We start from the raw sequence: 144,179 nt of genomic DNA, 5'->3' as shown, positions 1-144,179 counted from the left end.
CAGCCTGATGACCCGATTCAGCCTGATGACCCAGTCCGGCCTGGTGCCTTGGTGCCCGTGGTCCGGCCTGGTGCCTCAGTGCCCATGGTCCGGCCTGGTGCCTCGGTGCCCGCTGTTCTACCAGATGACTTGGTGCCCGCTGTCGAGCTTGGTGACTTGGTGCCCACCGTTCTACCAGATGACTCGGTGCCCGCTGTTGTACCAGATGACTCGGTGCTGGCTGTCGTGCCAGATGACTCAGTGTCCCCTGTTGTGCCAGAAGACTTGGTGCCCGCTGTCGAGCTTGGTGACTTGGTGCCCGCTGTCGAGCTTGGTGATTCGGTGCCCGCTGTCGTGCCAGTTGACTCAGTGCCCGCTGTCGAGCCAGATGACTTGGTACCCGCTGTCGAGCTTGGTGACTCGGTGCCCGCTGTCGAGCTTGGTGACTCGGTGCCCGCTGTCGTGTCAGATGACTCAGTGCCCACTGTCGTGCCAGATGACTCGGTGCCCGCTGTCGAGCTTGGTGACTTGGTGCCAGTCGTTCTGCCAGATGACTCGGTGCCCGCTGTCGTGCCAGATGACTCGGTGCCCCCTGTCGTGCCAGATGACTCGGTGCCCACTGCCGTGCCAGATGACTCGGTGCCCGCTGTCGTGCCAGATGACTCGGTGCCCGCTGTTATGCCTGGTGACTCGGTGAGCTTGGTGACTTGGTGCCAGTCGTTCTGCCAGATGACTCGGTGCCCGCTGTCGTGCCAGATGACTCGGTGCCCCCTGTCGTGCCAGATGACTCGGTGCCCACTGCCGTGCCAGATGACTCGGTGCCCGCTGTCGTGCCAGATGACTCGGTGCCCGCTGTTATGCCTGGTGACTCGGTGCCCGCTGTCGTGCCAGGTGACTCGGTGCCCGCTGTCGAGCTCGGTGACCCGGTGTCCGCTGTTCTGCCCGATGACTCGGTGCCCGCTGCCTCGCCTGATAGCCCGGTGCCCGCTGCCTCGCCTGATGGCCCGGTGCCCGCTGCCTTGCCTGATGTGCCTCTGCCTGCTGCCCAGCCTGATGTGCCTCTGCCTGCTGCCTAGCCTGATGTGCCTCTGTCCGCTGCCAAGCCTGATGTGCCTCTGTCCGCTGCCCAGTCTGTTGTGCCTCTGTCCGCTGCCCAGCCTGATGTGCCTCCATCCACTGCCCAGCCTGATGTGCCTCCATCTGCTGCCCAGCCTGATGTGCCTCCGTCTGCTGCCCAGCCTGATGTGCCTCCGTCCGCTGCCTAGCCTGATGTGCCTCTGTCCGCTGCCCAGCCTGATGTGCCAGCCCCTGATATCCAGCCAGTTACCAGACCCAGGCGGTGGAACATTTTGCCCACTAAGGACTGTTTGGAGCGTCCTGACGCCGTTCCTTGAGGGGGGGGTACTGTCAGGAATGGACTCACCAATGGTGGTGGGACTCACCTGCCTTGTGGGCTGCAGTACCAAGGCTGGCCAGCGGGTGCTCTCAGCAGCCAGAATCTCACTCCTGCAATCAGGCCATCACCTGAGGCTGATTGCAGGAGGTGTATTTAGGCAGGACCAGGCCTGTGATCAGTGCCTTGGTGTATGTTTCCCATGAGCCCCTGTACCTGCATCCTGTCTGCTTCCTGCCTGATCCTGCTTTGATCCTGACTCTGAACCTGACTCTGAATGAACTCCGCCTGTCCTGACCTCGGCTATTACAGACCAATCTTCCACTCACTCCTGGTACCCTGTTTGCCCGTTACCTACCGACCCGGCCCGGCCCGCCTGACTATGTTGTGCTCCATATATATATATATACATATATATACACATATCAGTTTAGGTTTGGGTTTGTTTCACCTTGTTGTATGTATTTGTGTTAGTTTTGAGTTTGGTTTGTTGCACTGCGTTTATGTTTGTGTTGTGCTTAATAAATTATCTTGTTTACACGCTATACCTGAAGTCTGTGATTCCGTGTCGGTCCACACACCTCTGGTCATTCCCAGAGCCCTGACACAGTGTATAAACAAGCCATATTGTTAGACTGCTATAAGATAATACATAAAGCTAAATATAATGTTGACATATGTATATGATGGCTATTATACAGCATCTGCAATAGAATGAACATTTCTGTCTACCCAGTCCTGAGATATATACTGTATATACCCCTACAACAAATAGCCAGGCTGGTAACCTGAATTTTCTCTACAGCTGTTAAACACATCAGTCACCTCCTCTTGTCAAAATGTCTCTTGCTACCCATGTGCATTATAGTACAACTGACTAGCTTCCCCTCCCCCTCACAGTGTGAGGGCTTCTGTACGGGGAATTACAAGAGGCTAATACCAAGTCAGTTACTGATGCATACATTTTCTGCATTTAAATAAATGTATACATTTTCAATGAACACATAACTTGATTGCAGTAATACTTGATCATTTTTTTATATCTGCCTGGAGTTCAACTTTAATGAAAGAAAATATTAATCATATTACTTTCCTTGTATTATAACTCTCTAGCAAGAAAAGAAAGTAAAATGAGAGAAACCCAGAGGAATACCAAGCTAATCACCCAAGACTGCTTTAAATTATTTCTGATGATTTAACCCAGGGGGTTCCATTTACTACATGCAGGAGATCAAGAGAGTCTAAAATGGTAAGGTAAAAACAGTTAATGGTTACCATCATTTTTAGAAACCTTGGAAACTAGCAGGCAGCCAATGACAAATGTTCAGCATTACACGTATGAGCCTTGTGAACTTGGACAATCAACCAGAGAGACCTCTTACAATTTTTAATAAAACCTGGAAAGGAAAAATATCACATAAATGGAGTCCTACTAATGATAAAATGCTTCCAGCAAAACTTCCGTTCCTAAGCACCATGCCTAATTGCCACAGCTATGATTACCCTTTGATCATTTGGGGGTTAGCCATATTTCTTGTCTATCACCTGGAAATCCATTCTATACCAAGTGTTCATGCATCATACATCATCGTTTCCAAAAGACAATAATAGGGCATTCTGTATCTAGAATTATGCTGTATGGTGCCACTGAATAATCTAGAATTATGTGTTTTATTCTCTGAGCCATCAGTGAATATTGAAATGAGAACACACACTTTAATGGTTATTAATGGTTATAAACCTTCAATCTCACCCAAAACCAATTAAATCATTTTTCATATTATTATGTATGATTTATATAGTGCCAACAGTTTTAACAATTTGTGCAGTGCATTGCAAAATGAAGGCAGACAGTACAGTTTCAATACAATTGAACACAATCAGAGGACCATGCTCATTAGAGCTTACAATCTAAAAGAGTTGGTCAATTGATACAACTGTGAGAGGGATGAGCTGATGAACGTTTAGTTGTTAGGTGGAGGGAGGATAGGCTTCTCTAAAGAGATGGGTTTTCAGAGATTGCCTAAAGGTGGGGATAGTTAAACAGATTGGGGTAAAGGGTTCCAGAGGATGTAAGAGGCTTTGAAGAAGTCTTGGAGGCAAGCATGGGAGGAGGTGATGAGGGAGTTAGAGTAGGAGGTCTTGGAAGGAACGAAGAGAATGCTTTGGTGGCTATTTTGAGACTAGGTTAGTAATGTAGTTCAGAGCAAAGTTGTGAACAGCTTTGTAAGCTGTTGTTAATATTCTGAAATTTATTAATTGGGTGAGGGGAAGTCAGAGGGATAAGTAGAGAGGGGTAATAGACACACTGAATGGTTGGTAAGGTGGGTAAGACTGGCAGCAGCATTCTTGACGGACTGAAGGGGGAATTACCTATGTAAAGGTAATATGTGAAAATAAATAAAAATATAAAAATATGTCCCTGTGAGGGGAAAAGAAAAACCTATTCATAATATAAAAGGATAAATATACTGTAAATATAAACATAAACAATATAAAAGTAATGAAACTCGATGTAATGCTCTCTAGTGTAAGAGCTGGGTTTTTTGTGCATAGTTAGAGGCTTGCTAGAGGCCTGGGTGTGAGTCAGCAAGTTTACTTAAGGTTAAGGCTGGAGGGCTCTACAGGTCAGTTCTCTCAACCCTCGCCCTGGTTTACAGACATGGAGAAGTTTCTAGAAGCCAGTGGGTGGGGGTGAGGAAGGGCTGATCTGCATACTTAGGGGAGCCTGGCCATTCCCCAGACAGGAAGCCTGGCATGGTGACTATGTCAGCCCTGTTATATGAGAGAGCATGGTCAGCAGGGGAGTTGGGTGGAAGATGGAGTGAGGAAATGCTGCTAGTGTGGAGCCTGGGAGGGGCCCCAAAGGAGGGGCATCTACCTACAGGCTGGGAGATGGAAAGAAGGACCTCCAGTGTCCCACAATCTACCAGGGAGAGAAAGCCTGTCAGCAGGGGAAGAAGCCAGCCCAGCATAAGGCCTGAAAGCAGCGTCAACCTTTAAAGCTACAAGAACAGGACAGTGTGAGTACTTCTACACCCACCTGGGTCAAAGAAGGGAGGGGATGGTCAGGTGCAATACCCAACTAGTTCTCCTTGGGACTGCATTATTTGTGTGTCTTGGAATCCCTTGCCCTGGGATATTCTTAAGACAGCCAGGTTGATGGGGAGATTTTCATCTGGGGTCTTAGGAGGTTCATTTAAAGGCTGTATTTCTCCAGTTGATCATATAAGTGAAGTTTGTTCTGCACTCCCTGTGACCCGTTTGCACATCACTTGGCCAGTCCAAGCTGAGGAATGATTCCGACTTTAAAATTGGGATCCACCCCAGAGTCTGTAGCAGCACCTGGTTCAGCCTCTCAGCGATCTGCTGAGAGCCTGAGCCCACTGCTCCCTCCACAGCCTAGTGCATAGTTAGAGGCTTGCTAAAAGCCTGGGTATGAGTCAGCAAGGTTACTTAAGGTTAAGGCTGGAGGGCTGTACAGGTCAGTTCTCTTAAACCTCGCCCTGGTTTAGTGACTTGGAGAAGTTTCTAGAAGCCAGTGGGTGGGGGTGAGGAAGGGCTGATTTGCATACTTAGGGGAACCTGGCCATTCCACAGGCAGGAGGCCTGGCATGGTGACTATGTCAGCCCTTATCTATGAGAGAGCCTGGTCAGCAGCGGAGTTGGGTGGAAGATGGAGTAAGGAAATGCTGCTAGTGTGGAGCCTGAGAGGGGGCCCCAGAGGAGGGGCATCTTCCTACAGGCTGGGAGACAGAAAGAAGGACCTCCACTGTCCCACAACCTACCAGGAAGAGAAAGCCTGTCAGCAGGGGAAGAAACTAGCCCAGCGTAAGGCCTGAAAGCAGCTTCAACCTTTAAAGCTACAAGAACAGGACAGTGTGAGTACTTCTACACCCACCTGGGTCAAAGAAGGGAGGGGATGGTCAGGTGCAATACCCAACTAGTTCTCCTTGGGACTGCATTATTTGTGTGTCTTGGAATCCCTTGTCCTGGGATACTGTTAAGACAGCCAGGTTGATGGGGAGATTGTCGGGCAGGGAAAAATAACAGAGCTGTACCAATGTTTAATAGACACAGCTCTGTTGTGACAGGAGGGAGTGATTGATTGTGTGTCCCTACAGAGCTGGGAATATGATCCATCAGTTCATCTTGTTCCAGCACCACCTTTTGTACACCAAGCACATAGCTAGGCACACACTCTTTGATCATTATAAATGTTAACTCCTTCCCAACCAGTGTCATTAGTACAGTAATCAGTGTATAACGTTAGCACTGATCACTGTATTATTGTCACTGGTTCCCACAAAGTGTCAGTGTACAAATATCCGCCACAATATCTTAGTACCACTATAAGTTGCTGATCACCATCATTACTAGTATAAAAAAAAAATTCCAGTATATGTCCCATACTTTTTAGACACTATACCTTTTGCACAAACTAATTAATATACGCTTTTAGGGATTTTTTTACCAAAAATATGTAGCAGAATACATTTTGACCTAAATTGATGAAGAAATGTGATTTTTTAAAAAAAGTTTTATTGGGTATGTTTTATAGTAGAAAATAAAAAATATTGGGTTTTTTTTTTCAAAATTGTTGGTCTTTTTTTGTTTATAACTCAAAAAGTAAAAACCGCAGAGGTGACCAAATACCACCAAAAGAAAACTCTATTTGTGGGAAAAAGGGCATAAATTTAATTTGGGTACAGCATTGCATGACTGCCATGATTGTCAGTTAAACTAGTGCAGTACCGTATCACAAAAATGGCCTGGTCAGGAAGGGGAGTAAATATTCTGGTGGGCAAGTAGTTAGGTGTGGCTCAGGGGCTGGCAGTAGCATTAAGAGCATTGCACTTAGTTTGCTTGCTTGCTAAATGTGGCAAGCACAGGTGAAATAGGAAGATCACTTGCGCAAAGTGGGTGGGCAAAAGGCAAGAGGCACAGAATCCAGTTGAGAGCACAGTGAAATTATTGAGAGATCTATTGTTCAAAATGGGGATGGGCAAAGGGCAAGTGATATGTGATCCAGTGGAGATTAAGCATCCAATAGAAAGCTTAATTCAGAACAGAGTCACAGATATTAAAAAAAAGGCTGAACACATGGCAGCACAATAGCTAGTGTTGGGTAAAGAAGAAGAGGTTCAATTACTTCTATTTGACAGAGGCAGGAAATACAAGGCCTAGAATTACTGGTGGACTGAAAAAAGAAATGTGGCTGATAGGGATGAGCAGATAGCATGGCATGCAGGAACAAACTGGTGGGTAGAGACAAGAGAAGAAGCTAATGCGAGGCAAAGAGTAAAAGCTAAAAGGCAGGAGGTATGTCAATCAGTGGTGCAAAAAAGTGCATTAGTCATTGGTTGGTAAATGACAGGAGGTCACAATAAAAAGGGTACAGAAAAAAAGAATTGCAGAGGTGCAGGGAGAGTATTTCAATACAAAATTGAAAAGCAAAATATAATTTATACTTCTACTAGCAGGGCAAATGAGAAGACCCTTTCTTCAGATCCATTATGAAGAGTTTGACTATGAGCTTATGTGATTCATCAGCCAAAATGGCATTATTCATTGATAAATATACAATATATTTAAACAGTATGTGACCTCTTTGTGAAAATATTTTCTCTCTGCATTTATTTGGTCAAATATTTCCAACGATGTTATTATTCATTGCTTATCTTGAAATTGAATGCTTAGAATATAATAAGGCTGAGTCTTTTGACAGCACAGCAGGACTATTGCAGTCAGGTAAATCAGCATCTTTAAAAGTATAAACAGGAAGCCGAGAAAATAAGATAATGAGTATTATCCAAGTATCTTCCAGTAGTGTCTCCAGCAACATGCAGAGTTATACTTAATTATGTTAAGAAATACAGATATTTATTCCAAATGATTAAATATATTTTAAATATCTGTACTATAATTATTTTAACACTGTATTAGTCCAATATTACCATAAAGCCATGCACATTTGAAATTAGGCTGATAGTGAGAGTACCAGAACTTAAAGCTGGTCAAACACTATTGCTTTGCACAGCGTGGGCTTCCTGACATGACTAAGGCACTTGGGGATGGGAATGGTAGTGTTCAGGCAAGATTACAGAATCAGGAGAGTAGAGCTGGTCAAAAATGAGTCGAAAACTGAACATTCTCTCAATCAAAAAACTAAAATAGCTCATACGATTGTGCCATCATTTGTTTCATTTTTCTAAAAAAAAAACAGCATGTTGGATCAGGCACTTTCGATTACGCACGTCCAGATTATCGAAATTGGGAAGAGTAGCTGCTCTAAAAATGTACATACTGCCCAAAATCCTTTATATCTTCCGCACACTCCCCATACCCGTCCCCAAGGCTTTCTTCTCCAAACTACAAGCAATACTTGCCAAATTCCTCTGGAACTCAAAGAAACCCAGATGTACGACAAACCTCCTCATACGCCCAACCTCTAGAGGAGGGGCAGGTCTCCAGCACTTAAAATCAACTATCGAAAAAATGTGGACTACCATGGAAACACTCCCTCACCTTCCGCCAACACTGCGTGACATTCTGTTCCTACCACAACCTACCACAACCTTTTCAACCCAGAAATCTACCCAATCATCCTTGCATCCAGGCCTCCCTACAAGCCTGGTATGACCTTTTATCATCTAACCCACCAGAACCCAAAGCAATACCTACCCCGATCACCGTGCTACACTTTCTTACTCCTTCTTTGAACCTCCTACATTGGGAAAATCAAGGTACAGTATATTCCGTATACAAGACCTCTATACAAACCGCAAACTAGATTCCTTCCTGGCCCTCCAAGAGAAATTTCACCTCCCTGACAGTGAAATATTTACATACATAAGGATAGCTCACTCCTTACAAGAGATGAATGTTCCGCATCTTTTCGAGGTTCCTACAGCCGTGTACCTCTTTCTTAATAAAGCGCAATACCCCAAAAAAGGGATTTCGACCTTTTACACGCTTATAACCAGGTCACTGTTTACCCTACAATCCACCTCTCTATCTAACTGGGAGAAACTTCTCTCACAACCAATACAACCCCACACGTGGGAAAGAACTTTTAACATTACACATAAAGCATCTAGATATAGCTCCCACTGGGAATCGTACATGAAAATTTTATACCAGTGGTATTTTACACCTGTAAAACTCTCTTTATATTTCCCTCACCACTCATCCGCTTGCTGGAGACAATGCAGAGAAACAGGATCAACCCTACATATACTTTGGACATGCAAATCTCTAAGATCGTACTGGAACAGCTTCTTCCAATTGATCTCATCAGTTGTTGGAACAAGTGGCTCCAAATCCAGCTCTCGCATTTCTCCATATAGGAATCGACAAGTTCACTAACGAATCCCGCACCATCATTATCCACATATTAGCAACTGCAAAAATTAACATCACTAAATTATGGAAATCTTCCAAAACTCCTTCTCTCTCTGCCCTTATAACGGACCTCAATTTCCAATGCGACATGGAAAGAAGATCAGCCCTTAACAAATCTTCCCATCACAAATTCAATAACCAATGGTCTTGATGGCTACAAAACCCCAATTGCTCTATAAGATGATAATATATACATAACTAAACAATACTGTGACCCTATGTCCTAGACTGGTGCCCCCCTTCCCCCCCCTCCCCCCCGTTCCGCACCACCTTATACAACGTTTCACACCTAACTGGTTCACATTAAACAAACAATACCTTTTGAGACACCTGATATTTGTTTATATAACCCCCAGCCAAATGGTGGGGAATCTTTTTCAGATGAAGTATTGATGTACCCAATTGTGAACTGCATTGATATATATTGTTTTGTATTGTATTAAAATCTTTCAATAAAAACATTTAAAATAAATTAATTGTGTATAGGTGCACAGAAAAGAACACAGGGTTGTTGCCACGCTACTTCACACATTCACTGCTTTCAACCGCACACAATAATTTATTCATCAAGAATTTTCTAAAAACATGATGACCTGAAAACACATTGTTTTTAATTTGCTGCTGTGGCTTGCCAAATACTCTTTTATGTGATATTTCTTTCCAAAATTCTAAGTATAACAAAGAATTCTATTCCATACATATATGTTGTGAATTTCAGGATACAGCGACAAATATTTTTCATTTTTTTAGCTGTTGTAGTAACAGCGATAGCTGTGATGAGTGTTTTTTTTGATTGACACTACTTCGGTGTAAGCTATGTATTCCATCTTTAGATATATATCTTTTGACATCCTGCTGCATTCACATAAATATTTCTTTGGCAAGTTTGATCATGTAGTCAGCTTTAGTGTTTCAGTCATCCAGATGGCCAATCTTCCACACATTGTCAGTTAAAATTAGAAGGCTTATCAATTTAAGAGCTGACTGTAAAAAAAAAAGTTTTTTCTCCCTTGGTTGCACCAGCAGCAAAGTCAGAGATGAAGCATAAATAATCATACAGGGACATCAGTCGATCAGTTGTAGCTAGTGTGTCACAAAGGCAAATATAAACAAAAGGCTTTTTTACAAAAGGCTTCTGTTTAAGAATGTGCCATACTAAATAAAAGATATTTTTTTTTCATACAGGGTATGTATTATTGTTTTTATATATATATATATATATAAAATATTTAAAATAAGAAGATACGTTACAAATTGCATGCTCGATCCACTGACATTTTTCAATAATAGCTCCTACTATGAAGAAGCCTTTCCATATGTGGAGCTTAAGGCTCCATGCACACTAGCTTTTTTTAAGCTCAAAAAATTCTGGAAAAAAAGCTGGTAGTAGTGTTTTTTTTAGTAGTGTTTTAGTAGGGTTTAGAAGCGTTTAGGAGCATAAGCGTGTTATTAGTATTTTTACAGTACACGTAGCCAAAAAAGCTAGGAAAAAGCTGTTAGGAGCATTTTTGTAGCGTTTAGGAGAGTTTCACTTTTTTTTTCTGCCAGAAAATCATCCCCAAAAACTCTACAAAAACAATTTTCTTCTCCTAAACACTGAAGTGTAAAAAACGCTACTAGCCTGAAATAGTGTGCATGGACACATAGGATAACAGTATTTAGCTTCTAGGAGCAGAAAAAAAATGCTGATAACAGCTTTTAGGAGCTTAAAAAACCACTAGTCTGCATGGAGCCTAAGACCTCATATACACATGAACTTCCCTAGAAGTTCGAGACTCCAGTGCACATCGCTGGATTGAGAGAAGGCTTAGGTGAGTATTAGGGGGGGCTGGTTGAGCTGCTGCACAAAGAAGGTTTTTTACCTTCGTACATAGAATGCATGAAGGTAAAAAAACCTTGAGCCTTTACAGCCACTTTAAACTCCCCCCTTTTCCTTCAAATACACAAAGCTGAAGAAGATATTTAATACATTTGCCCTCTCTTGCTCACCAGTCACCAATTCTAAATTATCTTGTAAAGGGCCTACATGCTGAGACTTGACCTTTTTGCTATTAATATATTTGAAGAATTTTGGGGGTTATGTCCTGCTCTATTTGCTACCTGTTATTTATTTTGAATTGTTGCTGCCTTTATTTCCTGTTTACACATTTTGTTTTATTCTTTGTAACTTTAAAATGAGGATAGTGCTGTATTCATTCATTTTTATCTATTTAAATGTCCTTTTCTTATTCTGTATAGCTTTTTGAATTTTGAACTTAAGCCACATAGAGTTTTATTTTTAGCCTTTAATTAACTTATTGTCCATGAGAAAATATTTCTGTTCTGTGTTCTTCAATGACAATAGTCCCATAATAATGACAATGATCCCATACTTACATAGTTAGTCAGGTTGAAAAAAGGAACAACGGAGAAAAAAAACACCATATGCTAAATTTAAATCTTTGAATTTACAATTTAACATGTTTTATGTTTTTAAATAAGATATTGCTGTTAGCATGCACAAAAACTAATTATAGCACAATTTGACATTACTACTAGAGAAGCAATGGAAATGTGGGTTTTAAATATTGTGGCATTGCTAAAACATAGATTACAATTAGTCTCAAAAAGTAATATGCATTTTTGTTTGGCAGCATTTATCAGCAGTGACCTCTAAACCTGTTAGTATTGCTAGATAAAGTGAATAGAACCAGCACCACGAAAAATATATATAAATCAATAAGCTGCAAAACCTAACCTATAAAAGTGTATAGGGTGTACCAATACCAGGTTGCGCTAAAGTGTATACAATTAAGCATCAAACCAATAATATTCAGTGAGAAAAACAGAAAATGGAAACTATAAAATGCAGCAAAAATAAAGTCCAAAAATATAAAGTTCAAATAATCAATGGTGCCCAAAAAAATATATTATCACCAAGTGAATCCAACATCAAAATCAGTTAAATAAGACTCACCAGAGCAATATGCTGATACTTGATAAACCAGCATAAAGCGCTTTTTGCTCTGGGAGCGAAGATAAGTAGATGACAGCAACAATAGGAATATTGCAGGATGAGTTCCAACGAGTAATAATCTGCAGAACTGAAGATCCACCTCAAAGATACTGAATATCCTCAATAGAAGATGCTCAGACCGCCATTCAGAAGAGAAAAAGACAAACTCATGGTGCAGTATGTAGTAAAAGCATTGTTTCTTAACCCCTTCACGCCTAAGGGTAAAACAAATCTAAATGCCTAAGCACAATTCTGCAACGTTGACGTGTTAGTAAAACCGTACATATCGTCACAACTACTTTGTACATCCAGGTGGATTATACCTTGTTTTTTTCAGGACAAATTGGGCTTTCATTTGGTGGTAAATGGTCATGGATAGCTCCTAATTTTTTTTATTATTAAAGGAAAACTGGGCCAAAATAGTAAAAAAAATAATTTTTTTAAATTTAACTGTGTGTTTCTTGTTACGACCATAACCTACCACCAAAGAACAACTCAAAATACATTTTCCAGTTCTTGACGATCGCAGCGATACCATACATGTGTATGTTATTTGTTGTTTGTACCCGTAGTACAGTCCAGAAACAACAGTGCGCATTTTGTTTTTGTCTTTTTTTTTTATATAAAACACACTGTCACTGACATTGACATTAACACTAACTGACACTGATACCAATTTTTTTTTTAAATCCTGACCTTTGACCCTGACCTTTGCCCTTGACCCTGACCTTTGACCCTGACCTTGACCCAAACACTAACCCTGGTACTGAACTAGATCAAACCTTGATCTAGGTATTTTTCTTTATTTTTTCTTTTATTTTTTAATATTTATTTATCTTTTTTTTTTTTTTTTACAAACTTTTTTTTCTCTCTCTGTGTCAGGAGTTCGAGAGATACAATGTATCTCTCTTCTCCATTCATAGAGAGAGAGAAAACAAGGGGGCTGGGCTGCACAGTGATTGATCACTGTGATAGCCAATCAGAGGCTATCACAGCGATCACGTGACCCGGAATCGGGAGTCCCAGGTCCCAATCGTTAGAACGGGACCCGGGGCTCTCAGTGACACCGCGGTCTTGGTGCTGGGAGCGCGCCGAGCGGCGCGCTCCCAGCACAAAGACAGGTACGCAAATATGCGGCCCCACAGAAAAAAGCCCAGGTCCGTGAGGCCGCATATTTGTGTTACGTCGGCCTCAAGGGGTTAAATAAAAAAACTCACTTACAAGCATGGTGTCCAGACTGACACCAGTATAGACAGCGTGTATTCAAAATAGCTCAAACAAGCCCAGCTAAGCTTGCACATGTGCCGTGCAAGCGAACCAGTAGCGTGCTGATGTCACAGCCAAAGGCTCCGCCCTACGCGTTTCGTCATCGACGTCCGTCATCGAGTGGATGGATGTGAGACCTCAGCGTCTCATTAAATATTCACTGCACCCGGCGAACAGCTGATGTATAATGAGAGAGGACCGCCCGCGCAATCCAATCCCAAAATAAAGCTGTCACAAACAGCAAAGGACTACAGTAAATGGGGAACATGAAACTAGATAATTATATGGCATATATGACTCTACCATAAACAAATAAATACAAACAATGAACATTAAAGGAGACAGTGACAGTATAAATATATATACCGTATAACAATATGAGATAATAAAAGAGAAACTTTTTTTCAAAATATCATCTTGTAGCAAAATAGGCCAGTATTTTTTAAAAATACGTTCAACATTTCTAAATTGCATGTTATAATTAGTGATGAAACTGATGTTATCAAATTTCTTGGGAATCTTATTACCTAAACGAAGCTCCATATTCTTCTCATTACTAGAATTTCTTTCTTTAAGAAGAAAAGTTCTCTCATAGCCCTTTTCCACAAATCTCTCAATGATAGCATCGATTTGATTAATGAAATCTCTATTATCACTACAGTTTCTTTTTATCCTTGTAAACTGACTCCTAGGTGTATTCAAAAGCCACCTAGGATGATGTTCACTTGTAGCAGGGATATAACTTTTTTTTGTCAACTTCTTTGACGAAGGTTTTAGTCAAAATACCACCATTACTTTTATATAATATGAGGTCCAAAAAGTTTATCTGGTTCAAATCACTTGTCACCGTAAATCTTAGATCATACATATTATTATTATTATGTTCAATAAAATTATCAAGATGTTCTTGGGTACCCTTCCATATTATTATAATATCATCAATGTATCTTCTATACAGCGCCATCTCTGGCCACCTATCAAAGATACATTCCTCCTCCAATTTGTCCATCACCATGTTAGCCACACTCGAGGCATATTTAGCCCCCATTGCAACACCTTTGCATTGTTGAAAAAACTGATTCTTGTACCAGAATAAATTGTTGTTCATAGCTAACTTCAATATTAAAAGATCTTTGGGCTTCTTTTAAAAAAGATTTACGTTTCAAGGCTCATTTCACAGCCTCAATCCCATCCTCCTGGTTAATGTTAGTGTAGAGCGACTCTACATCTATGTACAACTAACAAGCAGTCACTTAAATTGTCCAAACCTTTTAAGATATTAATGAGCTGACCACTATCTTTCAAATAAGCCCTGTTGTTGATAACTATGTCCTGAAGGAAAAAGTCAATGTATTCGCCAACTCTGGCTAAGAGGGAGTTAATCCCACTAATAATGGGCCTACCAGGAGGTTTTTCTTGATGTTTATGTATTTTAGGTAAATAGTAAATGGTTGGTATTTTAGGGGTTTTTTTCACCAAATATCTAGCCTCTTTTTCACTGAGAACCCCTGTTTATTTTCCTTTCTTAATAATATGTTTTAATTGTATTTTAAGTTTCTTAGTAGGGTAACCTGTAAGATGCATGTATGTATCTAGAATATTTAATAGCCTATCCATCTCAGCTTCATAATCATCTTTATTGAGGATGACAATAATCCCCCCCTTATCTGCCCCTCTAATCACAATATCCTTCTTTTTTTCAAGGTCTTTAATACCCAAAATGATATCTTTAGGAGTGTGATGAAAACCTTTTATACTCATATCTTTCAGATCTTTTTCTACCATATTTTTAAATACTTCCAAAAAGGAATTACCAGAAATGTTGGGGTTAAAAGTGGAAGCATTCCTTAAACCGCTGTTTTTGAAACCATTAGATGCCAAATGAGATTTGTCATTCTTATGTTTATTAAGCTCAAAGAATTTTTTTATATTTAATTTTCTCACAAATTTTTGCAAATCAATAAAAACATCAAATTTATGAAGATTAGTCTTGAGAACAAACTTCAACCTAAATCCAAAACTTTAAATTCTCGTTCAGTAAATATAACAATACTCAAATTGTAAATACCCGTGCCCACTACATCCTTTTTCTTTTTTGTCTACTGCCTCCTCTCTTTCCTCTGTATCTTCTGTTCTTTCCCCTCTGCCAAAATTCCCCTGTTCTCTCCAATTCCTTTCTTGGGGTCTGAAACCTCTTTGACTCATATTCCCTCCTCTGTACTGGTTGTGAAAACTCCTTCTAGTGGGAAAATTAGTATGAAACCCACCTCTTCTATTCCATCCACCTCTAAACCCACCTGTTCTAGCAAAATTAGAAGATGGCCTATAAGGCCTACCACGCCCTCTATTGTAAAAATCCTGTTGGTGATAATTATCCTCAGGTGTGTGAGTGATTTTATCCACATGTCTTTGGAACATAACCCTATTTTTAGAGGGGAGCTTAACAGGTGGTATCTTCTTAAGTGGTGATTTCAAAACATCTGTTTGTTTATTCTCTGGTGTCGAAAGCTTAGAATCACAGTCTCCAATAATATCAATATCTTGCCATTTATAAACCTTGTTATTTTTGTAATCTTCAGTGTCCTTTTTGTTTTTCTTAACTTTTTTATTTCTAGTATCCCTGTCAATTTTAGTAATGTGATCTTGAACTATTTTAGATTTCTCATTATAGTCGTTCGTATCAACAAAAGGCAACATAATGTCTCTAAGTTCTCTAATCTTGGAATCAATCTTTTTCAATTTCACCTGTCTCCTTTTAATAATTAGCTCCAAAAGTTTGCTTTCACAGTGATTAAAAAACAAAAACCATTCATCCATAAGCTCCTTATCCTCCAAACCATCATTAGCAGGTATATCCCATCTTAGACGTCTGGGTAATATTTTCTTTTAAGTAGAGCTCCAAGGTGTTAACATCCCACCAAATTCTAAATTCTGGTTCGCTTGCACGGTGCGTGTGCAAGCTTAGCTGGGCTTGTTTGAGCTATTTTGAATACACGCTGTCTATACTGGTGTCAGTCTGGACACCATGCTTGTAAGTGAGTTTTTTTATTAAAGAAACAATGCTTTTACTATATACTGCACCATGAGTTTGTCCTTTTCTCTTCTGAGTGGTGGTCTGAGCATCTTCTATTGTGGATATTCGGTATCTTTGAGGTGGATCTTCAGTTCTGCAGATTGTTACTCCTTGGAACTCATCCTGCAATATTCCTATTGTTGCTGTCATCTACTTATCTTCGCTCCCAGTGCAAAAAGCGCTTTATGCTGGTTTATCAATTATTAGCATATTGCTCTGGTGAGTTTTATTTAACCGATTGTGGTGGTGAATTCACTTGGTGATAATATATTTTTTTGGGCACCATTGATTATTTGAACTTTATATTTTTGGACTTTATTTTTGTTGCATTTTATATTTTCCATTTTCTGTTTTTCTCACTGAATATTATTGGTTTGATGCTTAATTGTATACACTTTAGCACAACCTGTTTTTTTAAGTATTGCTAGATATATGATTCACATACTGAACCATAAGCCATAAACTAGCAGAATTTTGAATGAATGTTTGTACAAACATTTGTATGAAAATTCTCAGTATTTTTGACGACTTGGCAAATTTTGTGTGTAAGTACTTCAAAATTTAGTTTTTTGCTTTTAACATTTAAGATTGGAATGAATGGACTTTCCCAAAGGAAAACCACATACACTGTTAGAAATGTATTTGTTCACAATGTATTTTCCATTTTCAAATTTTCTTTTCACTGCTACTGACAATGAATGTCGATTTGACCCCAGAAACAATTGAGTACTGTCCGTGGTACTTTTTTTATTTGCACTAACAAACAATTTTGAGGACAAGCTTTCGGGGAGTATCTCCTTCTTCAGGTCAAAGCAGTACTGATCACAAAGGTATAGCAGAACATAAGAAGAGATGTAGGGGATGGGAAAAAAAAAAAGTTTTTTATTGCAGGGTTTGCTTCCATTATTTGTGACATCTTGATCAGAAGGAAGTTTCCTACTGATTAGTTTATTTCTAAGGTTGGGGGGTTGTCTGAAAGCTAGTATTGGGGGTAGCTGGAATATTTCTTTCAGAGTTCCATCCTCTGTTATGATGGGTTGTAAATATTTGATTATTTTTCTTATTCCTTCTAGTGCTGTGTTGTATGTGGTTACTAGAGGTACACGGTTGTTTGTTTTTTTCTCTCTCTGAAGTAGATTTTCCCTTCGGGTTCTCAAGGCTGTGTTTATGCTGGTGTTGATAGTTTTGTCCTTGTAACCTTTCTTATGGAAGGAGTCTGCTAGTGTCCAGAGATGTTTATCTCTGTCTCTTGGGTCAGAACATATTCGGTGGTATCTAATGGCCTGACTGTGTATGATGGCACGTTTCGTGTGTTGGGGGTGGAAGCTAGAACTGTGGAGGTAGTTGCATCTGTCAGTGAGTTTCCTGTATATTGAGGTGTGAAGCGTATCATCCCTGATGTATACTGTGGTGTCTAGGAAGTTGACCTGTGTGTTTGAGTATTCCATTTTTAGTTTGATTGATGGATGAAAAGTGCTGATCAGAATATATAGTTGGGGGGGGGTGTCTTTTACAAACTCTGAAAGCTGTAATGTAAAAATAAAAAGCAATGGAAAAATTATAAAAATGGCACAGGGCCTGGCAGCAAAAGGGTTAAAGGAAAAAGCATCCATCTCAATAAAATTCATAGGAGCACTGCCAAAAGCATGCTAATTGCACATACTCCATAACCATCTACTAAAGCACACAGAATCAGAATAAAAAGCAAAAAAGAAAATGATCAAGAAGAATCCGTCTCTCAAAATTGATTCTACATAAGATGTTCAGATTTGCTTGACTCAAAGCCCTAAAAAGCTCTAAAAAGGGTTTGAAGCTTAACTTGTCATTTAGACCAGGGGGGCGAGTGGCATTCACCGAAGTGTATATCCAACGTGTTTATTTTTGTAATATAATTTTATTCCAGTCACTGCCCCTGGAGTCAGGGTATGACCCTGAAGCTTTGGCACATGAAATTTATTTATTTATTTCCTAAATCTGTAACAATAAACTACTGTGCATGTTGCATTTTACATCTTATATGCATTGTTTGTTCACTAACCTAAATCTCTCATCATTTGCAATTGGCAGTGTGCATTCTCCAGGGTATTTTTCATTCTTCAAATTATGTTTTGCAAAACAATCACCCTTGCAGTAAGAAAATCTCCAGAAGCTTTCTCATTAAAATAAGTCCAAATGGTAATGGTTTAAGTACTAAAATCTTGCAACTTTGGTTTATTTTAAATTGCAACCCAGTGAGATAAATGCAATCTCATTGTTTAATAGTTACTATTAAGCTAATCCTACAAAAACATGAAATATTTCAACACTGATGATGAGTGAATTAATGTGGTTAATCAGTGTGATGTCTGCGTGCCAACTCATCTTACAAATGTAATTAATAATGGACTGTAGGACATCTCTTACCACAAATTAAAAATACTTGCATGGAGTCTATTAATTAAATCTTAAGTATTGCAGCATCATTCAATTTTTCCTTTGTACAAATCTCTTAAACATGCACAATGACCATGTCTGAAGCCCTGAGAACCGGAGAGGCTCATCCATTAGATGATTTGGTTATACTGCAGTTATTTAGAGACATTCATTAAAACCAACACACATATATAATATATACTATAAAACATACCATTTTATTTACTAAAGCCTGTTTTTTAACCACTTCAATTCTGGACACTTTCACCCCCTTCCAGTCCAGGCCAATTTTCAGTTTTTAGTGCTATCACACTTTGAATGACAATTGCGCGGTCATGCAACACTGTAACCATATGAATTTTGTAGCATTTTTTTTTAGATAGATACAACTTTATTTTGGTGGTATTTATTCACCACTGGGATTTTTATTTTTTGCTATATAAATGAAAAAATACCAAAAATTTTGAAAAAAAGTGTTTTTCTTATAAAATTTTTCAAATAAATAATCTTTTTTCATAAATCCAAAATGTATTCATCTATCTTTTTAGTAAAAAAAAAAACAACCCAGATTAGTTTATAACCAAAAATAATAATTTTTCAAAATTTTTTGTACATTTTTATTTTAGTTTTTTATATTATTATTTATGTTTTTTTAACATGCTGTCACCCTAGCAGTACAGTGTCACCATAGTGACACTGTACTACTTGTGGGGGATGATGAAGACTTTTTTTCTTTTTTTACACTGATTGCTTTTATACCCATAAAGGCTGTAAAAGCAATCATTTCTCCTTCTCTCTGGCTGAATTCCTGCTGCAGCCATTGAGAAATACTGTGCGAGCTGTGATTGGTCACAGCTTGTCACATGGTACAAGGCTGTTGTGAATAGCCTTGTAACATGTGACCTCTGTGATCATTCAGTAGTAAGCAATGATGTCAGGAAGTGACATCTTGTTTCCCAGGGAGTGCACACAGGCATTGGATGCTTCGGCAGCGCTCCCATCCGGCTGTTTATCTACATGGGCCGGACTGGAAGTGGTGAAAGAAACATAAACCGTAGGTATAGAATTGTGTATTTGAAGTTCTGTTTATTTTTTTTTTATTGGTTGAATTAGATGAACTTGTAACTTTCTGTGGTAAGCTTGTGGCTGGATAGTAAGAGTGCAGAGTGCAGCAATACAGTGGTAAAGTCATCCCTACCTACCAATGAGGTCTAAGTTCACTTTTCTGTTAACTAAAACCTGATTGGCCCACAGTACTGACCCTCCCTCTCCAAATTAATTCATATACAAGATACTACAGAAAACTAATATCAAGAAAGACTGCAGTATTATTTGGAGCCCATTCATCATGTGCCAATACAGCTTCCTCAAACACACAGGGGAACATTTATCAAGCAAATTAGCAACGGATTTAGATGAAAATTTGACTGTCTTTCAATTAACATAGTCTATGTAACAGTTTTTCTGTGTGTTTATGACCCCCCTACTTGTAATCCTGGGCAGCAAACTGTGACAAATGTCTCAGGAAGTTATCAGCCTACCAGATTTCTGGCTGGATAACAGCTTTTTTACACTTTTCAAACAGATATAACAAAATACTTTCAATGAAATTACAAAGGAGCAAATAAGAGGAATGTATTGTGGGATACTTCACAGCTTGTGAAAAATTTCTAGTGTTAATATCAGGGTTAGCATGTGTTTAGCTTCTTCCCATCGACCCTGGTGTTCCTTTAACTGGACTGAAGGGCTGCCTAGTCATGTGACCAATTGTGATTGGTTGTCACAGTGATCACATGATCGGAAGCCAGTCTCAATCATTAGTACAGACCAAGAGTTGTAGTTGACAGCTTGATCTCTGTGCTGGGAGCATGCAGTAAGCACACTATCAACACTGAAATCCCTGCCACCTATAGACGCATATGTGCAGTGTGTGGGCATTAAAGCCCACCCTCTTTGCCACCACACATATGCATTACATGGGTGGCAAGAGTGGCATAAATATAGTGGTAGTGGTGTATTTAGGTCTTTAGAGCACATACAATTCAAGACAACTACAAAATTACACATGCACATATAGTTGTGCACAAATATTAGCATACCCTTGGAGGAGTATGTACCATTTTTAAATAAAACATGAGTGAGCAGGCAAAACACATTTATTTCTAATGGGATTCATATTCAACTGTAGGTCAAAACAAATGGCACAATCATAAAACATAACATGGCAATGAGTAAACAAATGAAATGACCCCTGTTCAAAAGTCTGCATACCCTTAGTTCTTAATATTGTTTATTGCCCCTTTAGCATCAATGCATCAGTCCAAAGCATCAGTCCAAAGCATCCCATGCACAGCTTTCATGCAGAAGAATGCAAACTATCTACCAATATTATCTAGTAACATACTGCATTCATCTTGCCATCAATTTTCACAAGATGTGCCTTTAGAGTTCACCCCCCAAACACATCAGTGAGTCACCACCATGCTTCACAGTGGGGATATAATCCTTGTCGTTATAGGCCTTGTTGACCCCTCTCCAAACATAGCGCTTCTGGTTGTGACCATAAAACTATTTTGGTCTTGACACTGCAGATTACAGTATGCCAGAAGCTGTGGGGCGTGTCAAGATGTTGTCAGTCATATTGTAACAAGGCTTTTTTTATGGCATTGGTGCAGTAAAGGCTTCTTTCTGATAATTCAACCATGCAGCTCATTTTTGTTCAAGTATTATCGTATTGTGCTTCTTGAAACAACCACAGAGAAAAATAAAACAAGGGAAGTGCTCCACTAAAGTAAAACCTTCTTTTATTGTTGACAGAAAAAAAAACACATACATGTTTCCAGTATGAAAAACGCCTGTCACAATGAGCCGGTGGACTGAGTATCTTCCATTCAACCATTCCTCCTGTGTAAGAAGCTGTCAGAAACAGAAACACCAGCGCCTGCGTGGAGGCCACACCCTCGGAACCACGTTGCTGTATCCATGGCAACCTGATTGCTGCCTTAGGCTTAACTTCCCCCAGCCCTCACACGCTGTGACACTTGCAGATCCTGGACACACAGGTGCCACGGTTTCTGACAGCTCACCGGCTACCTAAACATCCAATGGCTCTGCCTTGGGTTTGAACCTGGGTTCTTGCGGCTCTGTGCTGAGGTCCTGTTCGTTCTGCCACTGGGAAATCTGACTTTCAACAGCTCACACTCTGCTTAGTACATTTGCTTCTGGGAATTTCTAGCTCCACCTGCCCTCCAGCTGCAATCAATCCACAATTAACCCAGTTTAAATAGCAGGACTTCCTGTATACTGGACCGTTTGTTGGATGTTTCCCTGGGTCTGTGATATACTGCTTAGAGTTACTGAACTTCTGGACTTGACCTCTGCCTTATTCCTGGAATACTCTCTTCGCCTGACAATTATGGAACTTCTGGACTTGACCTCTGCTGAGTCCTAGATTACTTTCTTTGCCTGACTATTCTTCATTACCCTGCCAATTTGTGTATGACCCTGCCTGCCTCCTACCATGCATCTGGATTCTGACTTTGTACCTTGCTGTCAAAATTTGTTGCTGACCTGACCTGCCTGACTACGCTAACGCCTCAACCCCCAGTCGAAGCTCCACTCTGGACTAAACCTTTTACAGGTTTCTTACACTCTCTCTGTCCCACACTCTGGCTCAGTCAGTTCGTCTCTACTTGGAGGCACACACAGTAGCTTACACAGGAGGAATGTGTGGATCTAGGAGACTCAGCCCACCAGCTTATTGTGACAGGCGTTTTTCATACTGGAAACAAGTGACTACATTGCTTTTTGCTCTGTCATTAATAAAAACATTTTCTCTGCTCTAGATATATATTGCTTCTATAGACCTTGTCTGGCAATCAGGGGATAAAAACTGTACCTGGAGGCCAAACCTTGATTTCAGTTCCAGCAGTGGATGGATGAGAAGTTTCCATAACGCAGGAATGGAATTATTTTCTTTTGTGAACTTTTTGAAACAACTACACCATGTTTTCCAGAGCAGCCTGCATTTCTCCCAAGGTTACCTGTGGGTTTTTCTTTGTATCCCAAACAATTCTTTTGGCAGTTGTGGATGCAATCTTTTTTGGTCTACCTGACCTTGGCTTGGTATCAAGAGACCCCCGAATTTTCCACTTCTTATTAAGTGATTGAACAGTACTGACTGGCATATTCAAGACTTTAGATATCTTTTTATATCCTTTTCCATCTTTATAAAGTTCCATTACCTTGTTACACAGGTCTGTTGACATTTTTTTTCTGTTCCCCATGACTCAATATCTAGCCTGCTCGGTGAATCCATGTGAGAGCTAACAAACTCATTGACTCTTTATACACAAAAACTAATTGCAATTTACAAAGCTGCAGTTGTAGGAAATGAACCTTTAATTGCCATTGTCACCTTGTGTGTTTGACCAAATCCAGGATATGTGAACTTTTGATCATGGCCATTTGGGTGATTTCTGTTTTCATTATGATTTAAAAAGAAGCCAACTATGTGATAATAAAAGCCTTTGTATGATCATTATCCTTAAATAGTGCAATCAGTCATATTTTCAATGTCAATGCCAAAATTTCATGATTTCTGCCAGGATATGCAACCGTTTAAGCACAACTTTATATGTGCAGACATTTTTTTAGATATAAGAGACATCCAAGATAGTAATGAACAAGTGTGCTAAATGCAGCATCAAAACTTTTCATAAAAAAGTTAAAACCTGCAAGTAAAGATGAAGGGAATAACCCAGCATATTTTATAAATTACTTTTTTGTGTCTTTTCAGTTGCTATTAGATGTGAAAATATAAATGTTTGCCCACGCAAACTGGAAACACTGAAATATTTGCTTGTTTGTTTCATGCAAACAGATTTTTTTTCCTGCCATTTCCATTCCATAAATTTGCAGTCATTCTCCTGTGACTTTATTTGTACAGTTGTTTTTCATGACATTTAGACCTTGGACTTAAAAGTCAAGTCTCCAACGTAAATGCTTCACCTCAAAGTTTGGTATGTCACCTTTACAACTACAGTGGAAATAATTTGAACTATGTATGTCTCTTTCACCTAAAATGCTCCTTGTGTGTTTCTTATTCTAAACCTTATTAAAGAAAAGAAGCATTGTGGCTTAGTTTAGAAGAGAACTCCCAGCTATGCTATCAAGTAGAAACTTTCTTTCTCTTTTGATTAGGTTCACAGATTTCTCATTCGTCCGTGTAAGTCAAGAAACAAGCTACACGTTTGCTAAGTGACACATGCTTTCAAGCAAGGACACAAAGGTATGTTAAGTTTATGCAATACATTCTCCTGTATGTAAAACCTACATATATTTTTAAGTATGTTTGGCATCACATATCTGGTATATAAAGTTTTTTTTTACGCACCTTACTACCGCTGTGTTGTAATAAATAGTGTAGTGGTGGATGTCTATTTCTGGAGTGGAGTTTATAAACAATACTCCAGAAATAGTCCTCAAACAGCAAGTGTACCCATCAATGCTGCCCCTGTCTGCCAATCCCTCCATTGGCTTGCACTAGCTCAATGTATAAAATATATAACCACAACATGCAAAGCCATCCACATCATTGCCCCCAGCTACATTTAACCTCTTTTGCAGATATCACCCAAATCGTCCTCTCTGCTCCTCCCAAAGAGGAGGCTTCTCTAGCTCCCTTGTTACCTTCTCCCATGCTCAACTCCAGGACATTTCAAGAACTTCTCCCAACTTCTGGAACTCCCTACCCTATAATGTCCATCCAATACCTACCCTGTCTGCTTTTAGGCAACCCTTGAAAACTCATTTATTCAGGGAAGCTTGTAGCAATTGTACGAACAGAGATGGACGCGGTCATCCATCTTGCTAAGGATCCTCCATCTTGTATCATTCTCTCTCTCCCTCCAGTCCCCCTCCCTCAGGAATGTGGTCTGTATGCATGCTGAGATCACAGGCATCAGGCACAGTGGGATAGCTTCATGGTTATAAACCTCAATTAGCCTGAGCCCAGTATGTCTGTGAGACGCTTGGAGGTGATCGTAAAGCTATAAACCAGTCCTTCACTGGACTTCGAACGCATTCCGCGATAGTCGTAAAACAGACATCACATTTAAAACCCACTTTTCCATATAATTTCATATCTTAAGCTAGGAAATAATTACAATGAAGTAAAGCATATATTCGGATAGCTCAGTTTAATGCAAGTTGCCTGATATCTTACATCCCTAGTTGAAGTCTACAGGAGAGCAGCGAGCCATATAGTTCTAGCTGAAACAGTGAGATATAGCATATTTGATGTCGAGACGTGCAGGATATCATTCTGCATATTAATCTACTAGTGGCTAGGCTGCTACATGTCCCTATGGAAGGTTATTGACCATGATATAAACTGGGAGGGATTTGGTCATAGCCTGAGTTCCCCCGCCTAAACACCCCTCCCCAAATGAGGCGATTGGTTCTCTGATGTAAGGAGACACCCTGCTGGGTTCCTAGAAAAAGGCTGTTATGCTTGGAGAAGTCAGATGAAGGATTCTCTCTTTTTTAACATCAGGAACCAACTTTGGGAGAAAAGGCACCCTTTTGCTCTGACACTTGAAAGCTGCTTAAACCAAGGCTGACGGCAAGTATTCTACCTCTCTAAACTTCTTTCTGTTATCTCTCTGTTGGGGTATTGCTCTCTGTATTTATATATATATATATATATATATATATATATATATATATATGTACAGTGGGGATCGAAAGTTTGGGCACCCCAGCTAAAAATTTGTATTAATGTGCATAAAGAAGCCAAGGAAAGATGGAAACATCTCCAAAAGGCATAAAATTACAGATTAGAGATTCTTATAATATGTCAACAAAAGTTAGATTTTATTTCCATCATTTACACTTTCAAAATAACAGAAAACAAAAAAATGGCGTCTGCAAAAGTTTGGGCACCCTGCAGAGTTAATATCTTGTACTGCCCCCTTTGGCAAGTATCACAGCATGTAAACGCTTTTTGTAGCCAGCCAAGAGTCTTTTAATTCTTGTTTGAGGTATCTTTGCCCATTCTTCCTTACAAAAGTCTTCCAGTTCTTTGAGATTTCTGGGCTGTCTGTCACGCACTGCTCTTTTAAGGTCTATCCATAGATTGTCAATTATGTTGAGGTCAGGAGATTGTGAAGGCCATGGCAAAACCTTCAGTTTACTCTTCTTGATGTAATACCCGGGGTTTTTGAGGTGTGTTTAGGATCATTATCCATTTGTAGAAGCCATCCTCTCTTTAACTTCAGCTTTTTCACAGATGGCATCAAGTTACCATCCAAAATTTGCTGAAATTTTATTGAATCCATTTTTCCTTCTACTCGTGAGATGTTCCCTGTGGCATTGGCTGCAACACAACCCCAAAGCATGATTGATCCAACCCCATGCTTAACAGTTGGACAGAGGTTCTTTTCATTAAATTCTGTGCCCCTTCTTCTCCAAACGTACCTTTGCTCATTCCGGCCAAAAAGTTCAATTTTAACCTCATCGGTCCACAGAACTTGTTTCCAAAATGCATCAGGCTTGTCTATATGTTCATAGTGGAATAGTATGTATAGTGGAATAGTGTACCACAACTCCAGTGTCTGCCAGATCTTTCTGGAGGGATCGTGCAGTCAAACGTGGGTTTTGAATTGTTTTCCTCACAATCCTGCGAGCTGTTCTGTCTGATATTTTTCTTGGTCTTCCAGATCTTGCTTTAACTTCCACTGTTCCTGATGACTGCCATTTCTTAAGTACATTCCGAACAGAGGATATTGACATCTGAAAACGCTTTGCTATCTTCTTATAGCCTTCGCCAGCTTTGTGAGCATCAACTATTTTCAGTTTCAGTTTTCTAGACAACTGCTTAGAAGAACCCATGGTGCTGATTGCTGGGGCAAGGTCAGATGAGTCTGGGTATTTAAAACCTTTGAGATTGACATAACCTGGTCTTCCCAGACGATGATTGAGAACAATCTATGACACTGGCAGGTCTCAGCTTTGCAAAGGGGGCAGTGCATGCTATAAATTCTGCAGGGTGCCAAAAACTTTTGCAGACGCCATTTTTTTGTTTTCTGCTATTTTGAAAGTGTAAATGATGGAAATAAAGTCTAACTTTTGTTGACATATTATAAGAATGTCTAATCTGTAATTTGATGCCTTTTGGAGATTTTTCCATCTTTCCTTGACTTCTTTATGCACATTAATACAAACTTTTAGCTGGGGTGCCCAAACCTTCGATCCCCACTGTATATTGGCTTCATATTTTTCTGTAAATACTTTTATTGCACCATTTTGACCTTTTTAGTAATAAATCTTATTTTCTGAAAAGTGTTGAACTTTTTCTTAAGACCTTTAATGCAAACTAAGAATCCCTGTCTCTGAAGAGCGCTACTGTGTGTTTTAAACCTCTATATACATCTGCCTGCGGTGACAGTGTGTATACAGACGATTATTCAAACACCATAGTGTTATTGCTAAGATTGGTGAGTTTCCTCTTTCTCTGTACAAAAAGGAGGTGGTGGCAGTGTGAAGGGTTAATTGCATAATTAACCTGACCCAGTAACAATCGCTCTCAGGCTGCGGTACATAGATTGTGGTCCATTAGCTGGAAAATCTTTGTGCAGGTTGCAGCAGACCTTGGTATTGTTACGCACGTGACAGCACGGTTTTAGATTGGCTAGTCCTTCGGTCACGGGTTGGTGAGAAGGGCTTGGGGTCTGACGCCACGACCATCACAAATCCTACCTCACCTCCACTTAAAAATGTATTTGAGTCACCTCCATCAGATCATCTCCTGTAGCTATTACTTTTTGCACCAACTGCCCTTCCCTTTAGTTTGTAAGCTCCATGAGCAGGGCCCTTTCATTCCTTCTGTTTTGAACTGTATGCAATTGCATTGTCCCTCTTTATATTAGCTCTCCGCAAACTGTTAGTGCTATATAAATTCCATATAATAATAATAAAGTTCGTGAACTGAGCCATCCGCAAATACTTCAGTCACAGACACTGTGTACAGAGCCAAACCAGTCGGCTCTGTACTATGGGATGACAGTGACAAAATTATATGAAGTTTACAGCTGTGAGCACTCCCCTTACTCTAACAACAGAGAAAGAGGAAGGAGCATGAAATAACAAAAGAATAATTCATTTTTTCATTAGTTTCAGATCAGTAGTTAACGATTTTAACCTTTTCACCTCCTATGCAGTTTATATCAGATCCTTGCTGTCTGTGCAGTGACGGTATATTAACCTCTTCACCTCCCTTATCCTGCAAATCCGAACAATAACCCCTTTTTCTCAATCCCTGTCAGGGAAGGCATAGTGTGCTTAAGCGCATATTTGTGTGGAAGCGCATAATTTGAACTGGCAGAATTGTCTGCCAAGGCTGTCTAAATCCCCAAATTTGCTGAACAGAATTACATTTTTGGCAGGTAGAATAGCTACAGTATATTTATTTCAACTATTTAGTGGCTTGCCTGGCATTCTGTTATTAGGTGTGCAGTTTCTTGACAGGCTTGAGAAACAAAAAGTCATTTTCCTGTCACTGTCTTAAAGTCCTGAAGAACAGATAAACTGGTCCATCAATTATAACATAAAATTCAATAACTGAAAGAAAATATTAATTGGCCGTAAAAATGCAAATGAGCACCAAGTTTGTGACATTGTGTGCCATAGAGTATGGAGCATTAGAGTGGAATGATAGATCTTTAAATCAATAGGCAGAGATGCATGAAAACAGAATGATAGATTAATTACTCAATAGTCAAGACCGCATAATGACAAACAGAAGATTAATCAGACTGGAAGCACATTGTAGTTAATTTATCAGTAATGGGCTTGCACATTGATTTTATTGCTTCAGCAATGTTTCACAAACATTCAAGAAAAGAAAATTAATTTCAAAGCAAAATCAAAATATTGTTTTTCTGTCAAGAGGTCCTAAAAATTGGGATTATGAATAAGCTTTATATATGTCTCAAAGGTCCTAGGGTCAGTCCTTCTTAAATGCGCTAGTAGTCTTTCAGCCTAAATTGCAATATGTGCTCTTCAGCTTTGGGACTTGGTATTTAGTATGCTTTGCAGCTGTGTATTCTTTTATTTAACAATAACATGGTGTCATTTGTATAGATTTGTTGTTTCCTCCTGCAGGTAAAAATGTGATGTGGTATAGTTGTTTTTTGTCTAAGAGTTCATTCACACGTATGCGTTGTGGTAAGGTTAGTCACTGCAACATGCTCCAACACAGGGCTCTAAGTACATTGCAGTGCCATTTTTGTAAAAAGCATCCCAACACACTGTACAGTATCTGCCAATGCACAGCCTTTACACACTACACATTAACACGTCCCACAATAGATTGTTAAAGTGTAAATGAGTCCTTAATTGGCATAAATACAGTAGTGAGGTGCAATCAGCTTTGAACTGTTGTTGGACCAGGAACAATGCCTAATATAATGTTGGCATTAAATTAAAGGAAATTTGAAATTAAAAAAAAAGTTTTTTTTGTATTTATTGAATTTGACCAGTACATATGTAACTGTATAAGAAATCTATAACTGAAATTATTCTTTCTTTATGGACACCTTTCTTTATGGTCACCATTAACCCATTTGCCTCCACCACAAGAGCAGTCTTCCATCTTCCTCTGACATATAAATCCACACTTCAAATCCGCATTTATCTCCAGCTGACTTTTTTAGTGGTCCCACAGCCCCCTGCTCTCTAGTAACATTTTAGTACCCCATTCCAGCCACATCCATCTCCCTCTAGCCCATCTTTCCTCCATCCTACAACAGCAACCCCATATAGTATAATAATCCCCTGATTTTCCTCTTTTAATGCTTTCTCTTCCCACAGTAACCTGGTAAATATAATCAGCTTGGGAATTATTCCCATTTAATAGTGTGCAGCAACAGGTCTGTACATAACTATTTTCACTTCATATTCACACACATTTACATTATCCAACACCAACCATTCTCCCAAGTATACTTTACATAGGTCAAAGCAACAAAAGAAGTCCCTTAATTATACAGACCGATAAATGAATACAGACAGATAAATGTCACAGATATGCTGTATATACACACACCTATATATACTCCTTATGACCTGACCTATTAGCACAGTCAACACACATTACCAATGATTACACTGTTCAACAAATTTTTATTTTTTGCCAGTTTTGGAAACAAAAGGATCCATTTCTTAATGAATTTCACATTCTGAGTTCAAATATAACAATGAAATTTGTCAATTGGCTCTAGTTTTTCTGTAAACGGAAAGTTTTCTACTATAGGCGTAATGACTACATAATGTACAATAATTATATAGATAGATGTCTTTCCACAAATATAAAGCAAGTGATATTGACTACATAACAAAGCCTAAATGGCATAATATATTGCATAGGATTACCAAGAAAAATTATAGCCATAAGCTAAGTTGAATCATTTTAATACTTAGGATTCTCACTAGTTTTGTCTTCAGTTTGTGTCGGTTTTGCTTCTCTTGGCTTTTCTCTTGTATTCGAGGAAATACAATACAACTGCACGTGACTACACGCTTCAGGTTCTTCCTCACTTGACTCAACCACGAAGGATTCTGGTGCTTTAGGAATTGGTAGCCCCTCTCCATGAGGAACTGGACGTATTGCCGATGGAATATTTGGATAGTGCACAGATAACTTTTTCTTCTTATTTAGCCCTTTTACAATTGGAGGCACCATACAAAAGTAACAATTACTAACATGATCTGTTGGCTCTCTCCAAATCATTGGCACAGCGAAAGGCATAGATGCCTTTTTTCCATTCAACCATTGCTCCAGTGCCGTCCCACAAGAATTGCAGCATATATGTGGTGCCCAGCTCTTGTCCTGGTCTCCTATCTTGCAGCCAAAATACAAGTTGTAGGCTTTCTTAATCATTCCTGTTATCCTCCTTTTTTGTGAGATAAAAGTTATTTCACCGCAGATATAGCAGAAATTATCTGCTTTATTCACACAAGTTCGAGGCATTACTGAGTAGCCTATATAAGCATAAAACGAAATGTAAAGACGCTGTCCAACTACAATCAGCTACAGATACTGCAGCTTTTATGCAGTGAAGTGATGCAATTAAAGGCTAATATTGCATCATCTCAGTATACATGCAATTTTCTATTGGTCACCAGTATCAATTGCGCAATATGCAGCTGAAGTTGCATCATAATTTTGAATGGCTTACGTCATTAGATGGGTGAATATATCATGGAAACTAGAGCCAATCAACATTTTTTAGGGTCATTTTCGGTTTCAGCACCCCAAAATTATGTAAGATTAGCTAATTTTATGCCCAAAACTTTTTGCCTGTTGAACAGTGTTATTACTATTATTATTGACGGTATCATTGTTAACATTCGTATTGAACCAATATCTTGTGAGCTGCTTTGGATCACTAGTTAATAGCTGCCAGCACCCTAACATTCTCTTCTATGAATATGCCTGAAATACCAAATAATTAAAACAATGGTGCAGCGATGGTAACACAAAGGTTGTAACCAATACTCCAATTCTCATATAATCCAAAAATATAAATAATGATGAACGAAAATGTATCTTGACAAATACGTGTGCTTGTGTGATTTTCTTCTTACAGTATATATTCAAACAGTTGAGATGTGCTTTCACTTGAATTATTTGACCCTACAAAACATGTATAGTCAAATACTGCTTTTTTAGTCAATCTCATCTCCTGGAAAATCAATCAATCTAGTGATGTGAGGCACTGCGTATTCCAAATCTTTCTTCCATATATTCTCCTCCACTTGGACCCTTAATATATCAGCTTCAATAGACTCCTAGTGTTTTTTTAATGCCTTCTGGATCACATCAATCTATTAAATATTTTTGCTGATGTCTCTTTAAATCCTCTTTCACTCAGTCAGCTTGCAAAGAGAGATACACAATGTCTTATTATTAACCACAAATAAGTTATATAACTACACAGGCTGTTACTCACAAACAATCTTAAATACGTGCATATGTATCATGCATTATAGGATCATAGCTTGAAATGATGCCCCATCCATCAGATGTCTCCTCACCTGGATGTTTTATTAAATTATCCTTTTATAATCTCAGCAGGTAGAATCCTTTTTTTTCAGACACACTTCAGTGCTCTCCACCTTGATAAAAAAATTTGCATGTAAATTTACCATGACTGCAAATGTCGAATCTGCAGGATTCAAGCAGTGAATCTGATCCACATCCCAGATGGAGAGATATTTAAGCCACATAATGGCACCCATAGGTTATATAAGTAGTGCTAATCTGTTTAGTGGATAATTATATAAAATGGTGTTACAGTTATCATAGCAGCACTTGATAAGACTACTGTATATACTAAAAAAGGGTCGGTTGCAATAATGTTGCTGTTGCTATGGCCAGAAGGCATAGAGAGTCCAATAAGGAGGATTTTGGTTGCTCAGGACATCTTGAATAATGAAGGAGGGGGGGTGGTGTCACAGAGCAGTCATGGTGTGAGTGAAATGAAAGCTGTTTCAGGGAGGGAGGCATAGGGATAGCTCACAAACTGCCTAGGTAGAGATTAGGGTAAATTAGAAAACTGTACTTTTATTCTGATTGATAACTCTTTTGGCAATCAACCCTTTTGCTAATTTTTTATCTTAATATTGGGCACTTTTTTGTCTTTTGTTTATTTTGTGGTTGATTTAAGGTCTGCAGTCACTTTGAGCAGCTGTCCAAAGCAAATGTTTTTTTTTTTTTTGGTGGGATATTTTATGCAAGGCCTCCCCTTTTGCATAAGGGGTCGATATTTTGGGATGTTCATTTATTTTAGGGTATATTGTTTTTTATTGTTTATTTTAGTTTAACCTGCTGTTTTTTTGCTGCAAGACTTTCTTTTTTTAAAAAAGGAACTTTGTTTCAGTGGTGGTATTTTGGGGTTTGCATTTCTTTTATATTTTTTTATTTTATGGTTACATGGCATTTTTCAAGCTTGTGGTGCTCAAGGTGGATTATTCACTTGTTATTAACCGTCTGTTCTTGGAGTCTTTGGAGCTGCTGCGTCATTTGAAAGAAGTGCAAATATTCACTGCACCCCTCATCAATAAAAAAAAGTTAGTCATACAGCAGTTAGGCCTACTATTCATAATTAAAACTTTCCTGCTGACCACTTTTACACTATTTATATTAAAACACCTGCCTGTACTTAACCCTAGCTCATTTTGGCTTATGATCCCTGATTAAACCTATCCTACTACTGGCTGATTTGTCACTGCTGTATCCTCTGCAGTATCCTAATTCTTGTAGCAAAGCACCAGTCTGTGCCTTTTAAATTTAAGTCTAGCCTTACTTTTAAAAAATGTCTTGCTGCTGGCCAATTTTACACCTCTGTATCATCTGCAGTTTCTTAATTCATTTTGTAAAACACCCGCTTGTTCATTTCAGTCAATATTCCCTCACTGAAAATGTCCTGCTGCTGGCCAGTTTTACTCTGCTAATTCTTTTTGATAGCTTGATAGAAACTGGCCAGTGGCAGGACAGTTTTGTATCAGTGAGAACAGGAACATCCACAGCAAATGGCTGGCCAATTTCTTTCTGCTGGACAAAGCTGGTCTATGACCTGTTGATAATGCTACAAAAATTTACTTGGATTAGGGTGCTTATGTATGTAAAAAAAGCTACTTGTAAGATGAAAAAAAAAAAAAACATTCCACAGCTAAATAGACTCTGCCAGTGTATGCTGCCCCTGAGATTGTCTTTGAAAACTTTAATGGAACCCAGTCTTAGACCATAGGGTTCAATATTGAGCTGTCCCACCCTTTGCAGCTATAACAGCTTCAACTCTTCTGGGAAGACTGTCCACAAAGTTTATGAGTGTGTCTATGGGAAGGTTTGACCATTCTTCCAGAAGCACATTTGTGAAGTCAGGCACTGATATCGGATGAGAAGGCCTGGTTTTTAGTCTCCACTCTAATTCATCCTAAAGGTGTTCTATTGGGTTAAGGTGCAGGCCAGTCAAGTTCCTCCACCCCAAACTCGCTCATCCATGTCTTTATGGACCTTGCTTTGTTCACTGGTGTGCAGTCATCATAGAATAGTTAGGGCCTTTCCCCAAACTGTCCCCACAAAGTTGGGAGCATGAAATTGTCCGCAATGTCTTGGAATGCTGATGCCTTAAGAGTTCCCTTCACTGGAACTAAGGGGCCAAACCCAACCCCTGAAAAACCCAAACCATAATCCCCCCTCCACCAAACTTTACACTTAGGACAATGCAGTCAGGCAAGTATTGTTCTCCTGGCAACCAACAAACCCAGACACAACCATCAGATTGCCAGACAGAGAAGCGTGATTTGTCACTCCAGAGAACACGTCTCCACTGCTCTAGAGTCCAGTGCTTTACACCACTGCATTTGACGTTTTTCATTGTACTTGGTGATGTAAGGCTTGGATGCAGCTGCTCGGCCATGGAATCACATTCCATGAAGCTTTCTATGCACTGTTGTACTAATCTGAAGGCTACATGAAGTTTGGAGGTCTTTAGCTATTGACTCTGCAGACAGTTGGCAACTTGTGCATACTGTGCGCTTCAGCATGCGCTGGCCCTGCTCTGTCATTTTACGTGGTGTACCACTTCGTGGCTGAGTTGCTGTTGTTCCCAGTTGCTTCCACTTTGCTATAATACCACTAACAGTTGACAGTGGAATATTTAGTAGCAGGGAAATTTCACGGATGGACTTATTGCACAGGTGGCAACCTATCACGTTACCACTCTTGAATTCACTGAGCTCCTGAGAGCGACCCATTCTTTCACAAATGTTTGTAGACGCAGTCTGCATGCATAGGTTTTCAAGTTGTCCTGTGTCATGGAGGTGACTGGTACACCTGAATCCAATGATTTGGAGGGGTGTCCCAATACTTTTGGCAAAGCATGCCCCAGGCATGTTATTTAAAAGATTTCTGGATTTTCAATGTTGACCTCAAAGCACCGTGAAAAGACCCACTGCACAGTATTTTTTTTTTTGCATTAGTACATGTCCCCCTTGGCAGTGCCCAGCATGCCATGCCCATTTTTGACAGTAGTTTGCCTAAAAATTGCTAGAATGTAACAAGGAGGTTCACCCGCTTTCATAAGATTCACCTCTCAGTTCAGGTTTGCTGAACTCTAAATGAGATTTGCTGAATCCCCACTGAATTAACCCAAGGAAGATTTGCCCATTATTACTCTCCACCAGTTGTAATCTTAAATGTTAAAGTCACACTAAACTCAAGTTTTTTTTTCTTACACAAGTAACTATAAAATATTAAGTATACCATGGCTGTGTTTTTTTTAAGTTAATTAAGTATTACCATTATTTTCAGGCCTCTTTTTTGCAAGCTACGTATCCTCCACTGATACACCTCACTGCTACCAGTACAGGAGGAGCAGTGCCATTATATCTGGTCACATACTACAGTCTATGCGTGCTACAATTCCCATAGAGGTGAATGTGCCAGCAGATGCATAGTCCACCTTAGTGGTGAGCAGGAAAGGGTGGCATATTTTACATACACAAGTGTGGCATGGAGAATGAATGTAGCCACCCTAGAACAGGAAGTCTGATAACAGCAGAAAAAAGCTAGTGTTTGAGAAATGAAACAAAGGAAGGCACAGAGATAAAAGGTGCATTTTAGTTATATTTAAACATATTGCATTTATCACATTTTATGCAAAATGTGAGTTTAGATTCAACTTAACCTCTACAATTTAAAATGTTCTGACTTGATCTTTGCACTACTGCCAAAGCTTTATTCAGATATAAAGCTGCCTTTGGCACATCTGATGAAGACATCCCTTTGTACAAGCCCTGTCTCTTGCATTATTTGAATATTTTTGCTATTGGAGGACAGTGACGCATGTTTTATATTTGCAGCTATCTTTCCAGGTTTCATGTTTCTTCAACTATAGTAAATATGGCCATAAATGGTTTGAATCTCGACTGATTTAGCAGGGATCGGCAGGCTGATTATACCCAATTCAATTGTAAAACTTAGGTACAACCAGCCTGTTGGAATTTTCTTGTGATTAATGCCAGCGGCTATAGCCACTAACAATAATCACTGCATTCTCCTGGCAGGGACAAACCCCCCACCCCCCTCTCGCCCATCACCGAGAGAAAACAACTCTGCAGGAGGGATTCCCTCATCAACACTGACTGTGTTATTTTTTTATGTTTTGCCTTTTTGTATTGTTTTAAAGTGATTTAAACCTTTATTGTATGTTTTAATAATGAACTTGTTATACACATCTGCTCTGTGCAATGGTTTTGCACAGAACAGCCCTGACCCTTCTCTTCTGGGATCCCTGTGCTGACACTTCTTACTCATCTTGATGTCCATCCCCTAGCAAGATGTCTGATGGGGGGGGGTACTCGTGCAGGCTCGCTCCGGAGCCCTGCTGTCTGCATCCATAGACACAGAAAGAGGGGCGTTGCCCCACCCCTTGCTCCCTCGTCATAGGATTTGATTGACTACAGCAGGAGCTACTGGCTCCTGCTGCTATCAATCTGCCCTATGAGAAGGGATAGAGCTGCAGCTCTCATACACAGCACTGGATTGAAATTGGGCTCAGATAAATATAAAGGATGGGAAGTTTGGAGGGACACAGAGGGTTTTTTATTTTAATACAGAGAATGCATTGAGATAAAAACCTTATGCCTTTAGAACCACTTTAACCTCTGTAAACAACCTTTACCATATGACAGGGTCTTTCGACAGGTTCATATCCCATTGTTCCATGAAGATTGCAAATGCATTGTTAAGTTCCGTTTTCTCACTGAGTAAATAATTTGTGTATTGTAGTATGTGCATATTCTGTCTACATGCAGATCTATAATTTGTCCTCTAGACACTACATAATGACAAGTAAGGGAGATTATGTTTCAAATAATAGAGCAATATAAATGTGCTGAACCTACTGTTCCAAGAGCTGTTTAGTACCTAGTTAAACCATAATGCTGCTGATTTACAATAGCTTGCAATAAAATGTTCTGAGCATGTTCTTTCCAAGAAAAGAGGTGTGATTTTCTGAGCTTCACAGCTGCTCTGTTGCCAAGGGCATGTGTCATCAGTGTGACTATGGTAACCAGTTAAGTGGGATAAAAGAATAGAGAGGGGCTGTCACAGCTTATTAAACTAGCTGTAAATACACGTGACATGCATAATATAAAGAGAATATAAACACTTACCTTTCATCAGCCTGATTTTTCTTTTAAAATAGTCTCTTGATAGTATGGAATTTTTATGAGGGTGTACTGGGTTTGATGTAAGGAAAGAATACATATTTACTCTAACACGATAGCACTGCATTGAGCATGGAACTGAATCACATATTTACAGCATGCATGATTTTGTTTATATAACAGTGCTAGAGAACAGTATTATAAGGTGGTAAATAAATAGCAATAGCTAAAGTAGGTACAATATATAATGATAGATTAAAGATTATATGAGCATAATGAGAATATAAAGCTGGCCATACTAGAAGAATTTTGTTTTAAATTTTCAATTTAAGAACATTTGTTCAATTTCCTTAGGAAAAGAAAAGGGGGAATTAATAGCCCCCCCCCTTTTGTTATTGGACTGTGGCAGGGCAAATAAGGTTTCAAGTCCCCCCATTGTATAAATACAGTGGGGAAACATTCTAGAAGGTCAAAAGGGTTTTTAGTCCCCCCCACTGTAGTGAGGAGGAGAAAAAACTATTAAAGTTTCAAGTTCCCCAATGATATACTAATATAATGGGGAAGCTTCTAGAAAATAGGAGTTTTAAGCCCCCCACTACACCTGGACAGTTTTAAACCATCCCCAGGGTATATTATATAATAGGAAAGATTATAGAAATGGGACATTTTTAGCCCCCCACTACACGTGGACATACCTGGAAGAAAAAAGTGACCAATAGCGAGAAGAATTGGAGAGAGGAGAGGACTATAAAAGGGGTCCGTTAACAGAAAAACAGAAACCTTGGAGGCATCTCTGTGGTGCTCCCTTCCACCCTTTTCATCACGGCCAATTATTATTGGTAAGTATCATCTTTAATGATGGTAAAATAGGTAAGTATGTAAATTAAAAAAAGTTGTATGGTTAATGAGTATGGTTGATAAGTGTTGTGTTCATAAGTACAGCTTGAGTTGTAGTGACTAATTTGGGGTTTTTTGAGTAAGATTAATTGAAGTACAAATGTTTTACAATTATTAGTAAACTAATATGTAAAAGTAAAGTGTTATTATAAAGAATGATATTTAAACCAATAATAAAACGGCCGCTGCCAAGTTAGCACCAAAACTATAAGAGTTGTGGTCTTTTATTGTATAGAATAAAGGGTACTGCCTACAGTTCCATATCACTAGTAGGGTGTCATACCAGCATTATGACAAGAAATTTGAATGAGCAGGATGGAAATTTTTTTCTCAAACACACGGTGGCAAGAGGTGTAACCAGATGGGTGCACTTGCTGCTCGCACTCAAATAAGAAAATTAGTGTTTCTATCAGGAAGACTTGTCATATTTGGTGTGGAGTGATTACTGGGGCTTTGGGACTAATTTACTGCAGCCTGAACTTATTATATGGCTCTGCCATGAGAAAAGTACAGGTTCCGGCATTGCTGATCTTTCATTTGCCAATGTTGCTTTTTAGGCTCTCATGCTGATGCTTTGGCTTTAGCACTTTCTGAGTTACTGACCTGAAACAAACACAGAGATCACTCATCTATAGCAGGTGTATTCTGAGTCACTAAGGTCGATTTACTAAAGGCAAATAGGCTGTAAACTTTGTAAGGAAAATTGCACTTTGCAAAATAATTTTTCCAAGTACTTAGTGGAGCTCTGCTGACTTCCATAATCCGATCATGTGCAAAAATGCTGGTTTTTTTATTCTCCTTGCACATGATTGGATATTCTTTGCATAATGAAATATCATCACATGCACTAAGCCCTGTAGAAAATTTAATTGCAAAATGAACAGCCTATTGTTGTTTAGTAAATCAACCCCACCGACTTGAAAGTATTGAAGTCTAGCACAGCCAGGAATTTATTTTTTTAATGAGAGGGTTAGCAATGGCAGCCTTCATGCTTTTCCAATGTTAAAGTCACTGTGCAGCTATGTAGTTTTTCAATGACATATGTGTATGCGGTCAGTTTTATTTTCACTGACATGTATGCTAATATTCTTTTCAGCTCTGTATTCACAAAGTTTATATATAATATTAAATGCAACTCAGAACCAGAATTTTTACTGTCATTACTGAAAGTATAACTACCATCATATGATTTTTAAAAAAGCCCAGCTACGGATTCCATGGGGGCTCTTTATGCCTCTAGGCTAGCTAATATATTTATGAATGGTATTTAGAATTCCCACAATTTGAGCTATTTTCAGTACAGACCTTTGCTTACAGGCTAATGCTGTTACAATAATTTAATCTTCTGCTAAAAATTATATAAAGAAGTTAGTACATAAAAACTGGAGGAAAGAAAATGAATGCAACAGTTGTGTGCTCATTTTCTTTTCCTGGGATTTATTGCATAAGCCCCAACAATACTTTATTTACATTACCTTAATGACCTAAATGCATTAATTATATGTGTTCTATTTAAATATGATTTTCATGTTGTGTTACTAAATTTTTACATAATATCATTACAAGAAAGTCATCTTTTTTCTTGAACCCCACAGATAGAAAAATGGCACTTATCAGCTAACTTTATTATGAAATCTCTAAGAGCCTATATGTACAGCATATACATTAAGAAACAGTGACATTGCATCTATTAAAACAATATAAAAACATGTAGTGCAGCACTAAAATATACATGATCTCAATAACTAGTATTTGTAACATACAATATAAATTAATACTGTACGTAAGAAATATTATGACATGTGGATATGGATAACGTCCACGTAACCATATATAAGGAAGAGTGGTAAATATCCCCACAACTGTGAAAATTATTCCAATATTAAATTCAACAGGTGTATCAATAGGTGACTTCTCTTAATCCCAGTGATAACTGTTGTCCAGTGACGTGCGGGAGAAAATTATACTGTATCTGTTCTGGGAAGGATGCAGCCTGGAATGGACAACCTCTTCTTAGGGATAAAGGCGGTGGATTATAACTTCTAGAGGTCCCCTTTAGAGCTGTGGTGAGGGTCTGCTACAGGTGTCTCTCCTCTGGGCCCTGAGATGGTCACCTTGGGTTCCTGTCGGATTAAGTGCTCGGTACGGAGCAAATAATGGTGCCCATAGTGTAGTATTTCACATATACTTTAGTTTATTAAGTAGTGTAAAAGGATAAATGAACACACATTCAAAAGGTACCCATGGGTCAGTAACAAGTAGCGGTATGAAGTAATAAAAATCTGCAGACAGATAGCATGCAGCCTAAAAGCTGCTAGGTGCACTAACCAGCAGGTTATAAAGATGGCCGCCGGACCCCCGTGATCCGGCGGCGTGACGCCACGGCATGCGGGGCTCCTCCTTAATGAATTTTGTACAAAACGTGCATTCTCAAAAGGGGTGTGCGCCATAGCAGCCGGACGTCAATGTAGATCTATTTATAGTTGTTGGGCGCTAAGGTCAATTAAGCAGGCACCATTTTGCCAGTGGTCAGCGCTAATTGCGCATGCGCTGGATTGTGGGTGCCATTTTGCCGACGATCCGCACTCACTGTGCATGCGCAGGACCATAGGTGCCATTTTCTCGTGGGTTATTACAACCCGAGAGGGAGGCAGCAAGGAAAGAGGTAACAGCCTCTAACGGGGATTAACGACCCCTATTTAACCCTAAGAAGAAACATCTCCTATGTAATCTGTGTCCCAAAAAATGGATGTGAGATCGTGATACACGATCCACAACTAAGTGTGCATGCACGAAGATCACAGGTGCCATTTTTTTGTAGCTCATGGGCACCACAGACAGAAAGCTTCTACAGGGCCAAAAACATAAAAATAAGAAAGTACATTGAAGAGACTAGGTGTATAAGTGTATATTAAAATATGGGTTGCCCTCGAATCTATTAATGATCATAATCATGTTATAATAAATGTAAACTCATGATTGCAGTCAATGTAAAGTGCGCATGTGCATGAAAGCAGCCGCCACTATAGAATCTAATATATTAAAAAGTTATCTAGAAGGAGTCGAAAGAGATCAAAAAATAAAAAAGAGAAAAAAATACACCAGACACTCCAGGGACTACTAGGAGAAGTGTATCTTTAAGTGGCAAATCCCCAAACTGGATCAGACTAATAACGTAGCATATGCCACAAGCACTATCCCTACCAATAAGTTTGGTACCCCACAGAGGAAACCCACATCTTACTCATTAAGAGATAATCAACATGACCATAGGTCCCCAGGGAGAACACGTTCTACCAATAGAGCTCCCATCCTGCTACATAATAGATATGAACATTTACCACAGGTATCTGATGACAATATAGGTATGAGATATGAGGTGGCACCTTGTACATAACAAAAAGAGGAATCTGCATAAGAAAGCTCAACACCTAACATATAATGGGAATAATAATTATCACCAAAATTGGCAGACCCAGAACCAGCACAGACCTTATCCAAATAATACACCTATAAGGAATAGGGGAACACCCCGTAATTTTACCCAAAATAACCAATACGGTAATTTTTACAACCATTCACACTACAGAAATGAGAATAACCAGGATAACGTTTATGACTATAGATCACATGATAATTGAGATGGGCCTTCTCCATGGCCCCATTTTTTAGGGGGAGGGAATGCACGCAAAAGAAGCGTCCAACAGAGGAAGCAGAGGAGGAAAGAGGATCAATTGATCCAAAAAGAGGAGGATATAACAAAGGGATCTTTAACCTAAGTGGAACCACCTTAACACAACAGGAACTAAAAGTCCTTAATAAGGGCTTAAAATATGCACCAAAAGCTAAACTTAACACATTTCAGATGTATATTGATATAGATAAGTTTACCAGGTGACTGGCAATAAAAAGGTATTTTTTGAATAAACCTCTATCAACAGACCCTAATATGCTTAGAACATCAGGTTCTAATCTGAAAAATGCCTCCCTTTTCAACCCCCCCCACACAGACTCAATCACATATTAATATCTTTAACTACTTGCCGACCACAGATAGCCGAATGATGGCTGCACTGCGGCCGGCCAGTTCTGGGCGGGCGTCATATGACGTCCTCCCAGAACACGCTCTCCTGCGCACTCCTGGGGGCGCGCACCCGGCGATCTCCATGATCGCTGTGTCCTACGGACACAGCTGAACACGTGATGTGTGTAAAAGGCCAATCACAGCGGCCTTTTACCACGTGATCATCCGTGTCCAATGACACACTGATCACCGGGAAATGCAATTGCTGGTTCTCGGCTGCACTTTCCTCACGCTGTCAGATCGTGAGGAAAGTACTGCCGAGAACTGACAGTTGTTAGAGCAGGGATCGGCACCGATCATCAGGGCACTGATGATCAGTGCCCTGATGATCGGTGCCCAGCAGTGCCACCCACATGTTCCGCCCACCTGTGCCCAGCAGTGCGCCCACTAACTCCGCTCACCTGTGCCCAGCAGTGCACCCACTAGCTCTGCCCACCTGTGCCCAGCAGTGCATCCACCTGTGCCACCCAGCAGTGTCACACAAGTGTGTCCAGAAGTGCCACCTACCTGTGCCCAGCAGTGCCACCCACCTGTGCCCACCAGTGCCCATAAGTGCAGGCCAGCAGTGCTGCCAGTCAGTGGCACCAGTCAGAGCCCAGCAGTTGTGCCAGTAAGTGCCCAGCAGTGCCGCCAGTCAGTGCCCAGCAGTGATGCCAGTCAGTGCCACCTATCAGTGCTGTCTATCAGTACCCATCATCAGCATCGCCTATCAGTGCCGTCTATCCGTGACACCTCATTAGTGCTGCCTATCAGTGCCGCCTATCCGTGCCACCTCATTAGTGCTGCCTATCAGTGCTGCCTATCAGTGCCCTTCAGTGCTGCCTATCAGTGCCCCTCAGTGCCGCCTATCAGTGCCCATCAGTGCTGCCTCATCAATGCACATCAGTGAAGGAGAAAAATTACCTGTTTAAAAATGTTATAATAGAAACAAAGAAACTTTTTTTTTTCAAATTTTTTGCAATTTTTTTGTTTATAGCGCAAAAAGTAAAGTGCCCAGCGGCAATTAAATACCACCCAAAAAAAGCTCTATTTGTAAGAAAAAAATTATAAAAATTTCATATGCGTACAATCTTGCATGACCGCGCAATTGTCAATCAAAGTGCTACAGCGCTGAAAGCTGAAAATTGGCCTGGTAAAGAAGGGGGTATAAGTGCCCGATAGGCAAGTGGTTAAGGAAATGGTATTGAAAGACATCGAGTTGATCAAAATAAAACGGCCATATAGCCAAAATGATATAGATGCAAGATTGAACATTTTATTAGAGAAGAAAGATCTTGTGATAAGACCTGCCAACAAGGGGCACATTAAATAAAATGTGAAGGAAGTTCATAGAATTCTGAATGATAAGGATACATACTTGGTACTACCGAAGGACCCTCTCCCCACATATAAACGTTTCCTTAAAAATCTAATTAATAAAGGTTTTGAAAGTAACATTATTAGCAAGAAAAAGATTTCCTGTGCCCAAAGGCACCCAGACTCCCAGTCCTATATTGTCTCCCTAAGGTTCACAAAGACCCCACTAACCCACCCGGACGACCCAGGGCTTTTATCCGTGCAATAAGTGCGTCATATGCAGACAAAGTGGTACATATAGCAGAAAAATTGAGTCATTTACCGTATTTTTCGCTCCATAAGATGCACTTTTTCCCCCCAAAAAAGGGGGGAAAGTGTCAGTGCGTCTTATGGAGCGAATGTAAAGCGGCCGGTCCGGTATTTCTGCCGCCACCATGTCAGAATATCGGGCCGGCCGCTTAGCTCTTCTCTCCTGCAGGACCCTACCTGTTCCTTGCTCCAGCGCTGCAGTCTTCCCGCGGTGGCTTCCGTGACAGCCGGGTGCCCACTGCGCATGCGCGAGAAGCGCTGCGTTTTGTGAATGGTCCGCTGTCTTCTGGGACAAATGACAGGTCCCAGAAGGCTCCGGGCCATTCACAAAGCGCAGCGCTTCTCGCGCATGCGCAGTGGGCACCCGGCTGTCACAGTAGCTGCCGCGGGAAGAAGGAAGGACGACTCCGCGGAAGTGGGAGCGGGTACCTGTCAAATTCAGGTACCCATTCCCCCTCCCTCCCCAAAGGTACGCAGTCTCTGGTAATCTCCTTTACTGTCTGCAGTCTCTGGTCATCCCCTGCACTGTCTGCAGTCTCTGGCCATCTGTACTATGTCCACAGTCTCTGGTCATTCCCTGTACTGTGTCTGCAGTCTCCGGTCATTCCCTGTACTGTGTCCGCAGTCTCTGGTCATCCCCTGTACTGTGTCCGCAGTCTCCGGTCATCTCCTGTACTGTGTCCCCAGTCTCTGGTCATCTCCTGTACTGTGTCCGCAGTCTCTGGTCATCCCCTGTACTATGTCCGCAGTCTCTGGTCATCTCCTGTACTGTGTCCGTAGTCTCTGGTCATCTCCTGTACTGTGTCCGCAGTCTCTGGTCATCCCCTGTACTGTGTCCGCAGTCTCTGGTCATCTCCTGTACTGTGTCCGCAGTCTCTGGTCATCTCCTGTACTGTGTCTGCAGTCTCTGGTCATCTTCTGTACTGTGTCTGCAGTCTGTGGTCATCTTCTGTACCGTGTCCCCAGTCTCTGGTCATCTTCTGTACTGTGTCCGCAGTCTCTGGTCATCTTCTGTACTGTGTCCGCAGTCTCTGGTCATTCCCTGTACTGTGTACGCTGTCTCTGGTCATCTCCTGTACTGTGTACGCTGTCTCTGGTCATCTCCTGTACTGTGTACGCTGTCTCTGGTCATCCCCTGTACTGTGTCCACAGTCTCTGGTAATCTCCTGTACTGTGTCCGCAGTCTCTGGTCTTCTCCTGCACTGTGTCTGCAGTCCATTGGTTCAGAATATTTTTTTTCTTGTTTTTCTCCTCTAGGTGCGTCTTATGGTCAGGTGCGTCTTATGGAGCGAAAAATACGGTACATCTTCCAAGACTGGGAGAAAATATGACATCACCACATTTTAAACGTGTAATAGTCGCTATGCAGTGTACCTTTTAGAATGCCCTTGTAAAAAAACAATACATTGGCAGCACTACAAGCAGACTCAGAGACAGGTTCAAGGAACTTGTCAATAATATAAAAAAAGGACTTAGAGAACATTCACTATCCAAACATTTTAGATACTGCCACAAAAGAGATCCGACAATGCTAAAATTTACTGCCATTGACATTGACCAGGGTCACTGGCGAGGTGAGGTACTAATAAGTGTAGATTGGTCTCACAAATGGAAACGAGATGGATATATGAGATGAGAACCCTAAATCCTGATGGCCATAATGTAGAAGTGGATATTAATTGTTTTATAGACAACAGTTAATTGTATCCATCTTTATTTTTACTATACGCTGCTGACTTTTCCTCCATACTTATTTTTAGCCCTTTTAGGACATATTTTTATTTTTTATTGGTATTTTTATAGTTATCCTGGTCCACATATATATTTTTTACATTTTTATAGCTATCCTGGTCTATATTTTTTTTTATATATTATGAGCATTTATTCTCTTATTTGTCATTTTATATTGTTCTCTTTGCATTGTTCTCTTGTACATCCATTCATGTGGCACTGAATTTGGTTTTTCCATTTTGGCTACAGGGTTCGTTGTGGACCCCGTGTCTATTATCCCATTAATTTTTTTCGTGATTATATATATGATATATTTCTTATGTAATTGCATTTTAGTCCTTTTATATTATTGACGGGTATCATATTGGATTTTCATTTATATAATTTTTTATCTTAATACTTTTACCATATGTTTATTATATGTATTTGGTCTTAGCATCAAATCAGCTAACAGCCTAATTTCAATTTTTTATTTTCATATTAATTTTTTATTAATAATCTTTTTAGTTTACTCATTGGTCCCTTTATTTTAATAAACATGTTTTTGGTGTGATCTGACACTAGCGGATTCAATTACACCATAACTTTATCCACACCAGTTTAATAATTATCACATTTTTATTAACCTTTTTTATTAACTTATACCTCTCATACTGGGACTCTTCATACATAATTTACACAACCCCATTTATTTTTCTGTCAGTGGTCCATATTACGTTATGTACTGCTCCTTGTTGATATACATTGGATTGTAGCCCCAGAGACAAAACGCTCCACGGAAAAATGGTGGCTGCTTTCATGCGCATGCGCACTTTACATTGTCTGCAATCATGAGTTTACATTTTTTATAACATGATTATGATCATTAATAGATTCGAGGGCAACCCATATTTTAATATACACTTATACACCTAGTCTCTTCAATGTACTTTCTTTTTTTATGTTTTTTTTCCTGTAGAAGCTTTCTGTCTGTGGTGCCCATGAGCTACAAAAAAATGGCACCTGTGATCTTCGTGCATGCACACTTAGTTGTGGATCGTGTATCACGATCTCACATCCATTTTTTGGGACACAGATTACATAGGAGATGTTTCTTTTTAGGGTTAAATATGGGTCATTAATCCCCGTTAGAGGTTGTTACCTCGTTCCTTGCTGCCACCCTTTCGGGTTGTAATAACCCACAAGAAAATGGCGCCTGTGGTTCCGTGCATGCGCAGTGAGTGTGGATCGTCGGCAAAATGGCGCCCGCAATCCTGTGCAATTAGCGCTGACCACTGGCAAAATGGCGCCTGCTTAATTGCCATTAGTGCCCAACAACTATAAATGGATCTACATTGACGAAATGCATTAAAGAGGAGCCCTGCACACTGTGACGTCATGCCTCCGGATCACGGAGGTCCGGCGGCCATCTTTATAACCAGCTGGTTAGTGCACCTAGCAGCTTTTAGGCTGCATGCTATCTGTCTGCAGATTTTTATTACTTCATACCGCTACTTGTTACTGTCCCATGTTTACCTTTTGAATGTGTGTTCATTTATCCTTTTACACTACTTAATAAACTAAAGTATATGTGAAATACTACACTATGGGCACCATTATTTGCTCCATACCGAGCACTTAATCCCCCAGGAACCCAAGTTGACCATCCCAGGGCCCAGAGGAGAGACACCTGTAGGAGACCCTCACCGCAGCTCTAAAGGGGACCTCTAGAAGTTATAATCCACCGCCTTTATCCCTGAGAAGAGGTTGTCTATTCCAGGATGCATCCGTCCCAGAACAGAGGGGACCTTGGGCTTATTTGACCCAAATGCGCATTTATATTGCGCCTCTGGTGAGTGTGCAATCTTATCATTTTTTCCCGCACGTCACTGGACTACAGTTATCACTGGGATTAAATGAAGTCACCTATTGATACACCTGTTGAATTTAATATTGGAATAATTTTCACAGAACAGAGGGGACCTTGGGCTTATTTGACCCAAATGCGCATTTATATTGCGCCTCTGGTGAGTGTGCAATCTTATCATTTTTTCCCGCACGTCACCGGACTACAGTTATCACTGGGATTAAATGAAGTCACCTATTGATACACCTGTTGAATTTAATATTGGAATAATTTTCACAGTTGTGGGGATATTTACCACTCTTCCTTATATATGGTTACGTGGACATTATCCATATCCACGTCATAATATTCCTTACGTATAGTATTAATTTATATTGTATATTACAAATACTAATTATTGAGATCACGTATATTTTAGCGCTGCACTACATGTTTTTATATGGTTTTATAGAAGGTTATATGGTTTCCCTTTTAGTGTTCTAGCCGCTTTTTCATTCTTAAGTGCTCGCTGAACCCAACCTATTACATCTATTGTTGTATAGGTTATAAGCAAAATATTGTCAGAACAAGGTTTTCTAGCATTCAAGCTGAAGGTGTGATAGTGTACCCAGCCCTTTCTGTTTTGGAATGCATATTTCTTTATACATTCTCCATAAACAATGTATACATCAAGCAACAAACAACCTGTGAAAACATATGGTGCATGCAATAACACACAAACAGCCTGCAGGTGCTGTAAGGGCAGGGATTTACTAAAGGGAAGGCTTTGAAATATTTGAACTATATAGGTCACCTGCCTTCAGGCACCAGACTGGCAATGCCTTTATCGCTATGGAGGAGTCTGAAGTGGCAATCCCATTTGCTTTGTGCTGTCTTTGTGAATCAAGGTTATGGCAACTGCAAATTTCTGACATAGCCAATGCTGTGAATCAAATTAGTTCTGAGGTTTTGTGATCTCAGTAGAAGTAAAAAAATGACATGAATAGCGATATTTCATTTATTATGTATTTGGTAACCATTCATATTTTGAAAAACAGACCACTGATCCTTAGTTAAGCTGGAATTTTTCATATTCCTCCCTGGTTTCATAAAGAAAAAAAGGAAGTATATAAAGGTATTGTAGATGTATTGATTTGACAACAATAATCTATGAATTTTACCAGAACAGAAATAAAGCAGATATCTCCCTGCGTAAGAGATTTGAAGAGATTTCCTCTCTTTTTTCTGTTGTGTCTTTGAGACAGAAAGTGAAGGGAAATCTCCAAAGAGGGCAAAAAACAAACAAAAAAAAAACTGTTAAGGAAATTAACCAATCCCTGCTCTATCTGAAAAAAAAGTTTTGACTTTCAGTATAAAGATAGACAACTCTTCTGAGCAAGTTTGTTTCCCAGAAAAGGTGTTTAGAGTGGGTTTCTATACAGGGCTCTTCAGCATCCACTTTACCTATGCCCCCTCTTTTTTTCTGGAGGGGGTGACTTCGATTGGAAAGCCTTCCAAGTACCTTAACCTCCCTGGCGGTATTCCCGAGTGTAGCTCGGGGTAAAATTTCAGTACCAAGAGCGGTAACCCCGAGCTACACTCGGGCTTACCATGCGGCGTTGCTCAGGGAGTCATTGCAGCACTTACCTTGTCCTTCGCTCCCGCGATGTGTCCCCTGCAGTGTCCCCGGCCATCTCCTCCGGCCGATGCCGGCATCCGGCTTCCGTGTTCCGGTCCCTGTGACGTCGGGACGGCGGCAAATTTGAAATTTAAAAAAATGTCATTTTTTAAAAAATTATTATTATATAGTAAAACATTGCTGTTTCAATGCATTTCACATATATATTGTCCCTACTGCTTTGTCCTGGGCCCTGCCTACATTTTGACTGTTCTTTCTGCCTGGAAACTTAGAAAAGTCCATGGCGTCCAAAAAGCGTCCCTTTATGTCAAAAGCGGTTTTAGACCGGCTAGAGAACAGCAATAGTAAATCAGAACCACTTGCAGAATTGAGTAATAATGATTCGTGGAGGAAATTCGTCATCAGACACTGAAAACGATTTTGCGACTTTGCTCAGTGATGAGCGAATTTGCCTCTGTATTTCAAATGTCAGTGTTTTTGGTTTGATTATATTATTGAATTACATTTATTATTATTATATTATTATTTTTTATGATTAATAATTAAATTATAATTTATGATTTCGTGTTTCAAGTTTTATCATATCCGGAATGTTTACTAGACTCTTGTTCGGACAGATTTCAGTGAGTTATTCCTAAAAATTACAGGCCTACAATAAAAAACTACATATTTCCATGCAAAAAAATGGTACCGCTTTCAGCACCAAAAATTGGAAATAATCATACCGCCAGGGAGGTTAAGTTGTGAGACCCAAGCTTTTGTTAAAGGCTTGTCCATTAGTACACAAATATGAACTGTCAGGATTACTGGACTATATTCATCATCCTTCAATATATAACTGATGAAAGTACTTTTGGTACTTTGTAGGTTTGAAGATATTTTACTGAATACATTGAACCATGCAGGTGTATTTTAGCAGACATTGTGACTTTTGTATATTTTATTTCATGGATACTCCTGAGCAGTTGCTGTCTCTTAACAGTGCCATTTATCTAAAATATACAGCCTGTCAAAGATACTAACCCACTTTTTGAGTTCTCCCATTGCTCCTTGGTGTGGAATAGCAATAATATATATGCTGGAGCATTCACTACAACACAAAGTCTTTGCTACACAGATTACTTTATATGGATTCTTGTGATCCATTGGTCATAGATTGCAGATGGATAAGGGAAGTTTACAAATATGGCAGTATTTAATTTATTTTATATATATATATATATATATATTGTATATATAGTGATTGAAAATACCCACCAAGTTTATATTATATAACCCCAGTGATATAATTTAGGACTATGTTTCTTTTTTTTTTTTATTACTGTATCAATAGAGCCTTCTTTAAGTTTGAAGGCTTAAAGTGCAGCATTCACTTGGTAATAACCATGTGTCCCTAAAGCAGTATTATTTTCATAGTGCAGAATGGCATCATTTGAAAGAAAAAAAAAATAAAGGCAAAAACAATGTGTATCTAAACCACCTGACATTATACAATGCACATTTATAAACCAATGACAAGACAATTTTATGGTACAATTCATGGAGGCCCCAATTAGAAATGATGGTCTGCTGGACCTGGTCATCTCAAACCATGCATAGCTTATTACTAATATTCATATAAAAGAACATCTGGGTAGCAGTGACCATAACATGATTTCATTTAACATTAGCTGTAAACAAGAAGCACATACTAAGAAGATAAAAACATTTTACTCTAAGAGAGAAAATTTTCCAAGGATGAGGGCTGCTCTCCAAGATTTTGGGAAGGAATATTGTCATCGAAAAACACAGAACAAAAATGTGAATTCTTCAAAACCACTGTATGCAAACACACTGCAAAATATATTCCCATGGGCAATACATGTAAAAGGCTAAAAATAAAACCTATCTCATGGCCAAATTTAACAAAGCTATAAATATTAAGACAAGAGCTTTTAAAAAATATAAAAAAAAAGGAACACGATCTCTTTATTTACAAGTTACAAGGCTTATAACAGAATATGTAAAAAGATAATCAAAGTTGCAAAAATTCAAAATGAACAACAGATTGCAAAAGTGAGTAGGAAATCCCCCTGAAATTTCTTCAAATATATTAATAGTTAAAAGGTCAGGTCTGAGCATGTAGGCCTTTTACAAAATAATCTAGATTGGGTGACTGGGGAGAAAGAGAAGGCAAATGTATTAAATACCTTCTTTAGCTCTGTGTTTACAAAGTAGCATGGGGGAGCTCATGTCCATACTGAGGATGATATTGACATAGCCCCAAATGATCTACAATGGCTCAAAATTGACATGGGCCAGAAATATTTAGACAGAATAAAGGTGAATAAAGCACCTGGACCAGATGGCTCAAAATTGATATGGGCCAGAAATATTTAGACAGAACAAACGTGAATAAAGCACCTGGACCCACGGGTCCTGAAAGAATCATTTCAAATTGTATGTCTCCATTGTTTGTAATTTTTAGGGACTCTTTAATGACTGGATTAGTACCACTGGATTGGTGTAAGGCCAATGTGGTGCCTATATTTAAAAAGGGTTCATAGTCTTTACCAAGTAACTACAGACCTGTTAGTTTAAGTTCTATAGTTTGAAAAAGTAAAAGTATAGAATCTGTGATTAAAAGTACAATTTCAGTCTTTGCAGATGACACCAAGCTATGCAGTTCAAATAACGTCCTTATGGGATGTCTCCAACTTATGAGCTGACCTCAATGCACTGTTTAATTGGACAACTATGTCCAATTAATCAACGATTAACAAAAAAAGACTGACAATTTTGAAAGAATATTTTTTATTTTCTGCTATACAAAATATCCAATAAAAAATTTTTAACAATCAAATTTCTTTATACATTTGGGCCAAAATGTATTCTGCTACATATTTTTGAAAAAAAAGCTCAATAATTGTAAATTTATTAGTTTGCGCAAAAGTTACAGAATCTACAAACTATGGTATATGTTAAATATCGTGACACTTATGTTATTTAAGTGTCTTTCTTAGGCGTTTGAGGTAAAGTGTTCTAGTGCCAGGCTGATTTAAAACAGTGTGACTTTTATTTAATTCACACTTGGCAACAACATAAAATGAATACAAAAGATAAAATAAAATACAGAGTAAAATATAACAAAAGTTGTTATATTATGGAAAAGAAATAAGCTTTGAAAAATATCTAGCTTCTTGCCTGTTCTATGGTAAATGAAAAGTGTTTCAGTCTTGTCAGGGAAGACAATAGGTGTATCAAGGCTTTGTAGGCCTTAAGAAAACAAAAATGTCAATGTGTGTCAGCTTCAGAATGTATGGGTATGTGTGTGTCCGTCTGTGTGACTAGGGCACATCTTATATATCTTTTAAAATACCAAAATGACTCAGCCCACTAAACAGCTATTTCCTAATTCAGTGTAAGCTAAATATGTAATAGCCTTATTTGTAAATGTTCTAAACATGATTCTTAGTGTCCATATTTGTAAGTATACATATAATTCTTAGTGGGACGTTATCTACAAAACTCGTCGACAGAAATACATAATACTGTTACGATGGACTGTTATGTGATCTTCACATGCATTAGCTTCACATAACTTCATTCTTTTAAAACAGGTTCAACTTTCAGCATAAGGACAATGATCACATAAATGCATAAACATAACCAACAATAATTGAGACTATACTATCACACACTAATTAGTAAACTATATGAAATAACTATCTAACTAACTATATTATAGATTAGAAATTATTTTCTTTATAAAAAGACATACTTTCTTTGCTCTTACTGCATTCCGATTGATCTATTCTTAAGAGAAGCCTATGACCTACTGACCTCTTAGCCATGAATATACCATGGTTCATCTGAACACTTGTTTTCAAAGCCGTTCACACACGCAAGGTTTAAATTTACACTAGCAAAGTGACTTTCAATGTCACTTAGGTTAGTCAGAAATATTAAAGAATACAGACGTCTGTTTTAAACTGAATTAATTATATTCTACAGTACATATACTGGAATTTTTTAAAATGTATTTATTTTTTATACTAGTAATGGCAGCGTTCAGTGACTTATAGCAGGACTGCGATATTGCGGCAGACATTTTTACACTAACTAACACTTTGTGGGAACCAGTGATACTAATACAGTGATCAGGGCTAAAAAATAAACACTAATCACTGTACTAGTGACACTGGTTGGGAAAGGGTTAACATCTAGGGTGATCAAAGGGTTAAAGTGGTTCTAAAGGCTCAAGGTTTTTTACCTTCATGTATTCTATGCATGAAGGTAAAAATTCTTCTATGTGCACCATCCCCCCCCCCCGCCCTCCCAATAGTTACCTAAGTCCCCTCTCGATCCAGCAATATACTCTGGATTCCCTCTCCTCATTGGCTGAGACAGAAGTCAATCACAGCCAGTGAGCCAATGAGAAGAGAGAGGGGCTGGGCCAAACAGTGGCTTCATATGTGAAAGGACACATGGAGCAGTGGGTTTCCCCAGAGCAAGCTGCTTGTTCTAAGGGCACCTGAGAGGAGGGAGGGGTGAGGAGCACCTGCAGGGTACTCAAGAAGAGTAGCATCCAGGCTGCTCTGTGCAAAACCACTGCACACAGCAAGTAAGTATAGAGATGTTTGTTAATAAACAAAAAAAAAGCCTTAAGAATCATTTAGTGTGTGCCTAGCTATGTGCATGGTGTCCACTAGTGGTGCTTTTACTATGGGAAGTGATGGATCATGTTCTCAGCTCTGCAGAGACACGCGATTCATGACTCCCACCTGTCACAACAGAACTCTATCTATGTAAACACAGACAACGGTCTGTTCATCCTCCCCGAGCAATGATCTGCAGGTGCTGACGAGCAACTGCTCGCCGAGACTTGTAGATCAGTTTGTGCTGTGTTAGTTCACAGCAGAAGCGATCCTCCGTGTGCCCCCATTAGGCAAAAGTGCAAAATCGCGTACATATACGTGATTTTGCACAGGAATGCTGCCCTGTAGCAGTAATGCTGATATAGGATGGATATTAAGTGGTGTCACTAGTAACACTTGGGTGTGGGACCCCACGGTGTGAAGATGACACATGGCCACTGTTTTTCACCTCTTTTTGCACAGCGCCCTAAGGACCAGGTCTTTTGGCTAAGTCCAGGGCAATTTTTGCTACAGGCCTCAGGGCCTGGTCTGTGCACTATTAGGCACGGTACCACTTTTTTATTTTATTCTATTTATTTAAACCACTCCCACGTTTTGTCACTTTTTGCTTTCTTATGTGTGTGTTTTTCACGGATGGAGGGTGTGGGTCCTCGGGCCTTACCTGAAGTCTAGGGGGAGGATGTGTGGCCATACGGTTCCTTCCTCCCCTGATCCCTAGGGGGTTTTCTCTTCGGGAGAACCCCCTTGCCTAGTACTGGATGTCCGGCTTCGGCTGGGCATAAGGAACGGTGGTCCACCAGGCCTTTTGGCCAGGAGGACCAAATGGGAACCTTGTCCCTGTCAGGAGCTTCGTGCCCCGGGGGATCGGGTGAACGGTCCAACCCTTTCGGGGGTAGGACAAACACACCCCTAAGTGCACGTTTTTCGTGTGTGTGTTTCTGCACTTGCACTTTTTTGCGGACACTTACGGGTTTTTACGTTATAGTTGCACGTTTGCGGACTTAAAAAAAAAAAAAAAAAAAAAAAAAACCTGAGAGGAGGGAGGGGTGAGGAGCACCTGCAGGGTACTCAAGAAGAGTAGCATCCAGGCTGCTCTGTGCAAAACCACTGCACACAGCAAGTAAGTATAGAGATGTTTGTTAATAAACAAAAAAAAAGCCTTAAGAATCATTTAGTGTGTGCCTAGCTATGTGCATGGTGTCCACTAGTGGTGCTTTTACTATGGGAAGTGATGGATCATGTTCTCAGCTCTGCAGAGACACGCGATTCATGACTCCCACCTGTCACAACAGAACTCTATCTATGTAAACACAGACAACGGTCTGTTCATCCTCCCCGAGCAATGATCTGCAGGTGCTGACGAGCAACTGCTCGCCGAGACTTGTAGATCAGTTTGTGCTGTGTTAGTTCACAGCAGAAGCGATCCTCCGTGTGCCCCCATTAGGCAAAAGTGCAAAATCGCGTACATATACGTGATTTTGCACAGGAATGCTGCCCTGTAGCAGTAATGCTGATATAGGATGGATATTAAGTGGTTAATATGCATTGTGTGTGTAGACACAACTTCAAATATAATTTTTAAAAACATAATAAAATGCTATATAGGAGCATTTTGTATGACATATAATAAAATACTATATAGGAGCATTTTGTATGACAAAACCACTTTGCACTAAAGAAGTGCAGTGTAGATTTCTTATGAACGCATGAACTATTGCATTTCTATTTTTACCTTAGCCTTGAGGAATGTGAAACTTTAGCATTCATAAATATATTTCAGATACTTAATATCTTTCATATACTGGCTGCAGACTAATTTATCATCACAGAGAAATGATTATTTTTTTCACTCCTGTGGCACAAATAAAACCTGAAATATGACTGTTTTGTTTTCTCAAATAAAATTTTACAGTGTGACAAGATAATATAATGTGGATGTGAGCATTAAGGTAAAAATATTGCTGCAACAATAAAATAATTTGAAATTAAATGTAATTGATTTCAGCTATTGTTTAGAGCAATGCTAGTTGAACATTGTTCTTAGCTATAAAATATAAATCACTGCATACATTTATGACCATTTGCAATATTTATTTGCTTAGCTGGGTTATATTATTGAACTATTAATTGCTATAGAATGATTATAGGAAAAGGAGTATTAGACATTGCAAGGTGCTATTAATTTTAACTATTTTACTACAAAGTAAAAGCCTTCTTTGCTTTTGATTTTTTATAGTGATTAAATAGTCTTTGACAAAGCAATAAGCATTCATCATTTGTTTCAGCAATGCCTGTTTTTTCATCCACTAATTTAATTTGCAGTAAAACCCATTTAAAGTGCCACTAAACCCCGGACCCTGCATTCACTATATCTGGTCTCCCACAGTGCACAGAACATGGAAATGCAATTATTTTAGTAAATATAAACTGCTAAATACCTTTTCTCATCAGCAGTATATATAGCAATCTTGTCACTTCAGCTGAGCACAGGTTAAAGCTTGTAGGAGGAGTTTTCTTTCTGCTCTAGGAGGATGCAGAACCCCTGACCTCTGTCTGGACAGTTCTGATTGGCCATTTGCTGATCACATGCACTCTCCCAAGAAAAAAAAATCCTCTCCAGCAGTACACACTAAACTGAGCATGTGAAGAAAGCTTACGGGTTCAGTCTGTCTTATCAGCGTGGACATTTGAACAAGAGGAGGGGCAGAGAAGTCAGGATCAAACAGCCTTTTTACACAATGCAGAGGATTAACCCCCAGTGAGTATAACAAGCATGCTTTACTACATATACAGACTGATTTTACTGTTGTGAGTTTAGTAACTTCAATTATGTTCTTTCCTTGTATTGCTCTTTGACCAAAGTTGTTACTAACGCTGGTAACATACTTCCCTTCAACCTGTTTCCGTTCTCTCCACTCACCAGCAGACAAGGTGATATTTTTATTTCCTGCAATCAAGCCTAGTGTCTTAAATCAACCCCACACACCTCAGTTGACTGCCTAGCCTCAGTATTAAAGTGGTTCTATAGGCTTAAGGTTTTTTACCTTCATGTATTCTATGCATGAAGTTAAAAAAACTTGTGTGCAACGGCCCCCTCCAACCCCCCCAATCCTTACCTGAGCCCCCACCGATCCAGTGACAGCCTCTGCTGTCTGGGGACTCTTTTTTTCCTCATTAAATATCACTCACAATATACAGAGCTTCTAATACAAATATATAAAGTGCATCCAAATAAATGCTCATAAAGTGCATCTCTTTCTGTGTAAAGTGCTTTTCCAAATCACTTGAGGCATACACTCAAACAAATAAATACATAAATGTCCACAAAGTGCAAACTTTATATGCGCTTCTTTTTGTATAGGTTCCCCACTCTGGTATACCACTTCCAGGAATCCTCTTAATTATAGCATTCCCGGGAATATCATGCAATTAGGAGAGAGAGAGAGAGAGACTCCAATAGTGTAAAATGATTAATTATTAAAATCTCACATAACAAACATTAAAACCATTGGCTATACCACTCACACTCATATTTGGTAGTGCATTGCACCCTGCACCTGGGTTTAAACACTTAATTTCATAACCAGCCGGCCCTGCCTGTCACTCCCTGGGCCGCCTCACAATGCAGGTGTATCCAACCGTGTGTCACCGCCGGGTCGCAATGTCTTCACTTCTTGTAGCTCCACCTCAACGTATGTTGCATCATGATGACGTCTTCAGGAGGCTTTACAGGAAGTTCACAGTTTACTCCTTATATACGCTACTCATTAACCATTTATAGACCACTTCATTTTTATTTTTATACAACGCCACTTATTCATTGAGCAAAAAGCCACCTTCATTACCATCTGTCATATGTTTGTTCCCATTCTTGATTCTTGAATACTATAAATGTATCATTATCTTATGTTTCTTTTTCCATCATCATCTTTACAATTGACATCGATCTTACCATTTTACATCTGTCAGTGTATGGTGACATAAAATTAGTAAAATCAATCCCTATTGGTGGCTTGTTACTCAATGCACATATTAATGATACTGACTGGAAGTAAACAACAATATGATACATAAAACAAATTAATGCTATTAATTTTCATTTTTAGGTGACCCAAGAACTAAAAATTAGCAATGAAACAATTTTGATCAATATCTATGTTGAGGCCCTCTGGTGTTAATGTATCCAACATATACAGTATATCCAATTAATTTCAATTTGTTCTCTCCAGTGTCAGTACTTTATCAATGGCATAGAAATTAGGTAGACTAGCACCTTTCCCATGGCATTCCTTAAAATGTCTGGATACACTGTGTTGGGCATACCATTTTCTTATATTATTCATGTGTTCTCCAAGTCTTCTCCCTAATTCTCTTGTTGTTCTGCCCATGTAATGGAGGCGACATGGGCACTCCAGTACATAGGTAAAAGTACATGCGTACTTTTGCGTGATATCAATGATCTGAAAAAATATTTTATTTACATTAGACTGAAAATGAGATCTCTTCCTGTCTCTATACCTACTTGTTTTAGATGCTATACATTTTTGGTACCTGTAAAATCCTTTTACATTTAGGAAATTACTCCCTCTAGTGAAGGGGAGGGGGGTTATTACATTCTTAACTATCATATTCCTTAATGCTTTGGCTTTTCTGTAAATAGATTTGGGATGCCTTGGTAATTCTTTTCCCAGTATTTTATCTTCTTTTAAAATGGACCAATGGGTTTTTAGCATTTTCTCTATCTTTTTGTAATTACCATTAAATTCTGTGATGAGCGCACGTTCCATTGATTTATTATTACTTAGTATTTTTTTGCCCTGCAACAACTGTTTTCTGTCCATTCTCTTCACTTCCTCTTTCACTTTTCTTTTTATTGCCTTTCTTCACAAATGTTTTGATCAAAAGTATCACTATGCTCCTTAAAACCCTCCTCTAAATCACAGTTCCCTTTCATTCTTATTGTCTGGCCTTTGGAAAGGTTAACTACCCACTTGATGGCAACTACTTGTGGGTAGGAAATGGTTTCTATCCTTTTCTTTTACATGTGTTTTAGTATGGATTTTGCTGCCATTTTTGGATATAGTCAGGTCTAAAAATTCTACTTTTTCCCGACTCCATGTACATGTAAATTTTAACCCACATATATTAGTATTAATTTCTTCTATGAACCCTTTAAAACAGTTCCTCATCACCTCTCCATATGACTATCATGTCATTTATAAAGCACCTGTAAAAGGCCAATTCCCTCTTCTTATTTCTAAAAATATCCCACTTGGCCACTATGAAATTGGCTATGCTGGGAATATATTTTGCTTCCATAGCTACATCTTTTGTTTGAGCATGCTACCTGTTATTATACCAGAAGACGTTATTCTTCATTGCAAATTCTAAGCAATCAAGGACAAACCCCTTCTGGTCCCCTTCAATATCTTATCACCCTCCATCGCCCATTTAACTGCTTCAATTCCATCTTTTTGCTTAATACTGGTGTATAGACTGTTGACATCTATTGTGACCAAAATTAAGTTATCTTCCTAAGTCATATCCTTCAATAATCTTATAAGTCACCACTGTCTTTAAGATAGGCACGTTGTTTTATCGCTTTTTCCTGAAGAAAAAAAATCTATGTATTCACCCATCCGGCTAAATGCTGAGTTCATTGGCTGAGAAAGCAGGGGGAGCCCATTGGCTCTCACTGCTGTCAATCACAGCCAGTGAGCCAATAAGAAGAGAGCAAGGGGCAGGGTGGGGCGTCTTATGGACACCTAGAGCAGCAGCTCAGGGACTAGCACGCAGCAGTGCCCCCAGGGCGAGCGGCATTCCCTAGGCGTACTGCTCCCCAGAGGAACGCCAGCAGGGACCTGAATAGAAGAGGGTTGGGGTTGCTCTGTGCAAAATTGCTGCACAGAGCAGATGTGTATAGTCATGTTTGTTATTTAAAAAAGACAAAAACTAAGCTTTAGAGTCAGTTTAAGCTAATGCAATTAGAGGCAATGATTAACAGCTTTTGGACTGCCCACCCGCACTGTACTGTGGATGAGTGGCCCGTGCCGGCACAGTGAAGTACTAGCACGTTGCTGCCTCATTCTGGGTATAGGGCGTGCGCATGACGCCCCCCATCAACTCCTGCTTTGATTGTACACAGTGGGTGTCTGTCAGCAAGTCCCAGCCAATGATTTATTAGTGCTGATTGGCTGTGTACAATCACAGCCCAGAGCTGTGCTGAAAATCAACACAGGGCTCTGTACAGAGGTAACAATCTCTCTGTTTCTTATCAGTGATGAGAAACAAAGAGATCTTAGTAAAAGCAGCACACTTTACACATATTACACATAGTTAGGCATACATTTAACCACTTGATCCATTAGATGTTAACCCCTTCTCAGCCAGTGTCATTAGTACAGTGACAGTGTATAGTATTATCACTGATCACTGTATTACTATCACTGGTGATGTCAGTGGTAGTGCTGGGCTCGATGTTCAAATTGAACATAAGTTTGACTTGAACATCGGACGTTTGTGTGTGTTTGGTGAACACACGAATGGTAAGAGCGTTTGGCTAATCACAGTACACAAAGATGTCACAAGGAGGCAGGGTCACCCGGTTGATGTCACCGGGTGGCCCTGCCCCTCAGAAATTTAAGAACTTTCAGGCCAGCGCAGCTGTCAGACAGCCGGGAGACAGCGTCGAGAAAGGAGCTTTTTTTGGGGGGTCGGCGTTGGCGGCAGGCATCGTGATTTGACATTGGATCTACTTTGAGGGACATTTTTTATATTTTTGTTGTTAATAACGGACTTGTCATAGACTGTCTACTGTCATTTTTTACACTACACTGTTTTTTCCCTGCTGACAGCTGAAACGTTAAAGCATGTTTTCACTACGAAACTACTGCATGACTTAATAAAATAACTTGTGCGGTATTTTTGTAGTTTTTTTTTTAAAATGCTGATCACATACTTGGATGTGGGAAGATACCGCTTAGCGAATTGTCCCGGAGTTAAGTTTAGAGTTGAACTTTTGTTCAAATGCTCGACCTCGCACAGAACAGGGGGGTGTTCAACACATCACTAGTCAGTGGCAATTAATCAGTTCCCCTCAGCATCAGTTAGTGTCAGATTGCCCGCCACACTAGCGCAGTCCCATTATAAGTCACTGATAACCGCCATTAGTAGCATAAAGAAACAATTCCAATGTATATACCATAGTTTGTAGACGCTATAACTTTCATGCAAAACCAGTCAGTATACACTTATTGGGATTTTTTTACCAAAGACATGTAGCAAAATATATTTTGGCCTAAATTTATAAAGAAATTTAATTTTTTTTTAATTTTTATTGGTTATTTTTTAGAGCCCTTAATAAAACATATTGGGGTTTTCTTTCAAAATGTTAGGTCTTTTTTCGATTATATTGCAAAAATAAAAAAGTGGTGACAAAGAAAAACCTCTATTTGTATGAAAAAATTATATTCATTTTATTTGGGTACAGCATTGTGTGACCACGCACATGCTAGTTAAAGTGGTGCAATGCCGAATAGCAAAAAAGAGCCTGGCCATGAAGGGGTAAAATCTGCCGGAGTGGTGTGGTTAAACATGGCACATGGTAATGTGCTACTGATAAACAGCAACATGTCATAAGTGTGACTACATCTGCCACCTGGGACAGCTCCTCCTCCATCTATGCTAGCAGGTTTATGACTCCTCGTTGCTATTGTTGCATCCATAGAATGAACGTTAGGAAATTGATCCCTTCCTATATACAGGCTCCCTGGGAACTAATTCAGCTATTATTTTTACCATTTATAAGTAGCTTCACACTACTAGTTTTTTCTAGTATAATTTTTTTTTGTTTTGTATTTTTTGTTTAGTTTCATAAATGCACATGTTGTTTTTTTGTTAGCAATGTATTGAACTGTAAGCAGAACAATTTGTTATATTTGAATGATTTGCCCCTGTTTGTAAAAACGTAGTTCGCTTAGTCTTTCCTGGCTGGAGAATATAGCAAGTGATTTTATATCTATGATTCCCTTACCTAAGTCTTACAAAGCAGGCTTTGGCTGTAAGCTTACACCAGACCAGTGCATCACATGAAACTACTACTGTAGCTGAGACTTTCAAATATGCTGGTTTGCTGAATTACATTTAGATTAGGTAGGTGTACACAGTTAAATATAAACCTGGATGTGTTGGCAAAGTTAATCTAAACCTTTATCAGCCAATAAGTAGTGACATTTCTATATTATGCTTTACAGCTGTCCTTCAGCTTTAATAAAAAACAGGTATTATTTATTTATTTAATTCAGGTACTTATATAGCGCCGTCAATTTACGCAGCACTTTACACATATATATTGTACATTCACATCAGTCCCTAACCCTCAAGGGGCGTACAATCTAAGGTCCCTAACTCACATTCATAGATACACATACTAGGGCCAATTTAGACAGGAGCCAATTCACCTACCAGCATGTCTTTGGAGTGTGGGAGGAAACCGGAGTACCCGGAGGAAACCCACGCAGGCACAGGGAGAACATGCAAACTCAGGCAGGTGGATTTGAACCAACGACCCTTGTACTGCCAGGCAGAAGTGCTAAGGTATAGCACATTATGCTTTTGTCAGTTTGACACTCAACTAATGGATTTGAAGAGATAGATAGATAGATAGATAGATAGATAGATAGAGAGATAGATAGATAGATAGATAGATAGATAGATAGATAGATAGATAGATAGATAGATAGATAGATAGATAGATAGATCATCATGACAAGGAGTCAAGATCTTAAACAGGAACGTCACACTTACCTTAAATAAATTCCTTTAAAAAATATAGATAAAATAATAGTTCCTTGTTTAGTAATAGCAATCAACAAATGGGGATTAATAGATCATTATGGGTTTTTTATTCTTTGCATTTCTTATTTTTCTCTTGTCATCCCCCCATTCTTCTCATGGTGGCACTTTTAACTAAGGGCAGATGAATCCATCTTTACTTTCAAAACTCACTGAAGAAATGGAACTGGGCTCAACTCTGCCCCCTAATTTTCAAAAACTAAACTTCAATAAATATCACAATAAATAAATAAATACATGTACATGCACTAGATCAATAACAGCAATTATAAATTATTTAATTGAACAATAATACACACACATATTTGAAAGACAAAAATTGCCTAAAAACTGTCTACCACCACTAATTATTATATTGATTTTAATTGTATGTATATTCTGTATGCGATGAAGACCTTGTTTACTGTATATATATAAATCTCTAACTTTATATCTATAAATATGGTGGCCACCAAAATTACCAGCTGGGTAATATAAAAACTAGCTATTCCAATAAAGTGTTATATAAGAATAGAGTACCTATAATAGTATCTTGCTTGGCCAGTGATACATTAAATTGTTGCTTGAATACTGCACCGGTGATAATAAATCAGCCAATGCAATCATATCAAAACCTAAAAATAAAGGTGCAATAATTGAGAATTGAATTGCCCCATGGTCACATATCAGTTCATACTGTATGAAAGATGTCCAGATTTTCCAGTAAGATCTATGATCCAAAAAGGAGGCCCCGTAATCAAAGTGTGGATATGGTTCCAGATTACCAGTTGCTTCCCTCTCACAGATAGCAATCAGAAGATAGTCACATATATTGGAAAGATAATAGGATCCCATAGTCCACTCACTTTATTTCAACATTTCAGGAATAGATTGCATTGATGCTGTGGGACCATAACTGAATGATTTGATCAGCCCCTCCTGGCAAATATTGGCTGCCTCCCTCTCACAGATATCCAAGTATTATATACAATGACCTTGTAAATATATCCTTATTTTCAATATTGTGGTCTAGAGGAGGTTGTGGAAACAAAGAGCATTTTCCTTCAAAGAAATAAATCACCTCCACCATCCATATATTCCACACAAAAGCCTTGAAAGATTGTCCAAACATGAACAGATTTCCATCATATGAGAGTATATATGTGATATCTCTGTAATCCATAAATATAATCATCTGTAGGGACCATATCACTCTCAGGCAAGTTCATTCAATAGTGATTTGCATGTGTGCAAATATAAAGTCCCATCATTAATTCGGTGTGGGTAATGCATCCTCAAATGGTGTAATGCCACTCAAACACTGAATTGAACATAACCACGTCACATGGCAGTGAATTTGGCATATGGTATAATGGATAGCAGCATACTATGGTAAATTCAGTCCTTGAATCGTTTCCACAGCAGTTCAATCATTCCTCTTAAAGTAGTGTGTACAGAGCAGCCAAAAAAGTATACATATTAATGAGACCATAATCATCCTTAGTTAGTATCCAGTGGGCACATTGAGTGGATCTGGTGGCAGTAAAGGAAATGCCTGACTGGTTTAGCCAGCTTAGACAGGCTGCATCAGAGGCACAACCAAATGTGGCATGGTTTTCTAAATATATTGAAAACATTTTTAAAAATGGCCACCAATGCGTAATGACGTCATTATGCACAAAACATTCTGACACCATACGTCGCCATCTTAAGTTAACAAAACAGGAAGAGAAGACTGTGAAGACTTTTTTAATTTTGTATTGTTATTATTATTTTATATATAATCCCTGAATTTTCAGGGATTTCCACTCACTTCCTGTTTGGCTATGGGACAGGAAGTGAAGGGAAATATCCAAAATGGGACACAGACATGGGATGATGAAAGAAAAATTCTGACAGAGGTATAACCCTTCCTTGCTCTATACAAAATGGAAAAAAAGTTTTGCTTATAGTTCTACTTTAATGCCACTATTCTGCCACTGAATCACTGATGTAATTGTTGGGTGGATGTTAACAGGCATGTATGATGGGAATGTATATGCGTGTGTGTGTATATATATATATATATATATATATATTTATTTATTTATTTATTTAGTTGTAGTTTAATCTTTGAAAATTAGGGGGCAGCGTTGAGCCCAAAATCCATTTTTTCAGTGGGTTTTGAAAGTATTGTGTTTTGTGGAGAGCACCTTTGCCTGTATGATATTTTGTAGGTTAATAACAGACCTGATAGAATAAGAGAGACACTTTTTTTGTTTTTGAAGCCAGATCCCTTTACCTTTTGGAACTCTACCTGGAACTCTGGGTCTGTCTCCTGGAAAATGTGACAGTGCACATCTTCTGTGGGGGAGGGCAGAGGTAATGTAGCCTTCCCACTATGCAACCTGTGAGGCCCTGGGTACATTTGCAGTGTCTTAGTAAACAACTAAGTAAACAAGGCAACAGTAATTTTAATTCAATTTATACTGTGGATGGTTTTGCTTATATATGGCTTTATTTATGTTGGCATGTATTGCAATTGCAGTATGTTTATTTATATAATATATTGTGTAACTTTATTTGTTGATGGCTTGAGGGATGAAGAATTGATTTTATTTAAAGTGTAAAATCAGTCTGTATATGCAGTAAAGCATGCTTGGTATAATCACTGTGGGACCTACAGGGTTATTCCTCTGCATTGTGTAAAAAGGCTGTTTGATCCTGACTTCTCTAATCCTCCCCTTCTTCCAGTGTCCCCCTCATATCTCCTGAAAAGTCATATCACGTAGAGACACTCTGCACATGCTTGGTTTGATGTGTTTTGCTGGAGAGGTTTTTTTTTTTTCTTGGGAGAGTGCATGTGATCAGCACAGGACCAATCAGCACTGTCCAGACAGACATCAGGGGTTCTGCATCCTCCTAGAGGAGAAAGAAAACTCCTCCTACAAGCTTTAACATGTGCTCTGCTGAACACTAATGGAAGTCACAAGACTGCTCTAACTGCTGATGAAAAAAGGTATTTAGCAGTTTATATTTACTAAAATAATTTCATTTCCATGTTCTGTACACTGTGGGAGACCAGATATAGCGAATGCAGGGTCCTGGGGTTCGTAACACTTTAAGTATTTGCTTCCTTGTTGGATAGTAGAGGTGCAATCCAACTGTCCCTCTGTACTCATATGTTTATGTTTGACATTTATTGTTTAATTATATTCACTTCTTTGTCTTTGGATCTCAAATATACAGTATATACTGTATATAGTGTGTGTGTTGTGTATGTGTATATATATAATTTTTTTAATGTATATGCAGTATACTGTATAAATGCTATAACTACCACAGTAGAGAACAGACACAGGAAGACACACCCAGCATCCTTCCAAAGAAATGCTCTGTTTATTCGATGCATGCTTGCATACCGTATTGCATTATTATTACAAAATTGTACTTTTAGGTAACGAGGGGTGTAACATAGGCAAGCTTGTTTCTTATCAGACTTCAAAGATTGCAAATACATAATGAAAACATTATTAGTGACCTTGAACCTGGAATCTCCTTATGCTTAGGCAAAGCTAGTTCCAGCCTAGGATGTAAACTCTATAGGGAGAAGCTAAAAGCAGCAGCTACATCATTACAAAATTACCTTTTATTGTGACTAAAACTTACATAAAGACAAATGATTGATTAAAAAATATATTTACAGAGTAATTGGGTGTATAGTCAGATTGTGTGGCCAGAATGGTCTGGTAGCTTAAAGTATAATTGAAGGAAAAACGTTTTTTTATTATTGCTCTCTTTGCCTCCATTAGGTATATTCCCCCTCTCTATTTGTCCTGTTTACTGTTATCATTGAAAATGAATGTAAAAGAAAATAATTTTGGGTTGTCTCCAGGACACTGATAGAGGGGAAATTTCAGAATGGGGATACTAGTTCTGGTGACCTGGGAGCTTCAAGGGATTCCTTTAATTTACAGGGATTTCCTCTCATTTCCTGTTATGGATATGGGGAAGAAAATCTTCCCAATGGCACACAGATGGCAAAAAAACTGACAGGAGTTATAACCTTTCCTGACTATCCAAGTGTAAAATGCCTATAGTTTTACTTATATGTGGACACACTAACTTAAAGCGATTCTAAAGGTTCCTTTTTTTTTTTTTTGAAAATAACAAACATGTTATACTTACCTACTGTGTGCAGTGGTTTTGCAGCCTGGATCCTCCCCTTATCGGGTCCCTTGTCAGTGCTCCTGGCTCCTCCTTTCTGTCGGGTGCCCCCTCAGCAAGCAGCTTTTTTTAATTGGGATCTATCTACAAAAAAACAAACATCTAGGTCTTCAGTGGGTGTGTCCTGCACTAGGCTTATGGCAGCTGATTCCTGGATCATCTGTTTAACACATCTGGCTCTTCTTTGTCTCCATCCTCCTCTAAGGCAATAGGGCAGTGGGGTTCAATTGTACACCTTTTCATTGTTAGGTTTGTATATAATAATAATGTAAATTCATATTTTGTTAACCTTAGACAAATGTTTTGTTTGGGCTCTTTTTCCAGTTATATCTACGCAGAATGTGTGAAGAAAATTAAGTAATCAAATTTATAATTTGGCACTTACATTGATGGCAAGTTTGCAAAATATTTGTTTTTTATGATTAATCATAATTAATATTAAAATGTTTTAATGGTCGCGTTAAGGCGATGATAATATTTATTTCTTCAGTAAAATAAGCTGAGATATAAGTTAAGCTGAGTTAGTAAAATAAGACAGGAGTTAAGCTGAGCTAGCTAAACCAGCTGATAAGTGAATATTCTATATTAGGGCATAGCTGGTTAGAAGACTCTGGTAGTAAATGTCAAGGGTATTAGAAGTGACTCATTATAGAATAACTATTACATAATGTATTTTAGTAGTATCTGTGTGTATTTAGTATGATTTATAAAGTGGTAATATTCTCACATATATAGATTAGTGATTATACATTGATATGTCGTAAAGATACATTCTTAATTTATATTATCATTTAAATATGAGTAGCTGAGGTTACATCACCAGCTTTTTATGGACCACATATGTACCCGTCCATCAAAAACGCCATATATGTAGCGTTCCTTCCCTTCAATGAAATTTCTCTGCTAAGCAGTACTGATTTCCATACAAGGTCTCAAGATCTGAAGTTATGACGCTTATTTGCTTTATAAAAGGTCCATAAGGGACAGTCAAAAAAAGAACACACGCTAACACTGACACTCTCACACACACGGCTGTTCAAACAGACAGACATAAGAACATTCTGAGAAGCTGGAACAGGTGCTGCAAGACAAGAAATAGTCATTAACGTCACTTCCGTCTTCTTGCTCGGACTCAGCTGCGTTGAACAAGAGAAGAGACATGAAGGACAAAACAGCACATGGTCGAGCAACCATGACAATAATGGTGACTTTTCTTTAAACTTCGGCTTGATATTTCTGGTTTTATCTACATGGAACTGTTCATGGTACGCTTTACATTGTTATTTTAAGCCATTTTGTGATAAAATAAAATCACACTTTATTTTTTATTTCAACGGCTGTTTCATTCATAATCGCCTCAAGACACTAAAAGATGTAATATATGTGTCTAAAATACAACAATGTGAGACCATCAAAGTTAAATCATGGTCCAATGTTTTGTCTGTAACTTTGTCTAATAACACAATGCATGCAGCTACTGCTCTGATACAGCTGGGTGAACCCTTGAATACAGCGTCTAGCTGGCATGAAATACATTTCAGTGGCTTGTTTACTTTTATCATGTTCTTGTGTAAGAATTCCAGTTGCATGTCCAAACAGACAAACTTTTCCCAGTAAGATTATAATTTCCCTTTACTTATTCTGTTGTTGGTTTTAGCTAAATGACACAGCAAGCCCTTAGTTTCCATGTTACATATTTTCTCGATGTCACAACATAATATATTATAACAATGTTGTGTAGTCAGGCTAAGACATTCAAAGGTCCAAAATATTCTTGAGCTTGCCACTATACTCAAAAAGAGAGGAGAAGCATCCTTGCAGAGTCCACACACTGCTTGGATTGATAAAAAAATACCACCAATCTGGATGTAAAGGAACAGAAAATTCATTAGTCATACCAAAAATTGTGAAATACCTAGTAAGGTCTGTGCTAACAGGGTGTGTGGATTTGGTACAATGGGTGTTTCAGCATCTATAATTTTGTTTATTACTTTCAAATCATGGATCATACAGTAAGCTATTTTCAGACCTATAGCTTTCCTTTTTATAGAAAATGTTCTCATTTATCCTATCCATCTAGGCTATATTAGGTGTTGTGGTAGATGGCACCTTCTCTTGGTCAGAAAACCCCACATCACAATTTATTTCTGATAACCCATATTCTACCTCCTTCAGAATGAAAGTTTGGCTGAACCAATTGTAATACATCTGCCTCTAATTAAAAAATTGTTGGCACAATATCAGAAACTAATACTTGAGTGAAAATTGTACTTTTTCTTAAATGTCTTACCCCCTAATAAAAAAAAAAGTTCTCTTTTAAGTGCACTCTTTTAATGTCATAGGTTGTTTAGTGAGCTCATATTAATATAGTACTACATAGACTTTTCACTTAAATTTAACATGACAATCCGATTAACGGTTACCTAATTAATCCAGCACATCTACGTTATTTTCTTTCTAAAAAAGAACGAAAGCAGAAAAGTTATAAAAACTTTCAGGGGTGTACAGATTAGAATATTTCAAATATCTAATCCTTGTGTGCTGCTACAGATCTAACCCAACCCCGTGTGATAAGAGACAAAAAGTGAAAAAACTTAAAAAATTATAATTAAAGATAATCCCTTGTGTTGTGTTAAAACATAGCAAACCAAATTACATAGATATTGCTTCTTCTGTGCCATAAAAAAAATATATGTGTATGAAATACACCAGAAACAATAAAAAATATATTATAAATGTGAAACTGCTGTAGTGCACTCATTGACCTCTCATACTAGTCATCAAACCTAAAAAAACACAAAATAGGGCTGCGCTAATCACATAAACATGTGTGTCATACTCAGTCCCACAAATTGTGACAATATATACCATAAAATCACACTGTGATATTATAAAGTAATCCCAGAGTGCATGTGGACATATAAACCAACAAATATAACAATAAGTCTTGATATATATAAGTGAATATCCAAATATTAACAAAACAGCAGCCCTCCAGGATGAGACTTCAACCCAATATTTCACCTCCGTGTTACACGTGCATCATATGTTACAGTGCACCACTACCACCAGGTGAACTCTCACCTTACTGATATGACCTTCCACTTAGTATTTGGTCTATCAATGCTCTTTGTCCTTACAACGGGACCAGATTCTCTCTCCATCTGAGGCTCCAGCTTCAACCATGAATCTCCTCTTCCAACAAACTCCACTCCATTATATATAAAATGGTGTGTTATCCTTAAAACACTTAATGCCACAAACACAGATTTGAACTCACATGTATAAGGTGCTAAACCACACTAAAGTATACAGCCTTTTAAAATAGATGTCATAACTCTTGTAGATAATGCTATGCAATCTCAGACCACTTGCCGAATTCCGTAGTGACGTCATCCAAGCCCCACGGAATATGACAAGTGGTCTGAGATTGCATAGCATTACCTGAATGCCCATAATGTCTGATCTGTCTTCTCTCTTTGCTACTTATACTCTCTTGCCTCTAGATCGTCATAAGTACCTTGTTTTGGCTTTTCAAAGTCTATTGTGCATCCCCTCCTGGCTGCAAGCTCACCAACCATTTTGGAAATGTTATAGATAGGCAACTCCTATCCCAATTGATCAGTTGTTCCAAATAATAATAGCTATTGCAGTAAGGAAGAGACACAAACAGATACACCCAGCATCTTTACAAATAACTGATCTGTTTTTTGGTGCATTTGAAGGTTTTTTTTATAACCTTCAATTATTAATGTAAGTATCATATTAATATTACAATTGTACTTTTAAGGTAATAAGGCATGTAACATAGGCGGGCTAGTTTCTTATCAGATTTGAAAAAAAATGGGAAAATGTTATCATTATTAGTGCCGCGTGCACAACGAGTGCAGTGTGCAATACATAAACAAAGCATGCAAAATGGAATACAGTTACAGGTTTATACAGAATTTTACATTTCTTTCAAATATATAGTATAATATACATTTTTCCACAATTAGGTACATAAGTAACACAAACAATTAAATCATATTAATAGATGGAAGATGGCAATAAGTTCATAATGATTGAATATAATGTCTTTTATATCAAAGTAATTTACCATAAACATTTTAAATAATTAATGCCCACATAGAAGTCCTTGCTGTGTTTGTTAAAATGTGTCTGCTGGGCTTGACATTTTAATTGTTAGCTGAATGTATTTATTGTCTAAAATGAAAAAAGTAAATTAATTCCCAAGTTTATATTCAAAAAAGTAACATATACAGTGATTAGGCAGTCAAATAATAAGTATTGATTATTATATAAAATTTTATGCAATTCCCCATTCTTTAAGTATTAATTACCATTCTAATATACACTAATAATGATGTTATGTTTGCTGTTTACTAAAACCAATAAAAATAAAAATTAATAATGAGAGAATCTAAACTAAAGACATCTATAATTCTCAGACGGCTGGCTGGTTAAAGTATATGTCAAAACATAAAAAAATACATATAAAAAATATTTGGTACATTTCTGAAATACATTCACATTAACCCAAGCTGTATCGCTTTACACATACAAGTATAGAAATATAAATGTTGATGTCCCAGTAGCTATATACACTGCTCTAAAAAATTAAAGGAACACTTTTTAATCAGAGTATTGCATCAAGTCAATTAAACTCCTGGGATATTGATCTGGTCAGTTAAGTAGCAGAGGGGGTTGTTAATCAGTTTCAGCTGCTTTGGTCTTAATGAAATTAACAACAGGTGCACTAGATGCGCAACAATTAGACAACCCCCAAAACAGGAATGGTTTTACAGGTGGAAGTCACTGACATTTTTTTCCCTACTCATCTTTTCTGACTGTTTTTCACTAGTTTTGCATTTGGCTAGGGTCAGTGTTATTACTGGTAGCATGAGGCGATACCTGGACCCTACAGAGGTTACACAGGCAAGTCCAACTCCTCCAGGATAGCACATCAATACGTGCCAGTGCCAGAAGGTTTGCTGTGTCTCCCAGCACAGTCTCAAGAGCACGGAGGAGTTTCCAGGAGACAGGCAGTTACTCTGGGAGAGCTGGACAGGGCCGTAGAAGGTCCTTAACTCATCAGCAGGACCAATATCTGCTCCTTTGTGCAAGGAGGAACAGGATGAGCACTGCCAGAGCCCTACAAAATGACCTCCAGCAGGCCACTGATGTGAATGTCTTTGACAAAACAATCAGAAACAGACTTCATGAAGGTGGCTTGAGGGCCTGACGTCCTCTAGTGGGCCTTGTGCTCACTGCCATAGAGCTTGATTGGCATTTGCCATTAAACATCAGAATTGGCAGGTCCACCACTGGTGCCCTGTGCCTTTCACAGATGAGAGCAGGTTAACCCTGAGCACATGTGAAAGATGTGAAAGGGTCTGGAGAAGCCATGGAGAACGTTCTGGTGCCTGTAACATTGTTCAACATGACGGTTTTGGTGGTGGGTCAGTGACGGTCTGAGGAGGGACGCACAGACCTCTACAGGCTAGACAATGGCACCCTGACTGCCATTGGGTATTAGGATGAAATCCTTGGACCCATTGTCAGACCCTACCCTGGTGCAGTGGGTCCTGGGTACCTGCTGGTGCAAGACAATGACTGGCTTAATGTGGCAAGAGTATGCTCGGCTGACCCAAATCCAATAGAACTCCTCTGGGATATCAAGTTTCAGTCCATCCGACTCCACCAGGTTGCACCTTAGACTGTCCAGGATCTCAGTGATGCCCTGGTCCAGATCTGTGAGGAAATGCCCCAGGCAGGCATACAAGCACGTGGGGGCCATACATACTACTGAATACCATTTTGAGTTGCTGCAATGAAGTTTCAGCAAAATGGACTAGCCTGATGAATAATTTTTTCACTTAAATTTTCAGGGTGTCTTTGAAATCAGTCCTCTGTAGGTCGATATCCAGCATGATATTTTTTTTTCCATTGAGATCTGATGTGATTTCAAAGTGTTCATTTAAGTTTTTGAGCAGTGTATATAAGTACCTATAATAAATAAATATAGTATGTTGCTATTTTTGAGATGACTACACAGCTCTGATTTTCCAAGTAGGTAGTGTCACAACCCCCCCCCCCCCTACACACACACACACCTACTTTATTTCTGTTGTATTAGAAAATATTTGCACTTATTGAACTGATATAACAAAACATTTCCAATGGTATAGTTAGCATAAAAAAAATGAGAAATCCGTTGTTAGGGTTTATATAAACTTTAGTCCCCAGCACCACTTTAAAATGGCACTGGGGTGATGGCTACTTAAAGTTTAAGTTAAAGTGGCAGCAGGAATTGGCATCTCCTGCTGGTCCCAGTGGGGTTAAGAGCTTGAACTGTCGGTTGTTTGTGATAGTCAGCTCCTGGGATTTTGATGCTTTCATGGAGCACTCCAAAGATAATTTGAAGTGCTGTGTTTACATCTGAAGTGCAAGGACGTCACAAGTGACATCACCACACACCTATTCGCTAAGGAGAATCAGGCAGAGCTGTCATAGCTCTACCCTGTCTTCCATACAGCAACCAATCATTGCTATAATGACATGTGAGCAGAAGCTGATGAATGAATCCAAATGCACACTGTCTGCATTCAGATCCATGAATCTGCTCCTGGCCATGAGTCAAATTTTGACATGCAGTTCTATGCAGCAGTGTTATGCAGCCATTTTTCCTGCATCCATCCTAATAGGCTGCCCACACGCAGCCAGGGGCAGATGCAGGCACAAAAACAAAGGGAATCTGCATGTAGGATGGGTCTCCATGTCCGTGTGAAGGTACCCTAAGTTGCAACAATGACGTTGGGTGATCTGGAAGACATCTGTGTTCACTGTCCAAGCATCAAATGCTCAGGTAAGTGTAAAAATCTTTAGCAAATGCATACCTGTGAAAAAAAACACAGTCATGCTAATTTGTGCCCTAATCAACCTAACTTAATGTATTCTCAATGTTACCCTAACCATTCACGCGAACCGTTTTTCTTTCACCACTCGCAATGTAGCATCAAAAGGGAACAAAGATGTTCTAAGGTAAAACACATGCTATCACTATTAGACTACATTACATAAGTCACATTAATATACCTTTTTATTTAGCAGACTTTGTTGATTACATTTTGGGGCAAATTTATGAGGGTGATCAATTTATGTAAACTTTGCATGGGGAAATAATATAGAAAAATTTTATCTTTTTCACATTTTTTAATATTCTCAAAAATACTAAGGAAAGGAAAATATATCTATTCAAATTGAAGCACAATTTGTCTTGAAAATATACCACTTTAAAGTAGACTACAAAACCTAAAATATATAATTTGTGGTAGTGAAACATTGCCACAACTGGGGCCCACCACTTCTGAGCCACACTAGATGCAATACCCTCCTGGATCCTGCCATTTTCCCACCAAGTGTCTAATACATGGGTTCTGCTAAAGGTTTCCACTCTTTTTAAACTCTATTATATATATAAAAGTGCAAAAACTTTTGAAGACCCCTGGTACTTATATGGCATACTTCTTACTAAACAGGTGCACTGTCACTTTAACGTGCTATTCATACTAGTGTAGATACCACAACAATATATTATTAATAAATATATTCTCAACAGCAACTCAGGTTTGATATGGCTGCAGACAGATGGAAAGACCACAACATATAGAGATCAAATGTGCCTCGTAGTGACCCAGCCCAATATCTTCAGCAGTAACTCAGGTCTGCTCTTACTCTATTCATATGGCATATGAGGTAAATACAGAAAAAAGGGCAAACTCATGCAGCAAATCTTAAAATCATAAAAATTGATTGCAGCCATCCACTCCCATGAAGTAAATAGGAAATTTGCAATATTCAAAAACCAAGACTCCACGGGGAATAATAAAAATTGACTTTATTGCACAGACACCACCTTGGGCTACAGTGCTGTGTAAACAATTTATTACACATACTTGTATAGCACTCTGTGTACATTCACATCAGTCTCTGCCCTTAAGGAGCTTACAGTTCAAGGCCCCCAACAATACCAGTGCCAATCAAACCACCAGCATGTCCCTGCAGTGTGGGAGGAAATCCATGTAGGCAGTGGACGGACACAAACTCTGGGTGGATAATTCTGTAGCTGGGATTCAAACCAACAACTCCAGCGCTGCTAGGCAGAAGTGCTAGCCACTGTACTGCCTTTGATCATATACTGACAAATATAATTTAATAAAATATATACTAGCCAATAAACTATATATATAAATCTAAAAAATGTATAAAAAATATATGTTAAAAGACTACGTACCTCCAATGGAATTTGATGGTATACATTAAGTACAATAATAAATAATACTATCAATTAATAAATGTGGGACCATATTAAAGGATACTAAATAACATAATACTGATATAAGGGAGGGAAGAGAGGGGGACACCACTACTGTTACATATTATTCATCCTTATACTGTAAATACAAAAAAGGAAAGAAAGGGGATCATAAACCAAATTGAATTAGATTTCTCAACTCCATTCTCCAACCCTTTCATTCATACTTGATTTTTCCCCAAGTCACCGTTTTACCCCCACCATGTTAAAAATGAATATATAAAAACCTTTTATTTGATGGTGTACAGTGACTCTAACAAGATGTGTTAGAATCCCAAGAATATAGGTCACAATAGTCTTACACCTGCAGAAAATTATACAAAATATAATGTAATACATACAGCAGATAATAGGGATGGCACTGTCATCCAAAATAGAGAGGACTATGTGAAAGAGGCTGAAAGACTACTGTCGGGCACTCATACATACCAAATACCCTCTGGGAATCCTTTACCTTATTTTAAACCAGAATTGCATAAGATCATTGAAGAGGCCTTCGCTATGGGTATTACCAGAAAAAACTGCAAAAATGTTTTTGATAAGAGATTTCTACTGTACACCGAAGGTGCACAAAAATGCCACAAGTTCCCTAGGATGACCGATTATTGTCTGCATGGAGGGATTCATGAGTAGGATCTCTCAGTATACTAGAGAGTTTGCAGCTTTAAAAATGGCGGGCATTTGTGGTATGGATGTGCTGTTTGTACACCTCCATACAACACGAAGCTGGACTAGAAGCCGTTCATCATTTCCTGTCTTGTATGGATTACATACATCCCCACCAATCCCAGTTTATTTTCCAACAAAATTTGCACTAGAGCATAACTATTTTCAGTTTCAGGATTCTTTTACCTTCAAAGGCCATTTTGCACATTTTGCACCCTGCTATGCCAATATCTTTATGGCATATTGGGAAAAGCAATGCATTTCACCAGGCATTTAGTGTTTTAGTTTTACATAATTGATGTGAATATCATCTGGAATGAACTGTTAGACACTGTGCCTGAGTGTGTGAAATTTTGTAATTTAAATCCTTACAATATACAGTTCATGTATGTTGTTGATCCTAGATCATTAGTATTATTGGATCTGGTTTTGTCCTGGGATGAAGAAGGCAAGGTTGTATCAAAAACTCCCTTTAAGGAGACAGCCAGAAACTCTTATCTTTATCACAAGAGTTGCCATCATCCCAGTTGGAAGCACAACATACCTTTTAGTCAATTTAATAGGCTAAGAAGGAACTGTGCCAACACCAATGATTATCTCGGGCAAGGCCAGTTATTGACTTAGAAGTCCCTGGAAAAGAGGTATCGAAAAGACCATATTTTGGAAGCTTTGCATAGGTATGAAAATATTCCACAGAGACAAAAGGAGAAGGACCAGAAGGACCCTGTTGCGGAAGAGTTTTCCGTCAAATTTGTTACCAATTATAACAATCAGCATTGGACGATAAAACACATTATGGAGAAGTATTGGCTAATACTGCTGCAAGATTCTGCAAGTAACATACTAACAAAAAAACATAAAACAGTATTCAGAAGAGCCATCAATATAAAGAGTTTTTGCCTTGTAAACTTAAAGTAAAAACACCAAGAATCAGAGATATACCTCCTTTTAGTGACCTTCAAGGTTCATATCGCTGTAAAAAGAAGAGTTGTAAGGCTTTTCAGTACATCTGTCATGGGCATAAAGTTTTTCAGGTAAAAATGGTAAGACATACAACATAAATCAATTTATCACCAATTTGTTGTATATGGCCTGAAGTGCCCATGTGGGCTGTACTATATACGGTAGGCCATACCATACATACAGTGTGTACTAGATTCAATGAGCATTGTCGTTTTATTGAACAGGGTGGCAGTATATATAGTGTACCACACCATTTTTTAACTTATCATAATAGAGATACAACAGGCCTACAATTACTTGGTATAGAAGCTATACTTATGCAATTGCCAAAGGCGAAAAGGTTTTCAAAACTCTGTAATAAGAAAGCAATAGCCATCAACAGGTAAAGTACAGAGGGTGCTATAATACATAATACTATAATACATAAACCCAGGGTGAGTTGGTTGCCAAAGCATAATCACAGCCACAAAAAAACTAAGAAGGAAATAATATGCACTGGTACAAAATTAAGAGGCATGTACACAAATGCTAGAAGTTTAGCTAACAAAATGGAAGAACTGGAGCTGGAGGATTTTAACTTCATAGGAATATCAGAAACTTGGTTTGATAGCTCACATGATTGGTCAGCATCTATCCAGGGGTATTCCTTGTATCGGAGGGACAGGGAGGGTAGAAGAGGAGGAGGGATTTGCCTGTAGATCAAAAATGATTTGCTAGTAAATGTGAGGGACGACATTGCAAATGGGGTGCAGGGTGAGGTGGAATCCCTGTGGGTGGAACTCCAAAGGGAAGAGACATGTGGGAAACCAATAATGGGCATATGTTACATGCCCCCTAACCTGAAGGATGAGGAGGAGCTATATCTTCTGTCACAGGTAGAAATGGCGGGAAGGCAATGCAATGTTATCATTATGGGGGACTTCAACTACCCAGATATTGACTGGGCAGAGGGAACAGCTCACCCATTTAAGGCCCATCATTTCTTAAATGTCTTACAGGACAATTTCATGAGCCAGTTGGCAGATTCCCCAACTAGAAATAATGCAATGCTAGATCTATTAATTGCAAGCAACACAGATCTGGCCGCAGATGTGGAAATATGGGACAACTTGGAAAACAGTGACCATAGGATAATTACATTTAGCATAAATCGTAGGATAAGGAGGCACAAGGGTAATACAAAAACACTAAACTTCAAAAGAGCCAACTTTTCTAAACTACACTGAATACTACAAGATAATAAACGGGACCAAATACTAGAAGCACTGAACACCGAGGAAAAATGGGAATACTTTAGGAACATATTAAATAAAGGTATTATCCAGTGTATTCCAATGGGCAATAAATAGTGAAGGTCAAAACTGGGTGGCTAAACTTTAACGTATAAGGATATATCAAGGGGAAAACAATGGCCTTCAAGGAATATAAGGCAGATGGGTCATTGTCAGCATTCCACCACTACAAGGAATGCAATAAAAAGTGTAAGAAATCAATCAGGGCGGCTAAAATTGACTACGAGAGACACATAGCAGAGGACAGTAAAAGGAACCCCACGCATTTTTTAAAATACATTAATAGTATGAAGATATTGGCACCCTAAAGGATGATGAAGGGAATCTGGTTACAAATGACAAGGAGAAGGCAACTGTATTAAATACATTCTTCTCAGTTATTACTAAGGAAAAGAAGGGACATAGTAATCAGGACTGTAACATTAGTAACACATCACAGAATGTACCCTTGTGGCTAACATAAGATAGTGTCCAAAAAAGACTAGAAAATCTCAACACAAATAAATCACCAGGACCAGAGTCCCCAAATGGCTAATATAGTACAACTATTCAAAAAAGGGCAGAGAAATATACCTGGGAACTACAGACCAGTCCTATAGGGCAGGGACTGATGTGAATACCCAATGCGTATAGAGCACTATGTAAATTGACAGTGCTATAGACAGTAAGTACATATAATAAATTGTGAACCTGAAACTGTAGCCTAAGGCGGCAGCTCAGTGAATGGGTTCAAGCAATTCAATTATTTTTTATTATTCAGTAGTTTTGTATTATTTCATTTTTTTAGTTATGCCCACTACATAAACTCCATCATAAGCCTTTATCTGGTTTCCTGTTTATTTTACTAATTATGTATCATTATACACATACGTTTGATGAGAATTAGATCACATACCGTATAAGAGAAATGTATAAACTGTTTCAGAATTAATTTAATTTGGTACAAACAAAAATCTCATTTTACTATGTTTCTAAATGTATCTTTTACATATTCTAGGAATTGTGCTACATAAATATTGGCTCTTAAAGTTGCTTGTCTGACTTGAAAAAGGAGGCCATGCCTCCGAAACATGTTGTCCTAGCAACTGGACGCTTCCAATTTCTTCCACGTCGCTGTCTGTTCCTTCCAGAACCCCCAGTGAGAGGTGTGGGCTTGTGTTAAAACTGTGAATGCCTGATCCATCTGGCAGCTGGCCTGTGTGATATAGTAGCAGAAGCTGCTGCTGCTGCTCTCCCTGTCAGACTTGCTTTGACCAGAACAGAACTGTACAGAGAAATCATCACATCCTAAGAGGGATCTCTATCCAGATGGACATTTAAGAGATGTGGCTTGGATGAGTTTTTAAGCATCTGATGTACTGGGATGTAAAGGGATGATACCCTCCAATGGCATAACCTATCAATAGCACCTACTCCCTACATACACTGGTTTTCCTAGTGACTGAGGTGAAACAAGGTGAACATTGTATTTGCATAGAATACCTAATCATATGAAATGCAAAAACAAATTTGTGCTTGCTCAAAATTGGATGACTGAAGTCATCACAGCATAATTGTATTCACTCAGCTAAGCGATTTTTCACTTAGCTTAGTGAATAAAATGTAGATGTGTGAAAATCATCAACTCATGTGTGATCAAGTATTATGTTTTTTCATATTTTCTCTGTGCATCATTGGGTATTCTTTGCAAAGTCAATTTTCACTTTGTTTCACCTCATTCAGAATTTAAAAGTGAACATGTTCTTCTCTTTAGTAAATTAGCTTCTAGTAAATTAGGCTTATTATCACATGTGGAAGTAAATTAGGTAAGGTGTACAGTACATAAATGTGTGAATTCTGGGACAAAGTAAACTAATTAGAAATAAAACTAACATATAACACCCATGCAGTAGTTAGAATCTCTCTAAATGTTTATCAACAGGTGTATGGCAGAAATGTCCATATTTTTAACTAAAGCACCACAGTAAAAGGAGTTTCTAAACTTAATAGACAAATCAAAAAAAGAGTTTTTTTCACAGCATTGATTCAGTAAAATAAGTTAACTTCTTCTTCCACTCCTTTAACATTATATAGACTTAATTGCATTTATTGATCCAGGTTTCAGACTTTCTATTCTGTTACAAGAGAAACAAATAAAGATGTGCTTGTAAAGTACAGTTCAATAAAGTATTTTAAGATGCCATTAAACAGTGCATAAAAAAAAAATACACTGAAAGTAAATTTAACATTGTTGCATGGGCTTTTTAATAACGCTCACAAGTCATATATTTTATAGATTTCCTTATTCTCTTATGGAGCAAACTAGCTGACAAGTAATTTTTTAGAATACTGAAATATGCATTTTAACAAGTTATTTGTATGCACAATTACTGTAGTATATTTTGATTATATCTGTTACAATTTTTACGATCTGTATATATCATATATAATTTGAATATTAAGAAAAAGATAACTTGAAGAGGCTAATAAATTATATTTTCATAAAACAAAATACAGTGCTATACTTTTATTGTCAAGTTGATATTATTTGGTTTGCTTACAGTATCTTAAAATGTTTAAAAACATGTTTTATTCTTCCTTTCAATATAATTTTTTTATGGTTTCATGTAACAAAGATTTAAGTAATGTTACATTATTCATTTTGTAACACCAGAGTGGCCTTACTGTATATTCACTTAACAGAGTAATTATAATAAAGTTGGTATAATCTGAAATCATGTTTGTGTTACATCTTATCCTCTAGTGTCTGCCCCCTATATATTATCCAGAGACAGGTGATTTAGGACCTGTGTTGACAGGCTTTGGGTTTGTGCCATTTTGATTACATCAGTTTGAGATGCTTCTGAGATGACTTAGAATTTACTGACAGGTGCATCTGACCTGTAATTGTTTTTCTTCTGACCTGCATTAGACCTGCTTCAAGAAGGTTTTGCAATCCCATAGGGGCGGACAGACAACTCATGGGGGCCCCGGGCACTAGAGGATCATGGGGCCCCTGTGTCCTCGCCCACACTCAAAGCACACCCAAAAAAGCCTATAAAAAAGGTACCAAGGGTTTTTCATGGGGCCTCTACTGACCCGGGCCCTCGAGCAGTGCCCGAGTGCTCAAATGGTCAGTCCGCCCCTGCCTAGACCCGTATGGGAATGCAAAACACGTTTGAAATAAATGACAGTCAACACAGTTCTTTATTGTGGTGCTACAGTACTGTGAAAAAAAGTATTTGCCCCCTTCCTGAATTTTGTCTTTTGCATATTTGTCACACTTATAAGATTCAGATCATCAAACAAATTTTAATATTACACAAAGATAACCCAAGTAAACACAACATGCTGTTTTTACATGATGATTTAATTAAGGGAAATAAGTTGACCAAACCTGCCTGGCCCTCTGTGAAAAAGTAATTGCCCCCTAAGCCTAATAACTGGTTGTGCCACCTTAGGTGGCAACAACTTGCAATCAAGTGTTTGCGATAACTGGCAATGAGTCTTTCATATCGTTGTAGCGGAATTTTGACCCACTGTTCTCTGCAGAATTGTTTTAATTCAGCCACATTGGAATGTTTTCAAGCATGAACGGCCTGTTTTAGGTCATGCAACAGTATCTCAATCAGATTTAAGTCTGGACTGTGTCTATGTTACTCCAAAACCTTAATTTTGTTTGTTTTATTTTTCAGCCATTCAGAGGTGGACTTGGTGTGTTTAGAATCAATGTCCTGCTGCATAACCCAAGTGCGCTTGAGCTTGATGTCATGAACTGATGGCCAGACATTCTCCTTCAGAATTTCCGGCAGAGCACAGAATTCATAGTTCCACCAATTATGGCAACTCGTCCAGGTCCTGAAGCTGCAAAGCAGCCCCAGACCACCACCATGTCTGACTGTTGGTATGATGTTCTTTTTATGAAATGCTGTGTTAATTTTACGCCAGACTAAACAGGACGCACACCTTCCAAAAAGTTCAACTTTTATCTCATCAGTACGCAGAATGCTTGCCCAAAAGACCTGGGGATAATCAAGATTTGTTCTGCAAATGCAAGAGGAGCCTTTTTCTTTTTGATCAGCAGTGGAATTCAAATTGAAACTCTCGCATGGATACCATTTTTGCCCAGTATCTTTCTTATTGCTGAATCATGAACGCTGCTCTTAACTGAGGCAAATGAGGACTGCAGTTCTTTAGATGTTGTTTTAGGTTCTTTTATGACCTGCTGGATGAGTCATCATTGTGCTCTTGGAGAAATTTTGGTAGGCCAGCCACTCCTGGGAAGGTTCAGCACTGTTCCAAATTTTTACCTTAGAAATAGCCTTTCCATACTAATACATGTCAATTACATGTTTCTCACCTGTTTTTGAATTTATTTAGATCTCAGCATGATGTTTTGCTTTGTGAGATCTTTTCAGCATGCTTCACTTTGTCAGACTGCTTCTAGTTAAGCGATTTCTTGATTCAACAGATCTGGCAGTAATCAGGTCTGGGGCGGCAAGGTTAGAACGGGACTCAGGGCTTTCATTGAGATCCCAACCTCTGTGCTGGGAGTGCACCGCACGGTACTGACAGAGCAGCGGGGGAACAGAAAGAAGCCATCTAAGGTGGATGTTTGTCACTCGGGCTAATCCGGGTGAGTGTGCATAGGAGGAGCTGCCCCCACATGCTGAGAGGGTCCGAGCTGTGAGGTCTGAAGTGCCTTCCCTGCATGCAGAGTGTGCCATTGGAGCCCCCTATCCCTGCCAGTGCCCTGATGACCACTAGTACCAGTCTGGATAATTACTATACATGCGCAATATAATTGCGCTTCCAGTGAGTGCAAGCACATTTATTCCCTATAACGGAAGTCACAAGCACAAAATCACCATCATCTGATGAATTTCTTCTATGGACTAATAACCTAATGTTATTATTATTATTATTGCCGTTTCTGCTTTAGCACTATTTATCATCTCACAAATATAACATTGTGGTAATCATCCATTTACTGAATTTCTCGTCAGTAATTGGCAACACTTCCAATCACTATATTTAGCACCTTATAGGCGCATAAACCTACCACTTTTTTACTTTATCAATATATTGTATTTCTTAGCGCTGCGTTTTATATTACATGGGAGCGGCAAGTGAAATTTAACTCAGCTTTCCAAAAAATGTGGCTAATCACAGTTCATTCATAATTTAGCAAGGAGAGGGCAATTACTTTTTCACATAGGGCAGGCATGTTTGTCCTTAATACATTGTCTGCCCATTTTTTTCCTTAATAAATGAAATCATTGTTTAAAAACTGTATTTTGTATTTACTTGGGTTAACTTTGTGTAATTCTAAAATCTGTTTGATGATCTGAATCATTTACGTGTGGAAAATATGCAAAAAAATTAAATCAGGAAGGGGGCATACTTTTCCACAGGACTGTATCTTTAACTTTCCAAAGTATTCCAAATTGTACTGGGAAATTAGTGTGATTGTAGGCCCTGTTAAGAGCAAGATATAGGCATGTTTACCCCAAAGGTGCAGTTATATTGTTTTTTTCCTTGCCTCCCTCCCCCACCAGTCTTATGCTCACCTTTTCTTAATCCACTAGAATATTGCCCATGAGATGCCTTCCAAAATTGTTCCAGATACCCACAAGTGCAGCTCATTTCCCACTTAAAGGCTTTTAAAATTCCCCTTTGTGTAAAAAATAATAAATTCACATGTTTTTGCACTTTAAAAAAATAATTGTACAGCTCTCTGCCTGTACCTTTGTAAGGGAAGACAGCTGCTTATCAGCAGGAAGTGTCAATGGACTACAATGGCTCTGATCAGCTCCCTTGTACTTCATTGAGAACTTTAAGTACCTCTGTCATGATGGAAAACAGGATTTGCAGTTTATTCAATCACAAATCCCTTTGTCAATTTTAAATGTGGCAGCGGCTGCAAGGAGAGGAACCCCTGGATGCTGTCATGGGGGGGGGGGGGAACTCAGGTTGTCAGCAGAACTGACAATTTAGAACATGTTACACCCTACCCATGTTACACTGAACTTAGCCTTTGCTGGAGTATAGAGTACAAATGCTCTATATCATTTAACTTCAAGATCTCTATAGGGCTCAATAGGCGCATATCATAGGATATTCAGAAGCTAGTCAGTGGCTTCAAGTGCAATATCTCACTGAACCAGGTACAGTTGAGTATAAGACTTGTAAGGGGTGTGCAGGTGATGTGTTCCACTTTAAGATTGGATCGAATCAGGTCTGCACAGATATGAATTAGCTCACCATTATCACAGATTAGTATTTGGTTAAACTCAGAGCGATATGCACATGCTTGTTTAACACTGAAGCCATAATAATAGATAATAATTTTTACTTGATGTAGCTTTTGCCATTTGCTATTGCCTCTCAAAAAATAATAGGACCTGTAAATATTGAGAACATGGACCTAGATCATTGGGCTAATGGCAAGGGTGCTCTCCTTGCATAGTTTTTGAAAAGCTGTAACTTTGAATGGAGATTAGTGCATTTACAATTCTAATTAATTTACCACTGTGGTTTTTATATTGACCAGGTCCAACCCATCCATGTCAACAGCAGCAGGTTATGTATAATAGTGATTTATTGTTTGCCATGATCAGCAATCCATCATTACAAGCTGTTTGACTTATTGCTGAGCTATGGCTGTCAATGAAAGCCAGCAATTCTGGGAATTATACCAGGCTGGGCCAATCAGGGCCAATACATGTAGTCCCAATGTCATTTCAAAGCAGTCCTTGGGACTTAAGCCAATAATTAGTAAATATAGTTTGCAATCTTATTCTTATTAATTGTAAATTACCTCTTATATTAGACCATTTCTTTCTTATGCACTGCCTGGGCAAAACAGAAAGCTTTACTGTATCTCTGTATGAACAACACAGACAAGAATCCATCACAAATATCTATGGGATCCAACATGGCAGACTAAGTACAATGTTTAAAGCACCCTGTATTTATTGCAGCAAATGAGTATAATGCTTAAATATTTGGCAACGATGTAGGCTCAGCTAATCCATAATTACTGTTTCTCATATTATGCAATCCCCAGCATAAGTTGATTCTTGATATTATTTTAAATTACACCAAATGTTTTATGTAAGTCCTGAAAATTTGCATCTATCCATTTTAGCTGATATGACTTTGTCATTAAGATTTCCTTGCAATTTCCTTGCAATTTTTTCTAGGAGGATAGCAATAAAAGCAAAATGATGCTTTTTGGCATATGCATGTTAATTATTTCACTCCTTCACAGATCTTGCTTTATTATCAAGCTTTAATTTGTTTCTATGGCAACAATGCAGATTGTAAGAGCATAAATCCTTGTTATGCAGATACTATGTTGTAACATGTCACTCCATTTAACTTATACACGGCTTGTTTCTAGATTTACCTCTTGCTTGTTTCCACTATTATTTCTTAAAGAAGTTTCCAATTTTAAAAAGTGTAATTAGTTTCTTCATGCAACAGTTCTTCCCCACCGATTGCTTGTACACAGCCTTGTGAACCCTTTCCTTCCTGGTGTTTATTTTGATTTTGTTCCCCAAAAAGTGCAAACAACTGAATGACTTAAAAAATATGAATTAATTTTCATTACAATCAAGACAGTATTATTCAACAAACAACACAACAACATATTAAAGCTCTATATTTTTATTAAAGTGCACCTGTTCCCAGCCAATGAACATTAACCACTTAAACCACTTAAATCCTCCATAAGATTTACCCCCCTTCCTGACCAGGCAATTTTTTTGTGTTATGGCGCTGAGTTACTTTAACTAACAATTGAATGGTCATGCAAAGCTGCATCCAAATGAAATGTACGTCCTTTCCCACAAATAGAGCTTTCTTTTGGTGTATTTGATCACCTGTGCGTTTTTTTTTTATTTTTGACGCTTTAAAAAAAAAAAAAGACTGACAATTTTGAGAAAAAAACTACATTTTTGACTCTTTGCTTTTAAACATGTCCAGTAAAGAAATTTAAAAAATCAAATTTCATCATAAATTTAGGTCAAAATGTATTCTGCTACATGTCTTTGCTAAAACAAAATCACAATACGTGTAAATTAATAGGTTTGCATGAAGGTTATAGCTTTTACAAATTGTGGTATGTATACTGGGATTTTTTTATTTTATTTTTACTAGTAATGGCGGAGACTTATAGGAGGACTGACACTGGGGGGAACTGACATGGTGTCACTGGCATCTCTAGTGACACCAATACAGTGATCAGTGCTAATAAACAGCACTGACATTGTACTATTGGCACTGGGCAGAAAGGGGTAACATGTGGGGCGATCAAATGGTTAACTGTGTGCTGTTTTACTGTGGGCTGTGTTAGTGCTTTCAACTGTAAGCACACTGCTTTGCATGGCTCTGCTATGCAGAGCCATGCAAAACAGTGTGCAGGAGCTGACAGGGGAGAGAACTCTCCCTCCCTCAGTAATGCTCCTCAATCATTGAGTGCCGGCGAGTAATCACGGGCCGGGACCCAGTGATTGACAGCCGAGGCCACGAATAGCGGCACGGGTGGGGCGTGCGCCCCCTACCCTGAAATACAAAATCATGTATATATACATGATTTTGCACACCCGTGCCGCCCTGTAGCAGTATTACTGCTATAGAGCAGACAGGAAGCGGTTAAATGATTTCCACATTCTAAACAAGCAGCAAAATAGAGTTAAACAGGGCCTCACTATCTCCTCTATCTGCTTTTAATGTAAAGCTGTTTATTCTCAAAAATCCTCAAAGAGCCTCAAGAACTCTACAGTTGTTCTTCAGTCAATTTCTCAATCTCTATTAACATCACTGTGTTCTGCATGTAAGGCAACCCATTCATTTAAAAGGGCTGCCCTACCTTGCGGAAAGAAGGGGAAAAAACATTTCCTGACCTATGTTTAAAACCACACCACACTGAACCACATGATGCTTGCTGTGGTACTATGTGATTTCTTCTGCATGCCAACAGGGCCATCTTGCCATTGCAATGGGGTGACATTAGGAATTGCTGCTAAAGAGCAGCATGTGTCTCTCGTGTGTTGTGTGCATGCGTTCCAAACACACTATAATGTGAACCTAGTCCAACAGCTTAGAATCACATGCTGTCAAAAGGCTAGTAGGCTGCTAAGATCTTTTCTAACAGAAAAAAGCTAAGATTTCACTGCCTGTGTTGTGAACCTCACAATTCTTATAGATACAGAAATGAATAATGAAGTTCTTTTATTGCTTGTTTGGAATATGTCAATACTTTAGTGTGCACGATCTAGACATAGTTTCACCTTACAGAGAAACTTCACCCAAAAGGGGAAGTTCCACTTGTTTTTACCCCCCCTTTCACTGCCACATTTGGCATTTTTTGGGGGTTGAGGGGAGCGGGTACCTAATTTTGACAGGTACCCGCTGCCACTTCTGGGTCAGATCACAGCTGTGATATGAGCCAGAAGTTCAACTCCCCCTCCTTCCCCCACAGCCTTCTGGGACACTTCACAGGCCCCTGAAGACTGCAAGTCCATTCACAAAGCTCAGCGAGCTTTGCGCATGTGCAGTAAGAAACCGACTGTGAAGCTGCAAGGCTTCACTGCTAGTTTCCCTTACTTAAGATGCTGGTGCCTGCACCTGAAGCTGAGTGAAGATCGCTGGAAGCCGATCACTGGATTTCTGGACAAGTATATTATTATTATTATTATATTAAAAGTCAGCAGCTACAGTATTTATAGCTGCTGACTTTTACTTTTTTGGCAGGAGTCTGGAGCTCTACTTTAAGCAATGTTTTAAACAATTAAGGGCATTGATAGAAAAGTTTGTGAAATCTTGAAAAGATAGTCATGTCTTCCAATCAGTATGCATTCCATGTACAACTTATCATATTTTAACCTGGTCTAATACATTCCTGATACCAAAATTCCTAAACAGGCACTGCCCGAGGGCCCGAGGTCAGTAGGGGGCCCCATGAGATGCCCCTGGTACCTTTCATTGGCTTTTTCATAGTCTTTTTTGGGTGTGGGCGAGGACACAGGGGCCCCATGATCCCCTATTGCCCGGGGGGCCCATGAGTTGTCAGTCCGCCACGATTCCTAAAGTACCTTTCTTAGTATTCACATCATCTCTTGTGTGCCTGCTGGACTTCCTTGGGCCCTAAGGATGTATGTGAGTCTATGTCTTTTATTAATTTGAAATATAGCCCTGTCCTCCCACTACTAAACCCCCATTTCTTTTATTTAAATGTCAAATGCCATAAAAAGCACTGGTATCTGATTTAGCAATACACAATGTGCCTATTAGTTTATAAAATTTGGTGGGTGTGACAGGTTCACTTTAAATGCATCTCCCTTTGTTTTGATTTGCAAATGTTTAGGCAAAGCATTTTCTTTTCCTTGGACTCCCCTTCCTTTTAATGATGGAGCTCTCTATGCCCTACTTCATTCTTAGCCCACTGATTCAAGGTCATTTTACATCTTTTTAATGTTTTAAAGTTCATGAGACATATTTTCTCTCCATCATTAAATACGTTTATATATATATACAAATAAATCTTTATTATACAAACCAAATTGGGATAAGATAAAAAGGGGTTGATAAGGTAAAGGCAAATAGGCTGTTCACATTGAAGTAGAATTTTCCCTTGGCTTAGTGAATGTGGTGAAAATTCAGTTTGCACAGAATACCTAATCACATACACGGAAAATAAAAACACAGTGTAGATATAACACATACAAAAGCAGGAAGCCTAGATCTTGGCTCTATTACTGTACACTATAACATTTGACTTTTGGAGTCAAATCCTTAGAGGAAGAGGTAGAGCCTCAAAGCCCATCAGCGGCAGCCTTTGCAGTATAACGTCTACACAGGTTTTTAGTCTATCACAGTTGGCAGCATAATGTTTTGTGCAACACTTACCTTATATTGTACTTTCACATTAGTTACTGCCATAAAGGAGCTTACAATTGTAGGAATCTGCTGCCCTTTACTGTTTGAAATTTTAAATGCCTGTAAAGATATTATGTATGCAGTTCCTTCCCTGGGATTGTTGGCTTTGAAACCCCTGTAGGAGGAAGTGGAGAGAGAGCCTTAGCCACATGTACTGTCCATGCTACTGAACACCAAGCCAGAAGGGACTATTTTATAAGTATTCCTATGAGCTATTACTAACTGCAGCTGCTGAGGATATCACAGGGGTATCTTTCTGACAGATTATCTCTGACCTGTCCTTGTTATTATCTCACATGCACAGTGCCTGATAGCTAGGTCTTTCCTAATGTATGCGTAGGAGTCACCTTCCAGTATATTAGTAGGTGAGCCTGTTTATTAAAATAGAGTTTATATGCAGCTCCTGATATTTTAGTCTTATACCATTCCTGTTATTCTAGTTAACACTGTTCCTTCTGGTCAGGGATTCTATAGCTAGTTTTAGGGCACAATAACCAACTTAGGTCAGAGCCAGGTTAGGCTTCCGGTGGCCATACTGGGATCATAGGCTAGGTCCAGTTGTGTGTCAGATTAGAACCTATTAGAGGGGGATTAAAGCACAGAGTAAATAGAGTGAGTTCTAGTGTTCCTGCAGGTAAGAAGCTCTGTCCCAGGCTGGCTGGACAACAGTTGGAGGATTCCCCTGTGTTGCTGATCTTGTCTTCAGGTCTCCAACCAAAAGACAGATTCCACATCATCCTTAGGGGCCCTATCCTGGATGTAGGCACTGCAAACTTTATTATTAAACCCACTTCTCCACTTGGTGAAGGTTCTGGATCTCTTATTTACTTACAGGTTTAGCACAATATGCTGCCATTTCTCATACCCCCCCCCCCTACGCACACACACAAAGAGGGTTACACAATCTAAGGTTCCTCTCTCTCATTCATGCCAGTGTGTGTTTGTAGGGGAACTAATTAACCTACCTGCATATAGTGATGATGACCTTCTATGATTTAACTACATTTTGCTTGTGAGCATGATTCCTTTGTATTTGTTTTTTTTCTTTTTTTTAACAATATATATTTTTTATATTATATCAATAATTACAAAGAACCATAAAAAACAGTAGAAAAAAATAATTCACAAGTCATACAGTATAAGCGGCGGTGTGGGAGGGAAATACATCCTCCCGCTATTCGTATAACAATACTAACCTGGTGCAGGTCTCAAGAATGTACCAAATAGAATTCAACACATATTGACTATAACTATAACAGGTGTTTATTATTAGACTATTGACTATAACAGGTTCTTTATAAATGATAAAAAGAAGAGAAAAAAAAACGTTTGGGTCATGATACACCAACCAGAGATAGAATACTCCATATATAACCAGATTTAAAGAGACATTTGAAAAGTCAATATTTGTTTTTTTTAATTAACAATTTCTCCTTATCTTCACTAGATAGTGTGTTGCACTGTTCTTTTTTTTATAAAATTATTACAGCCTTAGTACTGGGAATATCAAAATTATAGAAATCACTTACAAAATAGAATACTCTGAAGTTTTATTTAATATCCAGTAGGCTTTAGAGATTTGGTTTACCACATCACCTATATCTAATACATAATTTAATGACATCATTGTTTATTTATAAATGTTTTCCATCTTAGCTTACTTTGTGTTTTATGCAAATACTTTCTGAAAATGTAATACAATTATATTAATGTACTGTATATTGTGAAACTGATATCCTCAGTCAATAAGCATCATCCAGCTGATCTGCACAACTGGTCAATGATTACCTATCTCACAGTGGGGCCCTGAGAAGATAATGCTCCTCTTAGCTACCGGCTCTTAGGAAACCTGTACTAAATGGAAGGCACAGAATATGAAGATGTTGCAGAAGTTTACGCAGCCCCTTTCCCCTGAATTCCTTTTGCTGCTGATTGTCTCAGTAAAGTTCTCAGAGCCAAGACAAGCTACCATTATGAAGCATCCATCTCCTTCCTATCTGTTGTTGGATCCAACAATGCAGGAGGGGACAGGGTGCAGTTCGAACCTCATAGCTAGGGTAAGGAAATGCCAAGCAACATGGGACAAAGTACTATGTGTACTTTGTCCCACAGGGGACAGAACAGTACAATAAATAAATAAATGATAGATTTTCTTGAAGTCAGTGCAAAGACTATGACTATATGGGTAATAAATAATCTCTGTCTTTGGCGTGAAACACGGTTACCTGCCAGTCCCCCACTGTATTTCCACTGTCTGTATTGGTTTTATCTTGGTTCAATAAAGTTGATTGTTTGGAGTGCAGCCGATCGGACTTCCTTTATTCTCATCTATGCAGCACACGAGCTGGGCTAGAACCTACAGGAGGAGTTGTGCTTGGGAGTCTCTCTACCTTGAACAGCAGTAAACATATATGTGCAAAGACTATGAAATTGTCCAAGAAGTAATGTTGTAGAAGCTACCCATTAATCAGATATTATTTTACTAATCTAGCTATAGAAAACACTGATCTGTGTTTTGCAATGGGTTGCAACCATCAAACACTTGGCCTATCTATAGAAAACACTGATCTGTGTTTTGCCATGGGTTGCAACCATCAAACACTTGGCCTATCATCATGGTATAGTGAAGCATATGTATCCACAATAGGTGCCTCCTGCAAACAAGTCCTAAATTACACTGAATCCCAACCTGGAATTCCCATTAGAAAAAAGGAATTTATTCAGGTAAAAAGTTTAGCCTTTTCTAACGTGGCTCTTTTCTGGCAATAGTTAGTTTTCTTGCCTGTAGTATGAAAACATTAATTGTATGTCTGTTCATGAAGAGTTCTAATGATTGATGAAGAACTTTCACAAGCACCAACCTCCTAAATTAAATAAGATGCATTATATATACAGTATTCAAAATATATGACCTCCTTTTGCGTTGCACATTTTATAGTGTCACTTATAAATTAGTAAGAATAATTTTGGGTGACTCAGGAAGTCAAAAGAAATGCCATGCAGTGGCATGTCACCAAACAATACATTGACTTTACTAACTGCTGTTTATTACGTTTTCTTTCTAATTGCTTTAAACAGCCAAAGTGTGACCTGGAAATTGGTGTTATTTAAAATGGAGCCACAGGGGAAAGGTACAGATTGGTTACTTAGCAACCTGCCTTAACTATTAGGATTTTTAAATGACCCATGACAGAATAGCAGTCATTGACATTTTACTTTCCCTACTCTGTACATGTGTTAATAACTGTCACTAATTATTCCTTACAATTCTTTGCTTAAATTACCATGACTTGAGCCTTTGTTTATTTTAAACATAGATTGATTTCCTCATCAGATAGATTCTTCATTTCTATTTTCAGTAGGTCACAGTGACAAAACTTCTTCATGTTTACCAGTATGGCAAGAATATTGACAAATTAGGACGTTTATGCTATTATTAGGCAGGATGACAGAACAAAAAATAACAGCCCAATATTTCAAGCATAATTAGCGGATTTGAATAACCTTATTGTATGTCTGTGGAGAGACATTTTTAGTTATACATTTTTAGAAATGTTGGCTTTCCATCGTATATGGAGTACTGTGAACTTTCAGCATTTCACCTTGGGGTGAACTAGAGTGCAGTCTGGGAATACATATTTAAAGCATAAAATGGTGTGAGACCACAAATATGGGGGGAGTGTACCAAGGGGACAAAATTATAAAGGGCAGAATTGGATGCATAAGCAACTGGTCAGAAAAGTACCAGAACAAGCAAATTTCAATGTGAACCTGTCCTCGTGCCAAATCGATCCCTAGGACTAGCTATGACACCAGCCATTGGAAAGTTTGACTGAGAGCTGAAATAAGCACACAGACAAATATGACAGTTATTACCAGAAGCATACCTTGAATGCAGTATATAATTAGCATGTGGTAGTAGGCAGAATGTAAGTGGAAACAACATTGTAATTTTTATAATTTCTTTATTTATTGCATTTCCATAGGTTAGAGTTACAAGTCTGACAATCATCAATAACATATAAGGCCATGATAGTAAGTAACATTGGAAGCATGTTTTAACACTGGAAAGTGACAGTCAAAGAAAGAAAACTGGAGAGGTGGGCTGGCCAGGAGGTAATGTAGAAATTGGGTTGCTTGCCATATTTGCAAAGGTGGAAATAGCATAGATTGGATGTCAGAAATTGATTTCCATCTTCCCATTACTCCAGAAATCATGCACCCTGCATTTATATGCCTCAAGAAATAAGTCGACATCTGGAATCTGGAGTGGCTCTGTGGCTCATTTGAATGTAAAGTTCAATTTCAGTACATTCAGTCTAGTCTGAGGCATTGTAATGCTTAAGGCTTCTGACTTTGGTAGGTTGATTTTGTAATAGTTATGAGATAGTTATGAGTAGAGGTCCAGTTTAATCAGTTTAGATATTAAACTTTCCATCCAGGTCACAAATAAAATCCGCAAGCGCTGCAATTTTTGAAGCATATTATTGGCCTGTATGCCCTGATATCAGAGTTCATCCTGATGTGCTCTAACAGAAGCTTCAGGGTCAGTATAGAGATAAGGGGGGAGAGGGGACAACCCTGCTGGGTGCCATTAGCCAGAGGGAAATCTAAAGAGTATACCCCACTGGCTTTAAAGGCCAGTGGACAAGCATAGAGTGCGTTTATCCATTTCATCATATTGGCCCCGATACCATTGTAGTAAAGGATACTCTTCCTGAACCTCCAGCTCATGCTATCAAATGCCTATTCAGAGTCTGAGTGTAGAAGTGATGGGAATGAATTACAGTGACAGACATGGATGAGGTTCAGGGCTCTAGTAGTGTTCTCCCACACTTCCCTGCCAGGCACAAAAACTGGTTTGGTCTAAGTGGATAAATCTTGTCAAGTAAAGTATCAACCTCATAGTCAGTATCTTAGTGAATAGTTTTAAATCTGTGTCAAGTAAAGAGACCGGTCTATAGCTAGCACAGAGCGAGGGATCTTTTCCAGATTTTGGAAGCACTGTCATATGGGCATGTGTCTCTTGGCCCTGAAGTATTGAATTGAATGTTGCCACTAATTTGGCGGCTAAGGAGAATTGGAACATTTTATAGTAAAGTAGTGTGGACCTGTCCAAGCCTGGCACTATCCTAAAGGGCATGTACTTCAGGGAAAGAATGAAATGAAATGAAATGTTGTGCTTTCTGTAGAAGATATTTTCAGGAGGGAGGAATTCTAAAGGTATTAAGATGAGAAAGAGACTAGCAAGTGAGCTTATTGCCTAGGGAGGAAAGTATGTGGTAAATAAAGATCTGTGTGGTTGGAGAAAGGATGGATTGTGCAAGGATCGGCCTGCTTTATCTCCAAATTCATAAAAGAGAGGGCAACTGTACATCAGTTTTATTTTGACTTTGGACAGGAGCAAATAGTTAACCTGTTCTGGCAATGATTTTTCTTTCATGCCCTTTTGAGAGCCTGAGCGCATTTATTGTGAGCTATGAGGAGAGGTATGCGTGCACTACCATTTTCAACTGCTCATCCTGTAGTAGGCTTTCGTTGAGGTGCCACTTAGAACATTGCATGGATTCTGAGGAGAAGGAGATGGATATCGAAATAGGTGCATGGTCCAAAATAAGCATGAGTTTAATGGTAGTCTCTAGTGCATCATTGAGGAGGGCGTGTGATACAAAACAAAAGTTGATTCTGGTGTAGGACTGATGCACAGAGAAAAAGAAAGTATAGGCTTGAGTATTATGATGCTGGAGAAGCCATGCATCCACTAACTAGGCCTCATGCAAGTCTTGCTAGAACCTTTTCAGGCATGGAAAACAGAAGACATTCCCTGAGAAGGATCCAGCACAGAGTCCAGTGCTATGTTAAAATCCCCATCTAAGATTATTTGCCCTGCATCAAACTGGGATAAATCCTGCAAACATTTTGGCTGTTTATCCACTGATCTTATTCCAGATGAAAAGGTATCTGCCAAATGAGTCAGTCACAGGGGCTGACTGACAACTCATGGGGCCCCCGGGCAATAGGGGATCATGGGGCCCCTATGTCCTTGCCCAAACTCAAAAAAGTCTATGAAAAAGGTACCAGGGGCATCTCAGGGGGCCCCCTACTGACCCCGGGCCCTCGGGCAATGCCCGAGTTTCCAAATGGTCAGTCCACCCTTGATCAGTCATCTGGTCCTTGAATGACCACAGCCACAATGGAAATGCCTGAGACTTAGAACTGTTAGAATTACTATGATACAAAATTGGATATTTGAAATCCCTGAGTTTCACAGGGTTGATGGAAATTAAATGTTTCCTGTAAAAAGGCTATATTAGCCCAGTCTCCAGCATTCACATAGGACCTGCAAACTATTCTCTGGGACACTCAAACCCCTGACACAACATTGCCATATTAAATGAACATTTAATAAGTGTTGACCTTTTCTAACTTTAGCTTTCTTTTGGAAAACAGCTAAGTCGGTGTATTTAAATGTTGCTTTAAAGACTCTTGCAATTTCTAGTGGCTTGTGGTTTAGGTAGAGACAAAACAACAGGTGTTTTCAGAGCTGCCCCCTTGATAATTAATGAACTGAACACTGGTGAGACAATGATTAAGAAATTTCAAGAGAGTTGGAGAAAACGCAAGTCCACAGAATAAGGCTAGGTTTACATCTTTGCAGGTTGTGGTTGATGCATTTTTCCAATGTGTTTTGCAGTCTGTTTTGCATTTTTGAACATGTGTTTTTGATGCACTTTTTACATATTTTTGCCGCTTTTTTATGCCTTTTGGGGGGGGGGGGGGTTTGGGTTTGGCTAATAGGAAAGTATGACAGGTCTGTTCATGTATTGAGACTTTGATGCTACTTTGCACTCTCCGGCTCTCAAGTAGCATCAAAGTTGCATCATAGTTGTGTAGGAACCTTTATGTTTCCAAAGTCGCATGTTAGGGTTGGGGTTAAGAGCTCTGGTTGGGGTAAAGGGCTAGGTTTAGAGTTAAATGTTAGGGTTAACGGATAGGGTTAGGGTTAAGGGCTAGGGTTAAATGTTAGAGTTAGGGATAAGGATAGCTCTTAACCCTAACCCTAACATTTAATCCTAACCCTAGACTTTAACCCTAGCCCTTAACGCTAACATTTAATCCTAACACTAGCCCTTGACCCTAACCCTAGCCTTTAACCCTAGCCCTTAACCCTAACCCAAACATTTAACCCTAACCCTATCCTTTAACCCCAACCTTTACAAGTGACTTTGGACATATAAAGGTTCCTGCACTACTTTGATGCAACTTTCATGCTACCTGAGTGCCAGAGTGTTTAAAGTCGCATCAAAGTTGCACTACATGAACAGAACTGTCATACTTTTCTATTAGCAACAAAACCCCACAAAACTCATTAATAAAGCAACACTTAAGTCTTTGGTGCGGGTCCATTGAAATCTATTACACGCAAAACGCAATCTGCTGCTGGTCCCTCACCCTTTCCAAAAAATACTCAAAATGCACAGATGTCAACTAGATCCATAGGAAACCATGTTAAATGGACTGTAATGTGTTTCTGCAAACTGAAAAATGTACTGAAGTCTGCATAAGTGTGAACCTAGGGTAGATGAACCAGAAGCAAGGAGATCCTTTCACTGAAGGTTCTCTAGTACAAATTTCTCTTCAGCAAGGAGAACACATCTCACTCCAGATCTCATGAAAATTACAGACAGTGGTCGCAGTGCTTAGATGGATGATCTTAAACTGCAAATATACAGCTATGAGGATCAAGTGCACCGCTAATTTTTTAGGAGGAATTAAAAAAAACACATTTTGCAAGGTACTGGTAAGGCACAAGTAATTTGCTTAAAACAAAACTATAAGGAAACAGCTAAAGAAATAACTTAAACTGAACATTGAACAAAGGATTTGTAATTCCACTCAGTGTCTTGAAATGTATTCACTTTTTGCTTACAGCATAGCCAGTACCCTGACCTCAATTTTCTTCATTGCAGTACAGTTGGTAAAGGACCTGCCCTAACTTGTCACTGAATAATGAAGGAGCAACAGCAGCACACTGATGAGGTCATCACTCTGCTCTCTGCTATCAGCAAGTGAGCTCTAAGTTAGATTGACAGCTCTGTGCTGTAAAACTTGTTTTTGCTTACAGTGTGTCCCTTTCTTTACATGCCTGAGTTAGGCTGTGAAGAAAATTTCTTGAGGCTGATATAAAGAAAGACTAGAAGGTATAATTTAAATAAATTTAAGGATTTTTTTAAAGCTTAGGTTTAGTTAAATATATTTTTAATCAGTACTTACATTAAATGATAAGTGTCCCGCGTGCTAGTGGCTGCTGTTTTTGCTAAAATCTTCTTTTCCCAGTCCTTTCAGTACCCCCAGAGCTGTGATCTTCTGGTGCTGCGCGGGTTAATTTGTGCTGCTAGATCTGTAGAAATACTGATCTAGCAGCAGATACTCACCTTCAATTTACAGTTTACATTTTTACTGAGCACCAACAGCATAACTATCACTGTACTTCCAGTGCTCTGACACTAGATCTTCTGGTCACAGCTTCTGTGCATGGAGCTGCTGTGTGCCCTTCCCTCCTCCTGCTTAAATTTAGAGCGCTTTGTATTATGTGAACTCATTCACAAAATACAAAGCCATCTGTGAATAAACAAGGGTGACTAAGTAACTAAATTCCTGGAGTTCAGCTTTATTCTGTTCACTGTAAGTGCTGTGAAACTGTGGAATAGTCTCCCATAAGAACTGGTTCTAGCAGATACAGAAGACTGAAACAAAACACATTTGGATGCCTTTCTAAAGCCACTTAAAAGAAAGGGATATTTACATACATAGTGATATGTAAATATAAAGAATTGATCACTACTAGGGGTCAGAAAGGTTTTTTTGTCGTAAATACTTCTGTATAAATATATATCTAAGAAAAACATTGTCTGTATAAATCAGGGACGGACTGACAACTCATGGGGCCCCCAGGCAATAGGGGATCATGGGGCCCCTGTGTCCTCGCCCGCACCCAAAAAAGCCTATGAAAAAGCCAATGAAAGGTACCAGGGGCATCTCATGGGGCCCCCTACTGAGCCGGCTCTCGGGCAGTGCCCAAGTGCTTGAATGGTCAGTCCGCCCCTGGTATAAATATATATCTAAGAAAAACATAATCAGCATACATACAATGCTCAAAAAAATGAAAGGAACACTGTGAAAACACATCAGATCTCAATGGGGAAAAGTATCATGCTGGATATCTATACTGATATGGACTGGGTAGTGTTTAAGGAATGTAAGGAAGCCCCATAGTTTGAGGGAAATGAAAATGATCAACCTACAGAGGACAGAATTCAAAGACAGCCCGAAAATCAAAGTGAAAAAATTATGCAGCAGGCTAGTCCATTTTGCTGAAATTGCATTGCAACAGCTCAAAATGGTACTCAGTAGTTTGTATGGCCCCTACATGCTTGTATGCATGCCTGACAATGTTGGGGCATGCTCCTAATGAGACGACAGATGGTGTCCTGGGATATTTCCTCCCAGATCTGGACCAGGGCATCAATGAGCTCCTGGACAATCTGAGGTGCAACCTGGCATTATCAGATGGACTGAAACATGATATCCCAGAGGTGTTCTATTGGATTTAGGTCAGGCGAGGGTGGGGGCCATTCAATGGTATCAATTCCTTTATCCTCCAGGAACTGCCTGCATACTCTTGCCACATGAGGCTGGGCATTGTCATGCAACAGGAGGAACTCAGGACCTAATGCACCAGTGTATGGTCTGACAATGGGTCCAAGGATTTCAACCCGATACCTAATGGCAGTCAGGGTGCCATTGTCTAGCATGTAGAGGACTGTGCGTCCCGCCATGGATATGACTCCCCAGACCATCACTGACCCACCACCAAAATGGTCATGCTGAACAATGTTACAGGCAGCATAACATTCTCCATGGCTCCATGACCCTTTCACGTCTGTCACATGTGCTCAGGTGAACTTTCTCTCATCTGTGAAAAGCACAGGTCGCCAGTGGCGGACCTGCCAATTCTGGTGTTCAATGGCAAATGCCAATGGAGCTCTATGGTGCTAAGCAATGAGCACAGGGCCCACTAGAGGCCATCCTCATGAAGTATGTTTCTTATTGTTTGGTCAGAAACATTCACACCAATGGCCTGATGGAAGTAATTTTACAGGGCTTTGGTATCCTGTTCCTCCTTGTACAAAGGAGCAGATGCCAGTCCTGCTGATGGGTTAAGGACCTTTCCAGCTCTCCTAGAGTAGCTGCCTGTGTCCTGGAATCTCCTTCATGCTCGTCAGACTGTGCTGGGAGATACATCAAACTTTCTGGCAATTGCATGTATTGATGTGCCATCCTATATGAATTGGACTGCCTGTGCAAGCTCTGTAGGGTCCAGGTATTGCCTCATGCTACCAATAGTGACTCTGACCCTAGCCAAATGCAAAACTAGTGAAAAACAATCAGAAAAGATGAGTAGGGAAAAAATGTCAGTGGCCTCCACCTGTGAAACCAATCCTGTTTTGGGGGTTGTCTCATTGTTGTGTATCTAGTGCACCTGTTGTTAATTTCATTAACACCAAAGCAGCTGAAACTGATTAACAACCCCCTCTGCTACTTAACTGACCAGATCAATATCCCCAGAGCTTAACTGACTTGATGCTATACTCTGATTAAAAAGTGTTCCTTTACTTTTTTTGAGCAGTGTATATATCTAAGGCTACGATTGCTTGACTCTGAAAATACTAGTTACCTAGTTGTCAGAGCCAGGTCTAATTTGACTTGTTCAAAAAGTATTGCAATCTTTAGCTCAGCATGTATGTTCTTAAGCAACTTGTTAATAAAACAACCCTATAAGCATACCTAAAGCCCAAACAAAATATTTCCTGTAAAGAAGAAACCAAATGCTTGTTGGCATATGGAGAGGCTGCTTTGCACATGGCCTAAGCGAGCAGCTGAGCTGAACATCCAATGTGACACTGACTTTCTGGGCAATACAGGACTTTTGCCCAATTATTTTCCCCAAAGTGTAGTTGATGGGCAGAGACTGACCCCCCAATCCACCCTCCTGGCTGTGTGCTTCACCCCCTCACTTCCAGACGTTCCAGACACTGGGCACTTTCTCCAGGCTGACAGCCAGGGGACAAGCAGCAAAACCCACTCTCACTCCCTCTGCATACTAAGATGCAGGTCAATGAATGCCCCCTACGGCCCAAGTATAATTGGAATGTAGTGCAACAATTGCAGTCAAGTCAAGCCCTCTGTTTCCTCTTGCACCAAATTGTATTATAACTGTAATGTCTATCTTCATTTTGCAGAGCACTGTGCAAACTGTTGGCGCTATATAAATCCTGTATAATAATAATAAAGTTAAGGCATGGCTCTTCACATCATGGCTGAGCAAGTGGTTCTGGCAAAAGCAAATATAGTTGATCTTAGCTGGCATGGGAAAGATAGCTGCACTTGGGCACAAATCTATATACCACTTCACCTCTCTCTAGTTTTGTCCTTTGGGGAAGCCAACAAAGTCCTTTCCTGTCCCAAGTGTAGTACAGGCCTAGGAGGTTTCTTCTGGCCCAGCTTCTTCTTTCCCTGCCCCCCCTCCCTTTGGGGGGGACACATTCTGTTGCCCTCCCTTCTTTCTGCTTCCAGGCCCAACTGAACACCAAGCCCAAGATCCCACCTAATGGGACTCTCTCCCATTCTTCCCTCCAAGAGAGGGATCCCACCTAAAGGAGAACTCTACCACTCCACCTGCCTACATGTTCACTTCTCCAATCAGCCATGTCAGTGATAGCTACTCCAATGTGGACAAAGCCATGGCTGGTGTTTCTATAGAAACTGACACTTCTGGGAGTGCCAATCTACTGTGTTTTCCTCTGTGCTCAGTGGTTCATTGACCCTCGCATAATTACTGTGTATTGCAGCAATATGGTCAGCAGGAGGAGCCCTTTCAGTCCCCCATCTTCCTTCAGATTCCCCCCTAGATTTCTTTAGTTCTATTGACCCCTCAATGCCCTGCTTCATCCAGCTGACACCAATGATGCAGCTGCATTTTTTCCCCACCGACACTGATGCAGAGCCATTTCTCCTTTTAGCAACACCGCTGACACAAGGACATTCCAGTGACACCGCCTACGCAGAGACATTTTTTCATTTTAGTGGCACCACCAAATGCACTGACTTTTTTCCTTTCAGTGACACGACCAGGGGCGGACTGACCATTCGAACATGCGGGCACTGCCCGAGGGTCCAGGGTCAGTAGGGGGCCCCATAAGATGCCCCTGGTACCTTTCATTGGCTTTTTCATAAGCTTTTTTGGGTGTTGGTGAGGAAACAGGGGCCCCATGATCCCCTATTGCCCAGGGGGCCGCATTAGTTGTCAGTCCGCTCCTGGACACGACCAATGCAGGGACATTTTTTTTTCTTCACCACAGTTAACCCCTATTTTAAACTCTTCAATTTGCTTCAGTGTACCACAATTATCAGTACCATTTCAGCACATGTCACAAACAGTACAACACTTGACTTCACATGCTGCTATTAGGCTCTCTCCTTTTCCACCCAGGGGGTGCACTTTGCCATCTTCACCCTGGGCACTGGATGACCTTATCCCAGCACTGCATGTTACAATATATGTATTATACATACTGTATACAGGATACCTGATATACATGTGTCTTTTTTCAAACATGTTAGCTATGTTATGCCTATATAAAACACTGCTTCTTTCACACTACATGTCTACAAGCTGTTACAGCACGAAAGTTAAAAAATGCTGGAGGAAATACCCTTTCCTTTTTCATTGTAGAAAGAGGTAGCTTTAAAAGGAGCATTAAGGAGGTACTCACATATTATATTTCAGTATTTCCATGTTTTCGAAAAATTCATTTGTTGGTTAAAAATGTGGCTTTCCATAAGGAATTAACATCAGTAGTGGCAGTTTACTAGAAAATCTGAACATATGCTGCAGTGTGACTGCCTGCTTAATCAAAGTATACTTTCAGGGTTACCGCAGAGTAAACATTCTATGCTTGAATGTGTTGAATATCTAATTTAATGAGAGTCCTTTTGTATTCTATAGGCTGGGGTTTTGTTCTCCTAAGATTTACAGTACATTCTAAAGTAAATTAGGTGTGTAGTTCTGGAGATTCCCTTTGAATACCTATCTAAGTAAAGCGATTTGCTTTCTGTGGCTTGCCAGCGGTGTTTGCACCCAAGACTTATAGCCCAAAGACTTATTTATGACAGGTCACAGATGAGTAGAAAAAACTAATGATCAAAATTTCCATTCAGTTTAACATACAATAGTTCCATCATAGTTTTGGAATGTGTGTATCGAAATTACAACATTTTTGTGATCGTTTTCTGCATATTATTTTATTGGTTTCTACAGCTCACGCACATTTAATTTACATTTTTTTCTCGAACAAGTCCCCTATTCATGATTAGAATATAGTTTGTTCTTAAAAAAATGTTCAGCATGTTTGTTTGTTCAGTTTTAATGGCGGCACGGAAATTGCCTGTCGCAATGGGCACACTAATTATGCAAAAATCAAATAAGTCTACATACCAGAATTTTTGTTCACTTTTCTATTCATCTATGGCCTGTGTAAGTCAAAATCAGGGGCTTGGATGATAGTGTGATATGACGAACCCTAAACTGCGTGTGTTTGTGTTTGTGTGTGTAGGGGGATGTGGGAGTAGTACTCCCTCCTGTCTTTAGGCAGCCATGCCGAAAGAATGTCATTAAAAAATAATTCCATTGACATGTTATATAGTTACTTTGGTCCAATTTAGACCAATGTCTGTATGCACTGTATATGACATGCCTGGCTGATGCCTCTAGTAACTGGAAATCACTAAAGTAGACAAAGTTACTACAGTGATCTCCATATGATTCCAGGTCCTGTGATGAATGGCCTAAAACATAACTAAAGGCAAACCTTTTTTTAGTTTTGGACACAGTGGAGGAGATTAAAACATTAAAACAAAGCTTAATCAGTAATCTAAACAAAGTAATTGGGAGCAGAAGCACTACTGCAACCAGCATACAACAGCAACCGTAAGTATATAGATGCACACTAGTATGGAAATATTCCAAGCTTTAGAAAAGACTAATAAGAGTGCATACATCCAATATTCAAACAGGTATTATCAGCAAAGGGCCCATCAAGAGTCCTGGTGAAATTGTGCATATATACAGGTGTACACTGTGTGTGTATATACAGTATATATATATATATATATATATATACACACACACACAGCTACTGTTTTAACAAAGATACCTCCAGATGAATGCTGCACCAAAGTTCAGTTGCAAGGGACCCTGAGGATGATAGTGATGTGGTGCAGTGGTGTATTTATAATTTGTGCTGCCCTAGGCAACACAAAAATCGCTGCCCCCCCCATGCACCCCCACTGTCTCTAGTACACCAATGTTTGCTGGGCAGAACTTAATGGTCGGCCATATCTTTCTGTGAAGGTGTCAGTTAGTGGTATGAGTGGCGAGAAGGTGTCGTTAGTGGTATAAGTGGCGAGAAGGTGTAAGTTAGTGGCATGAGTGGTGTGAAGGTGTCAGTTAGTGGTATGATCAGCGAGAAGGTGTCAGTTAGTGGCATGAGCGGTGTGAAGGTGTCAGTTAGTGGTATGAGCAGCAAGAAGGTGTCAGGTAGTGGTATGAGCGGCGAGAAGGTGTCGTTAGTGGTATGAGTGGTGAGAAGGTGTCAGTTAGTGGTATGAGTGGAGAGAAGATGTCAGTTAGTGGTATGAATGGCGAGAAGGTGTCAGTTAGTGGTATGAATGGCGAGAAGGTGTCAGTTAGTGGAGTGAGCGGCGAGAAGGTGTCAGTTGTTGGTATGAGCAGCGAGAAGGTGTCAGTTAGTGGTATGAGTGGCGGGAAGGTGTCAGTTAGTGGTATGAGCGGCGAGAAGGTGTCAGTTAGTGGTATGAGTGGCGAGGTGGCAGTCTCTGGTCAGTCTCCGTCAGTCTCTGGTCAGTCACCTGGCAGTCTTTGGTCAGTCTCTGGTCAGTCACCTGGCAGTCTCTGGTCAGTCTTGGTCAGTCTCTGGTCAGTCACCTGGCAGTCTCTGGTCAGTCACTTGGCAGTCTCTGGTCAGTCTCCTGGCAGTCTCTGGTCAGTCTCTGGTCAGTCACCTGGCAGTCTCTGGTCAGTCTCGGTCAGTCTCTGGTCAGTCTCGGTCAGTCACCTGGCAGTCTCTGGTCAGTCTCCTGGCAGTCTCTGGTCAGTCTCTGGTCAGTTTCGGTCAGTCACCTGGCAGTCTCTGGTCAGTCACCTGGCAGTCTCTGGTCAGTCTCGGTCAGTCTCTGGTCAGTCTCGGTCAGTCTCTGGTCAGTCATCTGGCAGTCTCTGGTCAGTCTCGGTCAGTCACCTGGCAGTCTCAGTCAGTCTCTGGTCAGTCTTGGTCAGTCACCTGGCAGTCTCTGGTCAGTCACCTGGCAGTCTCTGGTCAGTCTCGGTCAATCACCTGGCAGTCTCTGGTCAGTCTCGGTCAGTCACCTGGCAGTCTTTGGTCAGTCACCTGGCAGTCTCTGGTCAGTCAGCCTGTCAGCTCTTTCCCCCCCCCTAGTAGGCATGAAGATCACTCACCAGGCGGGGAGGAGACCGAGGGGGGGGCATGTATTGCCCTCGCAGCCACATTTCCCTTCCCTCTTCCACCTCTGTGACAGAAATCCCTGTCTCCCCTGGACACTGCCGTCCTCTGGGATTATATCTCAGACCTGGCTCCCCACCGCCATCCACTGAGGAGAGCTCCGACCCTCAGAGCAGCCTATAGCCTGGCCGGGTGCACTGGATGCTGGGAGTTGTAGTCCTTCCCCTGCACAGCCTGCCGGGATTGTTGTTCGGGGAGGCGGGGGAAGGACTACAACTCCCAGCATGCAGTGCGCCCGGCCAAGCTATAGGCTGCTCTGATGGTCGGAGCTCTCTGCAGTGGATGGTGGTGGGGAGCCAGGGCTGAGAGATGATCCTAGATGATGGCAGTGTCCAGGGGAGGCATGATACTCCCACTCCTCACTGGATTCCTGCTGTAGTGACATCAAAGACTGTAAAGTGCCGCCCTAGGCAAGTGCCTTGTTTGCCACGCAGCAAATACGCCCATGATGTGGTAATCATCTTGGTGTCAAAGACCTAAAGACAAGATCTGTGGTGATGGGGAGACCCTTCAGTTATTTTCCAACCAGCCTGAAACACTGCTTTCCACCAGTGTGGCACTGGAACTCAGAGTTCTATTCTGTTATGCAATTAAAACTATAAGTACCAGAAGCGGTCATCGGATGCCTATCCTGGCTCTAGCCTATGCTAATTATCTATCCCTAAACTACAACTAGCTATAGAATCCTTGACCAGAAGGGTTAGGGTTAAGTAAAATAACAAGAGCAGCACCTACTAATATACTGGAAGGTGACCACTATACATATACAGTAGCACAGACCTACATTTGTGCTCAAAAGTCTGCATGCTGTTGGAGAATTAGTAATATACAGTATCATTTTGAAAGAAAACACGATTGAGCAGGCAAAACACATTTCTTTTATTCCTTATGGGATTCATATTCAACAGTAGGTCATAACAGAATGGCACAGTCATAAAACAAAACATGACAACAAGAAAAGAAATGAAATTACCTCTCTTCCAAAGTCTGCATACCCTTAGTTCTTAAATACTGTGTATTGCCCCCATTAGCATCAATGACAGTGTGACGATTTTTGGAATAGCTGTCTGTGAGGCCCTAAATTTTTGCAGGAGGTATAGCTGCCCATTCATCTTGGCAAACTGCTTCCAGATCATGCAAAGGCTTTGGTCGCACATTTGAGATCTTCCCAGGATGGCTGAATGATATTAAGGTCAGGAGACTGTGATGGTCACTTCAGAACCTTCATCTTTTTCTGCTGTAACTACTGGAGGGTCAATTTGCCTTGTGCTTAGGGTCATTGTCATGATGAAAAGCCCAAGAAAATTCCATGCACAGCTTTCTTGCAGAAGAATGCAAATTGTCTGCCAGTGTTTTCTGATAACATACTGAATTCATCTTGCTATCAATTTTCACAAAATTCCCTGTGCCTTTAGAGCCCCCCCCCCCCACCAAACTTCAGTCAGAAACCACCACGCTTTATAGTGAGGATGCATTCTTGTTGCTATAGGCCAAGTTGACCCCTCTTATGTTCATAGCTCTTATGGTTGTGACCATAAAGATCTATTTTGGTTTTGTCACTCTAGATTACAGTGTACTATAAGCTGTGAGGCATTGGTGCAGTAAAGCCTCTTTTTGACAACTCGACAATGCAGCTAATTTTTGCTGTATTACTGTTGTATTGTGCTCCATTAAAAAACACACTGTTTTTTTCCTGAACAGCCTGTATCTATCCTGAAAAACCTGTGGAGTTTTAATTTGCATCCTGAACTAGAGATGAGCGAATCAAACATGGCGAAGTGGAATTCGTTTCGAAGATCAGGAAAAATTCGATTCGCGCCCGAATCCGAAAATTAGCAAACTTCGGATGCACGAATTGAATTTTCCCAAAAATGGCGGCGACATGTGTGGCGACGGAGCGGGGATCTCTGGGAAGGCGCGCAGACAAGGCGCGCTGACCCATAATGCATTCATTCATGACATGTGATCGCATTAGCCAATCAGCAGCCAGCCAGCCAGCACTGTGTAATGGTGGAGCTATAAATTGCGGCCATCTTACAATTCTCCATTAGCCTCCGGTCATTCAAGAGAGACAGACCTGTCTTTATTAGGGACAGAGTTAGGGCCAGAGAGACTTTAGGGCCACAGAATCGTTACTTAGGGACACAGAATCGTTACTTAGGGACACAGAATCGTTACTCAGGGACACAGAATTGTTACTCAGGGACACAGAATTGTTACTCAGGGAAAGACACAGAATTGTTACTCAGGGACACAGAATTTTTACTCAGGGACACAGAATTGTTACTGAGGGACACAGAATCGTTACTGAGGGACACAGAATTGTTACTCAGGGACACAGAATTGTTACTCAGGGACACAGAATTGTTACTCAGGGACAGACACAGAATTGTTACTCAGGGACACAGAATTGTTACTCAGGGACACATAATTGTTACTGAGGGACACAGAATCGTTACTCAGGGACACAGAATTGTTACTCAGGGACACAGAATTGTTACTCAGGGACACAGAATTGTTACTCAGGGACACAGAATCGTTACTCAGGGACACAGAATTGTTACTCAGGGACACAGAATTGTTACTGAGGGACACAGAATCGTTACTCAGGGACACAGAATTGTTACTGAGGGACACAGAATCGTTACTCAGGGACACAGAATCGTTACTCAGGGACACAGAATCGTTACTCAGGGACACAGAATTGTTACTGAGGGACACAGAATTGTTACTGAGGGACACAGAATCGTTACTCAGGGACACAGAATTCTTACTCAGGGACACAGAATTGTTACTCAGGGACAGACACAGAATTGTTACTCAGGGACACAGAATTTTTACTCAGGGACACAGAATTGTTACTGAGGGACACAGAATCGTTACTGAGGGACACAGAATTGTTACTCAGGGACACAGAATTGTTACTCAGGGACACAGAATTGTTACTCAGGGACAGACACAGAATTGTTACTCAGGAACACAGAATTGTTACTCAGGGACACAGAATTGTTACTGAGGGACACAGAATCGTTACTCAGGGACACAGAATTGTTACTCAGGGACATAGAATTGTTACTCAGGGACACAGAATTGTTACTGAGGGACACAGAATCGTTACTCAGGGAAACAGAATCGTTACTCAGGGACACAGAATTGTTACTCAGGGACACAGAATTGTTACTCAGGGACACAGAATTGTTACTCAGGGACACAGAATCGTTACTCAGGGACACAGAATCGTTGAATTAAAGAGTATGTCAGACAACACGCAGAGGAGTGGCAGAGGAGGCAATGTTTCAGGAGCAAGCAGACGTGGCAGCAGAGGAAGGGGTCGAGGCAGCACTAGTCGCAGCCAGAGGCCAGTGCTCCCGGTGTCATCCAGCGGTCGTGTCTCCACCGACAACCCTGCCGTCATCGATTGGTTGGCTCGGTCGTCTTCCTCTTCCCAGGTCACCTCTGACACCTACAGCCAACGGTCGGGGGGTACGTCAGACACAACCGTTAGTTGGCATGGCCCGGGAGCAAGCCCACTGAAATCACGTGTCCTCTACCTGCCCCTGTCCTTTGGTGTTCCCTCACCAAGCGAAGTATCGCATGCTGTGGGCTAACAGAGGGCGGTCAGGAACGGGGGGAGACATCCGCCTCTTCAGCAGCCAGGCGAAGAAGTACTGGCGAGGAGAGTGGCTCGGTAGCCGGTCTAGAGACAGGTCTGTCTCCTGACCCACATGCAGCCGAGGGGGCTAGTAGTGAGGCGGAGACCCTAATTGATGATGATGAGGCTGATCGCACTTGGCAGCCTCGTCGTCATCTGCCAGGCCCGTAATCTGCCATGGGCCCCCGTACCGACTCCTCATGCTGCTGCCAGGCCCGTAATCTGTCATGGGCCCCTGTACCGCCTCCTCATGCTGCTGCCAGGTCCAGAGTGTGTCATGGGTCCCTGTACGGCCTCCCATTGCTGCTGTCTCCATCGCCACACTCTGCCATGTGCCACTTTCAGGTCTCCTCACACTGCTGGTGGGTTCCATTTTGTCATAGGGTGCTGGCAGATTACGGGCCTCCCATTGCTGCTGCCAGGCCCGTAATCTGCCATGGGCCCCCGTACAGACTCCTCATGCTGCTGCCAGGCCCGTAATCTGTCATGGGCCCCTGTACAGCCTCCTCATGCTACTGCCAGGTCCAGAGTGTGTCATGGGTCCCTGTACGGCCTCCCATTGCTGCTGTCTCCATCGCCACACTCTGCCATGTGCCACTTTCAGGTCTCCTCACACTGCTGGTGGGTTCCATTTTGTCATAGGGTGCTGGCAGATTACGGGCCTCCCATTGCTGCTGCCAGGCCCGTAATCTGTCATGGGCCCCTGTACCGCCTCCTCATGCTGCTGCCAGGTCCAGAGTGTGTCATGGGTCCCTGTACGGCCTCCCATTGCTGCTGTCTCCATCGCCACACTCTGCCATGTGCCACTTTCAGGTCTCCTCACACTGCTGGTGGGTTCCATTTTGTCATAGGGTGCTGGCAGATTACGGGCCTCCCATTGCTGCTGCCAGGCCCGTAATCTGTCATGGGCCCCTGTACCGCCTCCTCATGCTGCTGCCAGGTCCAGAGTGTGTCATGGGTCCCTGTACGGCCTCCCATTGCTGCTGTCTCCATCGCCACACTCTGCCGTGTGCCACTTTCAGGTCTCCTCACACTGCTGGTGGGTTCCATTTTGTCATAGGGTGCTGGCAGATTACGGGCCTCCCATTGCTGCTGCCAGGCCCGTAATCTGCCATGGGCCCCCGTACCGACTCCTCATGCTGTGACGTTGCAACAAGGTGGAATTCAACCCTACATATGTTAGACTGCCTTTACGAACAGCGAAAGGCCATCACAGATTTCCTGATGTTACAAGCGGATAAAGGTACTCCCCTGTGTAACTTAGATGTCAGCCATTGGCAGCTCATGCGTGACACCTGCCGCTTTCTCAGGCCCTTTGAGGAGGCCACGCTATTCGTGAGTCGGCAGGACTATGGGATGAACGACGTCATTCCTCTGTTGCACGTCCTGGAACAAATGCTGTTAACAATGGCTGGTCAGGGTGCGGTAGACGTGGCGCACAGATCTCAACGCCACATGACCCCTGTGACGGCAGGACAGGAAGAAGAGGAGGAGGTAGAGGAGGACATTGGTGCTCAGGAATTATTGAGTGAAATGGGTGGTTTTTCCACTCAGCGGACAGGAGTGGAGGAGCAGGAGCATCTGGTAGAGGAGGAGGAGGAGACAGAGGACCCAGACGCACCGTGGCAGTATGCTGTGGAGATGGAGGCAGGGAGTCCCTCGCATTCCTTGGCACAAATGGCCCATAGCATGCTCGGTTGCTTGCGTAGCGACAGCCGAATAATAACCATCAGACAGAGGGATGACTTTTGGCTGTCCACCTTGTTGGACCCTCGCTACTGTTCAAAAATGGTGGCCTTTTTCACACCTGCTGAGAGGGAGGCCAAAATAACGTACTATAAAAACCACCTATGTAGTCAGTTGGTCTCTGCCTTTCTGCGCCAATGTCCATCCTCAGACACTGTGGGCCCTGTGCGCTCGCGTTCCGCTGCCATGGCAGCAGGGGAGGGGTGGGGTGGTAGGAGCAGTGGCAGCTCCACCAGCAGCGGCTGCCTCAGTCTGCAGTCGATGATGAGTAGCTTTCTTAACCAGCGCAGTGAGGAAACTACTAACCAGCCGCAGCAGCAGCAGCATCAGGTGGACCTGGAGCAGGACCTCAAACAACAGGCTTGGGCCTACTTGGACAGCACCCTGCCAACTGAGGTAGACAATCCCCTTGACTACTGGGCAATGAAACTTGACCTTTGGCCCCAACTAGCTGAATTTGCCCTTGAAAGGCTGTCATGCCCGGCCAGTAGCCTGGCATCGGAGCGCGTGTTTAGTGCGGCAGGAGGTATTGTAACTCCGCGGAGGACACGACTGTCCACCCAAAGTGTGGAGAGACTCACGTTTGTGAAAATGAATCAGGCGTGGATTAGTCTGGATTTCAAACCACCAGTTCCTGACACAACTGACTAAATCCGCCATGAATCATGCCCCAAACATGTTATTATTTTTAACATAGGCCTCTGTATGGCCTTCAATTTAAGCTGCTTACGCTTCGCCACTATGCCATGGGCCCCTGTACCGCCTCCTCTTGCTGCTGCCAGGTCCAGAGTGTGTCATGGGTCCCTGTACGGCCTCCTATTGCTGCTGTCTCCATCGCCACACTCTGCCATGTGCCACTTTCAGGTCTCCTCACACTGCTGGTGGGTTCCATTTTGTCATAGGGTGCTGGCAGATTACGGGCCTCCCATTGCTGCTGCCAGGCCCGTAATCTGCCATGGGCCCCCGTTCCGACTCCTCATGCTGCTGCCAGGCCCGTAATCTGTCATGGGCCCCTGTACCGCCTCCTCATGCTGCTGCCAGATCCAGAGTGTGTCATGGGTCCCTGTACGGCCTCCCATTGCTGCTGTCTCCATCGCCACACTCTGCCATGTGCCACTTTCAGGTCTCCTCACACTGCTGGTGGGTTCCATTTTGTCATAGGGTGCTGTATGGCCTCCCATTGCTGCTGCCTCCACCGCCACACTGTGGCTCCACACTCTGGTTTTGGCCCCGTGACTGCCCAAATGAGTGAAGTGTGCGGTGATTCTAAGATCGACGGCACTCATCTGCATGTCATACTGACTGACAGTATTAGTTCTCTTCCCCAGCAGACTCCAAGGGCATTTAAATTAAAGGTACAGTGTTCTGCACTAATATAAAGGCTCTCTGAAGCCTAGAAACACCCTTTTTATAAGTTAAATTCGCAGCGAATATATTCGACTCGAATCGAATTTATTCCGCGAATTCGCCGAATCAGCCGAATCAAATTTTTGAATAATTCGCTCATCTCTATCCTGAACAATTCTTCTGGCAGTTGTGGCTGCAATCTTTATTGGTCCACCTGACCTTGGCTTGGTATCAAGAGATCCCCACATTTTTCACTTTCTAATAAGTGAATAAACAGAACTGACTGGCATATTAAAGGCTTTGATATCTTTTTATATCCTTGTCCATCTTTAAATGTTCCACTATCTTGTTATGCAGGTCTTTTGACAGTTCTTTTCTGCTCCCCATGGCTACTACAATCTAGCCTGCTCAGTGCATCCACATGAGAGCTAACAAACCCATTAGCTATATATACACAGACACTAATTGCAATTTAAAAAGTCACAGATGTGGGAAATTAACCTTTTATTGCCAACTTATGTGTCTGTACCAAGGCCAAACATTCCAGGGTATGAAAACTTTTGATCAGGTCCATTTGGGTGATTTATGTTATCATTATGAGCCAAACAACTATGCGATAATAAATGGCTTTATATGATCAATATCCTTAACTGCTTGCTGACCACATCACTTACATGTGCGGCATCAAGCTGATTCTCCTGCATTGGATCATGTGCCTAGTACGTGATACAGCTTTTCTGGGGGCGTGCACCATCCCAGCTGTGATGTGATTAGACACAGCACAAGCCAATCAGTGACCGTGACCAGCTGACAAGACAGAGCTCTATGTATGTAAACAATACACAACTGTACCCTGTCAGTAGGGATGTGCCGATTTTTGTTTCCCTGCAAAGCAGGGAATAAAAACCAGCTCATCCCCTATTAAAAGTACACTAAAAAAGCACTGTAGGCATGCACTTAACCCTTTGATTGGCCCTAGATGTTAACCCCTTCCCAACCAATGTCATTAGAACAGTGTCATTAGAACAATATACTATTAGCACTGACCCCTATTAGTGTCACTGGTTCCCACAAAGTGTAAGTTAGTGTCAGTTAGTATCAGATTGACCACCGTACTATTACAGTCCTGCTATTAGTCACTGATCGCCGACAAACTAGTATAAAAAATAAATATGTAAAAATTCCAGTATATATCCCATAGTTTGTAGATGCTATTAATTTTATAAACCAATAAATACACACTTATCGGGATATTTTGATCTAAAATATATAGCAGAATACATTTTGGCCTAAATTTATGAAAACAATTTTTTTTTTTAATTTTTTTATTGGATTTGTTTTATAACAGAAAGTAAAAAAAAAATTATTTTCAAAATTGTCGGTATTTTCATTTATAGAGCAAAAAATAAAAACCCCAGTGGTGATCAAATACCACCAAAAGAAAGCTCTATTTGTGTGAATACAATGATATCATTTGTGGGTACAGTGTTGGTTGCCTGCATATTTGTCAGTTAAAGTAACGCAGTGTGGTATAGCAAAAAATGTCCTGGTCAGGAAAGTAGTAGAATCTTTCAGAGAGCAAATGGTTAAATAAAAGATATTTTTTGGCATGATCAGTCATATTTTGAATATCAATGTCAAAATTTCATGATTTCTGCCATGGTATGCAAACTTGGGAGCAAAACTGTAGCTATCTGGCACAGTGAATATCAGATAATAACAGCAGGACAGAGATATGTCCTATTTCAGCTTTCCCATGAACAGGATATTTGATGTCATACTATCTCTCTCCCCTTCCTCCTTCTGGGGTTTACAAGCCAGTCCCCAGAGACAGGAAGTGTTGTACATAAATAACCTCTGCATCACAGTCACAAACAGACAGTAGAGGGCAGCAGATCTCTACACAGGTTTAGTGGTACTTTGAACTAAGGCTGTTTTCAAAGTGTTAATAAACTTGGGTGTATGTGAGTGAATATAATGCAAATATTCTTAATCATTGTTTCAGTAGTAAAACACATTAGACCTCCTAGGAGAAACAACATCAGAAATATAACCTGTTTGGTATCATACACAGTTATAATTTTATTCTGCTAAATAATATGCTGGTTTGTAGGTTGGGAAACTTTGTAATGTGGAAATATTGATGTGCCCAGAATAGTTGGCATTAGGGTATGACTGCTGGGCATAATAACACACTTCAGTAAACCAATAACTCACCCCCAGACTCTGATTAAATGGAGTTAGTTTTTATTAGGATTATTGTGACTCTTGAAGCATCAGATTGATCTTAACGTGGTTCCAAAGGTTTATTTTTTTTTCTTTACCTTAATGCATTTTCTGTATCCTGGATTCCCCCCCCCCAGCCCCCCTTATACTTACCTGAGCCCAATCTCGATTCAGCTAACACCTACCTCTCCCTCCTCACAGTGAAGATTGATAGCAGTGGGAGCCATTGGCTGCTGCTACTGTCAATCAAATCTTATGATGAGGTCCCTGCTGTCTGTGTCTATGGATGCAGTGAAGGCTCGAGAGTGTTAGCGCATATAAGTATCCCCCCAGCAAACGGTTTGCTTGGGGGTACATGGAAGGTAGGAGGGGCAAGGATCACCATTGCACAGAGCAGGTAAGCATAACATGTTTGTTATTAAAAAAAAAAGAAAAATTAGGGTTTAAAATCGCTATAAGGTGACCATAGATGGATCAAAATTTGGCAGAAGGGACTAGTCAGAGTTTGATCCATCTATGGTGAAACCTGCTCAACAGAAGTCAATGTACTTTTGACAAACTAGAATGTTGGAAATTTTTAATTTGATCTGCAGCTGCAGCCAACCAACTACAGCACTGACCAGTATATTATGACAGCAGAAGAGTCTGTTTTTCTTTTTGATCATCCTGCTGACTAATTGAAAAACAATGACCCATCTGTGAGCAGCCTTACTCTTTAAGTGATCCAAACTCTGCACTGAACCAAAGATCAGGCAGACTCTACTTAAGTATATTTTACTTTTAAACAGTTATAGCTACTGTTGTTTATATCTGTTTTGTAGTACCTTTTTTTTCTTTTCATTAAAATTATATTTTAAAATCATTAAACTCTTTTACAATCCTATCTAAATGTGGCAGCAAGTGATACAGATTTGTGATAGTGAATGATGTGAACGGTGCTGCTGCTGCTGGTTATATGTTTAGGTAATCTGCCTCAGTGACAATCATTCTTAGTCTATTGGTGCTTACCTGGTAGTCCTGTGAGCTGTCCAGAGTGAAACTGAGAGTGTGTAACCATCACAGAGACCCCATCGTTATTTACTGGCAATTTAGGCTCTATTGACACATGTACATTCCAGGTGCACTGTGAATGGAAATACTGTAGTCCTGCAAGTTACATCTTTGGTGTAGTTTTGAGCAACAAACACATTAGATAGCACCAGGGGCGGACTGACCATTCGAACACTTGGACACCCCCCGAGGGCCCCAGAGTCAGTAGGGGGCCCCATGAAATGCCCCTGGTACCTTTTATAGGCTTTTTTGGGTGTGCTTTGAGTGTGGGAAAGGACACAGGGGCCCCATGATCCCCTATTGCCCGGGGGCCCCATGAGTTGTCAGTCCGCCCCTGGATAGCACTGAATGAAAACACATAAAAATGCACTATACCTGTAGTTCATCACATCAGCAAAGAACTTTACCATTAATTGTGAATAGTGCTTTACTTCCTAGCTGTTGAATGAAACATTTTGAATTAAGATTGTTAAATCCAGCCAAAATGTCTTTGGTTCATTGAATGGAGAAGGCGTTGATAAATTGCTTTTTTAGTGTTTTTAGTTCTGTCTATGACCCTCCAAGTTGTGCACTAACAGTTAGGCCTCAGCTGTAAGTAGACATCATTTTTTTGTCTCTTGGGATGCATCCTTCACATATTTCTATGAATATTCCACAAGGCAGGTGCTGGTGTCCTACTGTGTTTCCACAGCTGAGCCCTGGCTGTCAGAGCAGGATGAAGGATTGGAGGAGATTTCCCCTCTAAGGTCAGGCAGCACTAATAAATGTTGGAAGATCAAGCCCTGCCTCAGTACGATTAAGACTGAAAAATAGAAAAAAGGTTTTGCACAGAGTTCTAGATAATCTCTGTTAATTTATGCTAATAGATTGCATTTCAAAGATTGATTTTGTTATTGATGTGTATGCTCACCTTATGTAATGAGCATGCATGACACGTTAAATATTCTAGCACTAAGAACAATGTTCCTCTACATACCTTTAATTTTGTGAAATTAAGCCTCAATATGCTACAAGAATCTATTTAAACCTGGTATGCATGTTTTATGTACTCACAAGTGAAACTAGGAGTTTTTGGTTGACAAATTTTTTTGCAAACATCTGGCATTTTTCTGCATTTATGACATCTTTGTAAAATGCATTGGAGTCAAAGGGAAGATGAAAATTAGGCAAAAAAAAGGGGGTCCAGTGGGCTATAAGTAGCGCCTCATGGTAGAGTAAAAAAATGTTTCCTTATTAGCAGGGAACATGACACATGCCTATGTATTGCTGTTGTAGCCAGGTTCCAGCTATATGATTATGCATTTAAAGGACATTTTCCCCCTAGTACCCAGGACTGGGACTGCTACATCACTTCCTGTTAGCAGAGCGGGACCTAGTTCTTCTGACAGCAGAGGATCCTGAGCCCTATAGTCTGATAGCCAATACATACTGTATTTCTGAGTGTTGATTGAACTACAACTACTAGAGAGCTGGTGAACCAGAAGGATGCTGGGGTAGCAGATATATTCTACATCAAGAGACTGGCTCTCTCTCTGCGTGAATGAGAGTTGAACACAGGGGGACTGCTGTTCTCCTCCAGAGACAGATTGTTGGCCTACTGCTGCAGGACTCTGTACATCAGTTCAGCACAGCGGCAATGCCAATCACCACACTGGGGTCATATGAGCTTCTCTGCATTGGGACTGTCACTAATCAGTCTTCACACAGACCTTTCTGCTCGCTGCACTGACAGGCCATCAGGTGGCAACTCTGCACATCCCTGCAAACAGCCAAGAGCTCTTGTTCCTAGGAGGCCATGTTATCCATGGGATTGGTGAGTGGTCAGATGCCCAACCTCTCTTTGTCATCACTCTAGAGACACTGCAAGCACCCACCTTTACACCTCAGTTCAGGAGGTCTTTGCTTTGAGAAGCACCACATCCTATCTATTTATCTGCAAATTACTAGTATTCACTACTGTTTAAGTGCCCCACCTTTGCTAGCAGAAGACAACAAACCATATCAGAAACTTTAAACATCACAGTGCAATCTCTAGTTAAAGGGACCTCTTCTTTTCTATGACTATTGTTATTCAAATTAGGATACTTACAGTATATATCTATTTATGCCTGAGTATACATTTACATAATTCTCTTCTTCCACCATTGTGGCATCAGTGGCCTAGCTGATAAGTCAACAAGCTCTTTCTTCCCCCTCTTAATGCTGGTGTGGCAGGTTATTAGTTGAAGCTTACCACTCATGACTATACAATTTGTCAAATGTTGCTAATTGATTATTCCTATTTTATCAGGGTTCTATTTTCATATGTTAACTAGGGTTGTATATCCTAAACTCATTATTCTTGCAGTATACTCTTTTGAACAAGACTTTTTGAGGTGTTACTAAAGAATTGTGTCTCTTGCATTTTTATCCTATACTGTTGAAATGTGTCTGAACCCAAAGTGTCAGAGGTGTCAGGAGGCTTGCAAAGTCATGGGGAACAAGCGTTATCAAGCGTCCCTTGCGGGGGTAGCACTACACTGTGATTGCATGTTTCTTGCTAGCCTTTTGTTATGACTGCCCACTTGCTGCTTGCCTATTGTAACAGCTGGCTATTTGTCATCTATGTACTGTATTGTAAAGATTGTCTGTTATTTGACCTAGTATTATTTTGGCTGCCTGTTTGTTTCTTAATGGTTGCCAATTTGCTTAGTTTCTCATTGTAACAATTGCCTGCTTGTTGCCTGGGTACTGTCATCATTATCTATCTGCTGCCAACATGTTGTCAGGTTTGCCTCTTTTTGACCTATATATTGTCAAAGCCAGCATTATTTGGAGAAATGTATTATTAGACTTTTAGCCCCTACAGGCTTGTTGTCACAATCAAACCATGCTGCAGTTATCCTAAGCCAAAGTTTCAATGTTGGGGAGGGCACAGGTATTGCAAAGCATCTTAATGTACTTAGGGGTCTATTTATACTAGATATGGATAAAGCCATTTTTGGGCTCACCTTCTGCAACTACAAATAATTATACACTTTAAAGAAAGGGGAGGGACAGGAGAAATTCTTTATAATACCTTAACAGTACTCTGGGTTTGTAAAGCAAAGAGCACCTCTTTCACTTGCAGTCTGATTTACACTGAAACTTTCAGGTCCTATTTTGTCATTGTAACTGAAAGTAAAAGGAATATTCATTGTGTAAAGCCATTTGCATACTGTATTATCAGCCATATGTCCGGGATATTATAAAGGCTACTTTTCATTTGTGTCAATCAACAAATCAATCAATTAATCAATCTGTACACAGTGAATAAGTGTTAGTAGTTGTGTAGTAGCTAAAGCTTAAGTTTACTGCTTGCAGGATGGATGGGTTCTTGCGATACTGTGCAAGTGTGCTACACATTGTGTTACTTACACATTATGGCACACTTACTGTCCAATTTGCCCTCCTCCACTGATGCAACATACATGCACCATAAAAGCCAATTTATGATTTCATAAAGCCAAACTATGCACAAACTCTCCATCAGGTACAAGGGCAATCTCAATGTGCTTAACTTGTCATAAAAAGCTTAGTGATATGGCTAAGCTCTTGTGAGGTGTGAACCGCATCTTCCTAGTACTGCAGCCAGGAGGTAAGAGAGAAAACTACAACCTGCAGTGGAGTATTGTCTGTTTATAGTATATACAAGCTTTCTGCTGCCACTCTTCCAATGGGCATCTTCTATTGGTCTTATTTCAGGTCTACCATCTTCTGGGCTGGCCATTGTGCCTGTGTACTGAAACTATGTTGTCCCCACACCTATCCCCATTCTAGTCAGGTTACACCCAGCACATTTTTATTTTGGGACATTAGCTCCACTTTAAATGAAGAGTCCAAATAATCTTGGTAACTTCTTGGATCCTTTAGAAACTATGTTCATCAGTGTAAATCACTCTGATAGATTTCTTCAAAAGGATAAAGGCCAGATCCATTAATTCCAAGAAGCACTTTTATTTAGCAAAGTTTGGACCAAACATACACCATAAGCCAGAATTGCAGCCTAAAGGCATGGCTCCCTTTCAGAATCCTGGGGTGTGCATCTATACATAAGGCTTCATTACTTAAACAGAAAACAATTGGGATGAGCAAATCTGCCCAGACTTGGTTCACAGTTTTTCAAATCTTGCTTGTAGTTCACAGAAGTTGCAGTGAACCCCACTGAAGTTTATGGGGGATAAATTTTGTTGTTCAATTATGGCCATCTGTATGGCTAATAAGCAAGCTATTGTCAAACATAAGCTAAGGGAAGCCAGGCGATGGACATGTACCAATGCCAAAATGACAAAAAAAAAGTATATTGTCAGTTGTACTTAACAACTCTAACATACACTGGCAATATGGCTGGTGTGATCCCTACTTTTTAAAGTGGGGTGGTTGGCTTAACTGTTCCTTCATAAAACTGGCTATTGTGACCAGGGGAAAACGCCATGCACTGCAGTATAGGAGGTTTCTTATCTCTAGTGGGGAACCTGCAAAGTTTTTGGCCAGAAGTTCACAAATTCTAATTTGGCAAATCTTGGGATTTGAGGAGAACCCACAATAGCAGCAAATCCAAGCCTCATTCCTAATAGTAAAGCATAAAACCCATAACAGAGCACAACACAATATATATATATATATATATATATATTGTCCACAGTATGTAGACACATGGTTTTATACATTTGACAGAAACTAAAACTTTTTGAATAGTAAGTAAGGAAGTCACAGTTTTTTTAACTAAGGGTACACTGTCAGTTTTATCTGAGCACAGGCATAGTTCAACCCCTTTGTCCAGTTCATTTGTGTAGTGTGAGTGCTCTGAACCAAACCATGGCAGTTTAAGTGTACTGTGCCAGGGAACACTTGGAAGAGGTGGTCCTTGCATGGTTCATCATTACTGTGGTACAGTTTGCTTCAGTGTAAGTGCAAACGATGCCAAAACATATAACTCTTTATAGGTAAGCACAGAATCAGGATCACTGTGGTGTGGGTGGCAGAGATGATGATGTGAGTGTGCCTTTCCTTGCCTTTATCCGGCCCTTGGGGAACTATTACTTCCACTGATAGAAGGCACTAGCCCTCCCACTGACAACAAAGATGGGGCACCATTCCTCCCACTGAACCAATGATGGAGCACCATTCCTCCCATTGACACCAATTATGGAGCACCATTCCTCCCACTGACACCAATGATGGGGCACCATTCCTCCCACTGACACCAATGAGGGGGCACCATTACTCCCACTGAAAGCAATCATAGAGGACTATTCATCCAACTGACACCAGTGATGGGCACTATTCCTCTCACTGACACCAATGACGTAATATTTTTTACTCCCATTGACCACCGAGCCTATGGCATTGTTTACTCTCAGCAATGCCAAGGAATTTTTCTACTCCTGCTGGTCACAGTTTGGCCCTGCTAACATCTGAAGTGCAATAAACTGGCCGTTTGTTTTGAAAGTTTGGAGACCCCTGGTCTAGACGCTGCAGGCTGAAGAAGACCTTGTTTTGTTTTTTTTTGTGCAAGGTCTGTTTTAATGCCAACTGCAGAATCTACCTTTAGAACCAATGAACACGTATACTCTACAGAAACAAACCCCAAGGCACATCACCTCAAAGTTCTATGTCAATGGCACACCAATATGCTGTACAGATGAGTCTAGTGCAACAAAGAACAACACAACACACATACCATATCTGTTAAATTGTCCCCATTTTCTTCATTGCTCCTGCCCCTTGTGGGAGGGGGGGGGAGAGGAATGATTACAGGAAGTAAGTTGATTTAGAAGTGTGAGATTTAAAAAAAGCAAAAATTCTCACTTACCTATGTGGCTGCAGTATCGATCTTTCAGTTCTTGGTCTTCACTGAGCAGAGACTATCAGTCACCAGCAATCTGCTCTGCCCTATCCAGTGCTCACTGGAGGATTAGAGGAGGAGAATGTGATTGGCAGTGACAGGTGGGGAAGAAAAATGACTGCAGAGGGGGCAGTAGCTACTGAACTTTTTTGTAACTCCTCCAGGAACACCCACAAATTGGGCTTCATACAGAGCTGGAGCGCACAGCCAAATATACAAGACATAAGAAAGTGCTTTTCTACCAAAGTTATGTTTTATGTTTTTTTTTTCTTTTTCTTTCATGAATTACTGGACCAACAGACAAGCTCTTTCTCCTGCTGAGATTTCTTCTTTAATGAATTGGCAGCCTTAAAGCAATGCATGTTGACGTGCAATAATGTAAGCACATTAATGCACCGCAATGGACTGTATAAATGTCAATGGGCCCTTAATGTTTGCTGCTAATAACAAGAAATCAGGGAAATTCTTAAGTGATAGCATAAATGCACCCTGGTCTAGCAGATTTATTATTTGCCCAAATAATATTAATTAAACCTATTTCTGTAAATGGATGACAGAAATAAAGAATGATTCCTTTAAATTACAAATAATGTTAATCTAAGCATCAAGTAAATCCTTTTCTATGTCTATCTTTTCTGGTTCCTTTATAAATGAGTATTTCAGTAGAACAGACAAAGAACTTTTCAATTAACCTTTGTCAGTGAAGCAAAATTAAAATCAAGAATGACTTGGTTTAAAATTATGAAGCTAATTATGCCATCAATCTCCCAATAGTTCCCATTGCCAAGTTTAAACCGGGGCAGATTTCAATATAAAGAGGAAATGTGAGTACAGCATTTAAGATAAATATTAACAAAATAAGCATATTGCTATAAGGGGCTTATTAAGGTGATAGTATAGGCTATAAATAAAAACTTCCCCCTTCAAACCAATGGCATAATGTACAAGTATGCACTGCATACTAGCACATTATGAAAGACATTAAAATGAAGCCCTCCAGTGGCAGACTGTCACTGCTGGCAGGGCTTCCATCTTCACCCAGACTTCCTTCCATGTCCGCAGGCTCCAGCCATTTGCATGGCTGAGCCGAGATGACTTTACTCCCGCATGCACACAGGAGCCACAATCGCACTTTGTATGGACAGTATATTGAGTATTTCATCCATTCAAAGAGCACTGGTCATGCGTCGGTGAAATCACAAGCTACAGAAATAGCAGATATCTCCTAAACAGTGCATATTTAGGACATATTCCTTGTACTTACATTTTAAGCTCTTTATAAACTTACCTGTAGATACAAGTCACCAAGCAATGTTTACCACTGCTTTAAGGGACCCCTATCATGAAGAATCTTGTATTCTCAAGTTAATACACACAGGGGTAGATTTACTAAAGCTGGTGCACTCGGAATCTGCTGCAGCAGTGCATAGTAACCAATTACCTTCTAACTTCAGCTTGTTCAATTAAGCTTTGGTAATAAAACCTGGAAGCTGATTGGTTTCTTTGCAGAGTTGCACCAGATTTTGCCCCATAATGTTTTTGCTAAATATATTTATATTTCCTATTTTAACTTGACATTTCTTTGTTTATATTTTGTTCACTCGTATTTGCAACTCAGACTGACCAGAAAGGAAGACCATGACAAGTATTGGAACAAACTGCAACACTGCCATGTAGACCTTAATAACTTGCAGCAGTAATTTTTATATTAAAAGAGCCAATCCCAATTTGTCTTATGCAAGTAGCTGAATATTCCCATCTACTCACCGGCCACTTTATTAGGTACACCTGTTCAGTTGCTTGGTAACACAAATTGCTAATCAGCCAATCACATGGTAGCAAGTCAATGCATTTAGGCATATAGACGTGGTGAAAATGACTTGCTGAAGTTCAAACTGAGCAATAGAATGGTAAACAAAGGGGATTTAAGTGACTTTGAACATGGCATGATTGTTGGTGCCAGACAGGCCGGTCTAAGTATTTTAAAAAACTGCTGATCTACTGGGATTTTCACACACACAACCATCTCTAGGGTTTACAGAGAATGGTCCAAAAAAGAGAAAATATCCAGTGAGCGGTCGTTGTGTGGGCAAACATTGATTTCAGAGGTCAGAGAAGAATGGGCAGACTGGTTGCTGCAACATTCAGATGATAGGGTCAGATTTTGGCATAAACAACATGAAAGCATGGATCCATCCTGCCTTGTATCAATGGTTCAGGCTGGTGGTGTAATGGTGTGGGGAATATTTTCATGGCACTAGCAAGGTGTACGTAATAAAATGGCCAGTGAGTGTAAATGTGCAAGCTTACCTGTGAAAAATGTGTCCTGCCCCTTATTTCCCTTAAATTAATTAGAGCAACTCTGGGCCCTGGGTGTTAGACTTGGGGTGTTAGTCTTTATGGTAAATGTCTGTGAGCAATATCCATCTGTACTATAGCCCATGCCGTGTATGAATGCTAATTCACCCTGCACTGCTATATGGTAATCTATAATGCTTTTAAAATGCTTTTAAAATCCACCTCTAACTGAAGCTGATTCATAACTATCAATGTTCTTATTGGTAATCTTACTGCTTCCAAAATCTTTAACTCTGTCCATATTACTGTTGTGTTTATTTTAAGTTTATGAGCTGATCCTAATCTTTACAACTCTGCCCTCCTGCTCTCTTGTTGTCTCTTGTATTCTTCCTTTGGTGTGAGAAGTTTGCCCTGCTAGCCATGTGTCTCTCTTATGCATTCCTAACTGATTAATTGGCAATACCCCCACCCAACTCCATATACATTTAGGCCTTCCTTAGGGAAGGCACAGCCAGGAGCAGCACAGCCAGCGGTAGCATTGGCAACTGTCATCTTGGATAAAGTATTGATCTTGGATTAAGTATTGAACATTGCACTTCGGCTCTGCACTTCAGCAAATGCACAATGCGAAAAACCCCAGCAGACAAGTTCAAACTCTAAACAGACTACAGGTGACTTGTTTCCCTAGCCAGCTCTTTCAGCTCTTACCCAGTCTGCTTCTTCACCTCACCACTCCCTACTCCTTCTTCTCACAGTTGTATTCTCTCTCTTCAAACTCTCTTTCCTTTACCCATCTTCTCCACCTCACAGCTTATATATATCACCCTAACTCCTGTCTTCACCTTATTACTGTATTCATCAACTCCTGCTAATTCTGAACCCACATACTAATAAAACCTCCAGGACACTGGGACCTGTCCCTCCATATAAGTCATACTCCCATATTACCTCTCTCACCCTTCTGCTTCTCCAAACATCTGGAGACATTTCCCTAAATCCTGGGCCGCCATATTTTTCCTTTGACCAACACACCTGGCACCCCGTATCCTCTAACAGCAGTCGCAATCCACACAATCTGGTTACTATATAAAAACTTATATATATCTACAAATATATATATACATGCCGCGCTCCATAGTATACATATAAACTCATATGTTAGTGATTAATAAATAATAACGTGAAAAAATTGGTGTGCTTCAAACCAGTGCACCATGTGATGCTATTGCAAAATAATACTAGTCCAATACTCATAAATAGTCCTCTTTATGCTTTTGTAACTTTTCAGTGACAAATAAGGTGATTCGTGCCACACTCCCCGTGCTCTATAGATAGGTGTACGCTCACCTCCTTAATTAGCCAGACAAAGTGGCTGAAAACACTTTTTGTCCTATCAGGACAAGGTGGAAATCTTCACACTGTGCTGTGGATTGCCTTATTTCTGCCACCAGAGGTCTCCCTTATTCCTCCTTCCACACTTTAGCCTCAATGGATGGTTAGAAATAATTTGGATGGTATTTCCTCCTCTCAATGAACCATGTAAAAGAGAGCCACAATAGTGCCTTATCCTTTGTGAATTTTAAATATTTATCACATACATAATTTTATTACAATTTATCTATACCAATTATTTTATTAAAAAAATGTAATTATTAATAAAAGAATTTTATTAAAAAATAAAAATATATAAAAAACTTTAGAATTATATATATACCCATGAATTAATATATGTATATATATAAACAATTAAAAAATATGTTTTTAAAAAATTCCACAAAATTTCACCAACCTACTCCACATATATAGCACACAATTGTATTTATAATGATCTAGAAAATTTGAGGATTAAAAAATACAAAGAAGATATGTATCTGCAGAAAGGTATAAAAAGCCTAAGGAAAAGGTCAAATTTAGTGATTAGACCAGCGGACAAGGGGGGAGGCATAGTGGTCATGTCAAAGGAACAATATGAAGCCACTATTGAAGAAATGATGGGTGATACCAACACTTATCAGAAACTGATTAGAAATCCCACAAAAGAATATAAAAAAGAATTGATTAAATTTGTAAAATATGGAACCAGAAAAGGTGTATTGAATAGCAAAGAAGAAAAATATTTAATACCTACTGTTTGCAAATTACCAATAATATATTCAGTGCCCAAAATACATAAGGACAGCACTAAACCAGGTCGACCAATTATAAACGGCATAGACTCAATGACATCAAGATTAGGAGAATATATTGACAGCTTTTTACAACCGCTAGTAGAGAACACACTAGCATATTTGAAAGATACGAAGCATGTTATACAGTTGATACAAAAAGTACAGGTACATGACAATACTATTATGAGCACAGCGGATATCTCCTCACTATACACGAATATTGATCATGGAGGAGCAGTAGAGGCAGTAAAGTGGGCTCTAAACAAATACTCGAGTATTCCCAACAAACATAAAAAATTCATTATTAAAAGCTTGAAATTTTGTCTACTCCATAATTATTTTTGGTACAATAAAGAGTATTATTTACAAGTTAGGGGAGTAGCGATGGGCGCTAAATTCGCCCCGAGTGTGGCGAACCTGTACATGTCAAAATGGGAGGAAGAGGCAATTTAAAATTATCCCAGGGAGGAAATTAGATTATATAACAGATTTATTGATGATATTATCATAATATCGGATGGTAGGAAGAAAAATCTAGAACTATTCTATAAAGATCTTAATAATTATAGAGATAATATTAATTTGAGCTGGATCATTAATGAGGATGAAATTAATTTTTTGGATATTTTAATTAAGAAAGAAGGACATTCATTGTATACTAAAAATTATTTTAAAAACACTGATCGGAATGCATACATTCCAACCACGAGCTGTCATTATCAACCATGGATAAATAATATCCCGAAGGGCCAATTTATAAGGTTGAAAAGGAACTGCAGTAGAAAAGAAGATTATAGGGCACAAAGTGAAGTTTTAAAAAACAGATTTTTAGCGAAGGGATATGATCCAGTAAAAATAGAGAAAGAGAGAAATGAAGTGGGACAGATAAATAGAGATACCTTATTGATGGACAAACCAAAGAAAGATAAAGGAGAATATGATATGCCTATAGTGCTGGATTATCACAAACAGTATAAAGCTATACAGAGAATTATATCCAAACATTGGGGAATATTAAAATAAGACAAACATCTTAAAAATATTATCCCCCAAAACCAAAATTTATATATAAAAAAGCACCTAATTTAAGAGACACGTTGGTAAAAAACGTATTGGAACCATTGAAAACTAATAATAATTTCACCTTTTTTCGAGGTGAAGGGTTATATGCATGTGGTAGGTGTTATGGGTGCAAGAGAGTTGTAAATAACCCCAGACGTAGATTTGTATTCTCGAATACACACAATGATAAGGAATACAAAATCAAATAGTTCATTTCCTGTGAAACGGAGGGAGTAATTTATGCGTTGAAGTGTCCATGTAACTTAATATATATTGGCAGAACGAAAAGAGCATTAAAAGAACGCATCAAGGAGCATGTATATAACATCAATAGAGGATACAGATACCATCATGTTTCATATCACTTTCGACAATGTCATAATCAAGATGCGTCTAAATTACAATTCTGGGGAATAGAGAAACACAATAGACATTGGAGAGGAGATAATTTGGTAAGGGAGATAAGTAAAAAAGAATCTAAATGGATTTATGAAATGAGATGTTTAGCCCCGAATGGTTTAAATAAGGAATTTGACCTAACTTGTTTTATTAGTAATTTTTAACAGTTTTTAATAATTTTTATTAGGTGTATTTGTAATATATATACAGTTATACACAAATGAATTATAAGAATTGAATAGAGAGTATTAGTAAGCATGAGATATAAGTAGTATATATTTAGATGAATATAACAATAGTAGAAGAGTTAATTATTCTTATCATGGTTAGAAAGTAAAAATTATGTTAAAAAGTAAAATCATGGTAAAAATGAATATGGAGGAATAGGTCTTATTAGGTGATTGATTGATATGATATCTGTAATGAGGAGGATAATAAATAGAGATAGAATTAAGTATTGGTTGGAGAGTGGGGAATATCATGGTTCCAAATATAATTGTGTGCTATATATGTGGAGTAGGTTGGTGAAATTTTGTGGAATTTTTTAAAAAAAAAAATTTAATTGTTTATATATATACATATATTAATTCATGGCTATATATATGTATATATAATTCTAAAGTTTTTTTTATATATTTTTATTTTTTAATAAAATTCTTTTATTAATAATTTAATTTTTTTAATAAAATAATTGGTATAGATAAATTTTAATAAACTTATGTATGTGATAAATATTTAAAATTCTTTTATTAATTGTAAAGCTGTATATGTGCTATAATCCTGTAGGCTTGTAAATAGTGACAATACAGTCAGAAAAGGTATTAGATGTGTAGTTAATTAGACTGAAAGGAACTGATGATATGTGCTATACATATCAGAAGTGGATTAGGATATATAGACCCCAGGAAAATGGCCGCGTTCATGCGGTCTACAAGAAAATGGTGCCGACTGCCTATATAAATAGAGCAGAGCGCAGTGACGTCCAATAGTTTTCCCCCTGATGAAGCCACGTGACCCTGTGGCGTAACGCGTAGGGGAGGGGCTCTGACGTCACGACGCAGCGGTGGACGAGCGGCATTCACAAGCACAGGATCTGGGCATATACCAGCTGAATACAGCTCTGTTGAACACTACAAAATGTGAGTGGTGATTTTACTTTACAAATAAAATATTGAACCTCACAAAGAATAAGGCACTATTGTGGCTCTCTTTTACATGGTTCATTGAGAGGAGGAAATACCATCCAAATTATTTCTAACCATCCATTGAGGCTAAAGTGTGGAAGGAGGAATAAGGGAGACCTCTGGTGGCAGAAATAAGGCAATCCACAGCACAGTGTGAAGATTTCCACCTTGTCCTGATAGGACAAAAAGTGTTTTCAGACACTTTGTCTGGCTAATTAAGGAGGTGAGCGTACACCTATCTATAGAGCACGGGGAGTGTGGCACGAATCACCTTATTTGTCACTGAAAAGTTACAAAAGCATAAAGAGGACTATTTATGAGTATTGGACTAGTATTATTTTGCAATAGCATCACATGGTGCACTGGTTTGAAGCACACCAATTTTTTCACGTTATTATTTATTAATCACTAACATATGAGTTTATATGTATACTATGGAGCGCGGCACGTATATATATATTTGTAGATATATATACGTTTTTATATAGTGTATGTTTTTGCACAGATAATGAGTATTGTGTAAAGTGTTGATGCACCATAATTTGATATATATTTTTGTTTGTTAAATTATTTATTGCACAAGGGGAATATCACATTTTGGCTCACGAGTATTATTAATTTGATTTCACACAATCTGGTTACTATTCCTTCTGTCTGTAACAAACTCACCTCTGTCCATGACCTTTTTATCACAAACCTCCATTAACCTACTTGCAATTACGGAAACCTGGCTTCATGAATCTGACTTTCCCTCTCCTGCTGCCCTCTCACATAGTGGTCTCCTCTGGACTCATTCTCCCAGACCTAGTGGACGGAAAGGAGGTGGAGTTAGAATCATCCTATCTCCTCAAAGCACTTTTCAGGTCCTTCATTCACCTCCTTATCTGTCCCTCTCCTAATTTGAAGTTCACTGTATTCATCAATTCTCTCCAGTTTCTTTAAGAATTGCTGTAATCTATCGGCCTCTTGGACCGGTATCAAACTTCCTTGATGACTTCTCCACCTGGCTGCTGTACTTTCTCTTTTCTGCAATTCCCACAATCATTTTTGGTGACTTCAATATCCCTGTTAATTTTAACACTCCTGCTACCTGTAAACTTCTGAGCCTAACCACTTCTTTTGACCTAAAACAATGGGCACATGCTTCTACACACTCTAATGGTAACTGCCTCGACCTTGTATTCTCCTACCTATGCACTCCTTGCAACCTCTCCAACTTTCCTTTTCCTCTATCTGATTACTCCCTTATTAGCTTTACTGTCTCCTTGGCTTTCTCCTTCTTGTCTTCCAACTACCAAACAGTTACCCATAGAAACCTTCGCTATCTTAACCCTTCTCTTTTTTTTCTGCAACACATTGTCTCTATGACAAAATCTCAGCCTTGTCCTGCTCCAACCTGGCCACTTCTGTCTGCAATAGTTCACTGCCATCCACTGTGGACACATTGGCCCCCCTTACTACACACAGAATTAGGCCCTGACCGCTATAGCCATGGAAAACAGACAATACCAGATGTCTCAAAAAATTTAGCTGTGCTTGTGACGAGCGCAGCGTCAGACCCCAGCCCTTCCCACCAAACTCGTGACCGAAGGACTAGCCAATCTAAAACCGCGATGTCACGTGCATAACAATGCCACACCCAGCTGCACCCTGCACAACAATTTCCAGCTAATAGGACCACAATCGATGTACCAGCAGCCTGAATGCGCTCGTTACTGAGTCAGGTTACGCAATTAACCTTTCACACTGCCACCACCTCCTTTTTATACAGAAAAAGAGGAAACTCAGCAATACACTAGGATGATTGGTTAATCGACAGTATATCACTATCTCTACAGACCGGGTATACAGAGGGTTAAACACTCATAGTAGCACTCTTTTTAGAGGCAGGGATTCGTAAATTGCAATTATGAGCTATAGAAACAATTCAACACTTTCAGAAAGTAAGATTTATTACCAAAAGGTTAAAGGGTGCAGTACGAATATTTACAGAAAGAAGATTTAACTCCTAGATTGTAAGCTCAAAAGAGCAGGGCCCTTGACCCCCTCGTGTTTTGTTTTGTTACTGTATTGCCTCATGTTCTGTTCCCCACTATAATGTACAGCGCTGCGCAAACCTTTTAGCACTATATAAATACTGTATAATAATAATAATATAAATATACAGAGCACAACAGCACAGAAAACAGATAACAGAAAGAAGTATAGGTAAATAAGTACTTGCCAGATAAATGCCTGGAGTTAAGCAGTGTCAAGTCTGATGAGCTAAAAAAGGGATTTCTGGTTTCGCATTGGGTTTCGTTGTTGCCGCAAGATTCTTCTTTGCTTTCTGTCCGATAGATGTTGTATCGAGACGGTCCTCACTTGTCTGACTCCTCACAAAACTAACTGCTTCTTTTTCTACACAACATAAACTAGTATCTTCCCTACCTTATTTGGCAGAGGAATTGTTAGGCAGGGCTCAGCATCATACGCTGCTTGCATTCCTGAGGGACGGGGGAAATCGGAGGAGGGAGACTGATTTGGGAGTTTAAGAGAAATACCAAAATTCTGAAGTTTGGGGTAAAATGGAGAACCGCACTTCTCCCTGTGTGCAGGAGTGCTCTTGAGAGTTTATGGCGTAAGACTAACACCCATCAAGACTTCGGCCAATATAAATCTGCCCTTCAAAAATACAATTCCTGTCTCCACACTGCCAAACAGACCTATTTCATCAGTCTCATTAACACCCTCCTACACAATCCCCGTCAACTTTTTTCTACCTTTAACTCTCTACTTCATCCTTCTTTATCTCCACCCTCTAACTCACTCACTGCCCAGGAGATCACTGGACTGATACAATTTGTGATGAGATTACCACTGTACAGATATCTACCTCATCCTATACTCCCTGTCCACGTGCACAATCTTGTTTAACCCATCTACTATAGAGGAGGCTGGTAAACTTTTTTCTAAAGCCCACCTAACCATCTGTCCCCTGGACCCTGTTCACTCGCAAATACTACGGTCACCCTCTGGCTTTATCCTTCACTCTTTAACTCATATTTTCAATCTCTCCTTTCTGCTGGCATCTTCCCTAACTCTCTAAAACATGCGATAGTCATCCCCATACATAAAAAGGCCTCATTGGACCCCACCAATCTTGGCAACCTAAGACCCATCTCCTTACTCCTTTTTGCCTCCAAACCCCCTGAACATCTACAACCGACTGAGCTGCCACCTCATTTAGAATAACCTTCTCAATCCCTTTCTGGATTTCACGTACAACACTCCACAGAAACTGCTGTCCTGAAACTCACAAATGACTTACTAGCTTCTAAAACCAATGGTCACTCTTCTATACTCTTACTCTTGGACCTCTCCACTGCCTTTGACACAGTTGACCACCTCTTCCTCAAAAAAAACCTGTACTCTCCATTGGTTTGAATCTTTCCTATCTCACTGCACCTTCAGTGTCACTTACAACTCAGCTTCCTCCTCTCCTACTCCTCTTACTGTTGGGGTCCCCCAAGGTTCTGTCCTTGGACCACTCCTGTTCTCGATCTACACTTCTTCCTTGGGTCAGCTGATAGCCTCCCATGGTTTCCAATACCATTTCTATGCTGATAACACACAAATCTATCTCTCTACTCCTCAGCTCACCCCATCACTTTCCTCACGTATCTCTGATTTACTAACAGACATATCAGCCTGCATGTCGCACCACTTCCTAAAACTCAACCTATCCAAAACTGAGCTAATAACATTTCCTCTTCCATATGCCTCTTCCCCTGATTTCTCGGTCAGGATCAAGAGCACTATCAACCCATCCCTGCATGCCAGGGTGCTAGGGGTAAATTGCAAACACAAATATTCCTGCACTTGGCGGTGGACTCAACAGAGGCTACAACTCCATCTCGACTGTCCTGGATAGTGTATGCTTTGCTGCCCTTAAAGGCCCGGGGAAGTCCAAAAACACTGAATGAAAAGGAAATCAACAGAGGGCACACTGGTCTAGTGCATTATCTTAAAACACATTTATTAATAAAAAAGCGATAAGCAATATACTCACAAATGACGAATACATCCAAAGCACATCATAAAAGAACAGCACTGTCCAGTCCACATTATATGACTGTTCACAATAGGAACCCTGGACTTCCAACAGGCTAACGCGTTTCAAGGACTTGCCTCTTCCTCAGAGCCAGCGCAAGCAATGCCTGTACCCTCTCTTAAATGGTCTAGTGTTCAGTCCAGATACTGCATGTGGGCCGTCACTAGCTCGCCCGAGGGCAGGGACAAATCTCATATGTGCTGCCCTTTCAGATACAATAGAATGAACTAGATACAACCAATCTATAAGCATTGCTAGGAATATTATGAAATCTTAATAATCCATAAAAAACAAATATATAACAAACTTATATCATATTGTATTACTGTATTTTTCGCTCCATAAGAGGGGGGAAAATGTCAGTGCGTCTTATGGAATATAAAGCGGCCGGTCTGGTATTTCCGCCACCATCATGTCAGAATACCGGGCCGGCTGCTCAGCTGTTCTCTGCAGCAGGAACTCACCTGTTTCTCGGTCCAACGCTGTACAGTCTTCCAGCGCCGGCTTCTTCCTGCCCCGGCATCTTCCCGCCCGGCATCTGTGACAGCTGGGTGCCCACTGCGCATGCGTGAGCAGCGCTGCGCTTTGTGAATGGTCCGGTGTCTTCTGGACGCCAGGCTATTCAAAAAGCGCAGTGGGCACCCCGCTGTCAAAGTCGGGTGCCCACAGTATAGGAAGGAGAACTCCGCGGAAGTGGGAGTGGGTACCTGTCAAATTCAGGTACCCGCTCCCCCTCCCTCCCTAAAGGTTCGCAGTGTCTGGTCATGCCCTGTACTGTCTGCAGTCTCTGGTCATCCCCTGTACTGTCTGCAGTCTGGTCATCTGTACTGTCCACAGTCTCTGGTCATCTCCTGTACTGTCTGCAGTCTCTGTTCATCTCCTGTACTGTCCGCAGTCTCTGTTCATCCCCTGTACTGTCCGCAGTCTCTGGTCATCTCCTTTACTGTGTCCGCAGTCTCTGGTCATCACCTGTACTATGTCCGAAGTCTCTGGTCCATCTTCTGTACTATGTCCGCAGTCTCTGGTCATCTCCTGTACTATGTCCGCAGTCTCTGGTCCTTCTCCTGCATTGTGTCCGCAGTCTTTGGTCATCTCTTGTACTGTCTGCAGTCTCTGGTCATCTCCTGTATTGTGTCTGCAGTCTCTGGTCATCGCCTGTACTATGTCTGCAGTCCATTGGTTCAGAATATTTTTTTTCTTGTTTTTCTCCTCTAAAACCTAGTCGCGTCTTATGGTCAGGTGCGTCTTATTGAGCGAAAAATATGGTATATTATATTATACCGTGTGAACACATGTCCCACGATTCATCTGTGCAGGCAAGAAATGCTCACAGAAAATTGCTCACAAAAAATTGTGGATATTAAGTTTACAAGCAGTGATGAATGTTGCACATATAGATGTATATGAGGGGATCAAAGTTAAAAAAAATATTTTGGCGTGTACTCACTCATATCTCTTATATTGATGGATCTTACCATATTGGATCTATTTGGCCTCTGATGGACATATATAGTTGACCTGCTGATGCGCACGCCAGCTGCTCAAAGCCGTAAGTGTGGCTGCCATGTATCCCACACAAACATGTGTGATCTGCTGAAATGCATGCCAGCATATGCGATCCATCAAAACGTGTGCCCGCATCTCCTACCCAGAAGAGTGGGCATGACGCACACTCCACCAAAGAAGAGGAGGTCAGTTGACCGCACTGTCAGGTGACTGGAAATAGGGACTCCTGCAGGAAGGAGGAGCACACTGCATTTTTTCCAGATGGCATCACTGCAAGCCAGACCCGACCCTGCGACCCACAAGAAGCCCACATACACCCCTACTGGTGGACTAAGGGGGAAAAACTGCAGGTGGTGTAGAGGACCCCTAAAACATTGGACCGAACCAGGACAAAAAGACTAGGTTTCAAAAAGGGATGTAATTAGAAAATGCCTCACAAGTGGGTCGTACAATATAATTAAAGCCATAATGGCTAATACTAATGAATAGACCATTAAAAACAAATGTAAAATAAAAGATAATAGTAAAAATAATAAAAAAATGTATAAGTATAATGGTTAAATGCAGAAACGTGAGCATGTATACCTATAAAAAATTATAAGATTATCATAGAATTTTATTGTTTTACATAATATTAGTCTGGCACGGACATTTATAGGCACAAAAAAGGTTGGAATGGTATGGGTGATATAAAGATGTCATTAGGGCCCATAATTAAACATAATAATAAAAGGTGACTGGAATTATGTGCAGAATGATGTACATTCATTGGATAACAAATCATGTAAACTCGAACATAATGATAGAATATAAAAACCTATATGGATACAGGACGTTGCTGCACTCTGATTCGATCATTCTAAAAGTGAATACTAGTTATAAAATATATAAAAAACAATTTAACCACTTGCCCTCCTGAGGATTTACCCCCCTTAATGACCAAGCCTCTTTTTGCTACTCAGCGCTGCACTAATTCAACTGATAATTGCGCGGTCATGCAACGCTGCACCCAAACAAAATTTACGTCCTTTTTTTCACACAAATAGAGCTTTCTTTCGGTGGTATTTGATCACCTGTGCGCTTTTTATTTTTCACGCAATAAACAAAAAAAGACCAAAAATTTTGAAGAAAAGCGATATTTTTTACTTTCAGCTATAAAAAAGATATAGTAAACTCAAAATTAGTTATAAATTTAGGCCAAAATGTATTTTGCTACATGTTTTTCATAAAAAAATCCCAATAAGTGTATATTGATTGCTTTTTGTGAACGTTATAGCGTCTACAAACTAGGGTTTAGATACTGCAATTTATGCAATTTTTTTGCTATACGCGCTGCGCTAGTTTAACGGACAATTGCGCGGTCATGCAATACGGTACATAAATGAAATTTATGTCCTTTTTTTCACACAAATAGAGCTTTCTTTTGGTGGTATTTTATCACCTGTGCGGTTTTTATTTTTTTGCGCTATAAAAAAAAGGCTGACAATTTTGAGAAAAAAAACAATATTTTGTACTTTTTGCTATAAAACATGTCCAGTAAAAAAAAATGTAAAAATCAAATTTCGTCATAAATTTCGGCCAAAATGCATTCTGCGACATGTCTTTGCTAAAAAAAAAACCCAATACGTGTAAATTAATTGGTTTACGTGAAAGTTATAGCGTTTACAAATGACGGTAAAGATACTGGGATTTTTTATTTTTTTTTTATACTAATAATGGCGGCGATCAGCAACTTATGGCGGCGATCAGCGACTTATGGCAGAACTGCGGGACTGCGGCGGACATTCTGACACTGGGGGGGAACTGACTTGGGGTCACTGACATCCCCAGTGACACCAATACAGTGATCAGTGCAAAAAGAAAACACTGACACTATACTAATGGCACTGGGGAGGAAGGGATTAACTTTTTTTTGCACTGAAAGGGTTAACTGTGTGAGGGGAGTATTTTACTGGGGGGTGGGGTGTGTACTGCAGGGAGACATGCAGATCAGGACAGAGAAACTCATTTCTCCTGGTCTGCGTTTCAGGAACTGTCAGGGAAGTGACAGAAAGCAGAGCTACTGCAGCCCTGCTCTCTGTCACTGATTGCCGCAAATCGCCGGGACACAGCTGATAACAACCGGCTGTGACCCGGCAACTGATACCCGCGGCTAAGATCAGCGGTGAAGGTAGGGCGGCGGCACGCCTCGCGGGCGCCCCCTACCTGTTTTGAAACAGCACGTTTTAAATCGTGCTTTTTCCCAGCCGTGCCGCCCTGCCACCGTTTTTATACAGTGGCTGGGCAGCAAGTGGTTAATAACTCAAGCAACTAAAGTGAATAAAACGAAAAGGACTCATATTCTGATGAGAGACCACCCTTAGGATAATAGAGTCCACCAGGAACAAGAGAGCCCAAGGTGAATATCCAATAGGTCTCTCTTCTGCATAACTTTTGAAATTTTCTACCACTGTCTGAATCCCCTGTAATGGATTCAATACTAAATACCTTCATACCTTTTTGTTATAGTGTTTTTCCTGAAAATATCGCGGTATAGAATATTTCTTTTTGTTTTTATTTTTGTTGCTATCCTTACAGTTGATAATGTTGCACTTGTGCTCCCCAAACCTGACTCTCAAAGGACGTATAGTCCGACCAACATATAAAAGACCACATGGACAAATTAAACCATATATGACATAAGAGATGCCGCAATAATTAACTATTTGATCTTATGATCACGGCCATTAGTACCAACGACATCCTTTTTCCGATGCCACATGTACATGCAGGCCCCACAATTGGTCATATATAGCTCCCTTTTCGATCAAAGAGGGCTAGCCAAGGGCTAGCACTATTTCTCTCAGTGATGTATGGTTTACTGATCCTGCTGGGAGCAATGTAACTTCTGAGATCTCTAGGTTTTCTAAACATGATTTCTGGTCTAGGAGCAAGACATTGTCCCATAACAGGATCCTGTTTTAGGATGTTGCAGTTCTTCTGAAAAATGAATTGTATATAGAAAGCTTTGGTATTATACCTAGTGCAAAATCTGACTTGATCTGTATATTTGGTGTTTGAGTTCTTATTACCTTGCCTAATGTATTTAGTCAGCTCTTGTGACTTATTTGGGGGGGCACTCATCATATTGAACCCATTATTAATAATAGGCCTCCTCCACATGGGCCTCATTATAACCCTTTTCCAGGAACTTAGTTGTCAGGATAGCGCCTTACTCTTCATAATCTGTCCTTGTGGAGCATGTGCAACATTCATCACTGATTGTAAACTTAATATCTACAATTATTTGTGAGCAATTTTCTGTGGGCATTTGTTGCCAGCACAGATGGATCGTGGAACATGGGTTCACATGGTATAATCTAATCTAATATAATACAATATGGTATAAGTTTTTTATATATATGCTTTTTATGGATTCTTATATTTTTTATGGATTATTAGGATTTCGCAATATTCCTAGCAATGTTTATAGATTGGTTGGATCTAGTTCATTCTATTTTATCTGGAAGGGTGGCACATGAGATTTGTCCCTGCCCTCAGCTAGTGATGGCCCACATGCAGTATCTCGACTGGATACCAGACCATTTAAGAGAGGGTACAGGCATTGCTTGTGCTAGCTCTGAGGAAGAGGCAAGTCCTCAAAACACATTAGCCTGTTGGAGGTCCAGGGTTCCTATTGTGGACAGTCATGTAATGTGGACTGGACAGTGCTGTTCTTTTATGATGTGCTTTTGACATATTTGTCGTTTGGGATTATATTACTTATCACCTTTTTATGAATAAATGCGTTTAAGATAATGCACTAGGCCAGTGCTTCCTCTGTTTTCTTTGCATTTGGTGCTAGGGGTAACCCTGGATTCTGAACTATCCTTTCAGTCCCACATCCAATCCTGCCCAAATCATGCCACCTGAACCACCACAACATCTCCAGAATACGCCCCTTTTTAACCAATGATACCACAAAGCTCCTAATTCACTCCATGGTTATCTCTCGCCTCGACTACTGCAACTCCCTCCTCATTGGCTTACCTTTACATAGGCTATCCCGACCTTCAGTCCATCATGAATACTGCTGCCAGGCTCATCCACCTTACCAACCGTTCAGTGTCTTCTACCCCTCTCTGCCAATCCCACCACTGGCTTCCACTTGCCCAATGAATAAAATTCTAAATACTGACAGCAACTTACAAAGCCATCCACAACTCTTCCCCCAGCTACATCACCAACCTTGTCTTAAAATATCAACCAAACCACGCTCTTCAATCCTCCTGAAAATGTCCGCTCTCTAGTTCCCGTATCACCTACTCCCATGCTCGCCTATAGGACTTCTCCCGAGCTTCTCCCATCCTATGAAACTCCCTACCCCAATCTGTCTGGCTATCTCCTATTCTATCCACCTTTAGACAATCCCTGAAAACCTTTCTCTTTAAAGAAGCCTATCCTGATTCTAACTAGTAAACTGCGTTTTATTTCCTCCATCAGCTCATTCCCGACAGCTATTACTAGAGATGAGCGAATCGAAGTAGGCGAAGTGGAATTCGAGTCGAATATTGGAAAATTTTCGATTCGCGCCGAATCCGAAAAATAGCCTACTTCGGACGCGCGAATCAAAATTTTTCCAAAAATGGCGGCGGACATGTGCGGTGACGGAGCGGGGATGTCTGGGAAGGCGCGCAGACAAGGCGCGCTGACCCATAATGCATTCCTTAATGACATGTGATCGCATTAGCCAATCAGCAGCCAGGCAGCCAGCACTGTGTAATGGTCGAGCTATAAATAGCGGCCATTTTAGAATTCTTCATTTGCCTCCAGTCATTCAAGAGAGGCAGACCGCTCTGTATTAGGGACAGAGTTAGGGCCACAGAAACGTTACTTGGGGACAGAGAAACGTTACTTAGGGACAGAGAAGCATTACTCAGGGACACAGAATTGTTAATGAGGGCCACAGAATTGTTACTTAGGGCCAAAGAAACGCTAGTTAGGGCCACAGAATTGTTACTCAGGGACAGACAGAATTGTTACTGAGTGCCAGAGAATTGTTACTTAGGGCCACAGAAACGTTAGTTAGGGCCACAGAATTGTTACTCAGGGACAGACACAGAATTGTTACTGAGGGCCACAGAACTGTTACTTAGGGCCACAGAAACGTTATTAGGGCCACAGAATTGTTACTCAGGGACAGACAGAATTGTTACTGAGTGCCAGAGAATTGTTACTTAGGGCCACAGAAACGTTAGTTAGGGCCACAGAATTGTTACTCAGGGACAGACACAGAATTGTTACTGAGGGCCACAGAACTGTTACTTAGGGCCACAGAAACGTTAGTTAGGGCCACAGAATTGTTACTCAGGGACAGACAGAATTGTTACTGAGTGCCAGAGAATTGTTACTTAGGGCCACAGAAACGTTAGTTAGGGCCACAGAATTGTTACTCGGACAGACACAGAATTGTTACTGAGGGCCACAGAATTGTTACTGAGGGCCACAGAACCGTTACTTAGGGCCACAGAATTGTTACTCAGGGACACAGAATTGTTACTGAGGGCCACAGAACCGTTACTTAGGGCCACAGAATTGTTACTCAGGGACAGACACAGAATTGTTACTCAGGGACACAGAAACGTTACTCAGGGACACAGAATTGTTACTGAGGGCCACAGAACTGTTACTGAGGGCCACAGAACCGTTACTTAGGGCCACAGAATTGTTACTCAGGGACACAGAATTGTTACTGAGGGCCACAGAACCGTTACTTAGGGCCACATAATTGTTACTCAGGGACACAGAATTATTACTTAGGGCCACAGAAACGTTACTCAGGGACACAGAATTGTTACTGAGGGCCACAGAACTGTTACTTAGGGCCACAGAAACGTTAGTTAGGGACACAGAATTGTTACTCAGGGACAGACACAGAATTGTTACTGAGGGCCACAGAATTGTTACTTAGGGCCACAGAAACGTTACTCAGGGACACAGAATTGTTACTGAGGGCCACAGAACCGTTACTTAGGGCCACAGAATTGTTACTCAGGGACAGACACAGAATTGTTACTCAGGGACACAGAATTGTTACTGAGGGCCACAGAACCGTTACTTAGGGCCACAGAAACGTTACTCAGGGACACAGAATTGTTACTGAGGGCCACAGAACCGTTACTTAGGGCCACAGAATTGTTACTCAGGGACAGACACAGAATTGTTACTGAGGGACACAGAATTGTTACTGAGGGCCACAGAACCGTTACTTAGGGCCACAGAAACGTTAATCAGGGACACAGAATTGTTACTGAGGGCCACAGAACCGTTACTTAGGTCCACATAAACGTTATTCAGGGACACAGAATTGTTACTGAGGGCCACAGAACTGTTACTTAGGGCCACAGAAACGTTAGTTAGGGCCACAGAATTGTTACTCAGGGACAGACACAGAATTGTTACTGAGGGACACAGAATTGTTACTGAGGGACACAGAACTGTTACTTAGGGCCACATAATTGTTACTCAGGGACACAGAATTGTTACTGAGGGCCACAGAACCGTTACTTAGGGCCACAGAATTGTTACTCAGGGACAGACACAGAATTGTTACTGAGGGACACAGAATTGTTACTGAGGGCCACAGAACCGTTACTTAGGGCCACAGAATTGTTACTCAGGGACAGACACAGAATTGTTACTCAGGGACACAGAATTGTTACTGAGGGCCACAGAACCGTTACTTAGGGCCACAGAAACGTTACTCAGGGACACAGAATTGTTCGTGAGGGCCACAGAACCGTTACTTAGGGCCACAGAATTGTTACTCAGAGACAGACACAGAATTGTTACTGAGGGACACAGAATTGTTACTGAGGGCCACAGAACCGTTACTTAGGGCCACAGAAACGTTACTCAGGGACACAGAATTGTTACTGAGGGCCACAGAACCGTTACTTAGGGCCACAGAATTGTTACTCAGGGACAGACACAGAATTGTTACTCAGGGACACAGAATTGTTACTGAGGGCCACAGAACCGTTACTTAGGGCCACAGAAATGTTACTCAGGGACAGACACATAATTGTTACTCAGGGACACAGAATTGTTACTGAGGGCCACAGAACCGTTACTTAGGGCCACAGAATTGTTACTCAGGGACACAGAACTGTTACTGAGGGACACAGAACCGTTACTTAGGGCCACAGAATTGTTACTCAGGGACAGACACAGAATTGTTACTCAGGGACACAGAATTGTTACTGAGGGCCACAGAACCGTTACTTAGGGCCACAGAAACGTTACTCAGGGACAGACACAGAATTGTTACTCAGGGACAGACACAGAATTGTTACTCAGGGACACAGAATTGTTACTGAGGGACACAGAATTGTTACTGAGGGACACAGAATTGTTACTCAGGGACACAGAATTGTTACTGAGGGACACAGAATTGTTACTGAGGGACACAGAATTGTTACTCAGGGACAGACACAGAATAGTTACTCAGGGACAGACACTGAATTGTTACTCAGGGACAGACAGAATTGTTACTGAGGGCCACAGAAATGTTACTTAGGGCCACAGAAACGTTACTCAGGGACACAGAATTGTTACTCAGGGACAGACACAGAATTGTTACTCAGGGATAGACACAGAATTGTTACTGAGGGACACAGAATTGTTACTGAGGGCCACAGAACCGTTACTTAGGGCCACAGAAACGTTACTCAGGGACAGACACAGAATTGTTACTCAGGGACAGACACAGAATTGTTACTGAGGGACACAGAATTGTTACTGAGGGACACAGAATTGTTACTCAGGGACACAGAATTGTTACTGAGGGCCACAGAACCGTTACTTAGGGCCACAGAATTGTTACTCAGGGACAGACACAGAATTGTTACTCAGGGACACAGAAACGTTACTCAGGGACACAGAATTGTTACTGAGGGCCACAGAACTGTTACTGAGGGCCACAGAACCGTTACTTAGGGCCACAGAATTGTTACTCAGGGACACAGAATTGTTACTGAGGGCCACAGAACCGTTACTTAGGGCCACATAATTGTTACTCAGGGACACAGAATTATTACTTAGGGCCACAGAAACGTTACTCAGGGACACAGAATTGTTACTGAGGGCCACAGAACTGTTACTTAGGGCCACAGAAACGTTAGTTAGGGACACAGAATTGTTACTCAGGGACAGACACAGAATTGTTACTGAGGGCCACAGAATTGTTACTTAGGGCCACAGAAACGTTACTCAGGGACACAGAATTGTTACTGAGGGCCACAGAACCGTTACTTAGGGCCACAGAATTGTTACTCAGGGACAGACACAGAATTGTTACTCAGGGACACAGAATTGTTACTGAGGGCCACAGAACCGTTACTTAGGGCCACAGAAACGTTACTCAGGGACACAGAATTGTTACTGAGGGCCACAGAACCGTTACTTAGGGCCACAGAATTGTTACTCAGGGACAGACACAGAATTGTTACTGAGGGACACAGAATTGTTACTGAGGGCCACAGAACCGTTACTTAGGGCCACAGAAACGTTAATCAGGGACACAGAATTGTTACTGAGGGCCACAGAACCGTTACTTAGGTCCACATAAACGTTATTCAGGGACACAGAATTGTTACTGAGGGCCACAGAACTGTTACTTAGGGCCACAGAAACGTTAGTTAGGGCCACAGAATTGTTACTCAGGGACAGACACAGAATTGTTACTGAGGGACACAGAATTGTTACTGAGGGACACAGAACTGTTACTTAGGGCCACATAATTGTTACTCAGGGACACAGAATTGTTACTGAGGGCCACAGAACCGTTACTTAGGGCCACAGAATTGTTACTCAGGGACAGACACAGAATTGTTACTGAGGGACACAGAATTGTTACTGAGGGCCACAGAACCGTTACTTAGGGCCACAGAATTGTTACTCAGGGACAGACACAGAATTGTTACTCAGGGACACAGAATTGTTACTGAGGGCCACAGAACCGTTACTTAGGGCCACAGAAACGTTACTCAGGGACACAGAATTGTTCGTGAGGGCCACAGAACCGTTACTTAGGGCCACAGAATTGTTACTCAGAGACAGACACAGAATTGTTACTGAGGGACACAGAATTGTTACTGAGGGCCACAGAACCGTTACTTAGGGCCACAGAAACGTTACTCAGGGACACAGAATTGTTACTGAGGGCCACAGAACCGTTACTTAGGGCCACAGAATTGTTACTCAGGGACAGACACAGAATTGTTACTCAGGGACACAGAATTGTTACTGAGGGCCACAGAACCGTTACTTAGGGCCACAGAAATGTTACTCAGGGACAGACACATAATTGTTACTCAGGGACACAGAATTGTTACTGAGGGCCACAGAACCGTTACTTAGGGCCACAGAATTGTTACTCAGGGACACAGAACTGTTACTGAGGGACACAGAACCGTTACTTAGGGCCACAGAATTGTTACTCAGGGACAGACACAGAATTGTTACTCAGGGACACAGAATTGTTACTGAGGGCCACAGAACCGTTACTTAGGGCCACAGAAACGTTACTCAGGGACAGACACAGAATTGTTACTCAGGGACAGACACAGAATTGTTACTCAGGGACACAGAATTGTTACTGAGGGACACAGAATTGTTACTGAGGGACACAGAATTGTTACTCAGGGACACAGAATTGTTACTGAGGGACACAGAATTGTTACTGAGGGACACAGAATTGTTACTCAGGGACAGACACAGAATAGTTACTCAGGGACAGACACTGAATTGTTACTCAGGGACAGACAGAATTGTTACTGAGGGCCACAGAAATGTTACTTAGGGCCACAGAAACGTTACTCAGGGACACAGAATTGTTACTCAGGGACAGACACAGAATTGTTACTCAGGGATAGACACAGAATTGTTACTGAGGGACACAGAATTGTTACTGAGGGCCACAGAACCGTTACTTAGGGCCACAGAAACGTTACTCAGGGACAGACACAGAATTGTTACTCAGGGACAGACACAGAATTGTTACTGAGGGACACAGAATTGTTACTGAGGGACACAGAATTGTTACTCAGGGACACAGAATTGTTACTGAGGGCCACAGAACCGTTACTTAGGGCCACAGAATTGTTACTCAGGGACAGACACAGAATTGTTACTCAGGGACACAGAATTGTTACTGAGGGCCACAGAACCGTTACTTAGGGCCACAGAAACGTTAATCAGGGACACAGAATTGTTACTGAGGGCCACAGAACCGTTACTTAGGTCCACATAAACGTTATTCAGGGACACAGAATTGTTACTGAGGGCCACAGAACTGTTACTTAGGGCCACAGAAACGTTAGTTAGGGCCACAGAATTGTTACTCAGGGACAGACACAGAATTGTTACTGAGGGACACAGAATTGTTACTGAGGGACACAGAACTGTTACTTAGGGCCACATAATTGTTACTCAGGGACACAGAATTGTTACTGAGGGCCACAGAACCGTTACTTAGGGCCACAGAATTGTTACTCAGGGACAGACACAGAATTGTTACTGAGGGACACAGAATTGTTACTGAGGGCCACAGAACCGTTACTTAGGGCCACAGAATTGTTACTCAGGGACAGACACAGAATTGTTACTCAGGGACACAGAATTGTTACTGAGGGCCACAGAACCGTTACTTAGGGCCACAGAAACGTTACTCAGGGACACAGAATTGTTCGTGAGGGCCACAGAACCGTTACTTAGGGCCACAGAATTGTTACTCAGGGACAGACACAGAATTGTTACTGAGGGACACAGAATTGTTACTGAGGGCCACAGAACCGTTACTTAGGGCCACAGAAATGTTACTCAGGGACACAGAATTGTTACTGAGGGCCACAGGACCGTTACTTAGGGCCACAGAATTGTTACTCAGGGACAGACACAGAATTGTTACTCAGGGACACAGAATTGTTACTGAGGGCCACAGAACCGTTACTTAGGGCCACAGAATTGTTACTCAGGGACAGACACATAATTGTTACTCAGGGACACAGAATTGTTACTGAGGGCCACAGAACCGTTACTGAGGGCCACAGAATTGTTACTCAGGGACACAGAACTGTTACTGAGGGACACAGAACCGTTACTTAGGGCCACAGAATTGTTACTCAGGGACAGACACAGAATTGTTACTCAGGGACACAGAACTGTTACTTAGGGCCACAGAAACGTTACTCAGGGACACAGAATTGTTACTCAGGGACACAGAATCGTTTAATTAAAGAGTATGTCAGACAACATGCAGAGGAGTGGCAGAGGAGGCAATGTTTTAGGAGCGAGCAGACGTGGCAGCAGAGGAAGGGGTCGAGGCAGCACTATTCGCAGCCAGAGGCTAGTGCTCCCGGTGTCATCCAGTACAGTGAGGAAGAGCTAACAGAGGGCGGTCAGGAACGGGGGGAGACATCCGCCTCTTCAGCAGCCAGGCGAAGA

The sequence above is a fragment of the Staurois parvus genome, unplaced genomic scaffold (assembly GCF_062004578.1).
Source record: "Staurois parvus isolate SC_StPar_1 unplaced genomic scaffold, SC_StPar_1.0 ptg000133l, whole genome shotgun sequence".
Lineage (NCBI taxonomy): Eukaryota > Metazoa > Chordata > Amphibia > Anura > Ranidae > Staurois > Staurois parvus.
Note: the sequence above shows the minus strand (reverse complement) of the source record.